This window comes from Girardinichthys multiradiatus, chromosome 13 (assembly GCF_021462225.1).
Source record: "Girardinichthys multiradiatus isolate DD_20200921_A chromosome 13, DD_fGirMul_XY1, whole genome shotgun sequence".
Lineage (NCBI taxonomy): Eukaryota > Metazoa > Chordata > Actinopteri > Cyprinodontiformes > Goodeidae > Girardinichthys > Girardinichthys multiradiatus.
Window position 1 is genome coordinate 40837504 of NC_061806.1, and position 118204 is coordinate 40955707.

Sequence of the window (118204 nt, forward strand, 5' to 3'; positions counted from 1 at the left end):
TCATGGGAGTTTGCCCAACCGGTTCACATGTGTTTTGTGGACCTGGAGAAGACATTCGACTGTGTCCCTCATGATGCCTTGTGGGGGTGCTCCAGGAGTATGGAATCGGGGGCCCTTTATTAGGGGCCATCTGGTCCCTGTACGAGCAGGGGTTTGGTCCGCATTGCCGGCATTAAGTCGGACCTGTTCCCGGTGCATGTTGGACTCTGGCAGGGCTGCCCTTTGTCATCGGTCCTGTTCATAACTTTTATGGACAGGATTTCTAGACGCAGCCAAGGGCAGAAAGGGGTTCTGGTTTGGGGACCAGTGGATTTCTTCTCTTTTTGCAGATGACTTGGTCCTGCTGGCCCCCTCTAGCCAAGACCTACAGTGTGCGCTGGGGCGGTTCGCAGCCGAGTTTGAAGCGGCTGGGATGAAGATCAGCTCCTCCAAGTCCGAGGCCATGGTTCTCGACCGGAAAAGGGTGGCTTGTCCTCTTCAGTTTGGAGGGGAGTTCTTGCCTCAAGTGGAGGAGTTCAAGCATCCCCGGGTCTTGTTCACGAGTGAGGAAAGAATGGAGCGGGAGATCGACAGACTGATCGGTGCGGCTGCCGCAATAATGGGGGTACTGTGCCGGTCCGTTGTGGTGAAGAGAGAGTTGAGCCGAAAAGCGAAGCTCTCGGTTTACTGGTCGGTCTACGTTCCTACCCTCACCTATGGCCATGAACTTTGGGTCATGACCGAAAGAACGAGATCCCAGATGCAAGCAGCTGAAATGAGCTTCCTCCGTAGGGTCGCCGGGCACTCCCTTAGAGATAGGGTGAGGAGCTCGGCCATCCGGGAGGGGCTCGGAGTAGAGCCGTTGCTCCTCCACATCGAGAGGAGCCAGTTGGGGTGGCTCAGGCATCTATACCGGATGCCTCCTGGACGCTTTCCTCGGGAGGTGTTCCAGGCACGTCCCACCGGGAGGAGGCCCAGGACATGCTGGAGGGACCGTGTCTCTCCGCTGGCCTGGGAACGCCTTAGGCACTCCCCCCGGAGGAGCTGGAGGAGGTGTCTGGGTGTCTGCTGAGTCTGCTGCCCCCGTGACCCAGTCCCGGATAAGCGGAAGACGACGAGTACGAGTAGTAAATAGATAAGTACCTCATGCTTTTAAGTTAGCTGTAATTAAACCTTTACTTAAGAAACCTTCGCTTCATCGAGATGACTTGAAAAATTACAGACCTATATCCAATCTTCCATTCTTATCTAAAATTCTTGAGAAAATAGTTGCTCATCAAATGTGTGAGTATTTATACAGCAATGACCTGTTTGAAGAGTTTCAGTCAGGTTTCAGAGCTCATCATAGCACTGAAACAGCTCTGCTGCATGTCACTAATGATATTCTTATGGCCTCAGATAATGGACTTGTGTCTGTTCTGGTTCTGTTAGATCTCAGTGCTGCATTTGATCCAGTCGACCATAATATTCTCTTAGAAAGGCTGGAATATGCTGTAGGGATCAGGGGAACAGCGCTAGGCTGGTTTAAATCTTATCTGTCTGACAGATTCCAGTTTGTTCATGTAAATGATAAATCATCTTTAAACTCCAGGGTTAATAGTAGAGTACCACAGGGTTCAGTACTTGGGCCAATTCTCTTTACTATATACTGGTACTTCTCAAAATATTAGCATATTGTGATAAAGTTCATTATTTTCCATAATGTAATGATGAAAATTTAACATTCATATATTTTAGATTCATTGCACACTAACTGAAATATTTCAGGTCTTTTATTGTCTTAATACGGATGATTTTGGCATACAGCTCATGAAAACCCAACATTCCTATCTCACAAAATTAGCATATCATTAAAAGGGTCTCTAAACGAGCTATGAACCTAATCATCTGAATCAACGAGTTAACTCTAAACACCTGCAAAAGATTCCTGAGGCCTTTAAAACTCCCAGCCTGGTTCATCACTCAAAACCCCAATCATGGGTAAGACTGCCGACCTGACTGCTGTCCAGAAGGCCACTATTGACACCCTCAAGCAAGAGGGTAAGACACAGAAAGAAATTTCTGAACGAATAGGCTGTTCCCAGAGTGCTGTATCAAGGCACCTCAGTGGGAAGTCTGTGGGAAGGAAAAAGTGTGGCAGAAAACGCTGCACAACGAGAAGAGGTGACCAGACACTGAGGAAGATTGTGGAGAAGGGCCGATTCCAGACCTTGGGGGACCTGCGGAAGCAGTGGACTGAATCTGGAGTAGAAACATCCAGAGCCACCGTGCACAGGCGTGTGCAGGAAATGGGCTACAGGTGCCGCATTCCCCAGACCTGGGCTACAGAGAAGCAGCACTGGACTGTTGCTCAGTGGTCCAAAGTACTTTTTTTGGATGAAAGCAAATTCTGCATGTCTTTCGGAAATCAAGGTGCCAGAGTCTGGAGGAAGACTGGGGAGAAGGAAATGCCAGAAGTCCAGTGTCAAGTACCCACAGTCAGTGATGGTCTGGGGTGCCGTGTCAGCTGCTGGTGTTGGTCCACTGTGTTTTATCAAGGGCAGGGTCAATGCAGCTAGCTATCAGGAGATTTTGGAGCACTTCATGCTTCCATCTGCTGAAAAGCTTTATGGAGATGAAGATTTCATTTTTCAGCACGACCTGGCACCTGCTCACAGTGCCAAAACCACTGGTAAATGGTTTACTGACCATGGTATCACTGTGCTCAATTGGCCTGCCAACTCTCCTGACCTGAACCCCATAGAGAATCTGTGGGATATTGTGAAGAGAACGTTGAGAGACTCAAGACCCAACACTCTGGATGAGCTAAAGGCCGCTATCAAAGCATCCTGGGCCTCCATAAGACCTCAGCAGTGCCACAGGCTGATTGCCTCCATGCCACGCCGCATTGAAGCAGTCATTTCTGCCAATGGATTCCTGACCAAGTATTGAGTGCATAACTGTACATGATTATTTGAAGGTTGATGTTTTTTGTATTAAAAACACTTTTCTTTTATTGGTCGGATGAAATATGCTAATTTTGTGAGATAGGAATTTTGGGTTTTCATGAGCTGTATGCCAAAATCATCCGTATTAAGACAATAAAAGACCTGAAATATTTCAGTTAGTGTGCAATGAATCTAAAATATATGAATGTTAAATTTTCATTATGACATTATGGAAAATAATGAACTTTATCACAATATGCTAATATTTTGAGAAGGACCTGTATGCTTCCAATAGGTCAAATTATCAGGCAGCTTCTAAATTCAGACAAGACAGAAGTTGTCGTCTTTGGACCGGAGTCTTTAAAAAAGAAACTGTTTAGTCAATCACTTAACCTGGATGGCATTAAATTGACCTCTGGTAATAAAATGAAGAACCTTGGTGTTAACTTTGACTAGGACATGTCATTTTAATCCCATATTTAACAGGTTCTAGGATTTCCTTCTTTCACTTTTGGAATGCTGCCAAAATTAGAAATATCCTATCCAATGGTGTTGCTGAAAAACTAGTAAATAGTTCCATTAAATTCTTTACAATACTGATGGTGCTAGTATTGCCTTTTAAAGTTTTACTTTTCCTTCAGATATAAAGTACTCCTGGATCAGTGCTTCTTTGTTCTCTTTGTGTCTCTGCTCTGTTCTCTCAAACCCCCAGTCGGTTGTGGCAGATGGCCGCTCACACTGAGCCTGGTTCTGGTTCTGCTGAAAGCTTCTTCCTTTTAAAGGGGAGTTTTCCTCTCCACAGTCACCACATGCGTGCTCAGAATGAAGGATTGCTGCAAAGTCAATGCAAATGACTAAACTGTCGCTACATGTTTATCCAGGAGTAGTGAATGCTGCAAGTCACTGACTGGATGAAATCTGCTGGGTTTCCTTGGCTAGAAAAACTTTTTAACAAATTTAAATAAACTGAATTTGACTGCATTGTTTAATATTCAGGATCAACTGGAATGTATGTACTTTACTAATAATTGCGGAACCTGATCTTTTTGTATTCTTTTAATCCAGTTCAGCTTTTTGAGTTATCATTAGCTTAATATAAAGCAACTTGTATTTTATACCCAATCTCAACCTTAATTAATTACATTGTCTCTAGTGACCAAAATAATAAAAAATGATGTATAAATATTCATACAAATATTAACAACACATAAGCAAACATGAAATCTAAGTACTTTAAGGCAATTGTAAAGGGGAATTAAAAGTGGATGTTAAGATTATTTTAAGCGAATAGATTTAACTTGATCAAATGGTCTGTTTCTCTGGAAAAACTCCCAGTTTGTGCACATATTTTATTAGCAATTACTGGAATTATCTGTTGGAAATGTTTGGAAAAGAAAAATAGATGAATGAACTTTGAGTGAGCCATCTTTGGTCCATCGGCTCTGGCCACCTTGAACAACCAATAGGAAGGACCTTGTATGGACCTGTATCAGACAATGGTGTCTCTCTTTGGGTTTGAGTTTGAACCTCAAGACTTGCAGTTCCCACTTTCCCTCTCGACACACAGCTATTCAGCCTGGAAGGTTTCAGATTAGCTGGCAGTCTCTGTGTCTGGCCTCAGAATGTCTCGGTGGTTGGATTTCTGAGTCAAATCGCAAGCAATATTAAACAATTATCTTGCTTAAATATTGAATAATAGTATATAGTAAGTTTACACTTTCAAAGAGAGAGTTTTCTAGACAGTAGGTGGCAGAAGTGTCTACCACATGCAAACATCTTCCGAACAGAATCGCAAGAATTCACGCGTCCTCCGTTCCTGCTCTGTTCTGTTCCGTTCTGACTGACGGAGCAACGCCGTTGTTATGTTAATTAATGAGAACGGTTGCACATTCTCCACGACTACGCCGAACATCGACGTCAACGTGCCCCCTCCATGACGCCTACGTTTAGTAGTAAAGGCATTTGAGGCTAATAACACAGGTTATGGTGGAGCCAGATTGAAGCTGAAAATTAGAGCAGAAACAAGTAGAAACCCATAGCAAGCTGCCCTGCTGCTGTAGTTGACTACTAAAGAAAATAGAAACACAAAATTACTTGAAAGACAGAAATTGTACAGGGCTGCTGCTGATTAAATTTCCACGGACCAGATCCTTGTTTACACTGTAAAAAATTGTCTTTTTTATGCACCAGATCCATGTTTGTTTTGGTACACCTGAATTTACCCACTGATTAACAATAAAATATATTTCTGTTCTATATGTGTTGATACAGAAATGTCAGGGCTTGGTACTAGCATACTGACATAAATTCAATGATGAAAATAAGTTTTTTGTTTATGCAATAAAATGTTCTTTCTGTTTCCATATCCAGATCTCGCTCAATATTATGTCTGTAAAGAGGAGGAGGTTCTTGCTGACCAGAAACTCTGTAACCCAAAAAGGAACTCAAGTTTGGATCAGGGGGAACCAGAACTTCCACAAATAAAAGAAGAACCAGATGAACTAGAAAATCTACAGATAAAAGAAGAACAAAATGAATTCTGCATCAGCCAGGATGAAGAGCAGGCCACACTGAAGCAGGAGACTGATAGCTTTATGGTAACTCCTACTAATGAGGAAAATGATTACACTGAACCAGAACCAAATGGACACAAACTCATTTTACAGGAGACTCTTGAAACTGAAAACCGGGATCAGGAAAGAAACATTCCTGACAACCCAGGGTCAAAGGTGGGCGAAGAGCCAGAACACAATAAGAGAAGTCAGAAAACCAGACGGCATGATAAGAATCGATTTACTTGTGAAATATGTAATGACAAATTTTCTCAAAATTGTCACTTGACTGTACATATGAGAACTCACACGGGTGAGAGGCCTTTCTCATGTGAGCTTTGTAAAAAAAGTTTCATTCAGGTATGTAGTTTAAAACAACACATGAGAACTCACACAGGAGAAAAGCCTTTCTCATGTTTGACCTGTGGAAAAAAGTTCAGTCAAAAAGGTCATCTAACCTATCACATGAGACTTCATACTGGTGAGAAGCCTTACTCATGTGAGATTTGTGGGAAAGGTTTCACTCAAAGATGTAGAGTTAAATTGCACATGAACAGTCACACAGGTGAGAAGCCTTTTTCATGTGTGACCTGTGGAAAAAGTTTCAGTGTTAAAAGAACATTGACTATTCATATGAAAATTCATACAGGGGAGAAGCTTTTTCCGTGTCCGACTTGTGAAAGAAGTTACAGTCGAAAAAATCTTTTAACCTTACATATGAGAATTCACACAGGAGAGAAGCTTTTTCCATGTTTGACCTGTGGAAAGAAATTCACTATAAAAAGAGTTTTGGACAACCACATGTTAACTCACACAGGGGAAAAGCCTTTCGCTTGTAAGATCTGTGGAAAATGTTTCACTCGAAAACATCATTTAACTCCTCACTTTAGAACTCACACAGGCGAAAAGCCGTTTCCATGTCAGAGTTGTAAAAAAACGTTCCGATCAAAAAGCAGTCTGACTTCACACATGAAAACTCACACAGGTCAGAAGCCTTTTCCATGTGTGACCTGTGGAAAAAGCTTCAGTCAAAAGTGTAATTTGGCTGATCACATCAGAATTCACACTGGCGAGAGGCCTTTCTCATGTAAGATTTGTGGAAAAGGTTTTATTCAAAGAAAGACTGTGATCCTTCACATGAAAACTCACACAGGTGAGAAGCCTTATTTGTGTATGACCTGTGGGAAAAGGTACACTCAAAAAGGCCATTTAACCGATCACATGAGAACTCACACAGGTGAGAAGCCTTTCTTGTGTAAGACCTGTGGAAAAGGTTTTACTATAAAAATCCTTTTGATTAACCACATGAGAACTCACACAGGTGAGAGGCCTTTCTCGTGTATTACATGTGGGAGAGGTTTCCATATGAAAGCTCATTTAATTACTCACATGAGAGCTCATACCGGTGAGAAGCCTTTTCAATGTAAAACATGTAAAAAAACTTTCAGGCTTAAAAGCAGTTTGAATTTTCACATGAGAATTCACACAGGGGAAGGGCTTTTTTCATGTAAAACTTGTAAAAAAACCTTTCCCTTTAAAAGTAATTTTAACAGGCACTTGAAAATGCACAATTCTCAGTCTTGTGGACAAACATCAATATAAGGTTTGTATTGAAGATTTTAATCAAAGGTGTGATTAATCACACTTGAAACCTCACAGAATATGTAATCTTTTTAAAAAAAGTCATTTTGGGGCATTTGAGAACTCCCCACTTAGAAGCTGGAGTCTGTAGTTCACCACTAAATTTAGGTGTTAATGTGTAAAAAGTTTCCTGAATGCCAAACAAGATTAAATGGTTGCTGTTAAAATAAATCAGTTTGAAGAATTTTCAGGAAATGCTTTAGCTTGATAAGCTTTTAGAATAAAAACAAATCTAATAGTCTTCTAGAAGCTTTCCTTTCCCTTCTGAAAAGGGAATACTGAGGTCTTAAATGTATTGCTAACTCATTTCTCATGTAGTCTTTGATTTTTTAAATATATGCTCTGACTGCAATGAAAGATATATTTTAAAAAAGACTTTGATGCATCCTTACATACTTTACATTATAACTGTTCATCATAATGAATACCATGATTATCTGGAAATAATTGGGACTGTCATAAAGCTATTATGTATTTGCATTTTGAAAAAAATGTTGTCCAAAGCAGTTTTTTAATGTTATTGAACTGTTTTCTGCAGGACATTTATTAACTCTGCAGCCCTATTCTGTTCTTTCATGTTGCTGAATTAAAAGTCTTAACAAACTAATCTGTTTAGGTTGTAGGTCTTAAGAATAAAGTCAGAATTGAGAAGTCAGACCACAATGAAAACTGATATTGACCACTAAAAAGCATCATTGGTGCATTATATTTCTTCTATGATTGTTTACTTTCTTACTTAGAAATCAGAAAATAAACTTTCCAAATCACACAGTCAGACGATCTGGAACAGCGCTGGGTCCTGTGTGTGTTTTAAAGAATTTTAACTTGGCAGTGATAAATTTGTAACTATATTTATCTCATGAAAGACACAGTTGACATGTTCTGGTGGTGGTAAAGATATAAAATGCAGTTAAATACATCACTGGATTACATCGATAACAGTTGCTTGGTGACTTGGTCCAAGGCTTTTTTTAAACCATTAATGTATTTTCAGACATGCAACTGGAATACAGTTAAATTTAATGTTATGTTATTGAGAGTTCAGAGCTAAATTAAATGTACCAGAACATAGTTAGTCTTCATGGTTTTGCATCTTATAGCTGGAACTTGAAGACGCTTATGGTAACATTATTTCCACATCCAAGTTCCATAATCTAAACTAAATGTATCCATTTGTTCAATGCTGTGATGTATTAATGTCATTATAAATTGTAATAAAGTATCCATATACAACTGTTTGACTTAGTTGTAATTTCCTATATTTCTACTACTGACTCAAGCAGTATTTAAATGTCCGTGCTAGCGAACATAAATCGGGAACATGTGCTTCACTAAGGCCTTGTCCACACGTAGCAAAGTATTTAAAAAAAACAACGAATATCTCCCCTACATCGTTTTTAAAAATATCGGACACGTGAGGTTTTTCAGAAAAGTTATCATCCAAACTAACCCGCAGAAATAAGCCACTGAGTGTTGTGTTAAACATTCCAGACGCATAGGGGGCAGTGTAGTGCAGAAATCAAACCTATGTCAGCCAACCAGAATCCTTCAAAACAATCACGACTTCCTGTTAAGTAGAAAACATGGCGCCATTGGGTTCGTTTGCATGGAAAAAAAGTTAAACTTTTTTAAACACATTTTTAGAATATAAAGCTGATATAAAAAAAAACAAAAAAAAAAACAAGACCGTGTCCTTTGGGAATCGTTCATCATTCCTTTTTACACCACTGTACGGCCAAGTCTATAAACAATAGTCGCACATTTGACGTCATTGCCGCAATGTATTTTTTTCCATGTAACCTTTATTTAACATTTTACAGTACAAAACAAAACGGGTACCAATAATTTACAATGAAAATTACATTACACATACATATACAGTTAACAAAAAGCAAAGGGCCAGTATTATGTAAAACATATAAGAAAGTAAAGTAAAAAAGGGCATTAATCAAGAAAGTTGAAATTAATCAGAAAGTAAAGAAATTTGTCAGCGTTTTTTTCTTTTATGAAACATACAGATTTTGCATAAGACTTCAGTTCATTTTTCCAGTGGGTCATATCAGGCCTACATCTTAAGAAACATTTATGTAAATAATATTTACCCAGTATACTTAGATTGTTGATACCACATTTGCTACTACTAATCTTAATCTTATTAAATATCCCAAATTGGATTTATTTTAAAGTGAAAGCAGGTAATTGAATCCCTTTGGATTAAATCAGCGCCACAATATTTGTCGCAGACAGTGATGCACCGAACCATAAAAGTCCGTTTGATCATGGACACACGCTGGTTTAAAAATTAGCTTTTGTAAATCTCCACTTTGACCTGAGTTTTCAGAATTATTCGTTTTTTATGATGTTAAGCTGAGTTTGTGTGGATGAAAGGCCAAAACGCATAAAAAATTATTTGTTTTCCCAGATATCTGCTTTATGTGTACAAGGTCCAAACTTCAGTTTTCTATGTGTTTGTTTCAATAAAGCAAACAGAAAGCAAAATAAAAGAGAACAACCCACAGAAGGAAGAGACTCAAAGCAAAAACATCCACGACTCAAAATAAGAGCTGTCTTTATTTAAATCTTATAGAACTATACCTCTATCTTCTCATTTAAAAAAGTCTTTTTGATAGTTTAAGGAATAACATATTTTCTATTAAATTTAGAAAATAATAATTACTGTTTGCCAAATTTAAATAAAATTTTATATGTTAAGTAAATTTCCCCTGTTTAGCCAAGTCTATTATGTTGGTGGGTCTGGTTTTAACCTCTTGATTGTGATGCATTTAATTGCCTCTAGCAATAGTAACCATAGCAGGTCATTGTGGAGCCACCTTTGGTCCTTCAATAAGATCCAAAAAAAATATTTTCTTTAAAGCATAAAAAAAAAACCTGAGTTGCACGGTGGCACAGTTTGTAGCATCGTTGCCTTGTCGCAAGAAGGTCCTGGGTTCGATTTAGGCCTGGGGTCTTTCTGCATGGAGTTTACATGGGTGAGTTCTCTCCGGGCACAGTCCAGAAACATGACTGTTAAGTTATTTGGCTTCTCTAAATTGCCCTTAAGTATGAGTGTGTGTCTCTGTGATGGATTGACCATTTTCCAAGGTGCACCACGTGTATCGTCCAATGACTGCTGGACATGAGGCACCGAGTCCCCTGTGACTCTGTAAGATAAGCAGGTATAGACGATGGATAGATTAAAAAATGTTTTTACTGAAAGTAGTTTTAGAGATGACTACAGTATGTGTATATGTGATCCATTGTGTGCACCACATTTGCTTTAACAAATGTTTGAATGGCTTGGGGATATTTTTGTAAGTGTAATTTGTAATTGTATTGCTGATGATGAAAACCTGGCATTGAGCCTAAAATTATTCATACCCCCGACAGATTTAGATTTAAAATAATTTTCATGCAATGAAATTGCATGACATGAGGAGGAAACATGCAAAACCATGTAAAAGTCAATAGGTATTTCTCTTATTTTTATTTTAATAGGTTGCTATCAGCTTACATGGAGTGGCATATTATATTACTTTTACCGTCCTTAAAGAACCATTTTTTATATAATTGATCACATCCAATTATTTTTTAAATTCAGTTGAACATTTTTTTTCTAAGCTCAAGGTCAGTGTGTACATGTAAACAATGTATCTTTGTCCATGTATGTTTTCTCTAAACGTGTACTATATAATTTTTTATAGAACATCAAAACAAATGTTTTCTTAAAAGGAGTCAAAACTTTTTTTTTTTTCTGGTCCTGACTTTTTACAATTTACAATGTACAATAAACACATATACAGGTCCTTCTCAAAATATTAGCATATTGTGATTAAGTTCATTATTTTCCATAATGTCATGATGAAAATTTAACATTCATATATTTTAGATTCATTGCACACTAACTGAAATATTTCAGGTCTTTTATTGTCTTAATACGGATGATTGTGGCATACAGCTCATGAAAACCCCAAATTCCTATCTCACAAAATTAGCATATTTCATCCGACCAATAAAAGAAAAGTGTTTTTAATACAAAAAACATCAACCTTCAAATAATCATGTACAGTTATGCACTCAATACTTGGTCGGGAATCCTTTGGCAGAAATGACTGCTTCAATGCGGCGTGGCATGGAGGCAATCAGCCTGTGGCACTGCTGAGGTCTTATGGAGGCCCAGGATGCTTCGATAGCGGCCTTTAGCTCATCCAGAGTGTTGGGTCTTGAGTCTCTCAACGTTCTCTTCACAATATCCCACAGATTCTCTATGGGGTTCAGGTCAGGAGAGTTGGCAGGCCAATTGAGCACAGTGATACCATGGTCAGTAAACCATTTACCAGTGGTTTTGGCACTGTGAGCAGGTGCCAGGTCGTGCTGAAAAATGAAATCTTCATCTCCATAAAGCTTTTCAGCAGATGGAAGCATGAAGTGCTCCAAAATCTCCTGATAGCTAGCTGCATTGACCCTGCCCTTGATAAAACACAGTGGACCAACACCAGCAGCTGACACGGCACCCCAGACCATCACTGACTGTGGGTACTTGACACTGGACTTCTGGCATTTTGGCATTTCCTTCTCCCCAGTCTTCCTCCAGACTCTGGCACCTTGATTTCCGAATGACATGCAGAATTTGCTTTCATCTGAAAAAAGTACTTTGGACCACTGAGCAACAGTCCAGTGCTGCTTCTCTGTAGCCCAGGTCAGGCGCTTCTGCCGCTGTTTCTGGTTCAAAAGTGGCTTGACCTGGGGAATGCGGCACCTGTAGCCCATTTCCTGCACACGCCTGTGCACGGTGGCTCTGGATGTTTCTACTCCAGACTCAGTCCACTGCTACCGCAGGTCCCCCAAGGTCTGGAATCGGCCCTTCTCCACAATCTTCCTCAGGGTCCGGTCACCTCTTCTCGTGCAGCGTTTTCTGCCACACTTTTTCCTTCCCACAGACTTCCCACTGAGGTGCCTTGATACAGCACTCTGGGAACAGCCTATTCGTTCAGAAATGTCTTTCTGTGTCTTACCCTCTTGCTTGAGGGTGTCAATAGTGGCCTTCTGGACAGCAGTCAGGTCGGCAGTCTTACCCATGATTGGGGTTTTGAGTGATGAACCAGGCTGGGAGTTTTAAAGGCCTCAGGAATCTTTTGCAGGTGTTTAGAGTTAACTCGTTGATTCAGATGATTAGGTTCATAGCTCGTTTAGAGACCCTTTTAATGATATGCTAATTTTGTGAGATAGGAATTTTGGGTTTTCATGAGCTGTATGCCAAAATCATCCATATTAAGACAATAAAAGACCTGAAATATTTCAGTTAGTGTGCAATGAATCTAAAATATATGAATGTTAAATTTTCATCATGACATTATGGAAAATAATTAACTTTATCACAATATGCTAATTTTTTGAGAAGGACCTGTATAATAAAAAGGTGCATTTGCAACATCTGTATGCTGTTGTTTTGTACTCTATTAAATGTTCATCAAAGAAACAGCCTGGAGGAAGGTTTTTCACTGGAAAACATAACAAGAATTCACAAATGGATTGGAACAACCCCTTAAGGTGAACAGTCAGTGCTGAATGACGGCCAGATAGCTCTTTATATCCAGCAGCTCTGATGAACCTCGAGCTCATCAATGGCATTTCACATATCACAAATTGTCAGTACAATAGTATTCTTATATCTGATCATGTATCTTTTTGACATATACTGAGCCAAGGTTTTTGTCCTAAATGGAGATTCCAACTAAAGCGGATACAGAATAAAAGATTCCTAGATTTTTTTGGGGGGGACAAATTGATCACTATTTTGGAGCACCACAGGGGACGGTACTCTCACCATTCCTCTTCTGTACACCTCAGACTTCCAGTACAAGACAGACTCCTGTCATCTGCAGAAATACTCGGATGATTCTGCATTCGTTGGTGGATCATAGATGGACAAGAAGCCGAGTACAGGAAGGTGGTGGACCGCTTTGTGGCATGGTGTGGAAACAATCATCTCATTTTGAACGTGACTAAAACAAAGGAGATGATTGTAGATTTTAAGAGAAACAGGAATAAGTCAAAAACTATTTCTATCATGGGAGAAGAAGTGGAGGTGGTGGAGGAGTATAAATACCTCGGTGTTCACCTGGACAACAGACTAGAGTGGAGATGCAACTGTGAAGCCATCTACAAGAAGGGACAGAGCAGACTGTACTTCTTGAGGAAGCTCAGGTCCTTTGGTGTTTGCAGCAAGATGCTGCAGATCTTCTATTAGTCTGTTGTGGAGAGTGTGATCTCTTCTGCCATCATCTGCTGGGGAAGCAGCATCAGAGCCAGGGACTTAAAAAGCTCAACAAGCTGATAAAGAAGACTGGTTCTGTTCTGGGGACTCCTCTGGAACCTCTGGAAATTATTGTGGAAAGAAGGATTCTTCATAAAATGAAGAACATTATGAAGAACCCTGAGCAGCCTCTTCATGAGACTGTCCTACAACAACAGAGTGTCTTCAGTCAGAGGCTTCTTCAGATCTGCTGTAAGACGGAGCGCTACAGGAGATCCTTCCTGCCCACAGCCATCAGCATCTACAACGACTCTTTGAAGAAACCTTCATAATGAGCTACAACATTTAATTTCCTTTTGGGATTAATAAAGTATTTTTGAATTGAATTAAATTGGATATAACACTTTCCAAAGATCAACTACTATCAGTTGGGAAGCCTTTAAGGCTTTCATAAGAGGACAGATTGTAAGTCATACGAGCAGGAAGGCAAAAGAAAAACATGAGAAAACTAAAACCCTTGAAATAAAAATCTGTTTACTTGAAGAACAGAGTTTACAAGCATGCCATCATACATTTTCTGATATCCTAAAAAATAAACCACCATTAACAAAACATCAGTGTAATAGATAAAAAGAAAGATATATAGGTAAAAAAAAAAAAAAACAGAAGATTTATGTAAAACATCTCCAGTATTGTCATGGTTTGGTAAACCTTATGTTTGTGTTGTTGCCATCATATAATTACAAGTCTTTCCTTCCTGATTCAGAAATTAAGAGAAAATAATGGTAAAATGTGTGATGTTTAGATTGAAATTCAGAAAACTCAAGGGAAATCCATTTATAGCCTACCAGTACATACATTAACCTGTCAGTATTCACAGACCAAAATTAATAATTGAACAAAAAAGTAAAACATAAACATACACAAAAGACTCTCAAAGCTCTAAAAGTTGCTGCAGCATAAATCTGAAAGTATTTTAACCCATTATTTCTCTAAGACACACTATAAATATCGCACTTGAAAAAACCATCCATTAACACCTATTTTAATTAAGACATGTTTTAATGAATATCTCACCTAAAAAAATAATCGCTTTTAAATGGGAAGTTTACAGAATAAGGTCCTTTAAGTATTTCAGTAAGAACTTTGCTTTCAAATGCGTTTTTAACCACGCTGCTAAATTTAAAAAATGTGATCCAGCTGTAATTACTCTGCCTTCTAAACAGTTATTGAGCACCTTGATATCAAGTCCACATTATATCGTCTTACCTGTGTGAGTTGACATGTGAACATTTAAATTGCTTCTACTGGTGAAACTTTTTTCACAGGTTACACATGAGAAAGGCTTCTCACCTGTGTGAGTTCTCATGTGAACAATTAAACAGTTTTGCTGACGGTATTTTTTTCCACAGGTTACACATGAGAAAGGCTTCTCACCTGTGTGAGTTCTTATGTGAATTTTTAATTGAGATCTTTTTCTAAAACTTTTTTCACAGGTCACACATGAGAAAGGCTTCTCACCTGTGTGGATTCTCATGTGAACCATTAAACAGTTTTGCTGACGGTAATTTTTTCCACAGGTCACACATGAGAAAGGCCTCTCACCTGTGTGACTTCTTATGTGACGATTTAAACCATCTTTTTGTCTGTAACTTTTTCCACAGGTCACACATGAGAAAGGCTTCTCACCTGTGTGAGTTCTCATGTGATAATTTAAACCAGTTCTTTCACTGTAACTTTTTCCACAGGTCACACATGAGTAAGGCTTCTCACCTGTGTGAGTTCTCATGTGTTGAGTTAAACCATCTTTATCTCTACAACTTTTTCCACAAGTCGTACATGAGTAAGGCTTCTTATCTGTGTGATTTCTCCAGTGATGAGTTAAACTATTTCTGCTTCTGAAACTTTTTCCACAGGTTATACATGTGAAAGTCTTTTCACACATGTGAGTTCTCATGTGTCTAGTCAGGTGACTGTTTTGCGAAAAGATTTTATTACAAATTTTACAGGAATATGTATTTTGGCCTGGGTGAGTTCTCTTGTGTGTTTTTTGTGTTGAACTGTCACCAGCTCCTTTCCGCTGTTTGGTTTTCTGGCATCTCTTCCTTTGTTTCTGCTTTTCCTTTCTCTTTTTTCCTGGGTCTTCAGAATTGCTTCCTTCCTGATCCTGGTTCTCAACTTTAGGGGAGGTCTGAGAGATGAGTTGGTTCCTGTTTGGTTCTGATTCACTGTGGATAGAAGGAATCGCCAAAATGTCATCAGTCTCCTGCTTTGGCACAAGCTGCTCTTCATCCTTACTGATGCAGAGTTGCTCCTCTTCCTCTTTGAACTGTTGATGTCCTAGTTCCTCTTGCTCCTGTTTTATCTGCAGAGGGTCTGGTTCCTCTTGATCTGAAGTGGAGTTCCTATACTGGTTGATGGTTTTAGTGGGAACCCCATCCTCTTTACAGACACAATATTGCGAGGGATCTGGACAAAAAGATAAAAGAAAAGCTTATAAATGTGATTAAAAGAACATACCTTTCACTTTAATCTCTTGATGCACCTAAAATCACGTGGCGTTCCCCGAGGGTCTCCTCCTATTCAATATCTACATGCTCCCCCTAACTCAGATTCTAATAAACAACAACATAAGTTATCATAACTATGCAGACGACACACAGCTATACGTGACTTGCTAAATGCTTAGAAAAAATCAATGCATGGATGCACCAAAATGTTCTTTAACACAATCAAAACAAAACTGAAGTAATTATTGGACCAAAGGAAGAGCATTTAAAAGTTGGCACACAGCTTCAGTTAATACAGCTAGAAACCACCAGTCAGGCTGGGAACCTGGGTGTAGTGATGGACTCAGAGCTGAACCTTCAGAGGAACATAAACACAGTAACAAGGTCGGCCTTCTATCACCTAAAGAACATCTCCAGGATTAAAGGACTAATGTCTCAGCAGGACCTTGAAAAACTAATTCATGCGTTCATCTTTAGTAGAATTGATTACTGTAACGGTGTCTTCACAGGTCTGCCTAAAAAGTGGATCAGACAGCTGCAGTTGATCCAGAACGCTGCTGCCCGCGTCCTCACTAGAACTAAGAAATTGGAGCACATCGGCCCGGTTCTAAAGTCCTTACACTGGTTCCCTGTAGCTCAGAGAATAGAGTTTAAAATACTTCTGTTAGTCTATAAATCACTGAATGGCTTAGCACCAAAATACATTACAGACTTGTTGTCAGTGGATCAACCACCCAGACCTCTCAGGTCTTCTGGCTCAAATCTACTCTGCATACCTAGAAGCAGGTTTTAGTTCTTATGCTCCACTAATCTTGAATAAACTCCCAGAAAACTGGAAGTGCCTAAGTTGCTTTAAACCAATATTAAAAACTTACTGTATTAGTTTAGAGTGGCCTTTGACTTGGCCATCTAAACATTACTAGTTAAGTTTTCAGTCCAACTTTCCTTTCATTTTCTTACCAATAACTGTATCATTAATTTTTCATTTTCTTATTATCATCTTATCATTTTGATTATTCATTTATATTCTCTTTAATTATTTGTGTTCGACTATTTTTAGTCGATATCTCTCGACCTCCCGCACAAGCTCAGGCTCCTTCCCCCCGATCGAGGTGACATTTCACGTCCCTAGAGCCAGCCTAAGCATCCGGGTATCGGGCTGCTGAGGTCTCCACCTTATCCTCTTTGCACTGGTCCCTCACGGTTCCCCCTGAAGGTGGTGGGCCCACTGGGGGATGGCCTCGCGTCTCTCGTTCGGGCTTGGCCCGGCTGGGTCCCGCGAGGAGCAACCCGGCCACCAGGCGCTCTCTGGCGAGTCCCGACCCCAGGCCTGGCTCCAGGGTGGGACCCCGGCTCCGCCGTACCGGGCGACGTCACGTGCCTCGATATTTTTGTCCTCATGAGGGATTCTTGAACCGCTCTTTGTCTGACCCATCACCTAGAGCCTGTTTGCCATGGGACACCCTACCAGGGGCATTTAGGCCCCAGACAACATAGCCTCGACTAGAAATAGTCGGACTCGCCTCCACGCACAGCGTGGGCTCTGGAACCCATCTTCTTGAGAGTTTGCTTGTTGCCTCCCAGCTCAGCCGTCTCGTGTTGGGGTTCACCCCAGTGGATGAGAGGGTCGTATCCCTGCACCTTTGGGTTGGGGATAGGTCTCTGACTGTCGTCTTGGCCTACGGGCCGAGCGGTAGTGCAGAGTACCCGGCCTTCTTGGTGTCCCTGTCGGGGGTGCTGGATAGTGCCCCTCCGGGGGACTCCATTATTCTGCTGGGGGACTTCAACGCCCACGTGGGAAACGACAGTGATATCCGGAGAGGCGTGATCGGGAGGAATGGCCTCCCCGATCTGAATCCGAGTGATGTTTTGTTATTGGACTTCTGTGCTAGTCACAGATTGTCCATAATGAACACCATGTTCAAACATAAGGGTGTCCATCAGTGGACTTGGCACCAGGACACCCTAGGCAGGAGGTCGATGATCGACTTTGTTGTCGTATCATCAGACCTTCGGCTGCATGTTTTGGAGAGAAAGCCGGACAGACTTGGCAGGCCCAAGCGCATAGTGAGGGTCTGCTGGGAACGCCTGGCAGAGCCCTCGGCCAGGGATGTATTCAACCCCCACCTCCGGGAGAGCTTTGACCAGATCCCGGGGGATGTTGGAGACATAGAGTCCGAGTGGACCATGTTCTCCGCATCTATTGTCGCTGCTGCGGCCGTAAGGTCTGCGGTGCCTGTCGCGGCGGCAAGCCCAGAACCCGGTGGTGGACACCGGCAGTAAGGGACGCTGTCAAGCTGAAGAAGGCGTCCTATCGGCTGTGGTTGGCTTGTGGGACTCCTGAGGCGGCTGATGGGTACCTTGAGGCCAAGCATGCTGCGGCCCGGGCTGTGGCAGAGGCAAAAACCCGGGCCTGGGAGGAGTTCGGTGAGGCCATGGAGAAGGACTACCGGTTGGCCTCGAAGCAATTCTGGCAAACCGTCCGGCGCCTCAGGAGGGGAAGCAGTGCTTTGCCAACACTGTTTACAGTGGGGGTGGGAGGCTGCTGACCTCGACTGAGGACATTATCGGGCGGTGGAAGGAGTACTTCGAGGATCTCCTCAATCCTGCCATCACGCATTCCCTGGTGGAAACAGAGGCTGAGGACTCGGGGTTGGACTCTTTCATCACCCAGGCTGAAGTCACCGAGGTGGTTAAAAAGCTCTGCGGTGGCAAGGCTTCGGGGGTCGATGAGATAAGAAGGGGGACCAGAGGGTGTGTTCCAACTACAGGGGCATCACACTCCTCAGCCTCCCTGGTAAGGCCTACGCCAGGGTATTGGAGAGGAGAGTCCAGCTGATAGTCGAACCCAGGCTTCAGGAGGAGCAGTGTGGTTTTCGTCCCGGCCGTGGAACACTGGACCAGCTCTATACCCTCTACAGGTTGCTCGAGGGTTCATGGGAGTTTGCCCAACCGGTTCACATGTGTTTTGTGTACCTCGAGAAGGCATTCGACTGTGTCCCTCGTGATGCCCTGTGGGGGGTGCTCCAGAAGTATGGAATCGGGGTCCCTTTATTAGGGGCCATCCGGTCCCTGTACGAGCGGAGCAGGAGTTTGGTCCGCATTGCCGGCATTAGGTCGGACCTGATCTTCATCCCAGCCGTTTCACAATCGGCTGCGAACCGCCACAGCGCATGCTATAGGTCTTGGCTAGAGGGGGCCAGCAGGACCACATCATCTGCAAAAAGAAGAGACGAAATCCACTGGTCCCCAAACCACACCCCCTCCGGCCCTTGGCTGCGTCTAGAAATCCTGTCCATAAAAGTTATGAACAGGACCGGTGACAAAGGGCAGCCCTGCCGGAGTCCAACATGCACCGGGAACAGGTCCGACCTAATGCCGGCAATGCGGACCAAACTCCTGCTCCGCTCGTACAGGGACCGGATGGCCCCTAATAAAGGGACCCCGATTCCATACTTCTGGAGCACCCCCCACAGGGCATCACGAGGGACACAGTCGAATGCCTTCTCGAGGTACACAAAACACATGTGAACCTGCTTGTTGTTTTGTACCATCCACCAGGCCCTTACTCTAAATTTTTAGATCAGTTTCCAGACCTTTTATCTGATTTAGTGTTAAATACAGATAAAGTTATTATAGTGGGGGATTTTAACATTCATGTTGACACTGAAAGTGATAGCCTAAATATAGCGTTTAATGCTATCTTAGACTCAATTGGCTTTGCTCAAAACATTAACAAACCTATCCACCTTTGTCCTCATTCTCTGGACCTTGTGCTGACATATGGCATTGAGTGTAAAGACATAACAATATTTTCTCATAACCCTGTGGTCTGTCCTGTCAGACCATTTCTTAATAACCTTTGAGTTTAATTCAATCGAGCACTCCACACCTGAAAGAAGATTTCATTATAATAGATTATTATCAGACGATGCTGTAACAACCTTTAAAGAATCTGTTCCACTTTTAATTTCCTCATTATCACAAAAAAGCAAAGTGGAGGGCAATAATTGTGTTTCTGCCCCTTCACAAATTGATTCTTATGTTCATAGTGTTTCTTCATCATTGCGTGATGCATTAGACAATGCAGCCCCCTTGAAAAAGAAGGTAATCATTCATAGGAGGCTAGCTCCTTGGTTTAATTCAGAGCTGCATACTTTAAAGCACAATGTTAGAAAATTGGAGAGAAAATGGTGCTCTACACACCTAGAGGATTCCTACTTAATCTGGAAAAATAGCCTACCGTTGTATAAAAAGACACTTCACCAAGCTAGAACAGCTTATTTCTCATCATTAATAGAAGAGAACAAGAATAATCCTAGGTTTCTCTTTAGTACAGTTGCTAAACTTACACAGAGTCATAGCTCTGTTGAGCCATCCATTCCCTTAGCTCTCAGCAGTCATGACTTTATGGGATTCTTCTTAAATAAAATTGATTATATTAAAAAGAAAATCTTTGACATACTCCCGAAGATGATTACTTCATCCTCAGCAAGTGAGACAACATTGGAAATAACAGCAGAACCTGATTTGTGTTTGGACTGTTTTGATCCTGTGAAGCTTCCTGAGTTATCAGAAATATTAGCTTCATCTAAACCTTCAACTTGTATGTTAGACCCAATCCCAACCAAATTATTTAAGGAAGTGTTCCCTCTGATTACCAGCCCCATTTTAGATATGATTAATCTATCTTTAGTAAATGGATATGTACCACAGGCTTTTAAGGTAGCTGTAATTAAACCTTTACTTAAGAAACCTTCGCTTGATCGAGATGACTTGAAAAATTACAGACCTATATCCAATCTTCCATTCTAATCTAAAATTCTTGAGAAAATAGTTGCTAATGAAATGTGTGAGCATTTACACAGCAATGACCTGTTTGAAGAGTTTCAGTCAGGCTTCAGAGCTCATCATAGCACTGAAACAGCTCTGCTGAAAGTCACTAATGATTTTCTTATGGCCTCAGATAATGGACCTCCAACTGACGTACCTGGGTGTCATTACCGACAGCGTGAATAACAATCTTACTGTATTTACGCTTATCTTTAGCCAGCAGTTTCAGGTATGATTTGATGTCGCCCGTTCTGGCCCCTGGCAGACATTTGACTATGGTCTCTGGTGTCTCTAGTGCTACGTTTCTGACTATGGAGCTGCCAATTACCAGAGTTGGCTTCTCAGCGGGTGTGTCACTGAGCGGGGAAAATCTGTTAGAAACACAGACAGGTTGGTGGTGACCTGTGGGCTGGGATCTAGAACTATGCTTTCGATGTACCGTCACCCAGCCAGCCTGAGGCCCTGGCTGCCCGGGCTCTGCTGAAGGACTGCTACGGGGAGCTACCCTCGGTGGCTCCAATTCTGACACCCTCGCCTCCAAAGCTACAAAAATGCTACATTTATTACATGTACCATTATCACTAAAGGAGACAGAGGAGTAACGAAAGTTACGAATGTAACTACGGTTCTATGAAACCCGGATGACCGCCAGAGGCAGTTCTTCAAGCACTGAATGATCATTCTTGCGCATGCTCAGGTCGAGAAATTAATAACAACATGGTCACATGTGACCTACCGGTGGCTCATGTGAGTCTATATAGTCACATGACACCGGGAGCCCAGTCCCGACAATCTTCTCGCGAGCACGCAGAGACCGAGGGACCGAGCGCTCTGGCGGTCATCCGGGATTCATAGAACCGTAGTTACATTCGTAACTTGTTCTATTTCATCCCTACTGACCGCCAGAGGCGGTGCTTCAAGCAGTGGATGACGCATACCAACAAGGTCCCGAGGGATCCCACGGAGACCCCAAGGAACACAGCAACACCACTAACCTCAGCGGGATGCAGAAGGCGGGTGCTCCAGTATTCCCTGCCGGAGATGCGGCGTGACGACGTTCACCCTGTAAAACCTGGCAAAGGTGCTTGGCGCCGTCCAGGAAGCAGCTTCACAAATGGCCTCCAGAGGCACCCCGGTCATGGCATCCCACGAGGTGAAATTGCACGCCGCCCGGCAGGGGCTGATCCTGCAAGGAGTAAGCCACAGAGATCATCTCCACAATCCAACGTGCCAATCGCTGTCTAGAAAGGGCCTGACCCTTCCGAGAGCCAGCATAACAAACGAAGAGACAGTCAGTCCGACGAATGGGTGCCGTGGAGCGGACATACGCCTCAAGCGCTCGCACAGGGCAAAGAGGCTCAGAGGGGGCACCAGGATTAAATCGGGAAAGCCGGAGCGGCAGCACACTGCCAGCCACTGCAGGCACCTTTGGCACAAAGGAAGCATTAGTCCACAGTGTAACACCGGAGCCATCCGAGTTCCATGGTTCAGACACAGATAGAGCATGCAATGCACGGTGCCCATGCGCCAGTCATGGTCTGTCCAACCCTGCCCCCATAATGGGAGAAGGCAGAGCCTGCACCTGTAGAGGCCAAAGCCATAGTTTCAGGCGGCCCGGATCGGGGTGGAGAATCCGGCCCCCCATCTGGGAGAGGAGGTCTCTTCTGGAGGGGAGGCGCATCGGCAAGCTGGAGCAGAGCCTGCGCAGCAGAGGAAATCAGGAACACAGCCATCAGCTCCAGAACATTGATATGGACCCCGCACTGCCGCGGGGACCACACCCCCTGAGCCGCACGCTCTTGCCGGGTCGCTCCCCAACCTTTGGAGGAAGCATCCGTATGGACGACTTCCCTCCAACACGGAAGGGGGCCGAGCCTGACACCCGCTATGATGTAGGACCGCCTCCGCCACTGGGACAGAGACCGTAGGCACTGAGGCACAACCCGAAGCCGGTGAGTATGCCGGGAGGGGTCCAGGCTGACTCTGTTCAGCCACATCTGCAGGGGCCGCAATGAAAGAAGCCCCAGAGGCATCACGCTGGACGCAGCAGTGAGCATGCCCAGAAGATGCAGCCACTCCACAAACCGTGGAGCCCTGCCAAGACGGAAGCTCTGAAGCATGGCCAGGATATCTCCGACGCGCCAAGAAGGACAGGTGGTCATGGAACCAGAATCTAAAAGTATGCCTAAGAAAATAGTCACCTGGGAGGGGATCAGGCTGCTCTTCTCCAGGTTCATCCTCAAACCCAGCTGATGTATGTGGGCGAGCACCGTCCAGGTGTCTCGGATCGTCTGATCGCGGGTTGCAGCACAAATGAGCCAGTCATCCAAATTGGGCAGGATCCACAGTCCCCGTGTCTGCAGGGGGGAAAGGGCCGCTGCCACACACCGGGTGAACACCCGAGAAGAAAGGGAAAGACCAAAGGGAAGACGGAGAAACCGGAGAAACCGCCAATGATCCGGAGCAATGGGGACATGAAAATAGGAGTCCTTCAGGTCGATAGACCTGAACCAGTCTCCCGGGGAGATCGCCTGTAGGACCTCCCGGGTGGTCAACATATGGAAAGGCAGAACCTTGAGAAAAGTGTTCAGACCCCGGAGGTCCAGAATTGGATGAAGACCACCGGTCTTCTTGGAAACCAGAAAATAAACTGAATAAAAAACCCCCTGTCCCGCAGGGGGTCCACCAGAAAAATTGCACCCTTGGCCAGCAAGGTGCAGATCTCCCGGTCCAGGGCTCAAGCCTTCCTCGGGTCGCAGATGACGTCATCTTGGCTCGGCTGGGGATAGGAGGCCGGCGGCGGAACTGAAGACGGTATCCCCAGGACAGAGTGGACAACACCCACGAGTCCAGGACGTGAACAGCCCAATAACTGAGCTGGCCTGGGAAGAAAAACCCGACCGCCAGCTCCAGAGCATCACCGGCGGGCCCCCGGCCCCAGAAGGGCCTGGGGAAACGCCGACTGGAATGAGCAGACCGAACTGGGCACAAACCCTGGGCCCCACCATGGTCCCCTTGGGCCCTAGTCGGTCTCGGTCTAGGAGCCGTGCTTGTGGACCCCAAGAAAGGGACAGGAGGGGGGAGGGAACCCCGGAACGTGTCCCCAGCTGCCCCAGCAGCAACTGGCCGGCGGGGAGGTCTATGGAGGCCCGCCAGCTGCTGCCGTGTTCTTGAGGCCTGGGCTGTACGCTCCAAGGCCTCCAGCGCGGCAGAACCGAAGATTTCCCCTGGAACCACAAGGAGAGCCCTCAGTGTTCTCCTGCAAGGCTCGGTCAGGGACGATTGCGCCAGCCACGGTGAGCATGGACCAATGTAGAGAGCGTGCGTCCAAGCACACGCGTCATCAGGGCGAAGGCCTGCAGAGAGGGGTCCAACAAGCCCTGGGTTGACTGGTCCAAGGGAACCGACTCCAGCGAAGAGGAGAGACCCAACATCAGATGGGAGAGTGAGTTCCCTGTGCGGCCCATCCGGGCACCTGTGTCGTAGGCGCCCTAAAAACAGCAAATCCGTGACACGGCATTGCGGTCGTGGACAACGGGCATAAGGCCTCAACGCCTCATCGGGAGGAATGATGAGGGAGGCAATGGCAGACTTGACAGGGGGCATGCAGCCCAACCCGAACTTGGGCGCCTCGTGCATGGCAGCCAGGGCCCTGCCATCTGCTGTCGAGCGGGAAAAGGCCCTTGTGTCCATCCAGCAAGCATGCAGCTCCTGGATGTATTCTGCTGAGGGAGGACCAACAAAGGCAGCCTCGGCATCACGGCGCCTAGAGAAGGCACTAGATGGAGCAGGCTGGGCCAGGGGAACGTCCAGCTGCAAACGGCCCAGAGCCGTTTTAATAGCTGCAGACACCGGTTCCCCACACCTCCCAGGGAGGCACCGGAGCCCAAACCTGAGGTCCGGGAGCCCAATTCTGGAAAGGCCTCTCAAAAGAAGGTGCTTGAGGCCGCAACCGAAATAACATCATCCTCGCAATGCGAGGACTCGCCCTGTTCAGGAGGGAAAGACTCACTTCGGCCACCATCCGCCCGGAGAGACTGAAGGAGGGCCTTCTTCTGGGCCAGCTCCGTAGAAAGTTGGTCCACTCTAGAGGACAGTCCCGGGGGCCCGTGCCGCTTGGCTCTCCTTCCAGACGCCAAGGGCACATCCTCAGCAGACCGTTTTGTGGAGGTCGCACCCTGTCCAAGCAGCAACGGGTCCTGCTGAACAGAGACTGTCCAGTCAACAGGCTGCTCCACCGAGGACAGATCCTCTCCGGATGGTGTAGTTTTTGATCCCACAGAGAGATCAATCTTTGGTTTATTGGAGATCAAATGTCCCAATGTTAAAAGTTATGTTGATTGTAAGTACTTAAGAAAATGTAATGGCACAATGAAACGTTTGTCAAGTCACTGTTACTACTGGCAGGTGCAGGGGCAGCTCCTGATCACAGGCATGGAGTGGTGCGATTTTGTAGTCTATGCAGAGGATGACATTCTTGTCCAGCGGATTTATAGGGACCTTAGTGTGTGTCAAACAATTAGAGAAAAGGTTGATCATTTTTCTTTTATGTTTACTTTTCCAGTACATAGATTATTTTGTATTGGCACGTGGATGCCCCGCCTCCACCACCATTGCATCAACATCAATCATCCCATGAATTGTTTTGTTCCAACAGTATTTTATTAATGGTACTCTTTTCAACTGTTTTCCACTTGTTAACTATAAGCAATGTTAATTGAGAAGTGTTTGGGGTTTTAAAGAGCCAATTTTTGAAAAGCTCTTATAAACATCTCTTATTCAAAATGCAAGTTTAAATGTAAAGAGATTAAAGAAAATAAACTGATGAATATAAATGTTAAATCTTCACAGCATGTTCTCATTGAATAAGGATGGAAACATAGTTATGCAAAGTATTTTAATTGAACATTTCACCTGAAGAAAGCCATTTAACAGTTTGAGAAACAAAATTAACCAACACCCACATTTATCTTTTTGCCATCTCATTTAAATCTATACCATTTCATTAAACATCTGAAAATCTAACTGTTGACATTGTATTTACTGCTTTAACTTGCCCATGCCTTCACGAGGGGCCCATTCTGGTAATTTACCAGGTAACAAGCCACGTTGAAGAGCTCATCAATGATCCCACACATGGACACTGGTAGTACGCGGTCAAAAGGTTTGTTCTCCTTCACTCTCCTGATGCAGCGTTCTACATGGACCCTCAGCCGAGCAATGGACTGAGTCTCATGAACATCATGTGGGCTCATCTGATTTTTCCCTGAGAGGAAGGCTGGCCTATATACTTTGCAGGGAGCCAGATTGTCAACTAGAAAGCCCATGTCAACCATTATTGCCATGTCTGGCTCTAATACATTGATTATGCCTGATTGCTTGAAGATCTCACGATCACTCATGGATAAAGCAAAAAGGGCAGAGACAAATGTGATGGCACCATGACGTGCCATGCCGATCATGGCTTCGAGTGTAGAATGGGACTTGTATGCAGAAAACACCTCACTCTGCAATAAGAGATCCGATGGTGTCTGGCAGTAGATTTCAGTGCAATCAAGCACTACTTGGGTGTCGGGGTATGAAGCAAACTCTGCTGGAAATCGAGCATGCACCACCTCCTTGGGCAACCAGAGGCGTTGGCTTCCAAGCAGGTGGTATAGAAAGTTGGCCCATGTAATGATGATCCTGCTTACAGTTGTTCGGTGAATGCCAAACCTTTCAGCAAGATCTCTGTGTGGCTGACCCAAGGACAGGTACATCAAGAAAAGGAACAGCTCATCAATAGGAGGAAATTTCTTTAAAACAAGAAAAGACACAAAAACATATTGCACAAAAATTAAAATACAACTCTTACAATACAACTTCTACAAACACCTGTTTATAAATGCTTTCGAAAAGACATTTTCAGAGGGTGATTCATGGTATAAAAAATTTTATAAAAATGTGGTTTTCTCATTATGTCAACTATAATCACATGTAGTTCCTAGTTACTCCACTAGAAGGGAGTAAAATCAAAAAGCTTCAATCTCAATCAGCTCTAAAACTGGCATTGATTAAATATCACAACACAAGAATATTAGAAATGCAGCTAAAAATACATGTGGGTATGGATATCGTCCTTTTGCACATTAATTATTGCTTTTTTGACCACACTGCATGGATTACTCCAGACCTGTTTGTCAAACACTAACCTACAAAATAATCATCATACCGTGTATGTGTGAAATCTGTCAGAGCCAGCTATGGAGGCCTTGGTATTGGTGGCCCGAATCATCTTGGTCTTCATGGCAGACTCCACAAGCATCCAAAAACATTGGAACTGGTTGTATGAAGCAAATCTGTGGAAATAAAACATATATGGAGTAATTGATATCATAACCTATTGTAAATCCCGCTGTTAAGCTGAATGACGAGGACTAATATATATATATATATATATATTTTACATTGAGCCAATGCATGTACAGAATACTACAGTACAATGCACAATATGTTAACACAGCATAATTAGCCCACAAAAATGCAAACATACCTGGTATAGAACCTGATTTTGTCGTCTGAGCCTGCAAAACGCTCCAAACCAAAACGGATCCACAGCTGCAGTCCTTCCATTTGGCTCTGTAGCTGTTCAATTCTCTTGTGCAGAGCCGCATTTTCAATCTGTAACTCGTTGGCCATTACTCCGGTTGTCGGTGAAACACAGTAATCATGATCAGGAGCTACAAACACCATCTCCGATTCAGAAGGGTCCACATGCGGATCTGCAGCGGCAGATTCCTCCCGAGGCCTACGGTCCCACACACCGGGTCTTTTCTCAGGCAACGAGTAGTTGTTCCACTCAAAAAAAAATGGGAATAACACCCCTTTTTAACAATCTCCTCCCCCCCGGTGTATCTATCAGATCCTCGGGTAAGAAATGTCAGCTACATACCCGTGTGTCTCTACTGGGACTAAAGTTATCCCTCCGGATTTTGACTAGCCATTACTGACGTGCTACATTATCAGCAGGGAAGCTGTGAAAGCTAACTTTAGAATTATAGCCTGAGGAACACGAACATCAAGGTACACAACAGTGTAGCGACAATCCACTCACACGCTGATAGCATTGTTTTTTCCTCTGGACAATTGACATACCTATTTCTTTCCACTGATTGCTATCAAAACAATCCAACCTGAATGGCAGGGACGTTTACCTGGAGGTTCCTGCCCTCACAACCTTTGACCGGAAGTTAGTGGTCGCCATATTGTGCACATAGCCAATTATGGAAGAACACTGGAGAATTGACAATTTGTTACAATGTAGTCAGTATACAGCTTGTAGAAGAGTGTAAACTTGCTGTCCCCTCAAAATAGCTCAACACACAGCAATTAATGTCTAAACAACTGGCAACACAAGTGAGAAAAGCCCCATATGAAAATGTCCAAATTGTGCCCAATTAGCTATTGTCCCTCCCACATGTGTGTATAGGGGAGTGGTGACCTAGTGGTTAAAACAGGAGGTTTGTGTTCCAGAGGGGACACAAGGGGCCAGGTTCCAATCCCACAGATTACCACTGGGTCCCTGAGCAAACCCTTAGCCCCAGAATGCTCCCCAGGCACCGCACAATGGCAGCCCATTGCTCCCTGTAAGGGATGGGTTAAATGCAGAGGACAAATTTTGTAATGAACATGTGCTATGACCAATAAAGATGATTATTATATATATATATATATATATATATATATACACACATATTGTAGATAAATGTTTACTTTTACAGCGTGTCATGGTTGTGTGAGGTTTTCATAACCTTGTGGTCCACATTAAGATGTTTATTGACTCTTGTCCACCTCTTCCATGTTTCTGATGAGTACTACCTTAGCTTCTTCTGGAGTTCCATTTACTCATCTGACCAACTAAACTTTTTAGTTTTCTACCTTGGTTTATGCTTTAACTGTGCAATCTTTTGTTGTCTGAGAAGTCTTTCTCAGCGTTCCTTTTTGACAGTGGATGGCATGCCTCAATGTTGCCACAGTCCAGCCCGATTGCTTTGCCCTGCAAAAAGCCACCTGTTGCTCTATGGAACGGACATCCCCATCTCTAGATTCTCCCTCACTGTAAGCGCTCCCTACCAGAGTGAAGGAGCGAGTTTGATGTGAAGTCAGGTGACAACATCACCTATTTGAATGTATTGCTCCAGGAACGCCACCCTGAACCCAAAAACAATATCCTTTAATCATTCTGAATGTGCAGCTCCTTAATCTCCTTCACAAGATCCAGAATTCCTTCCTGCTGTTGCCTCACAGCAGACATTTCATGTCCTCAGCCAATTGTAACTTCTTTAGCCCCATGTAAAGTTATGATTTTTTGCTAACAATATCATAATTTTTTTAATGTTATATGTACATAAATGTAGGTATGCCTGATCTTAACTATTGTGGCGAGTTTTCAAAATCACTTCATATAATAAGATGCTCACTCACAAAAAATGAAAAACCTCAGGATAAAGTAACTGTTATCTCTAAATTAGTTTAGCCCTCCTCTATTTTGGTTTCTTTACTAATGCATGTTTGTGTTTTTCTTTCCTTTTTTCGCTTCGTTTATTTTTTCTTGTCATACTAACCAATGTATATAAGTTTCATACACACGATGTGGACATTTGAATGAATATAGCTATGACTGGTAGTATTGTTGTCTTTTCGTATTTACTGAGTTAGTTGTTCTTTGTTCTCATAAAGTTACAAGAAAAACTAAGTTTGGTGTAACAGCGCTTTAAATTAGATGCTGCGTTCAGCGTCGCCCCAACATCTTTAACTTGTCCCATCAGTAAAACATTAGCATCGCTGCTGTTTCGTACCTATTCGGTGTAAGATGATCAGGGGGATCCGGCTGAAATCCAGCAGTCTGTGCTGACCATCGAGCTCTTCCTCGGTCTTGACGATGATTCCTTTAAACTCAGTAAATGTTTCTTCAGCAGGAGTTAACAGCTCGTTTATCATCTCTCTCTGGGGCTGAACTGAAGACATTTTTTACGTAAAACACAAAACCCGTCTCCAAACTGCTTTCTAAAAGGAGGAAACCTAAAGCTTCTTTTTTTTTCTTTTTCCTGCTATCCTTCTTCTTCGGATATTTGACGGTTTGTCAATCAGGTATTTGGTGCATTACCGCCACATACTGGTGAGGAGGGTGGGTCAGAAAGGATGTTTTTATCAGGGTATCCAAGTTGTTAAAAAACAACAATTTTATCTTAAGTGTTTCGTTGTTAGATGTTGCAATAAATATTGATAACAGTCTTTTCTCAAATTCTTTTGTAAGAGGTCCACTAAATCAAAGTTAACTTTCACCTTGGTAAGATTTTCAGTCAGGTGTCGTCTTTCTTCCTCATACTCCTAGCAGTGCACCACCACACCACACTCCATTGATTCTTTTTGTACACAACAGTCATATCGAATTGAAATAGGTCATTTAATCCAGTATGTCCAAGTCTAAGTCTAATCTAATTAATCTAGTCGTAAATAATTTCTTCCTTTTTCCTGATCCTTTCTGCATTCCTCATTTATCCAACTTTTTTTTTTTATTATTCTACAAAATTATATTCCTTTCCTCTCATCCTCATCCTTTTTTACCACCCTCTCACCCCTGGAACTCTAAAAGAAGGATTAATTGTGCACAGCCATTCAGAGGAGCCAACTGAGCACATGCAATCTGCTCTCAGAGTCAGCAGTGTAATAACACAACCGCTGTCATAAACCTGTGGGTCATCATCACTCTTTGGCACCAGAGCAGAAACACCTGTAGTGACTAATGGAAGAATGGAGGGCGTTGTTCAGAGTACTAACGGCCACCTAGAAGATGATGATAGTGGAGAGGTGAGTTATTTTCTGAGGAGGTGAGAACAGGAACCAACTGATTCCATGGCTGTGGAGAATGGGTAAAAAAATCCAGTAAAAATATTGCAATTAGAATTCTTGATGTTGACAGAGAGATTTTCTTGAGAACTTCACAACAGTAGTTTCACAAATAGAACATGGAAGGAACAGGGTTATGACAGGTTGGCTGTTTAGGGGAAAACATATTGAAGACTCACAGATGGCTTGGAACAACGCCTTAGGGTGATCACTCAGGTGCTGAATGATGGCCAGGTAGCTCCTTATATCCAGCAGCTCTGATGAGTCTCAACTGGGAACAGATGCACCAGGTGTAGCTCAATCCCCTAGAGGTGGATGCTGCAGCTTAATGGAAAATAAACACCACACAGGCAAAACAACAAACTCCAGAACCATGAAAGAGTCAAAAAGCCATTTCAAAGGATCGGGCATCTATCCATTTCTAAGATGCTTATCCATAAAAGAAGAAAACATGGAACAGTGGTGAACCTTTCCAGCCAACCAAAATTACTCCAAGAGCTCATCAACAGCTCTGCCAACTGTTGAACAGTGCTGTTGAAAGGTATTTCCACACTTACAAATTTCTTCTGTCCTTCTTTACTTCTGTTTGTATTTGACTATGGTCTTTTCCTTATTCAAAAAGGTATATAAAGAAAACCTTCTGTAAGTGTGAAAGGTGATAAAGGCATGCCCCAAAAGCCTTCAAGCTGTAACTGCAGGAAAACGTGATTGTATACAGTACTGACTCCAGGAGGCTGCATTCAAACGCACAGCAGACTTTTATGATTTGTATTGTTAAGAATTTTGCAAACATATCTTTATCCTTCTACTTCATAATCATACACCACTTTGCTTGTTTTGGTTTATCAGTTAAGTCCCAAAAAATACTTTGAATCTTGTGGTTAAAACAAACATGAGCTCACCTCAACCAGCACACATTCTTCTGGTAAATCATATTTATTTAAAACATGATCTTATTGTACACCTAATTGGATGTACAATTCAAAATTGCTCTTTTAAAAATGTATACATCTGTTACTGTTGTTTACATTGTTTTCTTTTTGACTTTTTATTCATTTAAATTTTATAGAAAAATATCCCTAACTTTGCAGCTTTTGGTAGTATCTCATGTTAAAAAATTTTTCTTCATAAATATTGAGTACAAATCTGTTGACATGGTGACAGACGAGCCTTGCTTCACATAGCGCACACTATCATTAGTTGGCAGAGCGCATCAAGCAGGCGCTGTGAAGTGATGAGAGCAGCACCGTGCAACGATGGTGTTACATAATTATAGAACTCCGGTCGAACGTCAGTTGACTGAAAAACAGTTTCTGTGATTAAAGTTCATAAATAGAAAATATTACAGCAGTAAAATCTGAAAGCCAAAGGCAGAAAATTTCTCTGGCACACCCTCCAGCGCCTCAGGAGAGGGAAGCAGTGCTTCGCCAACACTGTTTACAGTGGGGGTGGGGAGCTGCTGACCTCGACTGGGGACATTATCAGGCGGTGGAAAGAGTACTTCAAGGATCTCCTCAATCCTGCCATCTCGCATTCCCTGGTGGAAGCAGAGAACAGGTCATGGTTCTCGACCGGAAAAGGGTGGCCTGCCGTCTTCAGGTTGGAGGGGAGCTTTAGCCTCAAGTGGAGGAGTTCAATTATCTCAGGGTCTTGTTCACTAGTGAGGGGAGAATGGAGTGGGAGGTCGACAGATGGATCGGTCCGGCAGCTGTAGAAATGGGGTCACTGTGCCGGTCCTTTTGTGGTGAATAGCGAGCTGAGCCGAAAAGCGAAGCTCTCGATTTACTGGTCTGTCTATTTTCCTACCCTCACCTATGCGCATGAACTTTGGGTCATGACCGAAAGAACGAGATCCTAGATACAAGCGGCTAAAATAAACTTCCTCCACAGGGTGGCCAGGCACTCCTTTGGAGATAGGGTGAGGAGCTTGGCCATTCGGGAGGAGCTCAGAGTAGAGCCGCTGCTCCTCCACATCGAGAGGAGCCAGTTGAGGTGGTTCAGGCATCTATACCAGATGCCTCCTGGACACCTTCCCCAGGAGGAGTTCCAGGCACATCCCACTGGGAGGAGGCCCAGGGGACAGCCCAGGACACGCTGGAGGGACTATGTCTCTCGGCTGGCCTAGGAATGCCATGGGCTTCCCCCTATGGAGCTGGAGGAGGTGTCTGGGGAGAGGGACGTCTGTGCGTCTCTGCGGAGTCTGCTGCCCTTGCAACCCAGTTCCGGATAAAGTGGGAGACGGCATCGACACAGTGAAAACTGCAGAGCGCAGCTGGCTCATTACTGAACCAGGTAGATCAGCGCCTAGATTTAACAATAGGTAGAACAAGGCGAGAGCAGCAGATTGCATGCTGGCTTACTACTGGTTCCCTAGTAAAGGTATGTTTTTAACATGTTTCTATTTGAAGCTTTGTTTTTATTATTTTAACTGGTACTTTTGATTCTTTAAGGATCCACACCTTTTTAGAGGGAGGAATGCAAAAGAGCGAGTGCATATTGACCGGCTCTGTCAGGAAGTAAAGCCTATTTTCTCATATTATTTCGTTTTTCTTGGCTAAGGTGCTGGGCTAACCTGAATCATTTTTTTGTGTAGGTTGGCCGGCTACTGTTTCTGTTGTTTCAGTTATTATTTTGTTTTGGTTATTGCTTTAGAGTTTTAGGGATTTTAATTCCCTTTAATTTTCTGTGTTCTACAGAGAATATTTTAATTTCCCAGCCCTCCAAGCTGTTCAGTGGGTGAACATGTTCCCTGGGATTGAAGATGTTTTTAGTGCTTGAGAGACTAGCTGAAGAATAATTTTAATTATTTATGTTCACCAGGGTTTTGCGTGAGTGTGTTTGCTTTGGGGAGCACTTAGGTGTTTTTATTTATGTTAATATTTCCCCCAAGGCAGTCCAATTTATTTGAATAGTTTTAACAAATATCAGTGAAGTATTTCCCAAGGCCACCATAGCCCTTTGATATAGCCTTTCTTCCTTTTACATTAAAATATTGCTTATTGTGTCTTTTAACCTTGTGACCACCCTTACCTTTGGCCCAGGATATCCTGTAGAAAATGTGTAATGTTTTCTTACCATAGGCTATATTTAGCTGTATTTATACCCTGGGTCACAATCGTTCACTCTCAATGCCATGTCCACATAAGGTCCTGAGAATGAAGAGAAGAGTGAGTAGGTCTGTGGATATTTTGAGCAAAGCCCATGGAATCTAAGATAGCATTAAAGTGTTGTGCAATTCGACTGCATATATAATTTAACATGTAATTAAATAACAATTCAGTCTGTCAATTATTGTTCTGGGAATACTAGCCCAAGATGCCAATGCTATTAGAACAATAGATGAAAGACTGATTTGAGCAGTGGCATTCTTAAACAGCAAACTCTAAACACGTATAGAATAAATTCACAACTTTTCTCCAAAATATAATAATTTATTAACAGAAACCATTCAACTCCAAGTTAAACATATTTAAATTAACAAACTATTTACTAGGTTAGAAGAATGGAAATAAAACTACCTAGCAAAAGGAAGGAATAAAGAAAACTAATGGGAACCAATAAATGATGCAATGATATGGCAGATCAATGTGGATATTTATGTCTAAGAAACAAGGTATCAGTGCCAAAATTAAGACTACTGCACACCCAGTGGTGGCTACTTCCTTGTTGCAGGAGGCTATATCCATTCCGAAGCCAGCTATTGATCTGATTAATGATAGGCTGGCAATGGCAAATGAGAAGGAGAGTACTCACTTGCGTTAGCTTTGGAGAGACTGGCGTTAGCACTGGAGTCAAGATGCAAAAAAAAGCACTGATATGGCCCTTTATTAAACTTTCACAAATCAAATAAACCTTCCACAAATCTCAAACTGTGTTTATAAGATTCTTCTATTAGTGTCCAACAATCTAGTCCAGGTATAAATACAGTAGTTTCTGAGTTGGAGCAGATTAAAAATGCTCAATGTAATGAAAAATGAGTTGGAATTGCCCTTCAACTGTTTCCCGAAATCGAAGCTGCAATCGGACGCCAACTTCAGCTTCGTGACCAGCCTAGGCATGCTAGTCAATAGCCTCTCCAAAGCTATCACCAGCCTCTCCAACGCTACGCAACTGAGTTCTCTTACCAGTGCCAGCCGCTCAGTTACCGGCCTATCATTAATCAGATCAATAGCTGGCTTTGGAATAGACATAGAATCCTGCAACAAGGAAGTAGCCACCACTGGGTGCCCAATAATCTTAATTTTGGCACTGATACCGTGCCATAATCTTGAGGTCAAATTATTTTTTTAAACTAATTAAGGATAACAATTGGCATGTCTTCAAACAGTCACAATGCAAAATCAGATAGTAAATAAAACATTATTGTTATAAAATAATATTTTAAAGAATGATTTCCTAAATTAAAAATCAACCTTTTTGTATAATTGATTCTTAATGTTGTTTAATTTGCATTCCTTATTTTTTGTTAAATACTTAGGGAAATGTAAATTGTTGGATTAGAAACCACTAACTGTTTTGGATAATTGATTCTTAATTGATCCTAATGTTAATGATTCTTAATTCATGAGACTGTCCTACAACAACAGTGTCTTCAGTCAGAGGCTTTTTCCGATCTGCTGTAAGACGGACCGCTACAGGAGTTCCTTCCTGCCCACAGCCATCAGCATCTACAACGGATCTTTGAAGAAACCTGCAGAATATGAGCTACATCATTTTATTTCCATTTAAATTAATACAGTATTTTTGAATTTGAGTTGGATTTCCTTTGTGAATCAGAAACCAAGAGAAAAATAATGGTAAAATGTGAGATATTTAGAGTGAAATTCAGAATGAATCCCCATGGAAATTAATCTGTAGCCTACCAGTCCATACATTCACATCTAATATGTATTCACTATTTCATCAACAGAGCCAAAACACAGTATAAGTACAACAAAACATAAACATACACAAAGACTAAAAGGTTGCTGCAGTAGACATCTGAAAACATGCTAACCCGTTGTTTCTTTAAAACACACTATTAATATCTTACTTGGAACAATCATGTATTAATGGCCATTTTAATTAAGACACATATTAATGAAAATTGTCAGAAGAAGGTCCACTTTAAGTATTTCAGCTTGTTTGAAATGGTTTTTTTAACCGAGCTGTTACATTATAAAAATGTGATCCAGCTGTAAATACTCTGCCTTCTAAACAGCAAGTTACCAAGCACCATTAAGTTCACATCACATCATCTCACCTGTGTGAGTTGTCATGTGAACAGTTAAATTGCTTCTACTGGTGAAATGTTTTTCACAAGTTGAACATGTGAAAGGCTTCTCGCCTGTGTGAGTTCTCATGTGACGTGTTAAATGAGATTTTTTCCTGAAACGTTTTTCACAGGTCACACACAAGTAAGGCTTCTCGCCTGTGTGAGTTTTTATGTGATAAGTTAAACCATCTTTGTCACTGTAACTTTTTCCACAGGTTATACATGTGAACGTCTTCTCACCCGTGTGAGTTCTTATGTGACGTGTTGAAGAGGATCTTTTTTCAGAGGTCACACATGAGAAAGCCTTCTCACCTGTGTGAGTTCTCATGTGACGTGTTAAATGAGATCTTTTTCTGAAACCTTTTTCACAGGTCACACATGAGAAAGGCTTCTCGCCTGTGTGAGTTCTTATGTGAATTGTTAGAAGGCTTTTCTGAGTGAAACTTTTTTCACAAGTGGAACATGTGAAAGGCTTCTCGCCTGTGTGAGTTCTTATGTGACGTGTTAAATGAGATCTTTTTCTGAAACTTTTTTCACAGGTCACACATGAGTAAGGCCTCTCGCCTGTGTGAGTTTTTATGTGATAAGTTAAACCATCTCTGTCACTGTAACGTTTCCCACAGGTTGTACATGTGAACGTCTTCTCGCCTGTGTGAGTTCTAATGTGACGTGTTAAATGAGATCTTTTTTTGAAACCTTTTTCACAGGTCACACATGAGTAAGGCCTCTCACCTGTGTGCGTTCTCATGTGTCTAGTCAGGTGACTGTTTGTAGAAAAGATTTTGTCACAAATTGTACAGGAATATGTATTTTGGTCTGGTTGAGTTTTCTTTTGCGTTTTCTGTGTTGAACCATCACCGGCTCCTCTCTGCTGTTTGGTTTTCTGGCATCTCTCCCTTTGTTTCTGCTCTTCTTTTCTCCATTTTCCTGTGTCTTCAGAATTGCTTCTTTCCTGATCCCGGTTCTCATCTTCAGGGGAGGCCTGAGAGATGAGTTGGTTCCAGTTTGGTTCTGATTCCTTGTGGATTATTTGCACATTAAAAGGAATCACCAAAATGTCATCAGTCTCCTGTTTCAGCACAAGCTGCTCTTCATCCTTACTGATGCAGATTTGCTCCTCTTCTACTTTGAACTGTTGATGTTCTAGTTCCTCTTGCTCCTGTTTTATTTGCAGAGGTTCCGGTTCATCTTGATCTAAAGTGGAGTTCCCCTCCTGGTTGCTGAGGTCGGTAAGAACCCCCTCCTCTTTACAGACATAATACTGCGAGAGATCTGGACAAAAAGATAAAACAAAAGCTTAGCAATGTGAGTAAAAGAACGCTGTCAGGCAATTATGATAATTTGCTTATAAATATTAATTGAAAATTATAACTCAAAATCATAATTCATCGTCAAATCATAATTTCTAACCAAAATCATACAAAAAACAAACTTTCACTTAACTAGAACACTCACTAATAGACTAAAGGGGTAAACTAACAATCAAGAGTAAAATGCAAAACTTGATCAATGTATACATAATGCACACTGAGTATTAATGGAGATCAAACTAGCAATTTATGGATGAAGGTGGAAATAATCAAAGCTTTTGGTTAACTTGGAATATGGAAACAACGATGAACAGTGATGAGTCTTTATACCCGTACAAAGACTCATCACTGTTCATCGTTGTTTGACGTGTTGAGATCAGCAGATGTTAGCTTAGCTCTTAGACGCTATCAGCTAATGGTGAACTGATTCGAACAAACGACCATAAAAACTCACACGGGAACCAGCAGGGGGAAAAGGGATGAGACAAGCTCGGAACAGAGCTCGGACCACGGACTTCAAATAACTTCAATAATTCAACTTTAAACTCACAGCTGATTAGACAGAAAAACTTTTTATCCAATTTGAATAAATAACTGAATCTGACTGCACTGTTCAATGGTTAGGATTAATTGGAATGTATGAACCTGACTTTTGTGAAGTGCCTTGAGACGACATGTTGTGAATTGGCGCTATATAAATAAACTGAAATGAATTGATTAGGGAATGCCGTCTGACAACACAGATTAACTTTCAAAACACAACAAAAGCACCAACATTCAATAAAACTTTGCATAGGAGCACTCAGTTTAAAACACATCGAGTCAGAACTCAAGGACAGTGCAGGTATCCAGCACTCAATAAAACCTTGCATGCAACGTACAGTTAAACACATTAAATTAAAACAGTGACGATCCTAGGTCGCCTTACTTCTAAACTACTTTATCCTGAGAAAAGTAAGAATGGAAGAAACGGTCAGCTTCTCCTCCTTCAGCAAAAAGCGAAAAAATAAGAAACGTTGGTAGTTGACTGAAACAAAAACAAGGAGGTAAGCTCGACTCCTTGGAAAAAACTCTGTTGGACTTTTCACACCTGGGGAGCAACACTACAGAAATGTCTCAAAACGGAAAAGTAAATCCTTTGGGTTTTCTTCCCCAGCAAGATCTCAAGCTTAAAATAAAGGGACCACTTAAACAACACAATATAACTCCAAGTTAATCAAACTTCTGTGAAATCAAACTGTCCACTTAGGAAGCAACACTGATTGACAATTAATTTCACATCTTGTTGTTCAAATGGAAAAGACAACAGAGGGAAATCTTTGGTGATTATCAAGACACTCAATAAAGGAGTGGTTCTGCAGGTGGGGACCACAGACCACTTCTCAGTACCGATGCTTTCTGGCTGATGTTTTGGTCACTTTTGAATGTTGGTGGTTCTTTCACACTCGTGGTAGCATGAGACGGACTCTACAACCCACACAAGTGGCTCAGGTAGTGCAGCTCATCCAGGATGGCACATCAATGCCAGCTGTGGCAAGAAGGTTTGCTGTGTCTGTCAATGTAGTGTCCAGAGCCTGGAGGTGCTACCAGGAGACAGGCCAGTACACCAGGAGACGTGGAGGAGGCCGTAGGAGGGCAACAACCCAGCAGCAGGACCACTACCTCCACCTTTGTGCAAGGAGGAACAGGAGGAGCACTGCCAGAGCCCTGCAAAATGACCTCCAACAGGCTACAAATGTGCATGTGTCTGCACAAACGGTTAGAAACCGACTCCATGAGGATGGTATGAGGGCCCGATGTCCACAAATGGGGGTTGTGCTTACAGCCCAACACCGTGCAGGACGCTTGGCATTTGCCAGAGAACATCAGGATTGGCAAATTCACCACTGGTGCCCTGTGGTCTTCACAGATGAAAGCTGGTTCACACTGAGAACATGTGACAGACGTGACAGAGTCTGGAGACACCGTGGAGAGAGATCTGCTGCCTGCAACATCCTTCAGCTTGACTGGTTTGGCAGTGGGTCAGTAATGGTGTGGGGTCGCATTTCTCGCCAGAGGTAGCCTGACTGCCATTAGGTACCGAGATGAGATCCTCAGACCCCTTGTGAGACCATATGCTGGTGCGGTTGGCCCTGGGTTCCTCCTAATGCAGGACAATGCTAGACCTCATGTGGGTGGAGTGTGTCAGCAGTTCCTGCAAGATGAAGACATTGAAGCTATGGACTGGCCCGCCCGTTCCCCAGACCTGAATCCGATTGAGCACATCTGGGACATCATGTCTCCATCCACCAACGTTACGTTGCACCACAGACTGTCCAGGAGTTGGTGGATGCTTTAGTCCAGGTCTGGGAGGAGATCCCTCAGGAGTCCATCCACCGTCTCATCAGGAGCATGCCCAGGGGTTGTAGGGAGGTCATACAGACACATGGAGGTCACACACAATACTGAGCCTCATTTTAACTTGTTTTAAGGACATTACATCAAAGTTGGATCAGCCTGTAGTGTGTTTTTCCACTTTAATTTTGTGTGTGACTCCAAATCCAGGCCTCCATTGGTTAATAAATTTGATTTCCATTGATGATTTTTGTGTGATTTTGTTGTCAGAACATTCAACTTTGTACAGAACAAAGTATTCAATGAGAATATTTCATTCATTCAGATCTAGGATGTGTTATTTGAGTGTTCCACTCGCTCTTTTTAGACAGTGCGGGTCTACTCCACTTAATCTCGCTCTTCTCGGTACGGTACCAGTTGCGTTTCCACTGACCCACTGATGGCTGGAGTTATGGTGGCTGAAGCCCCGCCTCCAGCCGTCAGTGCAGTGTGCTGTGCTGCTATTAATATCACCGTGTGACATTGTCACATTAAAGTAATGTGCCTGAAATGATACAAAACTAAAGAAATAAATAGAACATAAAAACATAAATAAACAAAATACAAATATTTGTATTGTTGTATATGCAAGAATGTCTTATATATGTTTTGTTTTTTTTATGTATAAAATGATCCACTGGGATAATTATCTGGACCACACTTATAAGGCTCAGGGGGTTTAATGTGAGGGGTGTGGCAGGAGAAGCAGATAGCAACAGCTGTGTGAAGTAGTGTTGTCAAGGAGCAGCAAGGTGAACAAGAAAACAGCATCAGCCACCGGTTTCAGACTCTTCTGTTGACTTTTTATTTGTTACTTTTGACTCAGACCACTCTTTTTTAGCTTCCAAGCACTCACTGGTTTGTATAGCCAGTTGGCAACACACCTGCGCTTGAGTGGACCAAGCCACAATTAGACAGGAAAAAAACCAAAAACAAAATCTAACTCAAGAAACTAGAAAAACAAAATTACTAATCTAATTTACAAACTCATCTTCATAATGAAAGGATCTGCAAAATATACCATGTAATAGAAGTTAACTCAAAAGTTACTTTAAAGAAAAACAAACAAAGCAATATTCCAAAGAAAACCCTGTAATTGGTAGAACCCAGCAAGGTAATCAATGACATCATCCAGCCATTCAAGCAGGAAACACTATGACAAACAATGGGGAATAAAAAGGAAAACAAATACCATGAATATACTTTGAAACAAAATAAACAAATTCAACCAATAGTCCAGAAGTAATAGCTTTAACCCAAACATATAAATAGATGGAAACTGCAACATAATGCTAACACAAACAAACCCGGGATAGTAAGTGAAGCAAACTTGCAAACTAATGTTTAAATTTAAGCTTTATGACCAGCTACCGAAAGTAAATAAATCAGAAATAAGAATAAGGGAAAAGTGGTAAACACAAACTGAACCACTTTGTCACAAGCTGTCTGGACTGGTACTGCCCCAAAGTTTGCCTGATAGTTACAATTTTGAGTTTTATGATGAGGTTTTTGTCATGGCAATAACAAGGACAAGGACTTTAAAGGGCAAAACCACAGATTTTTGACAGCGGTGATGTTAGTTTTAGGTTAGATATTTGTGCTCCACAGATTCAGCGGGGTCTTCCTCTCGTTTGATCCGATGCAGGCAGTCTGATTACAGGCAGCTGCTCTCTGCCTGCTCCCTCCTCCTGCTGAATGAAAATGTTTGTGCTTCCGAACAGCTGATTTTAGATGCTTTACATGCTTTAGGATGTCATTAAATACAACACCCCGCCTGCATGTAATCAAGAAAGCTGCCATGGTGTCCTTTTTCTTTCCTTTCAGCCTTCAGGCATGGTTTATGATGTATAAATAGCAATATTATAATGGCTCAGGCCATTGTGAAGCTTAATATTTTTGAGTTTTATTAATTTTAAGCCCTGCTCTATCTTTCCGTGAACTTTCTAATTTCTTCTGGTCCCATGGCCAATCAGTGAACGGCAGTCTGTTCACGTCACATGTAGTTCCTACTCGGCCCCAGTCAAACCTGCTCAGCAGCAGGGACCAAAAAAGTAAGTACTGGTATGGAAAAAACAGTAATGGAAACGCTCACAAAGAGGGCCAAGTGGAGCCAGTGGGAAAGGGGCACATGGCACCTCATGGCAAATAACTCTGAGGATTTAAACAGACGTATGGGGAGATCATCAGAAGACACAGAAAAAAAATCATTTCTGCAAAGAGAAGTGTGAGAGATGAAATATAGAAGCAAACAAAGTCGTCTCAGATCTGCAAGGAAGAAAGGATCTGGTTTGAAGAATCCCTGACCCATGAGGACTGGGTTTCCAGGCAGGCACTGTGGCCAAGGATATAGGTTCAAATATAAATTTAGATAAATATGAGTTAATGAGTGTTCTTGATTGTATACAACCCTCTCTGTACAACATGCTAGTCAAACTGGAAGTTCAATACAAAGGAATATGGATAACAAAAATAGCTAGCATTAGTGTCAATGTTGAAAACAACAGGGATAAATTCAAATTAATATTATGTAACTGCCAACAGCTTGACCATCTTTGGAAGGACAATACTCAACAAAACAGAAACATATTCATATGCCCTGCATACTTCCTGTCCATATTTCCAAATGTTAGGGGTTCGAGCGTGCGTCCCATGTACGATTCCTGCACACCCCACTCTCTCCACCATTTCCTGTCTGCTTACTGTCATAAAATGATAAAATAAAGGCCACTAGTGCCGCAAAAAATATAAAGAAAATAAATAAACTTCATCAACTCATCAGGAGAAATACACATTATACTAAAAAAGGAGATACAATAAAACACTTTTTTTTTAAAAGATGCAGACATTAAAGCAATTGATTTTCAAATAATGACTGGCGTGTTAAAAAATAAATGGCGCCTATCTTTTCTTAAAAAGATCATCAGCTCTACCCACTCTGATATGATAGCTAACTGTTATAACCTCTCTTCGTTGCTTTAGTCCTCTTCTATTTTGGGTTCTTAATTGATGTTTGTTTTTCTTTCCTTTTTTCATTTATTTTTTTATTGGTTCTTGACATATTACAATATGTATATAAATCTCACACACATGATGTGGATATCTAAATTATTAGTGCTATGATTGTTGGTATTGTTGTAATTCTGTATTTATATTACAGGGTTGGTTGTGGTTCCTTTTCCTAATAGTTATTTAATAAACTTTTTTTTTTTAATCGCCAGGAAAAGTTTGGTGTAACAGCGCTTTAAATTAGATTCTGCGTTCAGCGTCGCCCCAACATCTTTAACTTGTCCCATCAGTAAAACATTAGCATCGCTGCTGTTTCGTACCTATTCGGTGTAAGATGATCAGGGGGATCCGGCTGAAATCCAGCAGTCTGTGCTGACCATCGAGCTCTTCCTCGGTCTTGACGATGATTCCTTTAAACTCAGTAAATGTTTCTTCAGCAGGAGTTAACAGCTCGTTCATCATCTCTCTCTGGGGCTGAACTGAAGTCATGTTTATCTACAAACCCATCTGCAAACTACTGTCTAACAGCAGGAAAGCTAAAGCTATTTATTTCTTCTTCGGCTCCTCTTCTTCGGATTGTTGGCGGTTGGCAAACAGCCATTCGGTGCATTACCGCCACCAACTGGTCAGGAGTTGGGGTCAGAATTGATTTTTTTATTTTTTTTATCCAAGTATGTTAAAAACCAACTACTTTCATTTCATTAGGTCTTTCGTTGTTAGATGTTGCTAGAAATATTGCTAACAAACATTTCTTGAGTTCTTTTTAAGATGTCAACTAAGTCAAAGGTAACTTTCACCATGCTAAGATTTTCAAGTCATGTGTTTTTTCGTCCTCATTCTGCAAGCAGTGCACCATTAGCAAATTGGCATCTGTCTCAGTCCCGCTCTGTTCGTATTTAATTTCCAGCAGCATGTTGAGGAGGAAAAAAAATACAGAGACAGAGTAATGTAAAAAACAAAGAGGGACATATATGGGCTCAGGAAAATCCATTGGGTACAAACTTATAACAGGGATATATTAAAGGGGAAATATATCAGTGCATAAGAAATAAAAGGACATCAAATTAATATATTTGTATGTATTTATTTCTGTATTTATTTTTAATTATGGCAGGATTGGTCCTCCAAAGCCTAGTGGTTAAGATTCACAGCTCTCATTTCCGTTGCCTGGTTTCTATTCCCATTTGAGGAATATAGTTTTATAAGTCCATTTTGGGGTTAGGGGTAGGCTCACCCTCTCAACGACTCTATATTTTCCACTTTTCCTTTTGATCCAGCCATTATATAATAAAAACAGATTAAGTTCACACTGAGACTATATTCGAAATTTATTGGCATCACAAACACCATTCATTTTCTAATTTAAAGCCTTACACAACAAATCCATGTCATTATAATCCCCTTGCCTGTTTTACATTAATTGTCCACTTGATGGTACAGTAGAGCAAGTGAAGCATCTTGATGCCTCGGCTCATGAGTCGAGCAATTGGATGGAAAACCTCAGTGCTTCAAGAAATTTCATCTCGCCATAACTACTTGGAACAACCCCTTAAGGTGAACACTCCCTGAATGACGGCCAAGTAGCTCCTTGTATCCAGCAGCTCGGATGAGTCTCGATTGGGAACAGGTGCACCAGGTGCGGCCTCCTTAGCTCCGCCTCCAAGAGGTTGATGCTGCAGCTGAATGAAACAAAAGACAAACCGCACAAAGCCAGAGTCACAAAGAGTCACAGAGCCATTTCTAAGAATTGGGCATTTATTTATTTCTAAGACCATTATCCATAAAAGAAGAAAACATAGAACAGTGGTGAACCTTTACAGTAGTGGCCAGCCAACTAAAAATACTCCAAGAATTCATAAACAGCTCGCCGACTGTTAAAACAGGCAAGATACAGTGCTGTGAAAACGTTTTTCCTCCCTATGCAACTGCTGGTCATAAAATTAGAATATCATGAAACAATTTATTTATTTCAGTAATTCCTTTCAAAAATCAAAACTTGTATATTATATTTATTTGTTGCACACAGACTGATATATTTCAAATCTTTACTTATTTTAATTTTGATGATTATAACTGACAACTAATGAAAACCCCAGATTCAGTATCTCAGAAAAGTAGAATATTACTTAAGACCAATACAAAAAAGGATTTTTAGAAATGTTGGCTAACTGAAAATATGAACATGAAAAGTATGAGCATGTACAGCACTCAATACTTAGTTGGGGCTCCTTTTGCCTGGATTACTGCAGCAATGCGGCGTGGCATGGAGTCCATCAGTCTGTGGCACTGCTCAGGTGTTATGAGGGCCCAGGTTGCTCTTACAGTGGCCTTCAGCTCTTCTTCTAGTTGGTTGGGTCTGGCATATTGCATCTTCCTCTTGACAATACCCCCTAGATTTTCTATGGGGTTAAGGTCAGGAGAGTTTGCTGGCCAATTAAGAACAGGGATACCATGGTCCTTAAACCAGGTACTGGTAGCTTTGGCTCTGTGTGCAGGTGCCAAGTCCGGTTGGAAAATGAAATCTGCATCTCCATAAAGTTGGTCAGCAGCAGGAAGCATGAAGTGCTCTGAAACTTCCTGGTAGACGGCTGTGTTGACCTTGGACCTCAGAAAACACAGTGGACCAACACCAGCAGATGACATGGCACCCCAAACCATCACTGACTGTGGAAACTTTACACTGGACCTCAAGCAACATGGATTCTCTTCCTGCAGACTCTGGGACCTTGATTTCCAAAGCAAATGCAACATTTACTTTCATCAGAGAACATAACTTTGGACCACTCAGCAGCAGCCCAGTCCTTGTTGTCTTTAGCCCAGGCAAGACGCTTCTGACGCTGTCTCTTGTTCAAGAGTGTCTTGACACAAGGAATGCGACAGCTGAAAGCCATGTCTTGCATACATCTGTGTGTGGGGGTTCTGGAAGAACCGACTCCAGCTGCTGTCCACTCTTTGTGAATCTCCCCCACAATCCTCTCCAGGGTGCGGTTATCCCTATAGCTTGAACACTTTTTTCTACCACATCTTTTCCTTCCCTTCGCCTCTCTATTAATGTGCTTGGACTCAGAGCTCTGTGAACAGCCAGCCTCTTTAGCAATGACCTTTTGTATTGTTTTGGTTTATCACATGGTTAAAACAAACATGAGCTCAACTCAACCAGCACACATTCTTCTGGTAAATCATATTTATTTAAAACATTATCTTACTGTACACCTAATTGGATGTACAATTCAAAATTGCTTATACATTATATTAAAACAGGAGATACAATAAAAGGTTATACAAGTGGAGGTATAAAAGCAATTTCTTTTCAAATATTAACAATCATGAGATTTGGTTTTCTCTACTCACTCTGAAATTCTGTCCAATGTATTGAGTTGTTATTAAAATGTGACTTTAATATTCATAATTACCTGTTAAATTATCTGCTTTACACCAACAGGTTTTGATAAATTGGAAAGTTTCTTGCAAACACAATTTCAGTTTCCATAATGTTCCTTTATGGAACAACAGAGTTGTTTTACACAGAAGAAGGTTTATGTTTATGGACAACTGGATGGAGACGCAAATCTGGTCAATCGCACATTTAATGGATGAAAATGATAACCTGTATGATAAGGAAGAATTTATTAACAAATATCAATTAATATGCAAAATAAATTAATATCACAGTAATTTTCTAATGAAAATTAAAAAGAGAGATCATATTTCCCCTATTTTAGCTTCCCTTCATTGGCTCCCTGTGAAATCCAGAATAGAATTTAAAATTCTCCTCCTCACATATAAAGCCCTTAATGATCTAGCTCCATCATACATCAGAGATCTGATTGGTCCATATGTTCCTAACAGAGCACTTTGTTCTCAGACTGCAGGTTTACTGGTGGTTCCTAGAGTCTCTAGAAGTAGAATGGGAGGCAGATCCTTTAGTTATCAGGCTCCTCTCCTGTGGAACCAGCTCCCAGTTTTAGTCCGTGAGGCAGACACCCTGTCTACGTTTAAGACTAGGCTTAAAACTTTCCTTTTTGATAAAGCTTATAGTTAGAGTGGCTTAGGTTATCCTGAGCTATCTTCCTTATTTTTACCTCCGTCTTCTTCCCTCCCTGTTGGATGGAGTAAGGGGGAGTCAGGTTTAGCCTAAACCGGCTCAGTTATGGTTGAGGTGCAAACACACCCTCCATTTCTGCTACCTGTATGACCCCTTCTCTTTTCCAATGGTTATAATCAGACTGACAGAGAGAGGTATCCCAATCCTTGTGGTTTTTAGTATAACAATGACCATCAGTGGGCTCTAGATGGACTAACTTTCTACTTTTAAAGCTAGACTTAAAACTTTCCTTTTTGATAAAGCTTATAATTAGACTGGCTTAGGTTATCCTGAGCTATCTCTGTAGTTATGCTGCTATAGGTTTAGGCTGCTGGAGGACTTAATGACCACTTTCACTCTCTCTGCTACATTCTCACACTACTCTCCAATTATTTGCTATTATTTCAGCTTTTAACCTTGTTCTCTCTTTTCTCTTCCTAGAAGCTACACCTGGCCTGGTTCTGTGTCTACCTGTGAGGGCATCGTCCAAGCTTCTGCTGGAAACAACTTAATGCTCACCTTCTACAGATGATCCACATGGCCCTGTCTTTCAGTGTTTAACCCTTTCTCTCTCCTAGACATGGCGATTATCTGAGCTTCTACTGTGACTAACTCTATGTGCTCTCTTTCAGACTCTAACCTTGAAAACTGGCTCAGAGTTTATCTGTTCTTTCTTTCTAGATGAAACGACTAAAGGAGCTACATCCATTAACATTTACTTTTCCTTCCCATAGAAAGTACTCCTGGATCAGTGCTTCTTTGTTCTCTTTGTGTCTCTCCTCTGTTCTCTCTAACCCCCAGTCGGTCGTGGCAGATGGCCGCTCACACTGAGCCTGGTTCTGGTTCTGCTGGAGGTTTCTTCCTGTTAAAAGGGAGTTTTTCATCTCCACTGTCGCTACATGCATGCTCAGTATGAGGGATTGCTGCAAAGTCAACGCCAGTGACTGTCCACTGTCTCTACATGCTCATCCAGGAGGAGTGAATGCTGCAAGTCACTGACTGGATGTAATCTGCTGGGTTTCCTTAGATAGAAAAACTTTTTATCTAATTTGAATAAATAACTGAATCTGACTGAACTGTTCAATGGTTACGATTAATAGAAATGTATGAACCTGACTGTTGTAAAGAGCCTTGAGACGACATGTGTTGTGAATTGGCGCTATATAAATAAAACTGAAACTAATAACATTCCTGTTCCTTTAGTACAGCTAGTTAAGAATAATATGTAAATGAATACTAAATATTGATATTCATGGGTTATATTTGCTTCATAAAAAATAAAAAAAATTTTAAGACAACATCTAACTAAAACAATGTACCCTAGCCTTATAAAAAAACTAAATTAATGACATTTATGGAAAGAAAGAACTATTGGTTTTAGGGAAAAAATTCCTAAGCTTTCCTATACCTCTTTAATCCAAAGAATTACACCTCAAAGCATTAAATGATATTTATCCTTTAAACAAGTTCATTAAACTTAGAGACAAAACTGATGCGTTGACTGTTACTGATGTAAAGAACCAAAAACAACAGAATTTCTGCATTATATTATTATGAGTCTATGTGAGCTTCCAAAATATTGATTTTTTTGTTAACATCATTATTCTTTTAAAGTATTATGTTCATAAATGTAGGTATGCCAGATCTAAACCACTGTGGGCAGTTTTTCAAGCAGAACTTCATATATTAAGATACTCACACAAAACTATTGAAAATTTTGGCTTCTTCAGTGATGCGTTGTGTTCATCTGTGTTTTTGTCTTTTCATTTGATATATTTTTTCCATGTCATTTTACCCTATGTATTATAAATCTCATACACATGCTATGAATGAATATAGCTATGATTTGTTGTATCCTTGTAATTGTGTACTTATATCACTGAGTTAGTTGCTGTTCCTTGTTCTCATTGTTAAAATAGAAAAACTAAGTTTGGTGTAACAGCGCTTTAAATTAGATGCTGCGTTCAGCGTCGCCCCAACATCTTTAACTTGTCCCCCAGTAAAACATTAGCATCGCTGCTGTTTCGTACCTATTCGGTGTAAGATGATCAGGGGGATCCGGCTGAAATCCAGCAGTCTGTGCTGACCATCGAGCTCTTCCTCGGTCTTGACAAGGAGAACGTCTACTCCAGTCTCAAATATTACACAGGTTTATTTTCCATTATTGCCTTGTATTTTCACCCCCGCAGTATTATGCTGCCACTACTATGTTTAGTGTGGAAATGGTATGTTCAGAGTAAGGTGCAATGGTATGTTGAGATATGTTTTAATTAGATAACCCTGCTTTAAAAGTCTCCACAACCTTCTCCCTGACTGTCAGCTGTGTTCTTTGGTCTTCATGATGCTGTTTATTCACTAATGTTCTCTAACCTCTGAGGCCTTCACAGAATAGCCGGAGTTATACTGAGATAAAATTACACAAAGGTGAACATGATTTATTAAAGAGGTGCCTTCTGAAGTAAATTAATTGTACTAGATTTTATTTGGGGTTTCAGAGTAAAGAGGGGCAGAACACAAATGCAATTATTACATAGAATACAAGAAAAAAAAAAGTTAACTGCTCGTTCATCATCTCTCTCTGGGGCTGAACTGAAGACATTTGTACTGCACACATTCACATTTATCTAATACACCAAACCCATCTTTAAACTACTTTCTAACACATATAGAAACCTTCTTTTGCCTTCTTCTTCTTCTGCTTCGGTTAATAGAAGGCTGGCAAAACATCCATTTGGTGAATTACCGCCATCAACTGGTAAGGAGTGTGGGTTAGAATAACATTTTTTATTAAACTATGTTTAAAAAAACAAGTCTGTCGTTTTATATTGCAATAAATTTTGATAACAGTAGTTTTTTTTAATTCTTTTGTAAGATGTCAAAGTTAGCTTTCACCTTGCTGAGATGTGTGTCTTCTTTCTTCCTCATACTGTTAGCAGTTCACCACTTTCTACTAATTATTTTAGTACACAATTGTCGCATCTAGCTGATTTATTTTCTTAACATTGATATAGTAATATTCATTACAGTATGTCCAAATATAAGTCTTGAAATAATTACTTCCTCTTTCCTGTTACATTCTGCATTCCTCAATTCTTCAATTTTCTGCTGAATTCTATAAATCTATATTCCTTTCCTTTGTCCCTCCTGTAATGGAAAATCTTAATGTACTATTGTTTGTGCAATCAGAAGAAAAGTATTCACACCCTGTGTACGTGACTAGCTGCGTGTATGGCCTTAATGCTGCAAAAGTGATCTCATGTGGAAGTCCCAATGTTCCAGACTGGATTTTCAATCTCACTGTTTTATGACACAACTGCTGGACGTCCCATGACAAGAAGAGGCTTCTCCCGTAAACAACTGCTCTATATAATGACTGTGTGAGCTCTGTTAGAGTAGTTTTTAATGATCTGTACTGAACTGTCTCTCTTTCTGGCCAAAATAAATAAAGTTGATCAAGTTTGCTCACAAAACTGATAAAGACTCATCTTTAATTAATAATGTCCATAATACCACCATTGCGTTTGCCACCTTTCCTTCAGTCTGTGTTTAATTATACTTTTAAGCTTTTTCTTACTTAAGTTAACAATCATATAAAGGGATCTATTGTTTGATGCCTCCTCTGCAACCTTATCTGCTATTTAATTTCCTTAAATAGGAGAGCTAATGCTATTATCTGTGTGATGTTTAGATCTCCCATGTGTTTCACTGTGGCTCTACTGAAGAAAATGACTTTTTGTCTCACTTAAAATTTTCTATTCCCGGCTGAATCGCCTCTTTTGATACACAGTCATATTCCACAAATTAGAATATTTTTGAGAAGTTGATTTACTTTCAGTTACTCAATTCACTAACTGAAACACAGTAGAAAGATTAATTACAAAGCCTTCATCAAGCCTTTATTTCTGTGAATTATAATATTTAAAAGATTGCATCTGACAAATAAAAAAACAAATTTATTGAGAAATGTAGGCTCAATCAAAAGTTTATTACCTCCCTAAGCTTTCTGAAGCTTTTGTTACATCTGTTTAAACTTGGTCTAGATTTGCTTGAAAAGTTATTTCCCATTAATTTATAATTTCAAACCCTGATTTTCCCTCTGGTGCCTTCACATGCCAGCCACTTGAGCTCCCATCTACAAGCTGACAGGACAGAGATTATAAAAATAAACCATAATTTTGTGGCAAGATTAAAAGTGGGTTTATCAAATATAATCATTAATACTTTATCTGGATTCCTTACAGGAAGATCAATACACCCGTTTCTGGATTTAATCGATAATGCCCACTTCATTAATGAGGATTGTTTTATTTTATTTTGGGATTTTGAAATACTATTTCATTCATTAGAAAATGATGACATTTTTGAAACTTTTAGACATTTTGCTTTTGGAGATAAATTTCTTAATATAATCAAAATGCTTATGAAAGATATTAATAGTTGTGTGTCCCTCCCAGAAGAAACAAGCCCCAGTTTCACAGTAAAGATGGGTATTAGAAAAGGATGTAGTGTTTCAACTCTACCTTTACAGTCACTGTGCACCTTGCTATATTTATTTCAGAGTCTGCAAATTATGAATCATAACATCACAAGTCAGCTGGCAGATCATGCGACTTTATTGTTAAAAAATAAAGATCAAATTCATCTGGCTATCCAAACAGTGTTAGTTTTTTAAAGCTTCGTGTTTGAATCTAAATTTAGATAAATATGAGTTAATATTTCATGAATGAGGGGAAAATGAGGTCTTGTCAACCACTTCTTTCGATGTAACATTTCCCAGTGTGTTTTCATGTGAATGAAGTTTTTTTTTTATAAACCTTTTTTTTCTTTTTACAAATAATACATGCAAAAAGCTTCTCAGGTGTGGTGAGTTCTTATGTGAACTGTTAAATTAGATCTTTGTCTGAAACTTTTTTCACAGGTCACACATGAGAAAGGCTTCTCACCTGTGTGAGTTCTCATATGATAAGTTAAACTAGTTCTCGCACTGAAACTCTTTCCACAGGTTGTACATGAGAAAGGCTTCTCACCTGTGTGAGTTCTCATATGGTGGGTTAAAGTAGGTTTCTTAATGAAACTTCTTCCACAAACAATACATGAGAATGGTTTCTCACCCGTATGAGTTCTAATGTGATGGGTTAAACTACGTTTTTCATTAAAACTTTTTCCACAGGTTATACAAGAGAAAGGCTTCTCACCTGAGTGAGTTCTCATGTGAATCTTCAAATTGTATTTTTGACAGAAACCTTTACCACAAACAACACATGTAAAAGGCTTCTCAACTGAATGAGTTTTCATGTGAAGGTTTAACATTTTTTTTTGACAAAAGCGTTTTCCACAAAGGACACATGAGACAGGATTTTCCCCTGTGTGACCTTTCATGTGATAACTTAAACCACGTCTTTCACTGTACCTTTTTCCACAGGTTGTACATGAGTAAGGCTTCTCACCTGTATGAGTTCTCATGTGAATTATTAAATGAGATCTTTTTCTAAAGCTTTTTTCACATGCTATACATGAGAGTAGCTTATCACCTGTGTGACTTTTCATGTGACAACTTAAACCATCTTTGTTTCTGTAACTTTTTCCACAGGTTGAACATGTGAATGTCTTCTCACATGTGCGAGTTCTCAGGTGATAAGTTAAACCACTTTTTTCACTGTACCTTTTTCCACAGGTTATACATGAATAAGGCTTCTCACCTGTGTGACATCTCATGTGTCTAGTCAAGCGACTGTTTTGCGAAAAGATTTTATTACAAATTTTACAGGAATATGTATTTTGGCCTGGGTGAGTTCTCTTGTGTGTTTTTTGTGTTGAACTGTCACCAGCTCCTTTCCGCTGTTTGGTTTTCTGGCATCTCTTCCTTTGTTTCTGCTTTTCCTTTCTCTTTTTTCCTGGGTCTTCAGAATTGCTTCCTTCCTGATCCTGGTTCTCAACTTTAGGGGAGGTCTGAGAGATGAGTTGGTTCCTGTTTGGTTCTGATTCACTGTGGATAGAAGGAATCGCCAAAATGTCATCAGTCTCCTGCTTCGGCACAAGCTGCTCTTCGTCCTTACTGATGCAAAGTTGCTCCTCTTCCTCTTTGAACTGTTGATGTCCTAGTTCCTCTTGCTCCTGTTTTATCTGCAGAGGTTCTGGTTCCTCTTGATCTGAAGTAGAGTTCCTATACTGGTTGATGGTTTTAGTGGGAACCCCCTCCTCTTTACAGACACAATATTGCGAGGGATCTGGACAAAAAGATAAAAGAAAAGCTTATAAATGTGATTAAAAGAACATACCTTTCACTTTAATGCCTTGATGCACCTAAAATCACACGTGGCGTTCCCCAAGGGTCCATCTTAGGGCCCCTCCTATTCAATATCTACATGCTCCCCCTAACTCAGATTCTAATAAACAACAACATAAGTTATCATAACTATGCAGACGACACACAGCTATACGTGACGATGTAACCAGGTGACCATGAACCCATCCAAGCACTTGCTAAATGCTTAGAAGAAATCAATGCATGGATGCACCAAAATGTTCTTTAACACAATCAAAACAAAACTGAAGTAATTATTGGACCAAAGGAAGAGCGTTTAAAAGTTGGCACACAGCTTCAGTTAATACAGCTAGAAACCACCAGTCAGTCTAGAAACCTGGGTGTAGTGATGGACTCAGACCTGAACCTTCAGAGGAACATAAACACAGTAACAAGGTCGGCCTTCTATCACCTAAAGAAAATCTCCAGGATTAAAGGACTAATGTCTCAGCAGGACCTTGAAAAACTAATTCATGCGTTCAACTTTAGTAGAATTGATTACTGCAACGGTGTCTTCACAGGTCTGCCTAAAAGGTGGATCAGACAGCTGCAGTTGATCCAGAACGCTGCTGCCCGCGTCCTCACTAGAACTAAGTAAGTGGAGCACATCAGCCCGGTTCTAAAGTCCCTACACTGGTTCCCTGTAGCTCAGAGAATAGACTTTAAAATACTTCTGTTAGTCTATAAACCAATATTAAAAATGTACTGTATTTGTTTAGAGTGGCCTTTGACTGGGCCATCTAAACATTATTAGTTAAGTTTTCTGTCCAACTCTCCTTTAATTTTCTTACCAATAATTTTATCATAAATTTTTATTATCATCTAATCATTTAAATTATTAATTTTTCATCAGTCAGTCATTTTCTACTGCTTCTTCCACAATGGGTCTCGGGGAAGCTGGTGGCTATCTTCAGCAGTCTGTGGGAAGGAGGCGGACCTTCTTGCCGCAAGGCCACAGTGCTACCAACCGCGCCACCATGTAGCCCTCAGTTTACTCACTTACAGTTAATCTCTAAGTGTTACGCATGTATCAGGGTGTTTGGTTGTTGGAGAACATGCTGGAATGAATCTCAGGAACTTCTATTACTGTATGTCTCTTTTTCTTTTTGTCATGTACAGCACTTTGAATTGTCTTGCTACTGAAATGGGCCATATAAATAAACGCTCCTTGGCTAAACAGGCTTTACTTGGTTCTATTTTCAAATTACAAACTTAGAAGTATAAAAATTTACTTCACGAATATGTTTCTGCTGACCAGAACGGAAATAGATGTGTCAACATTTTATATTACAATGTGCCATAAATGTTACCCAAAACTTCTGTTTTAAATACATTTGATGTAAACGTTCAATAGACTGAATTTATATAGTGCATTTCTAGTCATACAGAATGTCAAAAAAGTGCGTACATCCCTCAAATGTTTCAAAATATTTAATAATATCCTATCATGGAAGAACACTGAAGAATTGACAATTTGATACAATGTAAAGTAGTCAGTGTACAGCTTGTAGAAACTTGCTGTCCCCTCAAAATAGCTCAACACACAGCAATTAATGTCTAAACATCTGGCAAGTGAAAAAAGCCCTACATGAAAATGTCCAAAGTGTGCCCAATTAGCCATTGTCCCTCCTCTGGGCCAACTGACCTGTTAGTGTTACAAGGTCAGGTGCAAATAGGGAGCCGGTGTGTTAAATGTGGTTACTGCTCTCACACACTCTCATACTGGTTACTGGAAGTTCAACATGGGACCTCATGGCAAAGAACTCTGAGGATCTGAACAAAAGAATGGGGAGACCAGCACAAAACAGCCAGAAAAATAATCATATCTGCCAAGAGAAGCGTGAGATGAAATATAGAAGCAAACCAAGTCGTCTCAGATCTGCAAGAAAGAAAGAATCTGGTTTGCAGAATCCATGACCCAGGGGGACCGGGAGTCCAGGCAGGCATTGAGGCCAAGGATCAAGTAAGCGAGGAAGTAGGGGAAGGCTGTAGGCTTCAGGGGACCCTCTGCCTTCATTGAGGGGAAATGCATCACTCTGTAGGTTGACGTTAAGCAATATTTCAACAATGGACTGTAGATCTACAGTAGAAAAGCTGAGCATGGGGCTTCTGTCTTAAGGGCCATTTTTCTCTACCTCTGGCAAGTGCTTTTTATTCCCTTTAGTTTGTTTATAATGTGCTCAGTGTTGCATTAAAAACCAATTCATTTTTTCTTCTTTCAATACAAGAGCGCTCAAAGACTATCAAGCATAAAGCACTTTTTTATATTGCAAAAGTCAAAAGGCTAACTGTATTTTACTTCAAGAGACACTCTGTATTCATCAGGGCCCCAGTTCAGGAAGCGGGGTTAACAAGCTTCAAGTAGAAAACACACACCCTGAATAGACCTACTCCACTCTATCATATTTAGGGTTTTTGGTGTCAGAACAAGAGGTAACACTTGGGTTACTCAACTCTAAATCAAATTCCCCCCCCGAGTTAAGCACAAGCACGACTACAAAAGAAGCCCTTATCCATGGAAGGCAAATAACATGATTCGCCATGGCAACAGCAGGAAATAAGAAGCCTCGAAGTGCGTATTTCTCGCCGATTAAATTAGAAATATTAATGACTGCATATGGAAAATATCAGCCAGTATTTAAGAAGAAAAACAATACTGTTGCTGCTGCAAAATAGCGAGAATCAGCGTTCTTTATTGACCCAGGTTCTCAACTTCAGGGGAGGTCTGAGAAATGAGTTTGTTCCTGGTTCTAATTCATTGTGGATAGAAAGAATCACCAAAATGTCATCAGTCTCCTGTTTCAGAACAACCTGCTCTTCATCCTTACTGATGCAGAGTTGCTCCTCTTCCTCTTTGAACTGTTGATGTTCTAGTTCCTCTTGCTCCTGTTTTATCTGCAGAGGTTCTGGTTCCTCTTGATCTAAAGTGGAGTTCCCCTCCTGGTTGCTGATGTCAGTGGAAACCCCCTCCTCTTTACAGACACAATATTGCGAGAGATCTGGACAAAGAGACAAAACAAAAGCTTATAAATTCGAGTAAAATAACAACCCCTTAACTTTACTCCCTTGATGCAGCTGCACAGACTTTACTTGGTCATATTTTCAAGTTGCAAAAACGTATAAAAAATATCATGACCAATATGGTCTCCCTGACCGCAAGGAAAATAAATGTGCCAACATATATTAGACTGTGCCAAACATTTCTGTTTGAAATACATTTGATGTGAATGCTCAATGGACTGAATTACGTAGCGCTTTTTTAAGCCATACAGAAACTCACATAAATGAGTACATCTCTCACATTTTTGTAAATATTTTATTATATCTTTTCATGGAACAATACTGAAGATATGACACGTTGATAGAATGTAAAGTAATCAGTGCACAGCTTGTATAACAATATAGATTTGCTGAAATTGTGCCCATTTAGCCATTTACCCTGACCCTGACTAATGTGACTTATTAGTGTTGCAAGGTCAGGTGTGAATGGGGAGCAGGTGTGTTAAATGTGGCATTGCTGCTCTCATACTGGTCACTGGAAGTTCAACATGGCACCGCATGGCAAAGAACTCTCTGAGGATCTGAACAAAAGACTTGTTGCTCTACATAAAGATGGCCTAGGCTCTGAGAAGAAGCCTAGGCTGCAGCACAGTGGCCAAGACCATACCGTGGTTTAACAGGACTGGTTCTGCCCTCTCTCTCTAAAAGTCTTTATTCCAGTTACTTTAAATTGTTGGAATTGATATTCTTCATTTGTTTCTGCCACTGCTTTTAGTTCCTGCATTTCATATCATGATTTCAGTTGTTGATAAGCTATAGACATAACACCCGTATGCGTTTGTAGCAATATCTAGTGATTTTAACCACACCACACTCTCTGCTACACTTCCAATGTCACTCCTCCATCGTAATAATGTAATGAACCAGAAGCAACAGAGCATCTGTTTTATTATTTAGAGTCTATTGTGAGCCTCCAAAATATTTTATATGGTTATATGTCTGAAAACAAAAATATAATTTTTATTTTTTTAAGATACTTTTTCAGCAATAGTGGCCTTTATTTTTAGACAGTAGGCAGACAGGAAATTCAATTCAATTCAATTCAAAAATACTTTATTAATCCCAAAGGGAAATTAAATTAAAGAGGGGGAGACATTCAGCAAATGTCACCGGGTCCGGGACTCGAACCCGAGATGGGCGCTTCGAGGACTGTAGCCTCCGTATATGGTGGCGGGCTTAACCCCTACACCATCAGCGCCGCGCCCCACAAAAATGTTGATTTTTTTGTTGACAATTTCATTTTTAATTATTGTGTTCCGAAATGTAGGCATGCCAGAACTTAACCACTGTGGGCCATTTTTCAAACAACTTCATAAATTAAGATGCTTACTTGTTCCAATAAAAGTTCTTTGATTAAAAAAAACTATGTTTGATAAGGAAAACAAAGTTTGGTGAAACATCCAAGTTTAGCTAGCAGGGAACTAGAAAATGACACTTGACAGTATGAGCTGCCACCAGAGGGTGGCAGATCTGCAGTAAAGCCTCTAAGGAGGTTGGCCTGACCCCAGTAACACAACTGTGTTCCCAGTGACTCCTGTCACTTCAGAATGACAGAACACCTCCAGATGTCTCTCAGCAATGATGTGGAAGCCCGTCAATGTTACACATTTTCCATATATCTTTTACTAAGTTGCCGATCATGTTTGATATCATGTTTTTTAGTGCTTTCAATTCTGATCTTTTAGCACTTGAAATATGTTTTAAAGATGACTATCCGCAACTGTCATACCTATTGCAGGATCTGAAAAACTGAAGACAGATTGTTGGCCAAGGCACCAATCCTGATTGTGGAGCGTACAGAAGTTTATGACATGTTGATGTACGGCCAGTGATTACTTAAAGAGAGTTCCATATGAATCTACCAGGTAGTTCTTGATATATTTTGTAACAGATACAATTTTGACTTTTACAGTTAATGTATTCATTCATCTTCTATACCGCTTATTCTGTAGTGGGTCACAGGGAAGCTGGTGCCTATCTCCAACAGTCTACAGGCAAGAGGCAGGGTCCACCCTGGACAGGTCGCCAATCCTTTGCAGGGCATCACACAGATATACAGGACAAACAACCATGCGCACAAACCCATTCACACCAAATTTAGAGAAACCAATTGACCTAACAGGGAGAACATGCAAACTCCGTGCAGAAAGAGTCGAACCCAGAACCTTCTTGCTACAAGGCAACAGTGCTACCAACTGCGCCACCATGCAGCCCAACACACTCACAGTTAATTTACATACAGTTAATCTCTACGTGTTACGCATGTAGCAGGGTGTTTGGCTGTTGGAGAACATGCTGGAATGAATCTCAGTAACTTCCACACCAAACCATGAATCAAGATACACTGCTTAAAAAAATAAAGGGAACCCTCAAATAACACATCCTAGATCTGAATGAATGAAATATTATCATTGAATACTTTGTTCTGTACAAAGTTGAATGTGCTGACAACAAAATTAGACAAAAATCATGAATGGAAATCAAATTTATTAACCAATGGAGGCCTGGATTTGGAGTCACACACAAAATTAAAGTGTAAAAACACACTAGAGGCTGATCCAACTTTGATGTAATGTCCTTAAAACAAGTCAAAATGAGGCTATGTATTGTGTGTGACCTCCACGTACCTCTATGACCTCCCTACAACGCCTGGAGATGCTCCTGATGAGATGGTGGATGGTCTCCTGAGGGATCTCCTCCCAGACCTGGACTAAAGCATCCACCAACTCCTGGACAGTCTGTGGTGCAACGTGACGTTGGTGGATGGAGACATGATGTCCCAGATGTGCTCAATTGGATTCAGGTCTGGGGAACGGGCGGGCCAGTCCATAGCTTCAATGTCTTCATCTTGCAGGAACTGCTGACACACTCCAGCCACATGAGGTCTAGCATTGTCCTGCATTAGGAGGAACCCAGGGCCAACCACACCAGCATATAGCCCTCCAAAGAAATGCCACCCCACACCATTACTGACCCACTGCCAAACCAGTCATGATGAAGGATGTTGCAGGCAGCAGATCTCTCTCCACGGTGTCTCCAGACTCTGTCACGTCTGTCACATGTGCTCAGTGTGAACCTGCTTTCATCTGTGAAGACCACAGGGCACCAGTGGTGAATTTGCCAATCCTGGTGTTCTCTGGCAAATACCAAGCGTCCTGCACGGTGTTGGGCTGTGAGCACAACCCCCATTTGTGGACGTCAGGCCCTCATACCATCCTCATGGAGTCGGTTTCTAACCGTTTGTGCAGACACATGCACATTTGTGGCCTGCTGGAGGTCATTTTGCAGGGCTCTGACAGTGCTCCTCCTGTTCCTCCTTGCACAAAGACGGAGGTAGCGGTCCTGCTGCTGGGTTGTTGCCCTCCTACGGCCTCCTCCATGTCTCCTGGTGTACTGGCCTGTCTCCTGGTAGAGCCTCCAGGTTCTGGACACTATGCTGACAGACACAGCAAACCTTCTTGCCACAGCTGGCATTGATGTGCCATCCTGGATGAGCTGCACTACCTGAACCACTTGTGTGGGTTGTAGAGTCCGTCTCATGCTACCACGAGTGTGAAAGCACCACCAACATTCAAAAATGACCAAAACATCAGCCAGAAAGCATCGGTACTGAGAAGTGGTCTGTGGTCCCCACCTGCAGAACTACTCCTTTATTGAGTGTCTTGATAATCACCAAAGATTTCCCCCTGTTGTCTTTTCCATTTGAACAACAAGATGTGAAATTGATTGTCAATCATTGTTGCTTCCTAAGTGGACAGTTTGATTTCACAGAAGTTTGATTTACTTGGAGTTATATTGTGTTGTTTAATTGTTCCCTTTATTTTTTTTTAGCAGTGTATTTAAAATGTCTTGTGTTGATTCTATTAAGCTTACTTACCTATGGTCAAGTAGATGTGGTAGCCACCTTGAATGTGGTGCACTCCCAATGTTAATCAGTTACATATTCGCTTCAAATTATTTTCTCAGCATAGTTAATCCTTTCCTTCGCAACCTGGATATGCAGCAGTGTGTTCGCCTCCACAGTCACAACACCAAACCTTGGCACATGTTCCACATTCTCATATTCATGATTACCAGCACACCATCCACAGCATTATTGACTTTTGCATATTGCTGCTGTATCTGAATTTCTGACATTTAAGCACCTCATGGGTGGGAGGAATGTATGGTTTAACGTCATAGCTTATGAACCCAATTAATACTTTACTTGATAATTGTTCTTCTTCAAACTTTGTCAATACTGAAAGACTATCACATCTTCCTCTGTTTCTTGTGGTTTTCAAGCATCTCACTTCTTTCATTTTTGCTCCATTAAATTTTCTTGAATTTCTTTAAAAGTTACCTTTAAACGCACTCCACTTATGACTCCTCTGCACTGTACCTTTTTACCATCCATCTCGTTTATCCTGATAGCTTTGCCTTGTTGAAAACCATCTCTGCAGTGTACCCAAATCCCACCATTTCATAAAACTGTAGCACTTCGGATTTCACCAGTCAGTTTGATTATTGTTTCAGTTTAGTGAAACTCACCCAAGGAATCTCTCTCTTGGATCAGTTTGATGATAACTTTATATTCTTCATTTTGTATCGAGGGTGCATTGTTTTGTTCACAGGTTACCTGTTCTAGATTTGAAAGATCTTCCATTGATCTCTCAGTTTCCGCTTTCTTCTATTTTTTGACGCTATCACACACCAATATTCTTCGTTTCCACTACAATCCTCTTCCAGCTCGCCAAAAACACTTCCTGAATCATTATTACTCTCTAAAACTCCCGGTCCTTTCTCAGTCCAGCCGCTGAACAACCGACTTTCCAGTTAGTCGATTCATTTCCATCGCCGCCATTATTCCTCACACATGAAGCACCGGGTTAACGGTGCCCTAACATGTGACTAATGTGAGTTACCGGTAGGTCACAGGTGACATGTGACTAATGTGAGTTACCGGTAGGCCGCAGGTGACATGTGACTAATGTGAATTACCGGTAGGTCGCAGGTGACATGTGACTAATGTGAGTTACCGGTAGGCCACAGGTGACATGTGACTAATGTGAGTTACCGGTAGGCCGCAGGTGACATGTGACTAATGTGAGTTACCGGTAGGCCGCAGGTGACATGTGACTAATGTGAGTTACCGGTAGGTCGCAGGTGACATGTGACTAATGTGAGTTACAGGTAGGTCGCAGGTGACATGTGACTAATGTGAGTTACCGGTAGGTCACAGGTGACATGTGACTAATGTGAGTTACCGGTAGGTCGCAGGTGACATGTGACTAATGTGAGTTACCGGTAGGCCGCAGGTGACATGTGACTAATGTGAGTTACCGGTAGGCCGCAGGTGACATGTGACTAATGTGAGTTACCGGTAGGTCGCAGGTGACATGTGACTAATGTGAGTTACAGGTAGGTCGCAGGTGACATGTGACTAATGTGAGTTACCGGTAGGCCGCAGGTGACATGTGACTAATGTGAGTTACCGGTAGGCCGCAGGTGACATGTGACTAATGTGAGTTACCGGTAGGCCGCAGGTGACATGTGACTAATGTGAGTTACCGGTAGGTCGCAGGTGACATGTGACTAATGTGAGTTACCGGTAGGCCGCAGGTGACATGTGACTAATGTGAGTTACCGGTAGGCCGCAGGTGACATGTGACTAATGTGAGTTACCGGTAGGTCGCAGGTGACATGTGACTAATGTGAGTTACAGGTAGGTCGCAGGTGACATGTGACTAATGTGAGTTACCGGTAGGTCACAGGTGACATGTGACTAATGTGAGTTACCGGTAGGTCACAGGTGACATGTGACTAATGTGAGTTACCGGTAGGCCGCAGGTGACATGTGACTAATGTGAATTACCGGTAGGTCGCAGGTGACATGTGACTAATGTGAGTTACCGGTAGGCCGCAGGTGACATGTGACTAATGTGAGTTACCGGTAGGCCGCAGGTGACATGTGACTAATGTGAGTTACCGGTAGGCCGCAGGTGACATGTGACTAATGTGAGTTACCGGTAGGTCGCAGGTGACATGTGACTAATGTGAGTTACAGGTAGGTCGCAGGTGACATGTGACTAATGTGAGTTACCGGTAGGTCACAGGTGACATGTGACTAATGTGAGTTACCGGTAGGTCGCAGGTGACATGTGACTAATGTGAGTTACCGGTAGGCCGCAGGTGACATGTGACTAATGTGAGTTACCGGTAGGCCGCAGGTGACATGTGACTAATGTGAGTTACCGGTAGGTCGCAGGTGACATGTGACTAATGTGAGTTACAGGTAGGTCGCAGGTGACATGTGACTAATGTGAGTTACCGGTAGGTCACAGGTGACATGTGACTAATGTGAGTTACCGGTAGGTCGCAGGTGACATGTGACTAATGTGAGTTACCGGTAGGCCGCAGGTGACATGTGACTAATGTGAGTTACCGGTAGGCCGCAGGTGACATGTGACTAATGTGAGTTACCGGTAGGCCGCAGGTGACATGTGACTAATGTGAGTTACCGGTAGGTCGCAGGTGACATGTGACTAATGTGAGTTACAGGTAGGTCGCAGGTGACATGTGACTAATGTGAGTTACCGGTAGGTCACAGGTGACATGTGACTAATGTGAGTTACCGGTAGGTCGTAGGTGACATGTGACTAATGTGAGTTACCGGTAGGTCGCAGGTGACATGTGACTAATGTGAGTTACCGGTAGGCCGCAGGTGACATGTGACTAATGTGAGTTACCGGTAGGTCGCAGGTGACATGTGACTAATGTGAGTTACCGGTAGGTCGCGGGTGACATGTGACTAATGTGAGTTACCGGTAGGTCGCGGCTGACATGTGACTAATGTGAGTTACCGGTAGGCCGCAGGTGACATGTGACTAATGTGAGTTACCGGTAGGCCGCAGGTGACATGTGACTAATGTGAGTTACCGGTAGGTCGCAGGTGACATGTGACTAATGTGAGTTACCGGTAGGTCACAGGTGACATGTGACTAATGTGAGTTACAGGTAGGTCGCAGGTGACATGTGACTAATGTGAGTTACCGGTAGGTCGCAGGTGACATGTGACTAATGTGAGTTACCGGTAGGTCGCAGGTGACATGTGACTAATGTGAGTTACCGGTAGGTCCCAGGTGACATGTGACTAATGTGAGTTACCGGTAGGCCGCAGGTGACATGTGACTAATGTGAATTACCGGTAGGTCGCAGGTGACATGTGACTAATGTGAGTTACCGGTAGGCCGCAGGTGACATGTGACTAATGTGAGTTACCGGTAGGCCGCAGGTGACATGTGACTAATGTGAGTTACCGGTAGGCCGCAGGTGACATGTGACTAATGTGAGTTACCGGTAGGCCGCAGGTGACATGTGACTAATGTGAGTTACCGGTAGGTCGCAGGTGACATGTGACTAATGTGAGTTACCGGTAGGTCACAGGTGACATGTGACTAATGTGAGTTACAGGTAGGTCGCAGGTGACATGTGACTAATGTGAGTTACCGGTAGGTCGCAGGTGACATGTGACTAATGTGAGTTACCGGTAGGCCGCAGGTGACATGTGACTAATGTGAATTACCGGTAGGTCGCAGGTGACATGTGACTAATGTGAGTTACCGGTAGGCCGCAGGTGACATGTGACTAATGTGAGTTACCGGTAGGCCGCAGGTGACATGTGACTAATGTGAGTTACCGGTAGGCCGCAGGTGACATGTGACTAATGTGAGTTACCGGTAGGTCGCAGGTGACATGTGACTAATGTGAGTTACCGGTAGGTCGCAGGTGACATGTGACTAATGTGAGTTACAGGTAGGTCGCAGGTGACATGTGACTAATGTGAGTTACCGGTAGGTCGCAGGTGACATGTGACTAATGTGAGTTACCGGTAGGCCGCAGGTGACATGTGACTAATGTGAGTTACCGGTAGGTCGCAGGTGACATGTGACTAATGTGAGTTACCGGTAGGTCGCAGGTGACATGTGACTAATGTGAGTTACCGGTAGGCCGCAGGTGACATGTGACTAATGTGAGTTACCGGTAGGTCGCAGGTGACATGTGACTAATGTGAGTTACCGGTAGGTCGCAGGTGACATGTGACTAATGTGAGTTACCGGTAGGCCGCAGGTGACATGTGACTAATGTGAGTTACCGGTAGGTCGCGGGTGACATGTGACTAATGTAAGTTACCGGTAGGTCGCGGGTGACATGTGACTAATGTGAGTTACCGGTAGGTCGCAGGTGACATGTGACTAATGTGAGTTACCGGTAGGTCGCAGGTGACATGTGACTAATGTGAGTTACCGGTAGGTCGCAGGTGACATGTGACTAATGTGAGTTACCGGTAGGTCACAGGTGACATGTGACTAATGTGAGTTACCGGTAGGTTACAGGTGACTAATGTGAGTTACCGGTAGGTCACAGGTGACTAATGTGAGTTACCGGTAGGTCACATGTGACTAATGTGAGTTACCGGTAGGTCACAGGTGACATGTGACTAATGTGAATTACCGGTAGGTCACAGGTGACATGTGACTAATGTGAATTACCGGTAGGTCACAGGTGACATGTGACTAATGTGAATTACCGGTAGGTCACAGGTGACATGTGACTAATGTGAGTTACCGGTAGGTCACAGGTGACTAATGTGAGTTACCGGTAGGTCACAGGTGACTAATGTGAGTTACCGGTAGGTCACAGGTGACATGTGACTAATGTGAGTTACCGGTAGGCCACAGGTGACATGTGACTAATGTGAGTTACAGGTAGGTCACAGGTGACATGTGACTAATGTGAATTACCGGTAGGTCACAGGTGACATGTGACTAATGTGAGTTACCGGTAGGCCACAGGTGACATGTGACTAATGTGAGTTACCGGTAGGTCACAGGTGACATGTGACTAATGTGAGTTACCGGTAGGCCGCAGGTGACATGTGACTAATGTGAGTTACCGGTAGGTCGCAGGTGACATGTGACTAATGTGAGTTACCGGTAGGCCGCAGGTGGCATGTGACTAATGTGAGTTACCGGTAGGTCGCAGGTGACATGTGACTAATGTGAGTTACCGGTAGGTCGCAGGTGACATGTGACTAATGTGAGTTACCGGTAGGCCGCAGGTGACATGTGACTAATGTGAGTTACCGGTAGGTCGCAGGTGACATGTGACTAATGTGAGTTACCGGTAGGTCGCAGGTGACATGTGACTAATGTGAGTTACCGGTAGGTCGCAGGTGACATGTGACTAATGTGAGTTACCGGTAGGTCGCAGGTGACATGTGACTAATGTGAGTTACAGGTAGGTCGCAGGTGACATGTGACTAATGTGAGTTACCGGTAGGTCACAGGTGACATGTGACTAATGTGAGTTACCGGTAGGTCGCAGGTGACATGTGACTAATGTGAGTTACCGGTAGGTCGCAGGTGACATGTGACTAATGTGAGTTACAGGTAGGTCGCAGGTGACATGTGACTAATGTGAGTTACCGGTAGGTCACAGGTGACATGTGACTAATGTGAGTTACCGGTAGGTCACAGGTGACATGTGACTAATGTGAGTTACCGGTAGGTCACAGGTGACATGTGACTAATGTGAGTTACCGGTAGGCCACAGGTGACATGTGACTAATGTGAGTTACCGGTAGGTCACAGGTGACATGTGACTAATGTGAGTTACCGGTAGGCCACAGGTGACATGTGACTAATGTGAGTTACCGGTAGGCCACAGGTGACATGTGACTAATGTGAGTTACTGGTAGGTCACAGGTGACATGTGACTAATGTGAGTTACAGGTAGGTCACAGGTGACATGTGACTAATGTGAGTTACAGGTAGGTCACAGGTGACATGTGACTAATGTGAGTTACCGGTAGGCCACAGGTGACATGTGACTAATGTGAGTTACCGGTAGGTCACAGGTGACATGTGACTAATGTGAGTTACCGGTAGGTCACAGGTGACATGTGACTAATGTGAGTTACTGGTAGGTCGCAGGTGACATGTGACTAATGTGAGTTACCGGTAGGTCACAGGTGACATGTGACTAATGTGAGTTACCGGTAGGTCACAGGTGACATGTGACTAATGTGAGTTACAGGTAGGTCACAGGTGACATGTGACTAATGTGAGTTACCGGTAGGTCACAGGTGACATGTGACTAAGGTGAGTTACCGGTAGGTCACAGGTGACTTGATCGTTGCTATTAATTCTCGACCTGCGCACGCGCAAAAATGATCATCCAGTGTTTGAAGCACCGCCTCGGGCGGACAGTTGAGATCAAATTAATCTGTAATTACAACCCCTTTGCCGATCGTTAGCATTGGCCTCAACAAAAACATTGGCAGCCGAAGTTTCAGCATCTTTTTACAGCTGGTCTGGCACCCTCGTGCTACCCGCCACCGGAAGTGTCACTTCTAGTGGCCACAGTGGCGACTGACCTCTCATCGGTAAAGTGTTAGCATCGCTGCTGTTTCATACCTAAGGGGATCCGGCTGAAATCCGGAAGTCTGCGCTGACCATCCATCTCTTCCTCGGACTTGACGATGATTACTTTGAACTCAGTGAATGTTTCTTCAGCAGGAGTTAACTGCTCGTTGATCTTCTCTCTCTGGGGTTCAACTGAAGACATTTTTACTGGAAAGATTCCTCCTCTTCCTTTTTCTTCAGGGTTGCCAGTTATGACAGTTTCCAGACCAAACACGACATAAAACCCGCACACCTCAATAAAAAACATCCCAAAACTCAACCCTCCTGGAACCAAGAATGCAGCGCCGTGTTCTTTTAAATTATGACTTGCAGAGAGCTTTCGAGTCATCCCATGGGACAAGGGCTATCCACGATTTTAGCTCCAGATCAGCCTCCCACTCCTTTGTGTATATTTCTTTGTATTATCCCCCTTCAGCATGATGCTGTCTCTCAACATCATGTCAACGCTTAAAAGTAAAGGGCTTTAAGCCAGTACACCTCAGTGTGGCTTCGTTGAACTTTTTTACCCCCATTAGAGTCGTTTACAATCGACATTAACCAATGTATTTCTCAGTAACAGTTGATTAACCAACACTGATTGGTGTCAAGTTCGCCAAATTCTCTACATTTCAACATAGATGAACAATAAATATAAGTATTTTACTAAAATCTGTAAGTCTGTACTTTTCCGGCGCACAATGACAGCTGATTGAAGAAATACTTTCTAAAAACCCGCCAAATGTTGTGAAAAGCAGCCCAATTTTTAGCAACCATCCCAAAGCTATTTTCTTCAGCTCAACTTGTTCAAAAGAAACCCAATTGGGTGGAAACTTCCCCAATCTGGCAACACCAGCCGCCATCCGAATAAGAATCTTCTTCTTCTTCGGAATATTGGGGTTGGTGCATTACCGCCACCAACTTTTGAGGAGTGTGGGTCAGAATGAATATTGTTACCCAAGTATGTTTAAAAAAACAACTATATTCTTGTTAATAAGTCTGTCGTTGTTAGATATTATGTCTTATTGTCTATTGATGACATATTGATAAGTAATTTCATGAATTCTTTTGTAAAATGTCCACTAAGTCAAAGTTAGCTTTCACCTTTGCTGAGCTTTTCAGTCAGCTGTCTTTACTCCTCTTACTGCTAGCAGTGCACCACCACATGTTCCACTGGTTATTTTTGTCCACATTAGTCGCATCCACACAAATTGTTTTCCTAATATGAATGATGTATCATTTAATCCAGTATCTCCAAATCAAAGTCTTGAGATAGTTGCTTCCTCTCTCCGGTTCCTTTCTGTGTTGCTCATCTCTCCAACTTTCTTTTGAATTCTATAAAACCATCTTCCTTTCCTCTATTCCTCCCATTGTTGCTGACATGTTTCCTTCAGTCTCTCAAAGTAAAACTAATGCTATTATCTGTGCGGTCTGTCTCCATGTTTCAATGTGGCTCTACTAAAGAAACTGAAAACAACTTTTTGTTCTGTTTAAGATTTTCTAATCCACCCCCACCCCTTTGCAGAAAAGGTGTTTAGGTGGACTTTATTCCCAGCCTCAAATACCTCGGAGTGGACATTAACAGCTGCTACACCTGGAATAAAAACTGTAGATAAACCTACTTAATGCTCACATTATTTTTTATTATTTTGCACTTGTAAAAAATCTCATTCCTGCGTTTTGTCTCGATGTTTGTTGTAACTGTATTTTACAAATTCTCTTCTTGGTCATCTTCCTTCTTTTAATGTGTACTTGTTCTTCTATAATTGACTTTGTTGCTTTTAAGACTGTTGGGATTATGAATCTGAGAATATTATTTAATATTAATATTTTATCAAATAATATTTGGGTCTGTTAAGGGTTGTCTTGTGAATACCAGCCCAGTAAGGCGATGGTATTAGGACAGAATAGAAAGGTGTGAGACGAGCTCTAACATTATTGAACAGCATAAACTCTGCACACACATGGAATGAATTCACACAATTTCTTAAAATACAAGAATTTATTAACAAAAATAAGTCAACTCAAAGTCAAACATATTTCAATCAACAAACTCTTTACTTTGCTAAAACAATTCAACTAAACTACCAAGCAGAATTAAAGAATAATGAAGACTAATGGGCTATGTACAATATAAACAAGTTGATTAAAGATGATTGAAAATCATGACCAAAAGAGTGATGCAACATTACCATGCAATGTTTATGTTTGAGAACCAAGGATTATCTTGAAGAATCTAGAAATGAAGTTAAGTTAGTCTTGGAACTAACTTAGGAAATAATCAGCAACATTTAGACAACCATTCACAATGCAAGATCAGATAAAATATTATTTTAATAAAATAATATTTTAAAGAATGATCTGTTGAATAAAACCAACCTTCTGGATGAATTCTCAACAGTGTCTCATTAACTGCCTTTATTTATTGAAATAATATTTGAAGAAATATTATTAAGGGAATATTTTGGAAAGAGCCAAATCTTTCTGGAGAAATGGGCTTAATGGTGTTTACTTAGTTATCAAATTTAGTAAAATGATGTTAGGGACACATTATTTACTGTATTGAAAACTAAACCTTTTTGGGTAAATATTATTTAGTAGCAAACACGTGTTCTTAGCTGTTAGCAGTTAAGCTAACAAACGAGGCTGATAGCTTAGCACCAGAATCAAACACACACCTTTAAAAATACAGTCAATAAAAGGGTTAAAATGCATAAGCGCGGATGGCGCGTTATGATCAATCTTCTGTTTAAAATCACCCTTCAAGTAAAGTTTGTCTTAACTTTAAAAACATACAAAAAACACTGGGACAGTTTGCTTCTGCAGGCCTCAGAGAGAAAGAAAGCAATTCTTACACCTTAATTTCCCCGTTCATGAATGAAAATACCGGATACACAGACTGTATTTCATTCGTACTTAACTTTGCATATGATCGATGATCATATGGCTTCCTTGGATCCAGTTGAAGTTTATGTCTGTTCGCCAGCAAAGAGACATTAGCGCGCTTGTCTCCCCTGACCAGTCTCTTTTGAAGGCCATGTGGAAGAGGTTGGCTTGTTGGAGAAGGGGTGCTCTTATTCAGACAGTGGCATCATGGGAAGTCTGCTGCTACCCCACTTTCCTCAGTTGCTGGAAGTCAGTTAAATGCAATTTATTTTGAAAGTTCCAGAAAAGTTTGTGCTGGAGTTTTTGTTGGGACCCATGGCTGGGTCCCAACAAGACTTTCACCTTTACAGAAATATGTAAGTTCAATTAAAACTTTATTATGGACTTGAAGTCCAATATATACAAAAGGACACACTCACAACAGACAATAATAAAAACAAGCAAATTAAAAAGTCACTTTAAAAAGACAACTGTACCAGCATCTCCACATCCTGGACTGGTAACAAATGGCACTACATCTGATATCAACTAGTGACATAACAACTTGATTCACAGACTAATTCAATCGACAAATAAAGCCATACATAAGTTTACGAAAGTTAGCTTGCAGCGTGTTTAATCCTACTGAGACAAACATGTCTCACTCACTTCCACTGGTCCATCTAGGCCTTCTGAGAAGCTCATGTAAAGCGCCATTGTAGGCCACCTGCACCCTTTGCAAGCTTCCTTTTGTTAGAACTGGACCAGAGATGAGCTGTGTACAGAATGATTTAAACATTATTTTAACCATATCTGTACAGGATCCAAATTTGCCTGAGCATATAATGTTCTACATTGTCTATTTATGTTTTCATCATCAGCATAAAGCTCCCAGCCCCTCCGACACTACAGAGAGAAGTTGGCATTCCCTCACAATGGATGGATGGATGGATGAACTGTGATTACTTATTAGTTACTTCACCTTCTAAACTGTTGGTTACCAAAAGGATTGCTGAAGAATTCTTCACCTTACTTAATTTCACCTGTGTGGGTTCTCATGTGACTGGTTAAATTACTTTTAGAAGTGAATCTTTTCCCACAGCTAATACACGAGAAAGGCCTCTCACCTGTGTGAGTTCTCATGTGATAAGTCAAGCCATTTTTTTCACTAAAACCTTTTCCACAGGTCATACAGGAGAAAGGCTTCTCACCTGTGTGAGCTCTCATGTGATACACTAAACTATTTTTTTGACTGAAACCTTTTCCACAGGTCATGCAGGAGAAAGGCTTCTCGCCTGTGTGGGTTCTCATGTGATCTGTTAGAATACCTTTGTGACTGAAGCATTTTCCGCAAGCATAACACAAGAAAGGCTTCTCACCTGTGTGACTCCTCATGTGATAAACCAAACTACCTTTCTGACCGTAACTTTTGCCACAGGTCATACATCTGAAAAGCTTCTCACCTGTGTGAATTCTCATGTGGATTTTTAAATTACCTTTTTGAATGAACGCTTTTCCACAGGTCTTACACGAGAAAGGCTTCTCACCTGTGTGACTTCTCATATGATAAGTTAAACCACTGTTTTGACTGTAACTTTTTCCACAGATCATACATGAGAAAGGCTTATCACCTGAGTGAATTCGCATGTGGACTTTTAAATTACTTTTTTGACAGTAGCTTTTTCCGCAGGTCACACATGAGAAAGGCTTCTCTCCTGAATGATTTTTCATGTGAAATGCAAAACAGCTTTTCTTAGAGAAACGCTTTCCACAAGTAATGCACGTGAAAGGCATCTCACCCGTGTGACTCCTCACGTGAACTGTTAAATTATTTTTTTGACGGTAACGTTTTCCACAGGTCATACACAGGTATGGCTTCTCACCAGTGTGAGTTCTCATGTGATAAATTAAGCCAGTCTTTTGACTGTAACTTTGCCCACAGGTGTTACATGAGAAAGGCTTCTCACCTGTGTGAGTTCTCAAATGTTTGGTCAAGTGACTACTTTGAGAAAAAAATCTATTACAAATTTTACAAGAATACAGCTTCTTATCTGTGTGAGTTTTCTTGTATTTTTTCAGTTGAGAACTGTCAGAACCTTCATCATCCTGTATGGTTTTCTGACAGCTATTAATCTGTTTTGGCTCTTCATCCCTCTTTGGTACAGAGTCTTTAGGATTGCTTTCTGCATCATCCTGGTTCTCACTTTCCGAAGCACCCTGAAAGACCACTTGGGTTCCATTTGGCTCTGGTTCGATGTGGCATGTTTCCTCATTAGCTGGTGTCAACATGAAGGTATCAGTCTCCTGCTTCGGCACAAACTGCTTTTCATCCTGACTGATGCAGATTTCTTGCTCTTCCTGCTTTTTATGTTGATGTTCTAGCTTCTGTAGGTCCTGTGTTGTTTGTGGATGTTCTAGTTCATCCTGCTCCTCTTTTATCTGCAGATGTTCTGGTTCCTCCTGGGCCACATTACCGTTCCTCTCCTGATAATAGAGCTGTTGGTCAGTGGGAACCTTGTCTTCCTTAGAGATAAAATATTTGGGAAAGTCTAATAATGAAGAAAGGGAAAGGAAAAGTTTTTGAAGTACGAGTAAAAGAAAGAACATTTCACTTTAGTCATTTGTGGCGTCTATAGATGCTTCACTTACATTTCACCTTAAAAAGTATAGCTGCAACTAATGAATATGACTAATCTATTAATAATTCATGAATATTTTTATCAAATAAACATTTATTTTGAAACATCTCTGCTTATATTTTGACACACCTTCTGCTCTCAGTCCCAATACCTCTACAAGTCTGCACATGTGCAGGCCTTGACATCAGGTCACACATTTTGATAGTAAATAAAATAATGACTTGTGAAACAGGAATTTGGAAACTTTTTTTTTCTCTCTGCGATTGGTTGCAATAAATTACTAAAATGACCTAATATTTATTGTAAAAGCCAATCAATTAAATAAATCATCTCATCACTTTCTAAATGATATTTTATACCTAAACTTTAGCAGATTTTTGCTTGATATATTACATAATGTGTGCTAAAAAACATTTTATTCTGTCCACCACTAATCAAAGCTCTATAATACAACTGTAAATACAAATATATGTTAAATTAATTGTTTGCTTCCAAGCAGCCCCTTGAACCACCTTTCTGGAAAACCCACCAGGACTGGTGGGAAAACATTCCTCAGCTTCACTCAACACCTAAACTAGTCAATGTGCATTCTTGACTGTACTTGTTAGATGTCATCAGCGGCAGCCCAAGCACTCTTCCAATCCTAAGAACATATTCAAGGCAAGTATGCCAAGTGCCTGGATGTGCTTTTGCTCTGCCCATGTTATCAAGGATGCACTGATGCATTCTTCTATTATTTTTTACCTCAGAATTATAAATGTGTTCACGTAAACTGACTATTTGGACATAGAAGTTCTCCAAAAACATTTTCCACATGATCATAGGAAATGTTTTCAACCATAACTGTCACCAGTTGATCTGGGAATGTTTCCTAAAGTCCCAACATCTGTTACACATCTGAAAGTGAGCAACAGGGATGGAGATCTATATTCTCATTGGTACTGTAGTCTTGTGGGCTAGGTGGTAAAATTAACATATGGTCCTTGCAAACGCTGAGTTAAAGCACATTTTCAATTCAGCACCTTTTTTGGTGCACCTGTTTTAAGGCCTTAAACTGAATAGACATTAATTTGGTGCTTGTGTTTTTTAAATGTGATTTTTATTACATTTTATGTCTTAAACCATGGATAAGGATACAGGACTCATTTGAAAAGTAAGCTAAACAAGCCTCTGGTGAAACTTGAAATTTGAAAATATTTTAGAATTACCTGTATCTCTGTGTCATGCAGCTTTTGGAGATGCCTCTACAGCTTGGGGAGGACATCTGGAGCGGTCTTTATCATAAAGAGTTAAATGATGCTCAGATGACCTCTAAGTGCAAATATGTTACTTGTTTGACATAAAACAGTTGTCTGTGTGTTATTTTCACATTTCTGTCAACGGTAATTTAATTTGAGTACCAGTTGACAGAACTCTTCCCAGGCCCGAGTTTTTGCCTCTGCCACAGCCCGGGCCGCAGCACGCTTGGCCTCACGGTACCCATCAGCCGCCTCAGGAGTCCCACAAGCCAACCACAGCCGATAGGACTCCTTCTTCAGCTTAACAGCTTCCCTTACTGCCGGTGTCCATCACCGGGTTCGGGGATTGCCGCCACGACAGGCACCGCAGACCTTACGGCCGCAGCTATGGGGAGCAGCATTGACAATAGATGCGGAGAACACGGTCCACTCGGACTCTATGTCTCCAACATCCCCCGGGATCTGGTCGAAGCTCTCCCGGAGGTGGGAGTTGAATACATCCCTGGCCGAGGGCTCCGCCAGACGTTCCCAGCAGACCCTCACTATGCGCTTGGGCCGGCCAAGTCTGTCCGGCTTTCTCCTCCTCCAGCGGATCCAACTCACCACCAGGTGATGATCAGTGGACAGCTCAGCCCCTCTCTTCACCCGAGTGTCCAAAACATGCGGCCGAAGGTCTGATGATACGACAACAAAGTCGATCATCGACCTCCTGCCTAGGGTGTCCTGGTGCCAAGTGCACTGATGGACACCCTTATGTTTGAACATGGTGTTCGTTATGGACAATCTGTGACTAGCACAGAAGTCCAATAACAAAACACCACTCGGATTCAGATCGGGGAGGCCATTCCTCCCGATCACGCCTCTCCAGGTGTCACTGTCGTTCCCCACGTGGGCGTTGAAGTCCCCCAGCAGAATAATGGAGTCCCCGGGAGGGGCACTATCCAGCACCCCCGACAGGGACGCCAAGAAGGCCGGGTACTCTGCACTACCACTCTGCCCGTAGGCTGAAATGATAGTCAGAGACCTCTCCCCAACCCGAAGGCGCAGGGATACGACCCTCTCATCCACTGGGGTAAACCCCAACACGAGACGGCTGAGCTGGGGGCAACAAGCAAACCCACACCAGCCCGCCGCCTCTCCCCGTGGGCCACTCCAGAGTAGAAGAGAGTCCAACCCCTCTCAAGGAGATGGGTTCCAGAGCCCACGCTGTGCGTGGAAGAGTTCGGTGAGGCCATGGAGAAGGACTACCGGTTGGCCTCGAAGCGATTCTGGCAAACCGTCCAGCGCCTCAGGAGGGGGAAGCAGTGCTTCGCCAACACTGTTTATAGTGGGGGTGGGGAGCTGCTGACCTCAACTGGGGACATTATCGGGCAGTGGAAGGAGTACTTTGAGGATCTCCTCAATCCTGCCATCACGCATTCCGTGGTGGAAACAGAGGCTGGGGACTCGGGGTTGGACTCTTTCATCACCCAGGCTGAAGTCACCGAGGTGGTTAAAAAGCTCTGCGGTGGCAAGGCTTCGGGGGTGGATGAGATCCGCCCTGAGTACCTCAAATCTCTGGATGTTGTTGGGCTGTCATGGTTGACACGCCTCTTCAACATTGCGTGGCAGTCGGGGACAGTGCCTCTGGACTGGGAGACTGGGGTGGTGGTCCCCCTTTATAAGAAGGGGTACCGGAGGGTGTGTTCCAACTACAGGGGGATCACACTCCTCAGCCTCCCTGGTAAGGCCTACGCCAGGGTATTGGAGAGGAGAGTCCGACCGATAGTCGAACCTCGGCTTCAGGAGGAGCAGTGTGGTTTTCGTCCCAGCCGTGGAACACTGGACCAGCTCTATATCCTCTACAGGGTACTCGAGGGTTCATGGGAGTTTGCCCAACCGGTTCACATGTGTTTTGTGGACCTGGAGAAGGCATTCGACTGTGTCCCTCGTGATGCCCTGTGGGGGGTGCTCCAGGAGTATGGAATCGGTGGCCCTTTATTAGGGGCCATCCGGTCCCTGTACGAGCGGAGCAGGAGTTTCGTCCGCATTGCCGGCACTAAGTCGGACCTGTTCCCAGTGCATGTTGGACTCCGGCAGGGCTGCCCTTTGTCGCCGGTCCTGTTCATAACTTTTATGGACAGGATTTCTAGATGCAGCCAAGGGCCGGAGGGGGTCTGGTTTGGGGACCAGTGGATTTCTTCTCCTCTTTTTGCAGATGACGTGGTCCTGCTGGCCCCCTTTAGACAAGACCTACAGTGTGCGCTGGGGCGGTTCGCAGCCGAGTGTGAAGCGGCTGGGATGAAGATCAGCTCCTCCAAGTCCGAGGCCATGGTACTCGACCGTAAAAGGGTGGCTTGTCCTCTTCAGGTTGGAGGGGAGTTCCTGCCTCAAGTGGAGGAGTTTAAGTATCTCGGGGTCTTGTTCACGAGTGGGGCAAAAATGGAGCGGGAGATCGACAGACGGATCGGTGCGGCTGCCACAGTAATGGGGGCGCTGTGTCGGTCCATTGTGGTGAAGAGAGAGCTGAGCCGAAAAGCCAAGCTCTCAATTTACCGGTCGGTCTACGTTCCTACCCTCACCTATGGCCATGAACTTTGGGTCATGACCGAAAGAACGAGATCACGGATACAAGCGGCTGAAATGAGCTTCCTCCGTAGGGTGGCCGGGCACTCCCTTAGAGATAGGGTGAGGAGCTCGGCCATCCGGGAGGGGCTCGGAGTAGAGCCGCTGCTCCTCCACATCGAGAGGAGCCGGTTGAGGTGGCTCGGGCATCTATACCGGATTCCTCCTGGACTCCTTCCTCGGGAGGTGTTCCAGGCACGTCCCACCGGGAGGAGGCCCAGGACACGCTGGAGGGACTATGTCTCTCGGCTGGCCTGGGAACGCCTTGGGCTCCCCCTGGAGGAACTGGAGGAGGTGTCTGGAGAGAGGGACGTCTGGGCGTCTCTGCTGAGTCTGCTGCCCCCGCGACCCGGTCCTGGATAAGCGGAAGACGACGAACGAACGAACGAACCAGTTGACAGAACAATTATCATGATAATCTTACGTAAAATTCCTAACATCAAATAGGTGAAAAGGTCATTGGAAAGACACAAATCTCACTGTTAAAGACCAGGAATCTTGGTGATCTGTAAATCATCTCCAAGGGTTAGATGGCAATTTTCTAACATGATTTTAAACTATCTGTTTGATAGATGTAAGAAACAATTACGGGAAATTTTTCTAATCCGTTTATTTACGTTAGCGGTATTTTAATCAAGGCATCGACACAGCCACCTAACCTTGAAAAACGTGTTTTTACCAGGTAATCTGATACAACAGCTTTTAGGTTATTTTTGCAACCCGGGGGCGTTTCTGTCTTAATAAAATTAAATAAAGTAACAATGGAAACTGCATTGTAATACCTGGTTGAAACATGTCATTAATAGAACAACGCCAGTACCGTTGGTGTTTCATACCTGTTCGGTGTAAATTTATCTGGGCTGTCCGGGTGAACTCCTGCAGTCCGCTCTGAACATCGTCCTCTTCCTCAGACTTGATGACGATTTCTTTGAACTCTCTCAATGTTTCTTCAGAAGGTGCCTGATGCTTTTTGGCCAAATCTCTCTTGGACTGAATATAAGACATCATTGCTGCAGATTAGTGACGTTACCTCTAACACCGAGACTTTAAAGCACGCTTCTTCTTCTTCTTCTGGTGTTTGATGGTGGTTGGCATGAATCTGTAGGTGTGCATTAGCGCCACCACTGGTATGGAGTGTGGTTCGACATGGATTAATATCTTATATACTCAAATTCTATTAAATAATTTTGTTCTTTTTAGGAATCTTAAAATAATTTGTATATGTTTGCTCTCTATTGTCTTTTGTAATGAATCTATTATGCTAAACTTTTTTTTAATCCTTTCAAATTCTCTCTTCATGCTTCTTCTTTCCAGCTCACATTTCTGACACTATGAAAATATGTTCAATTGTTTCATCCATCCCACAGTGGTCACATTGTCCTGTATTATGTTTATGTATTTTAAAAAGTGTGTAATTAAGTCCTGTATGTCCTAATCTTAGTCTTGTTATTACCCTTTCCTCCTTTCTATTCCTTCTTCCAGTTCTTTTTTCACCGACTACCTTTTTGATCCTATAAAACCATCTTCCTTTTCTTTCTCCATCCCACCTTTTCTGCCATTCTTCCTTCAATTTTTGATGATGCTTTTTGCTTCTGATTTACTTAAATGTACTGTAAAATTGATATGATTTTCCGTTGCCTTCTTAGCCATCTTATCTGCCATCTCATTTCTTTTAACCCCAATATGTGCTGGAACCCATAAAAATACTATTGATAAACCCATCATTTGTAGTCTGAATAAAGTTTGCTGTATTTCTAGTAGAATATCTGGCCTGCTGTCTGAATGGTTATATTTTAAACTCAATAATACTGAACTTGAATCTGAACAAATTATTGTTTTTAAAGGCTTTATGTCTTCCACCTACTGTACTGCTAAAAGTATTGCTAATATTTCTCCTGTGTATACTAATAAACCATTTGTGATTCGTTTTCCTATTCTTATTTGAAATTCCGGTACTATGAATGCTATTCCTATTTTGTCATTTATTTTTGATGCATCTGTATAACTCTGAAGATATTGATAATAATTATTAACATTCAATTGATTTCAATTCAAACATACTTTATTAATCTCAAAGGGAAATTAAATGTTGTTGCAGCTCATAATATGAAGGTTTCCTCAAAGAGCCGTTGTAGATGCTGATGACTGTGGGCAGGAAGGATCTCCTGTAGTGCTCCGTCTTACAGCAGATCTGAAGAAGCCTCTGACTGAAGACACTCTGTTGTTGTAGGACAGTCTGATGAAGAGGATGCTCAGGGTTCTCCATAATGTTCTTCATTTTATAAAGAATCCTTCTTTCCACAATGATCTCCAGAGGTTCCAGTGGAGTCCCCAGAACAGAACCAGCCCTTTTTATCAGCTTGTTGAGCTTTTTTAAGTCCCTGGTTCTGATGCTGCTTCCCCAGCAGATGATGGCAGAAGAGATCAGACTCTCCACAACAGACTTATAGAAGATCTGCAGCATCTTGCTGCAAACACCAAAGGACCTAAGCTTCCTCAAGAAGTACAGTCTGCTCTGTCCCTTCTTGTAGATGGCTTCACAGTTGCATCTCCACTCTAGTCTGTTGTCCAGATGAACACCGAGGTATTTATACTCCTCCACCACCTCCACTTCTTCTCCCATGATAGAAATAGTTTTTGACTTATTCCTGTTTCTCTTAAAATCTACAATCATCTCCTTTGTTTTAGTCACGTTCAAAATGAGATGATTGTTTCCACACCATGCCACAAAGCGGTCCACCACCTTCCTGTACTCATCTTCTTGTCCATCTCTGATCCACCAACGACTGCAGAATCATCCGAGTATTTCTGCAGATGACAGGAGTCTGTCTTGTACTGGAAGTCTGAGGTGTTCAGAGTGAAAAGGAATGGTGAGAGTACAGTCCCCTGTGGTGCTCCTGTGCTGCTGACTACCTGGTTAGACTCACAACCCTTCAGTCTCACAAACTGTGGTCTGTTTGTCAGGTAGTCTTTGATCCAGGAGATTGTTGAGTCCTCCATCTGAGTCTTCTGGAGTTTCTGACAAACCAAATCAGGTTGGATTGTATTAAATGTTCTGGAGAAATCAAAGAACATGATCCTCACTGTGCTGCTGGCTTTGTCCAGATGACAGTGGGTTTGTTGAAGCAGGTGTATGATGGCATCTTCAACTCCAACTCCACAGCGATAAGCAAACTGAAGGAGGTCCTGATGGTTTACTGTTTGCTTACTCAGGTGGGCCAACAGGAGTCTCTCTAGGACCTTCATGATGTGAGATGTCAGGGCAACAGGTCTATAGTCATTGAGGACTGATGGGTGAGTTTTCTTTGGTACTTTGGTGTTTTTCCTAGATTTCTTTCACTGAGATATTGAAATTTAATCCAGTCTGCCTTATTAAAATTCCCTTTATTTATTTTTATATTCTTAATGTTTAATGTTAATCCTGTTCTGATCTTTATGGGATAATGATCACTACCTGTTGTTGTATTTTTATCTATATCCCACTCACATATACCAGCTAACGAATTTGATACCAAAGTTAAATCAATTTGACTCTGTTCCTGTTCTTACATTAATTCTTGTACCCCTTCAATCATTAAGACATATTAAATTTTTTGTTTCTATTACTTCTTCTATAACTTGTCCGTTTTTATCATTACATTTTCCCCATATTGTGCTATTAGCATTAAAGTCCCCGCACCATATTACTTTCTCCTCCAGATATTCCAACATCCACTCCATTGATAATGTTTTACATAGCTTATAAAAATTTATTATCTTACATTTTCCTTCTTTTTCCCAAATTTCAACAACTATATACTCTAAATCTTTACCTTTTCCTAATATTTGATATTGTACTCCTTCCTTTATAAATATCGCACACCCTCCTACATTTTCTTCTGGTCGATCCCTTCTTATACTACTATACCTTTTAATAACAAAATCTAATGTTGGTTTTAACCATGTCTCCTGTACACAAATCGCCTCTGGTTTCTCTTCAAGTTTATTAATATATCCTTTCAGTTCCTGTCCGTTAGCTATCAGACGTCTAGCATTCCATTGTAGTTTTCTCATATGTTATCAACTGAGGTTCCTGGTCTCCCCTCTGTTCACCTAATTCTTTCTATAGCGCTGGAAGCAACCATCTAGGAAGCGTTCCCAAGTGTGGGAATATTTTGATTTGTTGCCACCTAATAAGGTAATGTACATTCAAAGTGTTTATTAGAAAGCCTATAGCCTATACTATGCAGTAGTGTTATAGTCATGGTATCTTGTTATGCAAGAGGTGCGGTAACGGGTTGTTATCTTGGTTTTACAGGTGCAGTGTTTGCTTTGCCCACAGCTGCTGACATATAATAACAATATGTCATCAATGCTGAGGCATTACAGAGCCAAACACGAGAACACTCAGCCTCGTACCACTAATCAAGGTCATCATAACATAGATATACATCCAGAATTAGAATGACAGTTAAATATTTCCAAGTTAAAATGAAGTTCTTTCTTTATTTTTTTTTAGGATCCAGGAAGAAAGAGCTTGATGAAGCTCTTGTGGACTTCATAGTGAAGGACTCCCAGCCTTTCACTGTATCCAAACCTAAACCACCCAGCTAAACAGTTCCTAGTCACACCAGCTTCCTCTGTTTCCTGCGAAAGAGTATTTTCCAAAGCTGGAGAAATTGTCTCAAAAAATAAACCGTTTGAGCCCTTCTACTGTGCAGAAATTACTTTTCTTGAATAAAAACACCTGAAGTAACACAAGCACCCTCTTTATTACACCAAGCACACTCCCAAAGAAAATATCAGAATCAGCTTTATTGCCAGGGTCATACATACAACAAACAAGGAATTTTACTCCGGTATACTTTGCTCTCTGGGTTTCTTTTTGTTTGTTTTTTCTTTTTGCGTTATAAGATATATTCTGCATATATCTTTATGTCCTTAAATACATATATACAATATAAACATATACAAGGTGGAATTGCGACTTTGTTACTCTATTAAATGTTCAACAGAGAAACCGGCTGGGGGAAGAAACTGTCTCTGTGGCGGCTGGTTTTAGTAATCAGTGCTCTGTAGCGCCACCTGAAGGTAAAACTCTGAACAGTTTATGTGCAGGATGTGCGGGGTCTGCAGAGATTTTTGCAGCTCTTTTCCTGACCCTAGACCTGTATAAGCCCTGGATGGATATGAATGACAAATCAAAAATGTTCACTTCATTTATTTCTTTCAGTCATTTATTTAAAATGGGACAGTGGAATTTCATAAAACAAATGACAATTCAAGTTTAAGAAGCCAGAATTAGCCTAATGGCTATTTTTCATCTGTAATCCCCTACAGTTCACATTGTTTTTAAATTATTATTTTTTCATGAGTTAACTACTCAGAATCTTTAATGAGTTACTAAAAACATATGTACAACATGCATCTATACATACATAAGTGCTATTATTTACACATCAGGTGCATCACATTGCAGGGCTTCATTTGGTGCAATAATCACTATTGCCACTAGATGTCACCCAAGGGAATTGAATGAAGCTTCGGGTAGTGAACCACTTTATGACACAATGGTTCAAAATGATTCTATGCTTCAAAAAGCCTCATTTTGACATCACTACTGCAGATAATCAAATACTCAGCAACATAACAATGGGTTAAAATAACTTCAGACAGACGGAGAGCAAAGATGCTTCTGCAGTTTGGATTTTATGTCTCACAGTGATGCTCCGGAAGAAACGGTCAACAATGACGGTTCCGCTTTTAATTGCAACTGCATGTAAAAATTGGAGTAAATTCTATCAACAAATCTATTCACCAAAGTTGGAATTATATTTAGTGTTAAAGCTGAGAAATACAAAAAGTTTTCAAAAGTATAATATGATTTTATTAGTCTAACAAGATAAAAGAGGTGATGATGTGGGGATTAGGCATTGATTCTCCTTCTGATAAACCAAGCAGAAGTAAAACCAAGACCACCCAAACTTGATTTTGATTTTTGCTTTAGCAGTATCTACGTTATATCACTTCAGGTTTATTATACATAATTATGTTTGATTCACAACAAATATGTATCAAGAAAGAAATAATCCAATTTCTACATATATATAGTCAATTCAATCCCATTAAATAGCTCTGAAATAAACCAGGAAGCCAGCCTCCTATGACGGATTAATTCTGTTTCAAGGGGTGACATTCTCTAATGACTTACACATTTAAGTTGTAACACTATGAAGAACATCAACTCAGCACCATGGTTTTGGACTGCCTACAGAAATACATGAGCTAGAGATGAGATGCAGAGTGGTGATCTGCTGATTCTTTAATGTGCTTAGTTAATCGTAGGCTGGCTTGTCAGTAAAAACTTACTAAACAACATCATGTTGAAATAAAACATTTGACTAATTTTACATTAAATCAAAACTTATGTTCAAAACTTGCCACCATTAAAAAGAAAGACAACTTAAAGATTTGGCATCAAGCAAGTGTTTATTTTTCTATTTATAACACTGAACAGGAAGAAAAACATTCATATTTAAAATGTCAGTTATGTTTGCATCTATATAAAGTTGTATGGTCTACTACTAACTACCAGAAATTGGTGTTTCCTGTGAGAAAAAAAATCACAATTACTCCATTTTGTTCTGAAAAACCTGCAGACATTTTTGTTTCAAGTCACCTTTGAATATGACTTTTAAATCATTTCATCAACACATTTTCTAAATTGCTAAAACTAAACCTTCCTAAACAAAAACAGTCTGTTTACTGGATGAAAGGATATACTGGAAAACTGTCTCAAGTCAGACTTACGTTGACAGCAATGAAGAAAGATATATTCAGAGGAAGACGAAGGGTCGAACATCATCACTGTTCCGTACGCTTGGTAAACCTCCCTTTCAATCAGGAAGTTGAAGTTGGCAGCAGAACATTACATGTTAGTGTAATTAGTATTTTAGAGTCATTTTTTTTATCTGGAAAACACAATCAATCTGTGATTACTTATTTATCAGTTCAGCTTCTGAACAGCTATGTTGCAAAGCACCCTGGTGCTTTAGTTTTATGCCTTCTCACCTGTGTGAATTCTTGTGTGACGTGTTAATTTAGATCTTTGCCTGAAGGTTTTTCCACAGAACATGCAGGAGAAAGGCTTCTCACCTGTATGAACTCTCATATGATAAGTTAAACTGCTTTTTTGGGTGAAACTTTTTCCACAGGTCATACATGAGAAAGGCTTCTCAGCTGTGTGAATTCTTGCATGAATAAGTAAAATACTTTTGAAACTGAAGCTTTTTCCACAGGTGATACATGAGAAAGGCTTCTCACCTGTGTGACCTTTCATGTGATAAGCTAAGTTACCTTTTTGACTGAAGCTCTTCCCACAGGTGACACATGAGAAAGGCTTCTCACCTGTGTGAATCCTCATGTGTCTTGTCAAGTGACTATTCTGAGGGAAAATTTTGCCACAAATTTTGCAGGAGTACAGATTCTTGAATGTGTGAGTTTTCAAGAGGCTTTTACTTTGTTTTGGTTCTTCATCTCTCTTTGATCCTGATCCTTCAGGACTGTTTTCTTCCTGGTCCTGGTTCTCAGCTTCAGGAACCTTCTGTGAGACAAGATTGTTTCGGTTGTATTTAGTGGAGGATTTTTTCTTATTACTAATAGTCTTTTTTAAGGCATCAGTCTCCTGCTTCAACACAAGACCCTCTTGATCTTGGGTGATGCAAAGTTCCTCTTCTTCCTCTTTTATCTCCAGATGTACTAGCTCCCCCTGCTCGTCTTTTACTAGTTGATGCTCTTGTTCCTCTTGGTCCCGTTTCATCTGCAGAAATTCTGCTTCATCCATGTCCAAACTGGTTTTCTTCTCCTGGTTAGACAGTTGCTGGTCGTCTTTACAGGCATAATATTGTGGCAGGTCTGGATGAGAAGAAAGACAGAAGATCACAAATCTGAATGAAAGAAAGCCTTACTTTAAGCTTGATGCATCTAAAGACGCAAACACATTTGTGTATTAAAAATAGTTTATTTTTAGTTGGCCTGACATAATATTTTAATCTTAAATGTCGTGTCTTCGTTTGCTGTAAGCAGAAAATCATCATAACTAGCATAATTCAAGGCTTTAAAACTGTTTGAAATTAATCTACACGGCTCAAAAAAATTAAAGGAACAATTTGAAAACACATCAGATGAAAACGGGAAAAAAAATCATGCTGGATAAGCAAACTAATATGGAATGGTTAATGTGTCAGGAACAGGATGCCTGATAGTTTAATAAAAAGGAAAACTATCAACCCAGAGAGGACTATGCAACCTTATGTAAAGGCACATTCAGGAGCGAAGCGACGCGAAGAACGCGATGCGAACGGCGCGATTAACACAAATAGAGTGAAACGAAACCGGCGAAGGACAGAAAGCGAATTTTACTGGAGTTGAAAAGTCTGAACTTTTTTGTGAATTTGAGTCGCATATCTGTCAGTCCAGTCCCTACAAAGAAAGACGGGAAAACAATACCTAAAATCCACAAACATCACATTATTAAAACAGACAGAAACATTTATGTACACATAGGATGAAAGAAGATTTGCTCATAAGAGGGATGTGGGTGGCTTTGAAAAAAGCCGTTGAAATTTAGTCCTAAAAAGGACTGTTCAAAAAGGCACGCGTGAAGTTGTGACGCACACGTTTCCTTCACACACAGCCTTCTATTGAGCTGAGATTGATTTACTCACTGAAGACAGATGGACAGCCGTTCTGCAGCAGGGATACAGCACCTGTAGCTGGTGTCCCGGAGGCTGATTGGTTCCCAACATGGGACAGCTGGTCCTAACACTGGGTCCTGGATAGACAGAAGTACCGCTAAAAGCAGCCATCATCCAGACGCAGCTCCTTGAGTAGATGGTGGTACTCTCCAAACTGGTTCCGTCTCTGGCGAATCTGATGAACCCAGAGACGTCAAAACCAGCAGCATTGTTCGGCTTTTCATAAATAGACCACCTTGACTCGATTCCGTAAAATCCAGGTCGGCCTATTACATGACGCAGTGAATGGAGCGGAGCGTTGTCGCTCATTGGACACGTGAATTGCAGGCGAAATGTTGCTTCGCTGGAATCGCGGTTGGTCTGAATGCACCATTAATCTGAAGTCACAGAGAAATGTAACCTAACAATGGTGTGACAGGGCAGGCTAGTCCAATTTGCTGAAATGTCATTGCAACAAAAAAGAAAAATGGTACTCAGCAGTTTTTATACTACTACTAATAATAATAATGCTTGTATGCATGCCTGACAATGTAAGGATTATGATTATTGATTAATTAATATTCATCAAGAATTATAATTTAAAATCATAATCTGGAAAATATTAATTTCTTAACCAAAAATCATCACTTATGAATAGAAATCAGAGATGTCCTCTGGTGTTGTGATTATGGGCTCAAAGCTCTTTAATAATTATTAATTATTAACCAAAACCACCAACAGTCACTGTTTATTCAACCACTTCACTGAAGCTGGGGAACTTTGACCTTGTTTTGACAGATAAATCACTCTTGCATGAAATAAACACAAACGCTTCACTTAATTATATATATGAAGATTTATTGAAGCCAAATAATCCTGATATACCATTATTCTGGTCCAAAAACCATCACCTAACTAACAAGCACTATTCTACACAAAGGGAATAAAAATGACTACCTAACAATAATAATAAAAGAAAAAAATATATATGCATTTAGTGTCTATGAAGATCAAACCAGCAGTTTTATGGACAAAATGTGTAACTTGGGTTAAATGGGAGAGAAATCCTCCTGGTGTCCTGATGTCAAGCTTGCAGCGATCAGCTGATGAAACGGTGAAGCCACGCCCCTTTAGCCACAACCAGCTGATCGCCCCAAATCTTTAACAAAGGGTCATAAACTCTGAGGCGGGAACTCAGTGGAAAAACTCCAGCAATAAAACTGGAACAAGGAGGGGTCAGACCACGAGGTACAGACTTGCTTTGAATGAAAAACTTTTAAAAAGTCCGACTTCTAACTGCCGGCTGATTCGAGATCAGCCGGACAAATCAAAACACAGCTCAGCATAAAATACTTCCATCAGTATTGGATGCAACAAGTTAATACCTTAGATTAACTACAGGTGATTATAAATCACCTTCACTATGCCTCATCCTGCCCAGACCTCTAAATGCAACTATCCGGTTTAATATAAAAAAGAACCAAATTACTTTGAGCTTGATTTCTTCTCTCCACCGGTTGAGGATGGATCAGGTCTGAAGAAAAAGGAGGGGAGGCGGGGATCCCGCGTCCGTGATCGAATTAAGGAGAAAAAAAAACGGTAACTTCTCATCCGTCCAGGAGGGGAAAAGATGACGCACCGTTTAGTCGACTGCATCAACAAGGAGGGAAACTCATCTCCTTGGACATAGAACCTTTGTAGGTTTTCAGCAGCTCCGGGTGTCGGCGTGGTCTTCAATCGGGGAATAAATCCTCTGATCTTCTCGTATCAGACAGATTTTCAGCTTTCAAGCTCTTCCAGGAATGGCCTTGTGGAGCAAAAGTTTGCCTGCGAGCTTTTGTCTCTCCAGATATGCGCCTCCGTTGCTGTCCTGTGAGACAGGCTGGAAATGGCACCGAAACTTCATCTCCTCTGAGTTTTACACTCTTGGTGACGTCAGAGCTGCAACGTCTGTTGAGCTCCGTGTGTCAAAATGTGCGACCACAATGGATGGCCCCAACAACAACGTGAAAGCATGCTCCCTATGAGCTGGATGGTGTCCTAACACATCTCCTCCCACATCTTGACCGGAGCATCACTGAGCTCCTGAACAGTCTGAGGTGCAACCTGGGGATGTCAGATGGACCTAAACATGATGTCACAGAGATCTTCTATTGGATTTAGGTCAAGGGGAGCATGGAGGCTAGTCAATAGTACCAGTTCCTTCACTCTCCAGGAACTGCCTGCATACTCTCGCCACATGAGGCTGGGCATTATCAGGCACCAGGAGTAACCCAGGACCCACTGCACCAGCAGAGGTTCTGACAGGGATTTCATCCCAATACCTCAATCAGGGAGCCATTGTTAATCATGTACAGGGCTGTGGTCCCTCCACGGACATGCCTCCCTAGACCAGCACTGACCCACCACGAAACTGACCATGCTGAACAATGTTGCAGGCAGCATAACGTTAACCGTAGCTTCTTCAGACCCTTCCACGTCTTTCATATGAGCTCAGAGTGAAACTGCTTTCATCTGGAAAAAGAACAGGGCACCAGTGCTGAGCTTAATTCTTGTGTTCTCAGGCAAATGCCAGTCGAGCTCCATGATGCCAGGAGGTGAGCACTGGGCCTACTGGAGGATGTCGGGCCCACAGGCTACCTTAATGAAGTTTTTTCCTAATGGTTTGGTCAGAGACATTCACACCATTGGTCCGCCAGAGGTCACGCTGTAGGGCTGTGACACTACTCATCCTGTTCCTCCTTGCACAAAGGAGCAGATGCTGTTCCTACTGATGGGTTGAGGACATCCAACGGCCTTGTCCAGCTCTCCTAGAGTAACTGTCTCTCTCCTGGAATCTCCTCCATGCTTTTGAGATGGTGCTGGGAGACACAAAAACCTTTTGGCAATGTCTTGTATTGATCTGCCATCCTGATGGAGTTGGACTGCCTGTGCAACCTCTGTAGGGTCCAGGTATCGCCTCATACTACCAGTAGAGACACTGACCCTGGTTAAATGCAAAACTACTGAAAAGCAGTTCAAAAAAACGGTGGGAAAAAATGTATGTGGCCTCCACCTGCAAAACCATTCGTGTTTTAGTGTCATCTCCAGTGATGCTAATAATGGCGTTTAAATAAGCGGTGTTACTAACGATGATACCTTTTTCAGTAACGAGTAATCAAACATCTCACTTTTTCCATCGTTACAACGTCATTACTTTTACCGACAATTAAATGTGGCACGTTATAAACTAAAGTTACTCCTTGAAGCTCTTGTCATCTGTCGTGACTCACAGCTACAGGAGCTAAGCTTGTTTTCTTTGGTGAAGGGAGAAGCGCCCCACATTGGTCATCTCCTTATTGTCCCCCCCCCCATATGAGCAGGGCATATTATGTATTTCACGTGAATTGAGTCACTAAAACAAATGAACTTCATATATATATATATACACACATACATACATATACCAGCAGCTGACTTATGTAAATAACATCTGAAATCTAAAAAGCAAGAGTAAAGTGAACAAAAGTCATCACCAAAACTATACGTGACAGAATTATTGAAATAAATAAAGTCCCATTATTATAATTACGTCTGTATTAAATCAAATGCCTTGGTGTATTTGCAAAACAACTACTAATACTTTGCACAAACATACAAAAGTACACTTGTTACTGTTTTTCCATTATCTTGTTACACTTTGCAATGTTTATTAATCGTTTTATTTTATTACTTTGTATATATTAATTTAATTTTCTGTTATTACATATTTTAAGTGTATCTTTGTGCCTTTCATCTGTCACTTTCTTGCTAATGCACAGAATTCCCCCATTTAGAAATAATGAAGGATTATTCATATCTACTTATATCACCAGAAGTAAAAAAAACTGTATTTTAGCCACAAAGTTGGATCTTAAATTGTAGATGTCTCAATTATCATTACAAGTACACAAATTGATAAATATGTTTTGTAAAATTTCTTGAACGCAAACGTTAGCGTGTTTTTTTTAAATAGAAAACTCATTTCCAAGGATGCTTGTATTGGTTTCAACGTCAACCTTGCCCCTCACAATATGGCGGACGCGCTGACGTATCGTTTCTCCTGGACGACGAAGCCAATGTGGCGTCCGCTCTTCCCTGGCTGTGGGCTTTGCCGTATTTTCTGGGAATGTGGGGCTGGCCTGCCTGCAGCGAATGGGCCAGTAGTCCAATTTACTTGATTATTTAAAGTTTTATAAATACAGACTTTAAACCACAACCACTATATATGAACCTAAATTCTCCCAACAGTAAAAACACAGCAGTCCTGCTGTTTTTCCATATCTGTCCGTGTGAAGTCCAGCAGGCTGCGCTTACCATCGATGTCTTCCTCTGACTTGACGATGATTTCTTTAAACTCGGGGGATCTTTCTTCAGCAGCGGTTTCCTGCTCGTTAATAGACGCTCTCTGAGGCTGAACTGAAGACATTTTTACTGCAGATATTTAAATAATCTGCTTACAAACCAGAACCCGTCTTCTAACAGTCTCAGAAGCAAAGCTAACGCTGTCAGTGCTCTGTTTGGACCTCATGTGTTTCTCCCAGTGATGCTCTGGAAGAAACTGTAAACTAGATTTGGTTCCGCTATGAATTTTAACCTAAATGAAAAATCTGGTGGAACTAAAGCAAACTTGAACATGCAGTAGACAATTAAAATTAGACGCGATTGATAATTGACCAAAATATGAATATACAAATTAATATATATATATTTATTTAAGTGAAAGTGGGAAAAAATGGATACAGTGTTAGATGAAAATGAACAGTTCAGGGAAAATAAATGCTTACTGAAAATCCGATCATACCTTTCTAAAACAGATGTTCCAGAAGCAGCTCTATCGACTGTTTTTGATTGTACAACGGACTGTGAAGGCATTATCCAGATTAAACAAATGTATTTGGTTCAGTTTCACCAGGCACATCCAGGCCTTATAACTCCCTTACCCTCCAGAGCCAAGAATTCACTTAAATAGTACCTGTCTGATATCATGAAGTGGACTAAAAAAAATCTCAGAAAGTAACACTTTATGTGCACTTTAAGAATCTACATATCTTGCTCATTTTTGACAAATGTTTTTGGGAAAATTGTTAAAGGTCATTAAATATAACGTTTTCAAGAGGGTGTTGTAAAGTTGCAATATCTACAGTTGACAGAAAAGAACATATTGCAACATTGCAGTTTGGGAGTATTATCTGTCCGGCAGTCATACATTTTATATTACATTTTACTTCTTGATCATTTCATTATTCAGATATCTTGAGATTCTTCCATATTCTTTAAGGTTCTCCAGCAGAGAAGGTATTCTTAGGAATGAGTACTAATAAATCATCAGCAAATAACCATATTTTATCATCCACCCTTTCCTGCATCCTCTCCTTTCCCATGTATCTGTTAGTCCACCAGAGGTTCAATACTATTAGAAAACAATAGGGGACTCGAACAGTCACCTTGTTCAAGTTCTTGTTCTTAAAGAAGCCTAAGCAATAACAATCAGCTTTCTGTTGTGATTTTGGATTGCTGAAGATTATGTTTACTCACTTTATAAAGTTCCAGGAAAACCTAAAAGTAAAACGAGTCTGATATAAGAAACTTTCAGTCTTTCGAAACACCTCTGAGTATTTCGCGAACAATGCTCCTGATATTTGTTCCCCCTCTGAGATAGTCATCATAGCAAACTGCTGTTTGAATTTTGTATTTGATTTTATGTGTAGGCTACTTCTGCTGTTGTTTGCTTCATGTATATCTGAAATCAAATCAGGTTAATCTAGTCTAAATAATTAAATTATGTTTTTGCAAAACCCATACTCACAAACATTAGACATATAGTAGAATTTTAGTAAAATAGTGCAATATAATATGTAAACAAATCCCTCTTGCAACAAAGCTCATAAAAAAATGAAAAAAGACATATGTTATCTGTTCATAGAGCACTGAATATAAACATAATCATCTCAAATTTTCATTATTCTGTGGATCTGCCCCTTCCATAAGAGCTTTTATCCAGCGCTGATGGACGTAGGTCTCAAAGATTTCCAGTGAAGGAGGATTAATCGGTGAGCACGAAAGGATTCAAATGCTCCAGCGTTAGAATTTGATGGTAAAAGTGGATGCATGCCACAAAGGGCTTTAAAATGCCCTTGCAAATATAAGACAGAGCTTAATAAAGGTGTTTCTAGAAGTCCGAGAAGGACATCACCAAAACACAAGATGGCATCTTGGGCATCATATCTTCAAACCCCTGATAACTTCGCATCCTATGACTATTATCCTTCTCAGCTGACTGTTTTTCAATGTGGCTACTTGGTAACTATGCACATTAGAGAAACAAATAGGACAGCCCTGTCATATATCATGTGTAAGTTGTGGACAAAATTATTATGGCTGAAACACATTTCAAACCTTTAAGAAATTTCAAAAATCCTTGGTTTATTTGGACACTTACATAATTGCACTGACACAAAGCAAGAAATAAATTTACTACAAAAACTACCAATGAAAATTATTAGCCTCCACCTTGATGCTGTTTGTCATTTTTGTCCAGTTTTTGCTAGATTATAGCTTGCAGTTGTTTGATGTGGTTCTCAACTAGTCTCTGCTTTGCCTCCTGAGGAGTCCCAGCCCGTTCTTCTGTAACAAATCTTAATGACCCTCTGGTATGGACCTTTGTCTTTAGGTCACCCAACATATTTTCACTGGCATTCAAGTGCAACTTAGTCAATAATGTCCACTGAAGATAGTTCTTCACCAGCAACGATGTAAATTGGAAAACAATGCAACTCCAGAAATCCATTTTTTTCTGCTGTTTTCTTTTAAAATCCTCACCTAACCTATTTTCTTCACTATTCCTTCCATCCTGTTATGGATGTATGATTCTGTTTCCTTTTCTAATCATCTCTTTGCTGCCATAATTAAATAATATAAATATAAATAATATAATCTGCCCTTGTTGCTTATCTGCAGCACCGCTCACTGCTACAGCTCACACAACATAACTGTTGATTTCACATAAGATGCAACACATAGTCAAAGATAAACTGATCCAAGAGGATGACCTTTAGGAGGGTTAAGAACAGGCTTAGATAAAAGCAGGACTCACGCTCCATTCGTTGCTCCTCTCGGTTCATCCCTAAGATGGGCTGAGGGGGGCCCGGTACCGAAGGTGAATGTCACTCAGTATCTGTTCAATTGTATACTCCGAACACTGATGATTTTGGCATTAAATCTTGATTTTATACTGAACCATTTCTCATTATTTCACATGGTAAATACTTTGCTGGTTTTACTGGTTGGGTCTCGGAACTGGAGAGAAACGGACCCGGTGGTGCACAGGGAGGAAAGAGAGCAAACACTCCCATTTTACAACAATCCTCACAAAGTTTCCAGTTCCAAATTCACTGAAGCAACCACCATGTTTCCCTTATGGGCATCTTCCTTGTTTCTCCAGACATCTATGGCCATTGAGCTCTAGTTTTACTTCATCAGACTTAAAGAGAAACTTCAGAATCTTTCTCTAGGCTGTCCTTAGCATACTTCAGCTTAGCTTGAACTTCTGCAGAAGTAGAATGTTTCTTGGTCTTCTTCCACACAGTCCATCCCTGTGCAGAGCTCTATTGATGGTCTTCTTTGGGACTACAGTTCCTGACTTGGCTGAGTCATTCATTAATGTCCTGGCAGTTGTTTTGGGGGTCTTTGGAGACATCTATCCCTAGTTTTCTTTCCAGGGTCTTGATCTTTGTCTTCCTACCTCTGCCGAGCCAGTTCTGATCTGTGTGACAATATTTGAATTTTTTGATATTTTGTACTCCAGTTTTTGATAACTGGAAATGTTGTGATCATTTGGTTCATCTTTCTCCTGCTTTGTGGGTACCAACATCTCTGTTTCTCAGATCTAAACTGATTTCCATTGTTTTTGGTGAAATGCTTTATCAACTGACAGCTCAAACCGCTCACTGAAGTTCTAATTCTGTGTACATGTTGCAAGAAAACCCTCAGTTTTTATTAGATTTTTACAAGCTTTGAACATTACAAAGCTAAAGCACACCATTGCAAAACAGTTCTTGGTTCACTGCTAAATTAAAAAGGACAGAAAATAAGTCAGGCATTAAGTTGAACCCTGATGGTTTTGTGCAGTAATTTTGCTTTTAATGTGTGTCCAAAATGAACCGAGAACATCTGAAAAACTTTTAAAATGATTTGCTTAATTGAATGGCACTTGGGAAATACTTTTGAAATAACAAATAATGTTGAGAACTGTAACTGAACCCTAAGATCAATGAGCCACAGGCTTTGTAAAAGGCAAGAAAAAGGATGGAAGTTATAGCTAGTCTATGAACATCATAAAGAATCTGGATCTGACTGGAAATATGCCTGTTTTTCTTCCAAAAAACTGGATTGTTTTTCCATCTATGATGTCATTTAATGTTACATTTAAATGTTTAAACAAACAAATGGCCAAAACAGATCAAATCCACTCATTTCAGTGTAATTCATGCACTGATTGAGACTTTAATATTACTGCTGTGCAGTTGGAAGATGAAAAGCCTATGCCTACTGATCATACAAGATAACTGCAGTGAATACAAGTAAACAGAGAAAATTAAAAAGAAAAAAAAAACATCATACAACCAGCCAAATGTGGTGTTGGTGGTAGTGTGATGCTCCGAGGCTGCTTTGCTGCTCGAGGACCTGGATGATTTGCTGTTAATTTATGGTACCATGAATGATGCACTCTATCAGAAAATCTGCGAGGAGAATATCAGGCCATTAGTTAAGACTTTAACCTCAAGCAGACTTAGGTTAAGCAGGTTTCACCTCTGAATGACTTAAATTCCATAGATATTTTTCATTTAATAAATAAAATCATCATTTACTTAGTTTAATTTGTGTCTGCTTTTAATTCTTTTAATGGCCCGAAACAATTATGTGACAAAAAACAGATGCAATCTGTGAGGTGAGGCATCGCAGCTCTGTGGATTCTTCCATCTTTCCACCTCTGCACACAATAATCATTTGGAGATCATTTAACCTGCTTACAGAAACAACACAGAGGAGATATCTACCATCTATGCCAGCAAGAAAGATCATTTCAAATGTCCTCATATCCCACCATGCCTTCCACAATAAACCTTTTGCCTAAACATTACCTGGCCACTTCTGGTGCTTTCCTGCAACTGCATCACAAAAACAAACCTTCAACTGTGACAATATGATGAAGTGGAAAATTCAAGCACAGATGATCATAATTTGTAACAAATCAGCTTGGAGGGGAAGGGACAAAGAAGCAACATGTCTCTGCATCAAAAGGTCTTTATTTCTGTTTCTTAGACACTGGACATGATGGCAGAAAATCTAAATAAGATATTTTGTGTTAGAAAGCTGATAAACACAGAGAAGTGTAAAATAAGACACAAGTGAACCAAGTTTGACTTGCAAGGGTGAAACAGTCCTCTGCCAGAACAGTGACTTCCTTCTCACAAAGGGAGAATCCGTCCACCAGCCTTTTATTTACAACTCGCATTTCTACAAGCAAAAAGTGGGAATTGGTTCAGCCAATTCTTACAGAGATTTCAACCTAAAAGAGTAGTCATTCCCATATATGGTAGAAGCTTTTCATGTCCAGAGAGTGATTCACTCCAGACCGCATTCGATAACCTTCCACAAACACTTTTTCACACTAAAAAAGCAATCATAGGAATCATCTTAACTATAGTAGAACATCAGACATAAACATGATTTAAACTAAACAATGATAACTTATATACCGTATTTTTCCAACATTTTGTAAAACCTGTATCTATCAAACAGATTCCTCTGTATTCATCTTGATTTATATATTAGCCACATTTCCTAAAATGATCCAGTTTTAAAGTTTGGTCAGACGTCGATTTAAAGTGTAGTAAAAAGTACAGTATTGTGCAAATAACACGTAATAATTCAGTCAGTCAGTCAGTCATTTTCTACCGCTTGTTCCATAGTGGGTCGCAGGAGAGCTGGTGCCTATCTCCAGCAGTCTATGGGCGAGAGGCGGGGTTCACCCTGGACAAGTCGCCAGTCCATCGCAGGGCAACACACAAACAACCACGCACACACTCATTCATACACCTAAGGGCAATTTAGAGTGACCAATTAACCTAACAGGCATGTCTTTGGACTGTGGGAGGAAGCCAGAGTACCCGGTGAGAACCCACGCATGCACGGGGAGAACATGCAAACTCCATGCAGAAAGACCCCCGGTTGGGAATCGAACCCAGGACCTTCTTGCTGCAAGGCAACAGTGCTACCAACTGCGCCACCGTACAGCCCGTAATAATTCATAATAACCTTAATTGGAAAATGTGTGTTTTATATCTATATTTATATATATATATTTTTTAAAAGCCTAGGTTCTAACAGTTTATAAATGTAAGTATTGCCATTATTTATTATTACATAATTGTAACTTCTTAACAACAGACAGCCACATTTTTACCCTTATTTACCTTTCAAGACCAACTATTTACACAAGTGCCCCAGTTAGTAGTGCAGCTCGATGAACTACAGACTCCAGCTTCCCCACTGGATGCTTTCTGGGATTCACAAGGTTAAAGATTTTCACGTGTGTGAGTTCCCATGTGAAACTTCAAACTGTGCCTGCCGCTGAAACACTTTCCACAGGTCTGACAGGAGAAAGGCTTCTCCCCCGTGTGCGTTCTCATGTGATCCGTCAGGTGGCTGCGCCGTGAGAAGTACTTTCCGCACACTTCACACGGGTAGGGCTTCTCCCCCGAGTGCGTTCTCATGTGAACTGTCAAGAGGCTACTCCGAGAGAAGGACTTACCACACAACCCACACGGGTAAGGCTTCTCGCCCGTGTGAATTCTCATATGGACATTTAAGGCACTGTTGTGAGTGAAATGTTTACCGCAGGTGAGACATGGGAATGTCTCACCTGTGTGAGTTATCATGTGAACATTTAGGTGACAGCTCCGGGAAAAACGTTTCCCACACACCCCGCAGGGATACGGCTTCTCACCTGTGTGGGTTCTCATGTGGACGGTTAATGCGCTGCTTTGAGTGAAACTTTTCCCACACGACAGACAAGGGTAAGGTTTCTCGCCCGTGTGTATTCTCATGTGGGCAGTCAGGCTGATTTGCCTGGTAAAACCCTTCCCACAGGTCACACATGAGAAAGGCTTCTCACCTGTGTGGGTTCTCATGTGACGAGTTAAATCACCGCTGTCGTTGAAACCTTTACCACACACTTCACACGGATAAGGCCTCTCACCAGTGTGGGCTCTCATGTGACGGGTTAGATTGCACCTCTGAGTGAACGTTTTTCCACAGGTCAGACACGTGAAACCCTTCTCACCTGTGTGGGTTCTCATGTGATCATTTAAGTAACTACTGAGTGTAAAATATTTATCACATACTTCACAAGAATACAGGTTCTCATCTCGGCTTGATTCTGAGTCTTCAGGATTGCTCCCTTCCTGATTATGGGTCTCAGCCTCTGGAAAGTCCTGAGAGACGAGTTGGTTCCTGATTGGTTCTGGTTCTCCATAGTCTTTTTCTTCAAAGGAATCAGTCTCCTGCTTCAGCAAAAGCTTCTCCTCATCCTGACTAATACAGATTTCCATCTCTTCTACTTTCACCTGCAAAATATCCCCATCCTCTGGTTCTACTTTTATCTGCTGATGCTGTAGCTCCTCCTGGTTCTGAGATTTATTCATAGGCTCTTGTTCCACCTTGTCCGTTGTCATCTGCACACCTTGAGGTTCCACTTGGTCTTCTTTTACCTGCAGTATTTGTAGTTCCACCTGTTCTTCTTTTATCTGTTGATGGTGTAGTGCCGTTTGGTTCTCGGTTACAGAACCAAGTTCCTGCTTCTTCGTACTATCAGTCATCTGCAGCAATTTAAGTTCATCCCATTCTTCTTTTATCTGCACAGGTTCTGATTTCTCCTTGTCCACACTGGAGTTCCCATCTTGATGATCTGTGAAATTCTTCTCCTTCCAAACATGACATGGATGGTCTGGAAAGACAAACAGACAAAGGAACAATGTTACGGACCACTGTGTGACCTAGATTGTAGAATATACATTTGTATCTACACACCGAAGGCTACCGTGATGCTAAAACTACAGATGGATTTTCAGGGTTAAGCAGCAATAGAGAATTGATTTTTTTCCACAATTAAAAGTTTGAGTAAATTAGTGTTAAATGTTGTAAATTGTAAATTGTTGAAAATTGCAATGACAATAACAGCTGCAACCGCTGTGCATTCAAACATCCCTGATCTGACCTTTTTACATGTGTTTCACTCTTCTGATCAAGACTTTGCAAAAGGTCTTCACCATAACTTTAGACTCAGGTAAAGAAATATTTATTTTGCAGATGTTTTTTAGAATGCTAAAATATGCCATGTTAGTATGACCCTGATGTGTTATGACCCAAAGCTTTCTGCATACATATTAAAGTGTTCTTTAAAACAAATGAGGCTATTTTCCTGCTTTAGGAATCCGGCCGTTAAAATCTTGTTTGGTTCTTAGAAGATCAAATATAAACACCTTCAGAAGTTAAGCTCTCAGCCAGGAAGATCTACAGTTTCCTTTCATTCTTCTCTTCTTTTGTGGTTTAAACAACAGGGTGGAAAAAAAGCAATATTCAATTTCTCTTATTATCTGTCTATTGCAAAGCAACCACACCTTCTTCAAGGTCATCTGATTGGTGATCGGGCTTCTCTTCTGGAGCTCTGACTCAGATAGAGAAGAGAACAGACAGCAAAGAATCCATTGTTTGGCCCAAACCAATCGGAACCAAGCTTGATCAACCAGGTTCTGTTAGATGACTTTATTGTTTTGCTTGTATGGCCTATTTTCCTGTGTTCTAATAATTCTGCGTAGGTTCCTGCTAGAGAGTTCTTTTCTCCTCTTTGTCTGAGCCAGAAAAGCTCGAGCTTAAGTCAGCAAGTTTATTTTTGTCCTGCTAAACATTTGGTTCTGAATCCAGAGAGAGAGACCATCAAGATATCCAGAAACTGTCCCAGAACCCAAACGCTGCCTTTTTCAAGCAACCTCAGGGCAGATAGAACCAGTGATGAGGCCTGCTTCCCTCCAGCTGAGAGAGAAAGCAGAGCAGAAAGTTGGGTTCAAGAAAATCCACATTCTGACCCAGTAAGATACTTATTATCACTTTTAATTCTGGTGATTCTGCTGCTAGAAACTGGCACACCAAAATATTCCCTCTTTGAATTACCTCTTTCCTCTTGACTTTCAACCAAATTTGCTTAGGGCTGCACCAAATCAGAAAAATATACATCACTGCATTACTATTGCTAAAAATTGTGATCATGAATCGATTATGATTAACCCATATTTGTCTGTTTTTACCCCCTCTATCAGTGAACTTTAGTATTTCTTTTTCTAAAAATATGCATCAGGCGGAAGCTTGAAGGACAATTAGATTCCATCCAACTGGCCAAATATGTTATAGATATGCAGACAGATGTGTAACAGTACACAGAAATCACGGTTCAGTACATACCTTAGTTATAAAGTTACAGTTTGGTACTTCTTTACAGATGCTTCAATCAGGAGAAACTAATAAAAATGTAATGAATTCACTTTTTCTTTTTACTCAGCAGAGAAACAAGATTTTTAACATTTATGAAAATAATCAGATTTTATTCTGTTTTAGAATTTCAAAAAGTGACCAGAAAAGAACTGAGTGGAAATACACTCACCGGCCACTTTATTAGGTACACCTGTCCAACTGCTCATTAATGCAAATTTCTAATCAGCCAATCACATGGCAGCAACTCAATACATTTAGGCATGTAGACATGGTCAAGATGATCTGCTGCAGTTCAAACTGAGCATCAGAATGGGGAAGAAAGGTGATTTAAGTGACTTTGAACGTGGCATGGTTGTTGGTGCCAGACGTGCTGGTTTGAGTATTTCAGAAACTGATGATCTACTGGGATTTTCACGCACTACCATCTCTATGGTTTACGGAGAATGGTCCGAAAAAAAGAAAATAGTTCTGTGGGGAAAATGCCTTGTTGATGTCAGAGGTCAGAGAAGAATGGCCAGACTGGTTTGAGCTGATAGAAAGGCAACAGTAACTCAAATAACCACTCGTTACAACCAAGTCATGCAGAAGATCATCTCTGAATGCACAACATGGCGAACCTTCAGGCGGATGGGCTACAGCAGCAGAAGACCACATCGGGTGCCACTCCTGTCAGCTAAGAACAGGAAACTGAAGCTACAATTCACACAGGCTCACCAAAACTGGACAATAGAAGATTGGAAAAACGTTGCCTGGTCTGATGAATCTCGATTTCTGCTTCAACATTCAGACGGTAGGGTCAGTATTTGGCGTCAACAACATGAAAGCATGGATCCATCCTGCCTTGTATCAACGGTTCAGGCTGGTGGTGGTGGTATAATGGTGTGGGGGATATTTTCTTGGCACACTTTGGACCCCTTGGTACCAATTGAGCATCATGTCAACACCACAGTCTACCTGAGTATTGTTGCTGACCATGTCCATCCCTTTATGACCACAGTGGACCCATCTTCTGATGGTTACTTCCAGCAGGATAACGCGTCATGTCATAAAGCAGGAATCATCTCAGACTGGTTTCTTGAACATGACAATGAGTTCACTGGACTCAAATGACCTCCACAGTCACCAGATCTCAATCCAATAGAGCACCTTTGGGATGTGGTGGAACGGAGATTCTCATCATGGATGCAGCCGACAAATCTGCAGCATCTGAGTGAAGCTATCATGTCAATATGGACCAAACTCTCTGAGGAATGTTTCCAGTACCTTGTTGAATCTATGCCACCAAGGATTAAGGCAGTTCTGAAGGCAAAAGGGGGTCCAACCCGGTACTAGCAAGGTGTACCTAATAAAGTGGCTGGTGAGTGTATTTTCAAATAATAAAGGGTAGGCCGGTAGCCAATGGCTGGATAAACAGATTAAACATTAACAAAACCATTTCAAAATGGTGAATGTTGTTGTTTAGGAATTTCTAATAAGACTGTGCTGACAGTTAAGATTAAAACATGTTTAAATCATTTTGGAGTTGTTTTGACATACAAGCAATCAGTGTACTTCAATTACCTTTAAAAGCGCAGCTGTTGGGAAATCCTCTGTTACTGTCATTAAAATATACTTATATTACTTATTTGATTCCATATGTACTGTAGATATTAATGAATACATGTTTTTGTATCTGCGTTCCTTCAAAATTGTCACAAATCAAGCCGAGGAATATAATCAGGAGAATCTGGATAGGAATTAAATGTTATCTACTAATTACTTAGTTGTATTGAGCACTTTCCTTTGTAAATGTGATTTTAAAATCTCATAAAATGGTGTCAGAGACCTGGTCTGCCAAACCAAACCCATCTTCACACCACATGAAGGGTGCTATAATGATCCACTGTGAACCTGATTCTGGGTTGCTGCTGTCCATTGTCCTGGAGCTGGTCCAGTTCACCTCACCACGGTGCTGCAGCAGCAGACTCTCACAGTTATAACATTTCCCTTTCTTAACTGTTAACTTAGTCCATGTTGATCATTTCTGAGCAATTAATTTTATTATTATATTACAGAATTTGAAATAGTAAATTGTACACTGAATCTCACTGAATTAGAATAACAGCAAAACATTTATTTACATAATTCAATTGTAAATGTTGAACAAATATACAACATAGATTAATCACATATGAGCGATATATTCCAGGTGTTTCTTTCTGTTAAACTCTCTAAATTATTATGAAGCTTAATAAAAGTAAAGGTTTTAAATGCATCACTCTGTGTGTCTGTTTATTGGGTTTAAGCTTGGAATTACCGAACAAACTTCATGATTTTCTATTTTATTGAGATCTACCTGCAATAAACCTAACGCGGCTTTGGTCAAATTGTGTAAAACTGGAATAAAACGACTAAAACGTAGTTTTTTCAGTACACGTTTTGTAGTTTATTAATTGTGCTTGAACGCATCATGAAGTATCCCAAGACGTGCAGTAGTACAAAACAACTCTCAATGGTATCCTGTGGGTCTGCTGACCTTCACTCCATTATAACACTTCCACTCCACTTGTGAAGTCCCCATTTAGCCCAGACATTTACCAGTCACTGGTCTGCACTGGTCTGCAAGTGAACCCAGTCATACACACTCCTTCTGTCTGGGTGATGTTTGGGAATGTTGACTTAACAGATCTCTAAAATAATCTGCAAATAACACGAAATCCTACAAACTGCTTCCAAGAATGCTTCCTCAGATTGTATCACCAGTAAAACGACGTGAGTACCGCTGGTGTTACAAACCTGTTCCGTGTCGGGTTATTTGGGAACTTCGGGGCAGATCCAGCAGCCTGTGATCTGAGTCCATTTCTTCTTCGGCACCAGCGGTCTGTCGTTGTTTTAATAACTCTTTAAGCCAGAATGAGCTAAAATAAGCTAATTCTCCTGACAGACACAGGAATTGAATTAATGACGCTGTCTTGTTGCCTTACTGTGGCGCTCCGGGAGAAACTGTTACACAACTTTTGGTTCCGCTTTCAGTTTAACTGGCCATACCGACCAGCCCACCTAGAACAGGAGGACAGGGGAAGCTTGAAGCATCACTGAAAGGATGATGGTTTCTCTGAAAACATGTAAACAATTTGAGACATTGTAAACTATTAAATTAAATGTCATTAAATGTCTCTACCTCATTTAAAAACATCACTGTGAGATCTGTAAGGAAAAACGAATTACTAAGAAAATTATCAATCATTTTTGAACAAGAAACAAATCCAACTGTAATTAAGATCAGTAAAAAACCCTGATGACCAACTAATATTATTTAAAGAAGGAAATATGAGTGCGTGCATATGTACATGAGTACATGTAGAATGCATTAAAAGCAATGTTTGATTCTTCTTATCAAAAAGGATCTCCTTTCTTAAAGATTTAGTTATCTCCATGCAGTTTTGTTCAGTTTGAAAACAAATATTTTTTCTAAGAAATGATCCTCTATAACTAATAATTCAGTCTCCCAAGAGTTTACTAAATCTAGAGAAAAGGTGAAAAATGCTGCTTTCATTTATTTCATTTTACCATTATCTAGTTTTTTTTTTTTTTTTTTGGACCAACCATATTACTAGAATGCAGGATTTTGGAAGCATTTTTGACCTGGACATGGACTTTACATCACATATAAAATAAATTTCAAGGATCTCTTTCTTTGACTTGACCTATATATCTTACATGTTCTATGCACCAGCAGCAAAACAGTTGCACAGCATGATGCTACCACTGCTATGCTTGACAGTGTGTACAGTGTGCTTAGGCGGAAATCTTGAGTTTTCTAAACCTTTCTCTTGTCATTGCAGCCACGAAGCTCATGTCAGTGTCCTTTGACCATAGCAGATTTATTCAGATGGCAATTTAATCATCACCATTTGGGCAGCTCTAAGTCTGAGCTGAGCTTGAAGGTGTCTGTTTTGCAGTTTGGTCTTTTTTTTGAGGCAGGCAGCCTCTCATTCTATATTGATGTAAAACTCACTTCACCGTGGACAGTGATGGTGAAATTGCAGCAGATGAATGTTCAGAGGAGTCAAATTAAGGCTTTTACAGTATCTGCTTTTAAGCATGGCATTTGTATAATCATGTTGTGGGCCAGTTCAGCTGTCAGAGGCATTGGTGCATTGGACAAAGTGATGGAAATATGCTCACGCAGGGATAGCTAACCTAACAGCTAGAGGGTTAAAATGTGAACTAAAGAATGGCATTGATCCCAAACTCATATCGAAGCTGATAATGGAATGGATAAAGCAGACTTACGATAAATGTCTGGAACAGATTTGGCCTCAGCTTGTTCATAAATTTAAAATAAGAGTGGTCACTATTATATTGCTATTTTATGTGATATTTTGCATTTTAGTATTTTTAATACAGAGTATTTTGATCTGTATTCTATTAAAGGTAGTAAATGTAACTTTTTAAATCCAAACAAAATATTCTACTCTATTCTATTCTATTGTATTGTCTTCTATTATATTCTGAGCTTTTTCGTTCACTTCATGCATCTGACCAGAGGGGGCGCCAGCAGTGAACTATTCCTCGAGTTATGACGCGTAACCTCTGAACCCGCAGGTTTCCCACGTGGTTCAATGGAAGCGAGCAGAGGAAACGTGCAGAGTGCCGAACAGAGAGCCGGGATGAAGAAAACAAAGAAAACAGACAAAAAGAGAAGCAAACAGGACGAGGAGGCTGAGGAGGAAGATCAGGTGAGACGCACAGTGGCAGCCAGCAGGAGGAAGAGGAGGTGGACTGGGTGAACTGGTCAAGAGCTGGTGGTTGGCTGTTAGCATGTTAGCACAGAGAAGGCAAAGCACAACAACGCTGGGCTGGATTGAGTAAAAGGGCACAGTTTGCTGTTAGGATTTGATCAGAAACAGATTTTATCATTCAGGATGAATGACTGAGCTGCAGACCAGACTGAGTCAAAGTTAATGACAGCTACACTGGGAAGCTGCTCTCCATCAGATGGTCCATCTCTAAATGGGATTCTGTTAAGGGATTGCATCCCCCCCAACCATTAGATAAGACTGATTCATTTTAGCCATTCCATTTAACAAATATCACAATTTTACTTACAATAATTTAAACAATATATGGAGTGAGAAATAATCTGCCCTCTTCTGAGATACAAAACAAAATCACTTGCAAACAATATCAACAACTTCTATACAGTATAACTGATTAGAGTTGTACCATACATCAGTGTCTACATCTACAATATTGCAGTCTTACAGGACATCTTAGATGCAATGTTTGGTGGTTTTCATGCATTCATCTCTGCATGACAGAACCAGTTGATGGGCCCCTCCTGGCCTTGATGTCCACACCAGATACAGGTTTTAGGGACTGAGGTACAAAACCTCCTGGAGAGTGGTGGAAACAGTGAGCAAAATGTAGGTTAAGGACACAAATGATATCTGCATTGCAATATTGAACAATAATATTGAAATTGCTTGTTTTTTGCAGAATTTATTATTTAATTTTATTAGATAAAGAAAAATTCTCATATATTTTTTGTGTAATTTCTGAAACTGAATAATACCCAAAGATCATTATGTAAATTGGCCCCATGTATCAAAATGCAAATATTGACCAATGTAATTCGCACATATTTGTTTTTTAATTTAATATGAATTTTATTAATAAACAACATTTCAGGGAAGGAGAAATTAAAACAAATTGCTGTTCATCACTTCGAGATCAATACATCATATCAAACTCGGAATATATCCATATTTGCAGTGGGCCATTATTTCAATGTTTAACAGGTCTTTAAAGCAAGAGAGATGTAAGATCAACTTGTTAATCTTTTTGTCTTTCTGACCAGAGATCCTTCAACTAAACCAAGAACAATAAATTAACGTGTCATAACCAAACAGCATAACAACAACAGGGGGTAAAGCTGAAGTGAACTTTTTAAGTCTGAGACATAATAAGAAATAAGACATAAGAAATAGAGATCAGAGTAAGCTCAGGTTGGGGATCTTGGAGACAAGGCAGAGATGTTTTGGCCATATTCAGCAGAAACATTTAACCAGATCCATGTTGAACATGGAGCTGCCAGTGAGGAGAAAATGAGAAGGAGCACAGAGGAGGTTCATGGATGTAATGGAGCAGGATATGCAAAAAGTCTGGTGTGACAGATCGGGGGAACCACTAAATGCAGCATTTAGAAAAGGAAGAACATGTAAAATCACAAAGGATGGAATCAGGATATAACAGCAAGCAAAAAAACTCATAGTCATTTAATAGAATACCATAGAAAGAAAAATAAAGTACAATAGAATAAGAAAATTGAAAGTGATCGAGTAAAGCTGAGACAGGTTCTTTCTGCTTTCTGAGGTGCTGTTAAATAAAATGTAGATGAGCAATCACCTCTTCTCCTCAGATTGGATCATCTAAAAGCATCTGGACATTCTGCTTCAATGTACCAGAGGCAACATGATGCAGACCGGGCCAGAAATAAACTAAGTTAAAACCCAACAATTAAAAGTTTTCTCTATAACATTTGAGGAAGCCAGTAGAGACCAAGGCTGGTGTTATTTTTACTTCTGTTTTTCTGTTTTATGCGGCAAAACTTGAAATAAAATTGATAATAAATTGTTTGTAAAAACTGAAATATTGGTCGTTGTAGGCTTACCTGTTTATTTATGTGTAACTCTGAACTCTGAGATTTCCAACATTTCCAAATCGTACGTAAACAAAGCAACTCTGCAGTAATATTGTGGCTTCCATGTTATCTGCTAAAAGTCTTGCTCTCCCTCCCTCTTCTGCAGCCTGTTTGAAAATGCAGGTTCTATTTAAAGGTCTTCTTATACCTTTTGTGTTTTTCTGACTCACTGACACTAAAAACACCTCACTTTAAAACTTCTTCCTTCATTAACACCTTTCACACCGAAGAGTGTTTTTACTGCTGAAAATATGGTGAGGATTGGATTTTTTGAGTTTGCAACCAGCTGGACACCAGTCAAGGTGAAAATCGACTAAATTCAGCCCCTGGTCAGGTTTTTGGAGCATCTCTGACTTGGTCCACCGTTTAAGATGTTTACTGCTTTTTTCAAGAAGTCAGGGAATAAATGTTTCTGTCTTTCTGTTCCTTAGCCTTTTGATTTGAACAGCAAAGCTATGGAGGAAGATGAGGATGATGATGATTTATCAGACAGTGAGGACAGTGTCTACTCGGGACTGGAGGATTCTGGGAGTGACTCTGAGAAGGAGGAGGAGGATGGAGGATCAGATGATGCCAATGAGGATGAGCAGGACCAGAGTGAGCAGGTATATCTGACCTCTGTATTTCCTGGTAGAGACTCACCTGTACATATCCACATCCACCTCATCGTTTCCTGTGTCATACTTTGTCTGCAGTCACTTGTAAAGGAGAGCAAGAAGAAGGAAGGAGCGGGTGAGGAAAAGGAAATGAAGAAAGAAGACGAGTACGACCACGATACTTCAGACGAGGAGGTGGGCTGAGTTTATTTTTGAAAATCAGACGTTCTCTGTGTTCTCCTAGGCTTTTCTTTTCTTGTATTGTCTGCTCATATTCTGTCAGAGGCTCTGATGTTTGTTCGGCATCTTCAGGTTAATGCAATATGTTAATGACCTCAAGGTTGTGCAACGATTTAATTTTGTTCTAAAAGTGAGCATTTTTATACCCCCAAAACCAGATTTAGAGGTTGTATTGTTGTCTGCATTTGCAATGCTGTGAAAAAGTTGGTACCCCCTTTCAGATTTAATTTGTTTTTGCCTAATTAATGAATTCAGCATTTAAAAAGCAAATAGAGAACCAGTCTATATGAAATATATAACATGTTTTAGTAGGTTATAAAGTGAGATTTTTATTTTTGCACGTGCATTCTGTTCAAAGTTTTTTTGAGAAGATTCAAAAGCCTGCAGGAAAAAAGTTGCATGATGGATGCTTGTGTTTCTGTTTCCTCCTCTTCCTCATCTCTCTGCTGTGTGCCGTTGAATTGCCCTGCAGGACATCAGGAACACGGTGGGAAACATTCCCATGGAGTGGTACAAAGACTTCCCTCACGTCGGCTACAATTTAGACGGGAAGAAGATCTATAAGCCGATCAGGAACAAGGATGAGCTTGATGACTTCTTGGAGAAAATGGAGAACCCAGACTACTGGTGAGCAGGCAGGAGAAAAACGTTCTCTTTATCACAGTTTCAAACACAAAGTTCTCATAAAACTATTCTACTTGCAGGAAAACGGTTCATGACAAGAAGACTTCGAGTGACATCGTGCTGTCGGATGAGCAGATAGAGCTGGTGAACCGTCTGCAGAGAGGACAGTTTGGAGACGTTAACTTCAATGAGTATGAGGTATACTGACTCTCTGGTGATGTATGCTGTGGATCCAACCTCTGCTAACAGTAAGCTTTGCTTCTTTCTCAGCCCACAGTGGAGTTCTTCAGTAAAGATGTCTTGATTCATCCAGTCACAAACAGACCTGCAGACAAGCGCAGCTTCATCCCTTCACTGATCGAAAAAGAGAAGGTAAACAGCCCCGAAACATGGTGCACCTGCTTTATCAGCTTTTTGCTTCTCTGACTGTTTGAATCCACGTTCCTACAGGTATCCAAACTGGTACACGCCATTAAAATGGGTTGGATCAAACCTCGGCGGGTGGAGGACGACAGCAGGGGACGATTCTACGACTTATGGGCCAGTGAGAGCTCTTCTATTCTGGCCAAACACAAGATGCACCTGCCTGCTCCCAAAATCCCTTTGCCGGGTCATGAGGAGTCCTACAACCCCCCACCGGAGTACATGTTCACAGATGAGGAGGTTTGTCACTTGCCTGCATGTCTGAGTCTTTCTCTGTCTGTGTGCTCAGTGGTCTTCCTGTCTTACTCTTCGCAGAAAGCTCTCTGGGAGCAGCAGGACCCGTCAGACAGGAGGCTGCCATTTGTTCCCAAAAAGTATCCCAGTCTCCGTCAGGTTCCAGCGTTCTCTCAGTTTATCCACGAGAGGTTTGAGCGCTGCCTAGACCTTTACCTGTGTCCCCGACAGAGGAAGATGAGGGTGACTACCTGTTCATTACACCTCCATCCAGCAAGTGGAGCTGGTTTGTGGACTTAACGAATCCCTGTGTGTCTGCCTGCAGGTGAACGTCAATCCAGAAGATCTGATTCCCAAACTTCCCAAACCAAAGGACCTGCAGCCGTTTCCAACAACCCAGTCTCTGGTAAAATAAAAAGAAACGTAAAAAACTCTCAGAAATTAGATGCATCCATGACGCTTTCATTGGGCTCTCCTGTTATTCCCTTGAATTTCCAGGTGTATCGAGGTCACAGCGGTCTGGTTCGTTCCATCAGTGTTTCTCCATCAGGACAGTGGCTTGTTTCAGGTAATAACTCCTTCTGTCTGTTCATAAGTCATAGTTTTCCCTTGTTTAAATATAACGTTTTGTATTCTAGCTGGAGATCTCAAACACTTTTAACATAGAAGGAAACAAAAACTAAACAAATAAGCTCTTTTAAAAAAGTCCCAAACTGATGGAGTCAAATAAATAATCTCAATAGACATTCCTTAAAATGTTTAAGGCCATAGTAGCTGTGGTTCTTCTTATAATATTTATTTTTCTATAGTAGTGGTTCCTAAACTGTATCGGCTGATTGTAGACGTAGACCAGTAAGAGGTTCAGCCTGAAAACCTTGATTAAAACCTCTAAGGTTTTATCGCGTCGAAGTATTTAAGCAAACATGATCTAAAAGAGATCAGTAAAGCTTCTCTGAAGTGAACATTTTCAAAACCTGCGTTACATACTGCTTTGCATAAAATGTAATAAACCAATATATAATATAGTGATTGTAAAATCACAGAGTACACACAAATATATTCAATGAAAACCTTTAAATCTGGTTCTGATCAAAAGAAAAATCATTTGGGGAAGAATTAGGTCTTCAACAAAGATTTAAAATTGTTCTCCTCATTTTCAGGGAACACCATTCCATATATTAGGGCCCACCACAGAAAAAGCACAGTCCCCTCATGTTTTTAAATGTGAAGTGTGATGGAAGATGTTGGTCTAAGGGGGTTGTATGGATTTAGAAGGTTGCAAATAGGTGTTGGATGTATTTATTGCTTTCTAGACCAGGAAGATGATTTTTTTCTGAATCCTGAATTTCACTGGCAGTCCGTGAAGGTGCATGAGAGCTGGGGTGATTTGAGCACAGATTTGGGTCTTGGTGGCAAAATAAAGGCATGACATTACAAGGCAAAAAGATCAGATTCAAAGTCAATTTAATTCTACGAGTATTATGCCAGTTGGTCGAAAGTTTTCCATGTTTTTTGTCGAGTCATTGACTTTGCTGCAATTCCTCTTCCTGTGCGAGCATGTTATGACGGTGGAAAGTTTGGGCCTCCATCTACGTCGATTTTTATTGTGTTCCATAATTATTATTATTATCAAAAAAACTGCAACAGAAATTTTCTCGTGGCTTAAATCAAGTAACAGATGTAATGTTTTATTATCCCTTTTTTGTTTCAAAATAATGTGTCCATTTTCACATTAAAGCAGACGCGTCACCTAAGAAATGGCTCAACCTGGAATTTGAAGTCAACAGTCCAGATAATATGACAGTTTTTTGGGAGTCATATTTAAGCTGTATGTTTACTGTATTTACAGGTAGCGATGACGGCTCGGTCAGGCTCTGGGAGGTGTGTTCGTCCCGCTGCATGAAGACAGTCCAAGTGGGTGGAGCTGTGAAGAGCGTTGCATGGAACCCGAACCCATCACTCTGTCTTGTGGCTGTAGCTGTGTAAGGATATCTGTTCTCTTGTTACTTACTGTAACCCGAACCGTTAATTAATTAAATGAAGGCTGTCTGTCTTATCTCCTGTTCATCTCTCTGGTCTTTTATCTTACATCTTGTTCTTATTGTTGGTTTCAGGGACTCTGCGGTCTTAATCCTGTCTCCAGCTCTGGCTGATAAACAGGTCCTCTTATCGTCAGAGAGGCTCCTCACTACTCAGCAGGAGGAGGGGCCCTCTGAAGAGTCTCAGACTGTTGTTTGGTCAGAAACTGATGGAGAGGAGCTAAATCAGGACATCCGTCTCAAAATCCAGCATCCCAAAGTGAGATAATTCCCCTGAATAGTTTAGAAAAGCATGATTTGTACCTAAAGGGAACTAACAGAGAAGTATCCATCTCCTCAGGCTGTCCACCAGGTGACATGGCACAGTAAAGGAGACTACCTGGCCTCGGTGATGCCGGACCATTCCAGCCACCTGCAGGTGTTCATCCACCAGTTGAGCCGTCGACGGAGCCAGAATCCCTTCAGGAGAAACAAAGGCCTGGTACAGGCGGTGTCCTTTCACCCCATTAGGCCCTACTTCTTTGTGGCCACGCAGCGTTCGGTCAGAATCTACAACCTGGTCAAGCAGGAAATGACCAAAAAACTCCAAGCCAACTCCAAGTGGATCTCTAGTATAGCCGTGCACTCTGGAGGTAAGTGGATGGATAGGAGCTGATCTCCATGGAGTTATGCCTTGTTCAGTCCAACCTTTATTACATTACTGCTTTTGGGCTGAGCCTGTTTCACCTTTCTGACTGCAGGTGATCATGTGATCTGCGGGAGCTACGATTGCAGGCTAAGCTGGTTTGACCTCGACCTTTCTACAAAACCTTACAAGATGCTACGGTACATTATTACCTGTACTTGTAACACCGCTCAGTAATGATTTGTTACTAATGAACTGATTCATCTCAGTAAATTAGGTGTCCATTGCAAAGAGATTTTATCTTCAAGGACTTGCTGGTTATAAATAAGTATATAATCAAAGCTAGTTTATGTCAGTAGCTGAGTTCAAAACGTGAAGCTCATATTCATTATGCACAGTGTAATAAGACAATGAAAAATAGTTTCCATACAGAGATGTTGGCCTACTGAAAGGGATGTCCATGTATTATACTGGATCTGCACTCAGTACTTGCTCAGGACTCCTTTTGCATGAATTACTGCACCAATGAGGCATGGAAACAATCTGCCTGTAATTCTATTGAGGTGTATGAAGCGCCAAAGCAGCCAAAAGCTGGGTGAAAATACGCGTGACCGATCAGAGGAAACAGTAAGTGAGACGGAGTGAATATAGAATACAGATGTAACTGGATAACTGTCAGAAACCCTGACAGAAAAACCCACAAGTTTATATTTATTTCATTTATTTCAATTCACTTTTATTTATATAGCGCCAATTTACTTTACAAAATCAATTCAATCGAGTCATACAGATTCCAACTCAGGTTCATACATTCCAATTAATTCTAACTATCAAATAGTTCAGTTGGATTCAGTTATTTATTCAAATTGTTTCAAAGATTTTCTATCTAAGGAAACCCAGCAGATTGCATCCAGTCAGTGACTTGCAGCATTCACTCCTCCTGGATGAGCATGTAGAGACAGTGGACAGTCACTGGCGTTGACTTTGCAGCAATCCCTCATACTGAGCATGCATGTAGCGACAGTGGAGAGGAAAAACTCCCTTTTAACAGGAAGAAACCTCCAGCAGAACCAGAACCAGGCTCAGTGTGAGCGGCCATCTGCCACGACCGACTGGAGGTTTGAGAGAACAGAGCAGAGACACAAAGAGAACAAAGAAGCACTGATCCAGGAGTACTTTCTATGGGAAGGAAAAGTGAAACATTAATAGTTGTAGCTCATTTAGAGGCTTCATTTAGGAGAGAAAGACTGCTAAGCAGATAAACTCTGAGCCAGTTTTCAAGTCTAGTGGATGAAAGAGAGCACATACAGTTAATCACAGTAGAAGCTCAGCCAGTAGCGATGTCTAGGAGAAACACAAAATTGACCTATCAAGACGGATTATCAGCAGATGACATAGCGCCCCAAATCATCACTGACTGTGGAAACATACTGGACTTCAAGTAATGTGGATTCTGTAACTCTCCGCTCTTCCTCCAGACTCTGGGACCTTGATTTCCAAATAAAATACCAACTTTACTTTCATCTGAAATGGGGACTTTGAACCTGTGAACAACAGTTCAGTTGTTTTTCTCCTTCTGACATGGTTTAGTTAAAGATGGTGTGGTTCAGGAATGACTTAACACAAGGAATGCAGGGAAGCGACAGTTGTAGCCTGGATACATGTCTGGTGGTTCTAAAAGGTCTGACTTGAGCTTCAGCCCTAAACATTTAAATGGGCTTTGCTTCACAATCCTTTTACTGCACTTTTACTTTCTACTTAACTTACTCATATATACAGGCAGCGTCTATCATTAAATATAAAAGTATTCTGAGAAGCTGAATGTTGAGGTTTCTTTAACTAGAAGCTAAAATCATCAGAATAATCAGATATAAAATATTTTAAATAAAGTTTTCTTTATTCTATATACAGGGGTTGGACAATGAAACTGAAACTCCTGTCATTTTAGTGTGGGAGGTTTCATGGCTAAATTGGACCAGCCTGGTAGCCAGTCTTCATTGATTGCACATTGCACCAGTAAGAGCAGAGTGTGAAGGTTCAATTAGCAGGGTAAGAGCACAGTTTTGCTCAAAATATTGAAATGCACACAACATTATGGGTGACATACCAGAGTTCAAAAGAGGACAAATTGTTGGTGCACGTCTTGCTGGCGCATCTGTGACCAAGACAGCAAGTCTTTGTGATGTATCAAGAGCCACGGTATCCAGGGTAATGTCAGCATACCACCAAGAAGGATGAACCACATCCAACAGGATTAACTGTGGACGCAAGAGGAAGCTGTCTGAAAGGGATGTTCTGGTGCTAACCCGGATTGTATCCAAAAAACATAAAACCACGGCTGCCCAAATCATAGCAGAATTAAATGTGCACCTCAACTCTCCTGTTTCCACCAGAACTGTCCGTCGGGAGCTCCACAGGGTCAATATACACGGCCGGACTGCTATAGCCAAACCTTTGGTCATTCATGCCAATGCCAAACGTTTGTTTCAATGGTGCAAGGAGCACAAATCTTGGGCTGTGGACAATGTGAAACATGTATTGTTCTCTGATGAGTCCACCTTTACTGTTTTCCCCACATCCAGGAGAGTTAAGGTGTGGAGAAGCCCCAAAGAAGCGTACCACCCAGACTGTTGCATGCCCAGAGTGAAGCATGGGGGTGGATCAGTGATGGTTTGGGCTGCCATATCATGGCATTCCCTTAGCCCAATACTTGTGCTAGATGGGCGCGTCACTGCCAAGGACTACCGAACCATTCTTGAGGACCATGTGCATCCAATGGTTCAAACATTGTATCCTGAAGGCGGTGCCGTGTATCAGGATGACAATGCACCAATAAACACAGCAAGACTGGTGAAAGATTGGTTTGATGAACATGAAAGTGAAGTTGAACATCTCCCATGGCCTGCACAGTCACCAGATCTAAATATTATTGAGACACTTTGGGGTGTTTTGGAGGAGCGAGTCAGGAAACGTTTTCCTCCACCAGTATCACGTAGTGACCTGGCCACTATCCTGCAAGAAGAATGGCTTAAAATCCCTCTGACCACTGTGCAGGACTTGTATATGTCATTCCCAAGATGAATTGATGCTGTATTGGAGGTCCTACACCATACTAATAAATTATTGTGGTCTAAAACCAGGTGTTTCAGTTTCATTGTCCAACCCCTGTATAATTCTATTGATTGACTGACTTGATTGATTCTTACCCATCAGACACCATAAGAAGGCGGTGAGGAGTGTGGCCTACCACAGGGGTTACCCACTGTTTGCCTCAGCATCTGATGATGGATCAGTGATCATCTGTCACGGCACCGTTTACAAGTAATAACCACACCCATTCATATGTGACGCACATTGTGTTATGAAGGAAAATGTTAAAAGTTTTCTTCTCCCTTCCAGTGACCTGCTGCAGAACCCGCTGATTGTCCCAGTCAAAGTTCTCAGAGGTCATGTGATCACGCATGACCTTGGCGTCCTGGACGTAACCTTTCACCCCACACAGCCCTGGGTGTTCTCCTCCGGCGCCGACGCCACTATCAGACTCTTCACCTAAGAACCCGCTCTTTATGGCTTTGTGGCCTGCTGACTCTTGTTATGTGTTGGAGGTGGTCATCTCAGCCTCTCTGTGGTATCCTGGTAACAGGCTAATACTGGTTGCTTGGATACCACGGGTTGTCATTCCCGCAACACTGAGGATGTCATTTCCTTTAGTTTTTATGTTTGTTTGTACTCAATAAAATATAACATTCTTACTGTTCATGTTTTACTGTTTGTTTTACTCTGCAGGAAGAGAGCAAAGAGCTGTTTTAACCACCAAACTTCTCACTTTGTGACAAATAACAATGAACTTCTACACCGGTTTGTTTTAATTAGCTGTTCAAGTGTTCCTGGGATCACTTGAGCATTATTTTAATACTGCAGCCTATCTGTGTATTCGTGCTGACCTTGTCTACCCATTAATGACCATACTATCTATCTTCTAATGGCCTTTTCCAGCATCTCAAACTGGGTTCCACAAACACCAGATCTAAATCCAAAGGATAACTTTTCTTCAAAGTTTTATTAAATATTATTAGTTCCTATTGGTGTTAGGGGCTTTTAAGTTGAAAGGTTTTTGTCAAGTCATAGCGTGTTTCCGGCGGACCTTTTCTGGTGTGACACCAGACCATGACGGCAGTAGACAGAATTACATCGAGCCGCCAAAACTGTGTTTACACCAGCTGTTACTGGTAAATATGATTAAAATAACAGCTCGAATTTAAAGCTGATGTTGCTACATTCTGCTACAGCTTATTATACTTTACGATACATTTCTGTGGGGATTTGATACATTAATGCAACTCAGTACAGCGGCAGAAACAGGTGGCAGCTTTAAATAAGTACAAATCAATTAAGCTCTGGTCTGTAAATCACTTATTTAATATAATTGTAATCACAACCTAATAAACTGTCATGTCGTACAGCTAAATGCGTGAGCTATATAGTTAAAACCCGTATTTCTAAATGTTGAACTGCAGGAATCATCGGTTGACATTGCAGGAGAGTCCGCATTTTCCTGTTGTTTTGAGCCTGTTCTCTGTTCCTGTTTTGCAGTGAAGAAAATGTGTGGAAGCTGTGTGAGTTTGTTAAAACAGAGAGAACTACTCCACTGGAACAACTCTTTGTGGTTTTTATCTCCAATGACAAACGGATGGTGAGAACCTGGGGACAAAGATGAAGCTCCGGGGACAAGCAGAAAGTACCTCTAGTAAACCAGACCAGCTTCTGCTGGAGTTACAGCGTCTCTACCAGCTATGTGTCAACGAGCTTTTAACATCTAGAGACTGAACCTTTTGCCCATTTTTTGTAAAATAGCTTCAGCTCTGTGAAGTTGCTACTTTTGCCAACGATTCATAATTTAGATTCAGGTCTGGACTTTGACTTGGCCATTTAATCTAGACCATTCGATAGTAGCTCTAACTGAATGTTTTGTGTTTTTGTCCTGCTGGAAGGTGAACCTCCACCTCAGTCTCAAGTGTTTTAACTTCTTCCAGTATTGCCCTGTGTTTAGCTCCACCCATCTTTCCATAAACTCTGGCCAACCTCCCTGACTCCGCTGAGCAAAAAAATAAATAAATCATCCCCGCAGCATGATGCAGCCACTACCACATATTAGCAACTGGTGTGCTCAGGGTGATGTACTGTTACTTTTACCCTTCGAATAGTGTTTTGCATGTAGGCCAGGAAGTTTAATTTTAGTCTTACCTGACCAGAGCATCTTCCGTGTTTGCTGTGGTCTTACATCTTTTGTTACCTTCTTCTTGCCACGCCACCATAAAGCCCAGATTTGTAGAGTGCACAACTGCTATGCATCTGGCCCACAAAGTTTTCCACCTAAGCTTTCTGCAGCTTCTCCAGAGTTTAGGGGTGTCGAGTAAAGTGGGTAAATACAAATGCACGTGACACTTTTCTGGTATTTATATGGATAAGATTGAACTGGTTTACCAGGTAAAATCCCAGTTTTTGAAATTTTAATTTGTGGGGTGTGAGGCGTTCAACCACTGTATGAAACATCTCTCAGGTTGTATGGCGCTGTCAGTTCGGTGCTGGTTTATTAAAACATATGTAGGTTCTGATAAACATCATGAAATCTTTAGAAAATGTATCAGTTTTAATTATACCACATTCAATCATATGTGTGCCCCAATGTGAGGCTTGTCTGAAACGTGAGTTCCTAAAGAACCAATGATTTTCTTCCAAAGCTGAAGATGCTATTCGTTCTTCTTCAGATTCCTCTGTGGAAACAGAAATCTGGACATGGTGACCGGCCTGTGATCTGGGTCTGTTTTCACTCATTTTTATCCCTGAATGTGATGTTGCAACTGTTTTATGACATCAATAACAGTGCCACTGTGTTATAGGACTACCATGTGATCCTGCTTCATGTGCGTCCTGAGTCGGACTCTCTGGTTTACGATCTGGACTCCGAGCTGTCGTTTCCCTGCAGCCTGAAGCTTTATGGAACCATGGCGTTCCGCTCGGACTGCCACATCAGACCGGAGTACCACAGGTAACGCTGCAGAAAGATGAAGGTAACACATATGATGACCTCACAGTAATGTCTTCAAGTGTCTGTGACAGGAAGCTCCGTGTGATTCCTGCTGACAGCTTCCTGTTGAACTTTGCTTCCAATCGATCTCACATGAAGAACCCTGATGGAACCTGGAAGATGCCTCCTCCTCCACACCAGCCTATACAGACTGCAGGTAGTATGTCTTCCTTCATTGTTAGCTGTGTCTAATGAGTCCAACACAAACTGGGGGTGATGTCATGTTATGATGCATCTCCTCTTCAGAGTGCCAGATGAACCTGGACGATTTCATCAGCATGAACCCTGCTGTTGGCTGGGGTACGGTCTACAGTCTGGATCAGTTCCTGCACACATACACAGAAAACTCCACTACATCATCAATTTCATCGTCTTTACCCTGATCTTCATCGGTGTCTTCTTCATTTTGTTGCTCCAACGGGTTTTTAGTTGGAAGTGTTGGATCTAAATACCAGTGAACTCTTATTTTTGTGTGGAACTGTCTCGGATCCAAAGTCCTTCACACCAGCAGGTGGAGCTCATAGAAAAGCAGAAAAATTGTGTGTTCAATCCTGTGGTCCTCTGTAGAGACTGATTAATGTATTGATCCTTTAGTTTCTGGGAATCTCATCTATTCATATATTATCTACTGATCAATAAATGCTTTTTTAAGCACCTTTGAGCATGTTCACATTATTTTTAGAACCTAAAGATAAATAAAAGAAACAAATACAACATTTTCAGATAAGTTGCAGATTTTTAACTGAATTCAGTCTGAGTTAAAAAAGATAATGTTAAGATGTCCTTTTGTTTTAGTCTAAACATGAATTTATTACCATTAAATCAGTAAACTATCTTTTGAGGAAAACGTGGCGTCAGACACACAGTTAGCTGCTGTTAAACCTCCACAGACACTAATACTCCCCTATCTGTACTTTACATTCTGAGCTCAAAATGTCAGTATTCGGAGTTCATTTACATTTCAGAAAGAACAATTAAAATGTGTTTTGAAATATATGCATTTGTAACTTATGTATATGTATCCAACATATTATTTATGAGTTAATATTGAAGCTAAATCAGAAGATTCTCGGTTTGGCTACTGGAGGGAAGTGGTACCTTGTAAACACACTGACAACAATACAGTGCGCAATATAGGGATTTGTATTTAGAAAATATTTACAAAAATATATACAGACAAGTACTTGAAAATTTAACTTCACGAATCCCCATAAATGTTTTTTCTTTGCGAAGGCAAAAGAGTTCAACTCCCTGAGGGGAGTAAAAAAAGGTCATTGGCAGGATCCAGTTGAGTCCAGAGTGAAAATGATTATGCTGTTGCCTTGGAGTGGTGGGGATTTAACAGATCTCCTGGTTCCGACTAGGGTTCGCTCGCCATCAGTCTGGTCAGTTCAGCAACAGACAGAAATCAGGAACTCAGGAACCTGGCCTGTGTAAAACAGACCTAATAATAAATAACCCTGAGTTTTTTCAATATCTAAAATCATTATATAAATATAATCAGTACATTTTTCTTTTCTTATTATTTACTATAGTAAATAAATTCATAATATAAGCAAAATTAATTTCACTTTTCAAGTATTACAACGCTCAATATTCCACCTTAGCACTTCAAAAAGAAATAGCATTTCACCTTTTCAATATATCTTTCAATTAAATGCTTAAAGGTTAAAATAAGACCGAATGCTTAGTTACTTATTACAGTAATATCAGGTGCCATACAGAATATAAACGTTTGTGCATATTCAAATAAAGTTTGTTAGCAATAGCATTGATCTAACAGAGTCCAATCAATCACCTGGAGGCTCACGCTAGCAAGCTAACTCCAGAACACCGGTTCCCACACCAGAATGCACAATCAGCTGACGTTTTATTTCACACACAGACATCTAAAAGTTGAGAAGCATATCAGTCAGACACGGCAATACCAACCTTAGATAACGGCTTACAAACGGCTTGAAGTCTACCTGTGGCAGCTACGGAATAGCGTCTCCCACCTAGCGTGACGTGATGAGCAGCAGCTGTTTAATGAGACACTGACGGTCACGTGATAATGAAATCACGAGACAATGAAACCACGCGAGAACACATGTACTAAATGACAGGAAACAAAATACTTAAGAAGATTATGGAAATTAGGACTTTTTTTTTAAAATAAATCTTTAAATTAATAAAATGAGAAAAAATAATTCTTTAAGAAAATAAAATTTTGGGGAACCATAATTTCAACCACAAAAATAAAATAGTAAAGAATAAAAGACTCAAATTAATAATAAAAATTGATCTAATGGAAATGGGGAAATGTCAAAGGGAAATGGGAAAAATTACCCTGGTTACACATTTATCACAGGAAATTCTAGCAGGCATTTCTTTAAGGTAAACAGATATGATGGACTCGTGATGTGGGTGAAAACAGAATATTGCATGGTGGTTGTACTCTGCACAGTGGTTGTGCAAAGAAGGGAGAAGAGGTAAAAAGAGGTTGTGAGATAAAAAAAAAACATTTGTATTTTCTATATTTCACTTGTATTATAAATAACCTCCACTGCTTTAAGTCAAATTTGCCAAAACATGAAACCCCTCTACCCATACCCCAACCCCCCTA

The 118204-nt window shown here is 41.3% G+C and overlaps 8 protein-coding genes across 16 annotated transcripts in view; 3 read left to right on the plus strand and 5 right to left on the minus strand.

Annotated features, from left to right (window-relative positions):
• LOC124879064 (gastrula zinc finger protein XlCGF57.1-like) overlaps window positions 1-8332 on the plus strand; it is a 17855-nt gene extending 9523 nt beyond the window's left edge. For all 3 annotated transcript variants that reach the window (XM_047383357.1, XM_047383358.1, XM_047383359.1), the window contains one exon: window positions 5277-8332. In XM_047383357.1, coding sequence (XP_047239313.1) covers window positions 5277-7060 — 1784 coding nt within the window. In that variant the 3' untranslated portion in view covers window positions 7061-8332. The remainder of the gene's footprint in view (window positions 1-5276) is intronic.
• A 5535-nt stretch (window positions 8333-13867) lies between these two features.
• LOC124879068 (oocyte zinc finger protein XlCOF22-like) lies at window positions 13868-67311 on the minus strand. Of its 3 annotated transcripts, XM_047383365.1 has the most exons (4): window positions 66432-67307; window positions 55743-55913; window positions 52667-52837; window positions 13868-15821 (listed from the first exon to the last, which is right to left on the minus strand). In XM_047383365.1, exons 1-4 carry the CDS (start codon window positions 66766-66768, stop codon window positions 14608-14610), a joined length of 1893 nt encoding a protein of 630 aa, XP_047239321.1. In that variant the 5' UTR covers window positions 66769-67307; the 3' UTR covers window positions 13868-14607. The 3 variants fall into 3 exon arrangements, with proteins under 3 accessions (XP_047239321.1, XP_047239322.1, XP_047239324.1); XM_047383366.1 differs by lacking the exon at window positions 52667-52837 and having other exon boundaries at window positions 66432-67311; XM_047383368.1 differs by lacking the exon at window positions 13868-15821 and having other exon boundaries at window positions 52708-52837; window positions 55726-55913; window positions 66432-67304.
• Window positions 30197-43101, minus strand: LOC124879076 (gastrula zinc finger protein XlCGF28.1-like). 3 transcript variants are annotated; one of them, XR_007040947.1, is made up of 5 exons: window positions 42847-43101; window positions 36570-37109; window positions 33659-33732; window positions 30763-30888; window positions 30197-30593 (listed from the first exon to the last, which is right to left on the minus strand). XR_007040947.1 is itself a non-coding variant. In XM_047383385.1 (4 exons), exons 1-3 carry the CDS (start codon window positions 43013-43015, stop codon window positions 33671-33673), a joined length of 771 nt encoding a protein of 256 aa, XP_047239341.1. In that variant the 5' UTR covers window positions 43016-43101; the 3' UTR covers window positions 30197-30888; window positions 33659-33670. The 3 variants fall into 3 exon arrangements, 2 of the variants coding, with proteins under 2 accessions (XP_047239341.1, XP_047239338.1); XM_047383385.1 differs by having other exon boundaries at window positions 30197-30888; XM_047383382.1 differs by lacking the exons at window positions 30197-30593; window positions 30763-30888; window positions 33659-33732 and having other exon boundaries at window positions 35284-37109.
• A 2348-nt stretch (window positions 67312-69659) lies between the features above and the next one.
• On the minus strand, window positions 69660-76874 carry LOC124879071 (gastrula zinc finger protein XlCGF57.1-like). Of its 2 annotated transcripts, none has more exons than XM_047383373.1 (2): window positions 76599-76874; window positions 69660-71830 (listed from the first exon to the last, which is right to left on the minus strand). In XM_047383373.1, exons 1-2 carry the CDS (start codon window positions 76768-76770, stop codon window positions 70311-70313), a joined length of 1692 nt encoding a protein of 563 aa, XP_047239329.1. In that variant the 5' UTR covers window positions 76771-76874; the 3' UTR covers window positions 69660-70310. The 2 variants fall into 2 exon arrangements, with proteins under 2 accessions (XP_047239329.1, XP_047239330.1); XM_047383374.1 differs by having other exon boundaries at window positions 69660-71804; window positions 76599-76734.
• Window positions 76875-82211: 5337 nt separating this feature from the next.
• On the minus strand, window positions 82212-89026 carry LOC124879081 (oocyte zinc finger protein XlCOF19-like). Its single transcript, XM_047383390.1, has 2 exons — window positions 88812-89026; window positions 82212-83655 (listed from the first exon to the last, which is right to left on the minus strand). Exons 1-2 carry the CDS (start codon window positions 88921-88923, stop codon window positions 82799-82801), a joined length of 969 nt encoding a protein of 322 aa, XP_047239346.1. The 5' UTR covers window positions 88924-89026; the 3' UTR covers window positions 82212-82798.
• A 5637-nt stretch (window positions 89027-94663) lies between these two features.
• On the minus strand, window positions 94664-101014 carry LOC124879075 (gastrula zinc finger protein XlCGF28.1-like). The gene is made up of 2 exons (XM_047383381.1): window positions 100821-101014; window positions 94664-96504 (listed from the first exon to the last, which is right to left on the minus strand). Exons 1-2 carry the CDS (start codon window positions 100882-100884, stop codon window positions 95075-95077), a joined length of 1494 nt encoding a protein of 497 aa, XP_047239337.1. The 5' UTR covers window positions 100885-101014; the 3' UTR covers window positions 94664-95074.
• A 1594-nt stretch (window positions 101015-102608) lies between these two features.
• bop1 (BOP1 ribosomal biogenesis factor) lies at window positions 102609-113268 on the plus strand. The gene is made up of 16 exons (XM_047383352.1): window positions 102609-102766; window positions 105162-105335; window positions 105426-105521; window positions 106039-106193; window positions 106271-106388; window positions 106461-106562; window positions 106641-106853; window positions 106929-107090; window positions 107173-107253; window positions 107346-107415; window positions 108697-108829; window positions 108962-109145; window positions 109227-109518; window positions 109627-109711; window positions 112725-112832; window positions 112911-113268. The coding sequence occupies exons 1-16, from the start codon at window positions 102650-102652 to the stop codon at window positions 113062-113064; spliced, it is 2244 nt and encodes a 747-aa protein (XP_047239308.1). The 5' UTR covers window positions 102609-102649; the 3' UTR covers window positions 113065-113268.
• Window positions 113269-113622: 354 nt separating this feature from the next.
• wdyhv1 (WDYHV motif containing 1) lies at window positions 113623-116260 on the plus strand. 2 transcript variants are annotated; one of them, XM_047383392.1, is made up of 6 exons: window positions 113623-113740; window positions 114105-114204; window positions 115280-115330; window positions 115412-115560; window positions 115620-115756; window positions 115846-116260. In XM_047383392.1, exons 1-6 carry the CDS (start codon window positions 113679-113681, stop codon window positions 115980-115982), a joined length of 636 nt encoding a protein of 211 aa, XP_047239348.1. In that variant the 5' UTR covers window positions 113623-113678; the 3' UTR covers window positions 115983-116260. The 2 variants fall into 2 exon arrangements, with proteins under 2 accessions (XP_047239348.1, XP_047239349.1); XM_047383393.1 differs by having other exon boundaries at window positions 113624-113740; window positions 115632-115756.
• Window positions 116261-118204: the final 1944 nt, after the last annotated feature.

Excerpts from the sequence above, each read along its gene's own strand:
- LOC124879076 (XM_047383382.1), bottom strand. The coding sequence starts at position 43,015 with ATGACTTCAGTTCAGCCCCAGAGAGAGATGATGAACGAGCTGTTAACT. Across the intron at positions 37,110-42,846 it reads GATCATCTTACACCGAATAG|ATCTCTCGCAGTATTATGTC; the intron begins GTACGAAACAGC and ends CTTTTTGTCCAG.
- LOC124879068 (XM_047383365.1), bottom strand. The coding sequence starts at position 66,768 with ATGACTCGAAAGCTCTCTGCAAGTCATAATTTAAAAGAACACGGCGCT. Across the intron at positions 55,914-66,431 it reads TTTCAGCCGGATCCCCTTAG|ATCTCTCGCAATATTGTGTC; the intron begins GTATGAAACAGC and ends CTCTTTGTCCAG. Across the intron at positions 52,838-55,742 it reads AGAGGAGCAACTCTGCATCA|ATCCCTCGCAATATTGTGTC; the intron begins GTAAGGATGAAG and ends CTTTTTGTCCAG.
- LOC124879071 (XM_047383373.1), bottom strand. The coding sequence starts at position 76,770 with ATGATGTCTTATATTCAGTCCAAGAGAGATTTGGCCAAAAAGCATCAG. Across the intron at positions 71,831-76,598 it reads GATAAATTTACACCGAACAG|ACTTTCCCAAATATTTTATC; the intron begins GTATGAAACACC and ends CTTCATTATTAG.
- LOC124879081 (XM_047383390.1), bottom strand. The coding sequence starts at position 88,923 with ATGTCTTCAGTTCAGCCTCAGAGAGCGTCTATTAACGAGCAGGAAACC. Across the intron at positions 83,656-88,811 it reads GTCAGAGGAAGACATCGATG|ACCTGCCACAATATTATGCC; the intron begins GTAAGCGCAGCC and ends CTTCTCATCCAG.
- LOC124879075 (XM_047383381.1), bottom strand. The coding sequence starts at position 100,884 with ATGGACTCAGATCACAGGCTGCTGGATCTGCCCCGAAGTTCCCAAATA. Across the intron at positions 96,505-100,820 it reads AATAACCCGACACGGAACAG|ACCATCCATGTCATGTTTGG; the intron begins GTTTGTAACACC and ends TTGTCTTTCCAG.
- bop1 (XM_047383352.1), top strand. The coding sequence starts at position 102,650 with ATGGAAGCGAGCAGAGGAAACGTGCAGAGTGCCGAACAGAGAGCCGGG. Across the intron at positions 107,416-108,696 it reads AGGACAGTGGCTTGTTTCAG|GTAGCGATGACGGCTCGGTC; the intron begins GTAATAACTCCT and ends CTGTATTTACAG. Across the intron at positions 109,519-109,626 it reads TATAGCCGTGCACTCTGGAG|GTGATCATGTGATCTGCGGG; the intron begins GTAAGTGGATGG and ends TTCTGACTGCAG.
- wdyhv1 (XM_047383392.1), top strand. The coding sequence starts at position 113,679 with ATGACGGCAGTAGACAGAATTACATCGAGCCGCCAAAACTGTGTTTAC. Across the intron at positions 114,205-115,279 it reads TCTCCAATGACAAACGGATG|ATTCCTCTGTGGAAACAGAA; the intron begins GTGAGAACCTGG and ends GTTCTTCTTCAG. Across the intron at positions 115,331-115,411 it reads GTGACCGGCCTGTGATCTGG|GACTACCATGTGATCCTGCT; the intron begins GTCTGTTTTCAC and ends ACTGTGTTATAG.